This window comes from Mytilus edulis, chromosome 12, assembly GCF_963676685.1.
Source record: "Mytilus edulis chromosome 12, xbMytEdul2.2, whole genome shotgun sequence".
Taxonomy (NCBI): Eukaryota; Metazoa; Mollusca; class Bivalvia; order Mytilida; family Mytilidae; genus Mytilus; species Mytilus edulis.
In genome coordinates, this window is record NC_092355.1 from 16634196 (window position 1) to 16737848 (window position 103653).

General features: G+C 32.9%; 1 protein-coding gene across 14 annotated transcripts; it reads right to left on the reverse strand.

Annotated features, from left to right (window-relative positions):
- Window positions 1–4235: 4235 nt before the first annotated feature.
- Window positions 4236–90716, reverse strand: LOC139497328 (potassium voltage-gated channel protein Shaw-like). 14 transcript variants are annotated; one of them, XM_071285522.1, is made up of 8 exons: window positions 90548–90699; window positions 53133–53798; window positions 38666–39575; window positions 30394–30432; window positions 22598–22633; window positions 16383–16553; window positions 11258–11407; window positions 9039–9822 (listed from the first exon to the last, which is right to left on the reverse strand). In XM_071285522.1, exons 2-8 carry the CDS (start codon window positions 53652–53654, stop codon window positions 9671–9673), a joined length of 1980 nt encoding a protein of 659 aa, XP_071141623.1. In that variant the 5' UTR covers window positions 53655–53798; window positions 90548–90699; the 3' UTR covers window positions 9039–9670. The 14 variants fall into 14 exon arrangements, with proteins under 14 accessions (XP_071141625.1, XP_071141623.1, XP_071141620.1 ...); XM_071285519.1 differs by lacking the exon at window positions 90548–90699 and adding an exon at window positions 51645–51686 and having other exon boundaries at window positions 53133–53787; XM_071285524.1 differs by lacking the exon at window positions 30394–30432 and having other exon boundaries at window positions 4236–9822; window positions 90548–90716.
- Between the last annotated feature and the right edge of the window lie 12937 nt (window positions 90717–103653).

Sequence of the window (103653 nt, forward strand, 5' to 3'; positions counted from 1 at the left end):
GTGGTCTGAAATTACGTTTAGGGTACGTATTCCGATGCGTTTTTTATTATATGTAGTTGGTTTGTAGTCATATCTAACTGACCCTATGTTTGGGAATCAGAACTATTGAACAAAATCTAAATCTGACGAACGATTGGACAAAATAGCTTCATAACACCAAGTCATACTGACTAATCAACCCGATTTATTGAGGAAAAAAAACTTTTAAATTCTCATGTGTCTGACTCGCTTTTTTTTAATCGCCTTCTTGAAGAACGAAAAACTAGAGCCCCATTTAACAGTTTCTGTATTTTTGAAGTATAAAATAGGTTGTCGATCGTTTTGATTATAAAATTGCTAAACTTCGTAAATGGCCTCCAACGTCCTCAATAATGAAAGTTCAACCATAGGGTAGTCTTGTGTTTTTTGAACGATGGGGACAATTTGAAATTGTGAATGCAGAACTTTCTAAAAGGATAAAAAGAGAATTTATATACATCCTAGTACAGAAAAATCGCACACCCAGCGTTATAAAATTACACTTGTCATTGTTTTCCTGTGACAAAACAAAAGGATGCATTTCACGGATACTTATAATAAAGCATCCGATTTGCTACGCCAAAAAATATAAAAATAAAAAAGTGTTGATTACTGGGAAAAATCCAAACATTTTAAGGTCAATTGAGGAGGCGAATTTGTAATCCTATCTAGTGCAATTCTACTTTATTTTAAAACCGTTAACTGATTTCAATAAAGACACTTTTCTGTATCGGTTTCTACGGACTAATAATACAACTTGATACCGTTACGTTATCATAGAGTCTTTTATAGCTGTTTATCATTTTGTTTTATCATTTTTTTGTGTACATTCACCAGAACGTTCGTGTTCGCGCTTGTAGTGTTTTCTCTGAGTGCATTAATTTTGTGATTTTACTTTTTTCCAGTTGTCAGCACTTCTGTGTTGACATAAATAATCATTGATATAGTCATGCTTATAAATAGACTTTTTACAAAACTTAGAATTTTGGAATACATGTACTATGTTTTTTCTACCCCATTAATAGATTACCTTAGCTGTATTTGGCACAACTTCTCTGAATTTCTGGTACTCAATGCTCTTCAACTACATATTACTTTATTTGGCCTTTTTAACATTGTTTTATTTGAGCGTTACTGATGAGTCTTTTGTAGACAAAAAGCCCGTCTGGCGCAAATACAAAATTTCAATCCTGGTATCTATGGTGAGTTAATTAACAATAACTGGGTCGATGCAACTGCTGGTGGAGTTTTTATTCCACGAGGGTTTTGCCAACTCAGTACTTCTGCGTTGACATTAGAAAATCATTGATATAGTCATAATTATAAATGAACTGTTTACAAAGCTTTGACTTTTTACTGCTCCTAAATGCAATTAAACTCTTAACTTTATTTGGCCTTTTTATCAAGGTTTTATCTGATCGTCACTGTTGAGTCTTTTGTAGACAAAACGATCGTCTGGCGTAAAAACGAAATTTCAATCCTGGTACCTATGCTTAGTTTATTTACATATTGTACATGTTTTATCCACCATTGTTTACACAAGGAACTTCCTACACCTAGTCCGGAATATGAAAGTAGTTTTCCTAGTGTTCTTTGATATGGGAAAACCAAAGGGAATGTTCTTTGATATGCGAAAACCACGGGGAATGTTCTTTGATATGGGAAAACCACGGGGAATGTTCTTTGATATGAGAAAACCAAGGGGAATGTTCTTTGATATGGCAACACCAAGTGGAATGTTCTTTGATATGGAAACACCCAGGGGAATGTTCTTTGATATGGGAAAACCAAGGGGAATGTTCTTTGGAGTGTGGTACTTATTTTAACGTACGACGGGTGCCACATGTGGAGTATGATCTGCTTACCCTTCCGGAGCACCTCAGATCACCCCTAGTTTTTTGGTTGGGTTTGTGTTGTTTGTTATTTGGTTTTCTATGTTGTGTCATGTGTGTTGTTGTTTGTTTGTCTTTTTCATTTTTAGCCATGGCGTTGTCAGTTTGTTTTAGATTTTTGAGTTTGACTGTCCCTTTGGCATCTTTCGTCCCTCTTTTGTCTCTGATGGATAGTTGTCTTTGTTGGCAATAATGACACATGATCTCATTCGTGTGAGAAATAAGCTATATAGCTGCATCACAGCCTTATTTCAGATACATTTTATTTTGGGTTTGAAAAATTGACAGGGATATAACCCTATCAAAAACCAGTTGACCGTTCTAATCACGTTGTGTTGTTAATCAAATATTAAGCTTCTTTATGATAAAAACATTTTCCCATAAAGTGTCTCAGTAAACATTTTTTTCAAAAATTTCCGACTATTAAACTTGCAAAATAATTTTAGGCAATGCATCATAAAGCGTCGTACAAAGTATAGTGGTTGAAAGTAGTTTACAAAAGTTATATTTCTATGTAAATATATTTTATGCAAGATATTCGTGCAAACGATTTTGTTATTGTGATAGTTCTAATCTTTTGTGCTCTGCTTATCCTTCCCGGGCACTTGAGATCATCCTTAGTTGGTGGAGTTCGTGCTGCTGAGTCTTTAGTTTTCTATGTTGTGTATCGTCAACTATTACATGTCTGTTTGTCTTTTTATTTTTTAACCATGGCGTTATTAGTTTATTTTCGATCGATGAGTTTTAATGTCCCTCTGGTACCTTCCGCCTCTCAATTGTGACTTTTGAATGAGTTTGAATGTCTCTTTTGTATCTTTCGCCCCTTTTTGTGACTTCTGAATGAGTTTGAAAGTCTATTTGGTGTCTTTTGCCCTTCTTTTGTGACTTTTGAAAGAGTTTGAATATCACTTTGGTATCTTTTGCACCTTTTTTGTATATTTTGACATGGAAAAGGTTATCGACAAGACAGGATTTTTTTTAATTGAAGTTCCACTATCTTTTAGTTTTCAGAAGATATCCATTGTCCATCCTATCTGAATTACAGTCCGACAAGTTCGATCAAAATTTAACTAGTTCGAAACAGAGAGCACATGATTGCAGTTGAATTATCTTTAAATGAATCAAAATGTCAGATATTATAATGGTAGAAAATAAATGTTACAATTGAACGTTTACAATCTTCTTTATATGTCAAGACGTAGTTTATAATCATTAACAATTTCCTTGTCAAGTTATACAATTGTGTACAGTGATAAAATAAAAGAGTGGGCGACAAAAGAAGAAAAGTTATTTAAAAAAAATTAAAAACCATTACCAAAAGAAAAGGCAAATAAACAAACAGGTCCACAAAACACTACCAAAAAACACAAAGACTGAGCAACAGAAACCACACTATCCACGGCTAATTGTACCTTATATTGTTTAGACACTGAAAGTACACTATTTTCTAATTCGTTGTAATTTTATTTAGAAAACTACATATCAGTAAACTTTATTTTATACAATGTAGAGTGGTATTTGGACAAATGTAAGACCCTATCCGACGGATGTTATTAGAGAACACATAAAATCTATGTTTTAGATATATCGACGCCTCGACAACTTCTAGTATAGAAGCTCGTGTTTGACTGGTACAATCGTCAAAGTCAAATGACGCACATCAATTGTTGCCATTTTCTTTGTCCGAAGATACACCAATAAATCATACAAATTAAACAACTTTTTTGATATGAGCGTCACTAATGAGCCTTATGTAGAAGAAACGCGCGTCTGGCGTACTAAATTATAATCCTGGTACCTTTGATAACTAATTAAACAAGTATTTTTGAACGTTTGGACAAATATAAGACCCTATCTAACGGGTGTTACTAGTGAATCACGAACAATCTATGACTTTAAAAGATATATCATACGACCCTAAAACTTCCGGTATAGAAGCTCATGTTTCACTGGTACAATCTTCAAAGTAAAACAAGAATGTGTCCCCAGTACACGGATGCCCAATCCGCACTATCATTTTCTGTGTTCAGTCCGGCAACTGCGAACATTTCTAATTTGGCATTAAAATTAGAAAGATCATATCATAGGGAACATGTGTTCTAAGTTTGAAGTTAATTGGACTTCAACTTCATCAAAAGCTATCTCGACCAAAAATGAGAAATAGGACGCACGGACGGACAGACGGACAAACGAACGGACGAACGTACGTACGAACGAACAGACGGACGCACAGACCAGAAAACATAATGCCCATAAATGGGGCATAAAGAACGCACAGCGATTGTCGCTAATAGAACACAAATAAATAATAAAACAAAAATCATACAAATTAAACAAGTTTATTTCTTGATGCATTACATCAGATAAGATTGTGGTTTTATTCAAACAATTTACAGTGACATAACGAACTCATATTAATAGTGAATTCGTAATACAAGCACATTGATGATATCATTAAAAAACAAAATAGTTAACCCCATTAGAAAATAGTGTATCTAAAATCGTCTAGGACCACTGTGGAATCACATTTATCTTACAAGAAATAAATAGTAATACATAGCAATTCATATTATGAAATCAATGTGCATGTAAGCACAGAAGATTAAAGATCGCACTTATTTATCAGTGGGAAGTAAAACTATATATTGCATTGTCAATATATTGTTTTCGCTACAATTCTTAACAATGGGAGGTAACTCAATTTTTAGAAGATGATGTTTGACAATGACATCATTTATAATTTTTGAATATATATTAGATTCCTGCACCTTGTAAAAAATTATGTTATTTTCTTGACAAGTGTAACATTGTTTTGTGACTTGAATAGCGGAGCATATATTACATTGATAAATTTCCTGAAACATTCATTGATAGGATTTTAAGAATGTAATGATCAATGCACAATATGTTGGTATCAAAATGGTAGTGATAATAAGCCTTGGAAGATTTAGATATCAAGTCAGTAATATAGGGTTTTGATTGCATTTGATGCAATCTTTACCCTTAAACCGTTATTAATTGCATGTATGAGGGTCTGAATTGGATTTACATAATAAAATATCATAACTAGAGATAGGCAAAATATAGGAAAAGAGAAAAATGAACCAACAAACAATAAAGCATAGAGAGAAATGAGCTGCTAAAATATATAGAAAAATGATTTAATGGGCAAAAAAAAAAGATAGTGTAAAAAAGCCTTAAAGGATCAAAGAGAAAAAATGAACCCATAGAATGATGACCTTCAAAATCAAGATCTTTATGTTATAACCAAAAAATGAAAACAACACGTTAAATAATTTTTTGCGTGAAGCGCTTTTCTGGATTTTCCTTCATCAGGAAACCTCAAAGCCAAACATTTGAAATCCGAAGATGTATCAAACCGAGACAGTTTAAGAGCTGTATATCCTGATCTGTAGACCTAATTTGTCTCCAAAGTCCAATATGCATTATCTAACAGAAAGCATCGGTTATTGCTGTCAGGAACCAGATAAACAAGAATTATCTTGGATTACTATGGACAGGACATAATATAGAATGGCGATATGACTTATATATCTGGGTAAGAAAGGTTGATGAATGGAAATGTAACCAAAGATTCTATATATTTTAACCAAAAAATATACACATTTTCAGTTCATACATTCGAACGAAATTGATAAAGCATGAAAGAAATATCATAAATGAGTTGTTTATAGAACTTATAATTTGGTATGGAGGACATTTAAGTCATGGCGGGGTAAGTTTTAATTCTTTTGATATTGGAGAAATGTGTTATGTTTATACTTCCGGAAAGTAATGAAATAAAGAATACAATTTGTTTTCAAATCTGCAAGCTGTTAACAAAATAAGATGTAATAATTAAGTCCCTTACATGGTTTTCAATAAGAAGTAATTCGTGTTTTAATTGACTTTCTACTTTGTAATTAAAACGCTCAGCTAATTTTTAGGAGTTATCTCTCTTATGTGTTCTGTACCATCTTATGCGTTCATAGGTAACATTAATACAGGTATTTAGATAATGTCAGATGCCTATCTATAAAACTATTAATCGAAGACTTGTAACAAAAAAATAACAACGTTATTCATCGTGCATGAGCCAGTTGACAGTTGATGTGTGACAATGGATGACAACTTAGAGTTAAAATTGAAATGGTAAAGTTTGCATTTATGCGATCTACATTTTACAACTATTTGATATATGTTTTGTAACTGTTGAATATGCTCAATTTCAACAAATTTGGCAAATTGTAAAAACAAATATTCAGATATGCCACAAATATCACAATTTGAAATTATAAATGTATAACATATGTAAACATATAGCATGATACGTAATGATAATAGACACAGTTCCGCTGTTAAACAGTCTTTAGATGTAAAAAAAAATAAGCCCAAAAGATACTACCTTAAAAAGTTTAAAATTAAATTTTGACTCATAAGTGGAAATAAATATAACAAAAGTTATCCAATTTATAAATCTAATATCTTAAAGTGACAATAAATTAATGTGACAGGAAGAAATGGTGATACACAAGTTTCTCTTTGGATTACAAAATTGATGATTTGATCAAAAGAATTCTTTACAATTTGTATGGAAAATTAATAATGATATTTTTGTTACACGTGCATTTTATCCTGTTATTCGAAAATGTTAATTTTATTTGAAAATGGTTGAGCGTGATTCATCTTAATTAATATGAAATTATAAATACCCATTTTTCGTTTATGTGAAATCGTTTCTTTACCGGTCGCATTTTTGACGTTTTTTACCAGTAAGTGCAGGTCTCCTGTATTCATTAAGTCTTGTAGAAGAAAGTTCTGCTATTTTTCAGCATATATTTACTTATATTTTAAACTTAAATAAACTCTTCATAGACAGAAAAAATATTACAGTCATTCCTTAAATGCAAATCAACAAATAATATCATATGTTTTAAGTCTTTCGTCCAGATATTAACATATACAAAAATTGAAAAAATCTAAATAATTATTCAATATTTTATTCAACAAGCATATAAAAAAATCGTAAAATCTGTTTTAAAACTGTACAGACATAAGTTTAGCAAACACAACTTCCAAAGACGCGTTATTTAAATAGAAAAACTGTCTTCATCCATTATATTTGCAGATTTAAGTTATCATGGTTTAAACAGAAAATCTTGTTTGCTGTGATAAGTGTATTTTTGTAATTATGTGTCCTTTGATACATCTGATTAGTTTTGAGATACCACACTTTGAATACATATTTCTGGTAGAATTTCCCAACTTATCTATTCCAGATATTGCAATCTGAATTTTTCCTTGAATCATAAAAAACAGATTCTGCCCCTAACCAACTTAAGAATAAAATGTATCTACACTCGGTAGATATATTTATAAAAAATACAAAAAAAAAATGCGCAGTAAGCAATGCAACTTTTATAATTTGGAAAATAAAACAATCTCGAGTAGATAAATATCGTAAGCAATTGTGATAAAATCTCAAAGAAAACACTGAATTGTATAATAAATTTCTATATTTAATATTTTATTGTAGAAAATACCCAGTTATCGAAATAATTCAATTAAAACATTTCTTGTTATAACATTTTCATCTAATAGAAATATTATATTTGGCATTATTTAGATAACATATATCAGAGTAACTCTTCTTTCGAGAAGGAGCCATTGTCGTAGATGAATTGGTTTTAATGGATACCACGTGGTGAAATAAACTTTCACAAAACAAACTGTCAATCAAAAGTTATCTACACAATAAAATTTAAATAAAATCAACAGTTTTCTAACAATCTAATAAACAACATACTCAACATAACAAATTCTGATTTGCAAATCTCGTTGATCTGACGAGAACAAATAACGGTTCTCTCCCTTTGATAATTAAAAACGTGTGCAAATGGTAACATTGAAATACAATATATTATTTAATGTGTACAATGTAAAAGATGATTGAAATATCGATTCATTATTTATTATAAATAAAGCGTTGCTTGGACCCTGCAAAGGGAGATCTGAATATCTATCTTATGCTTGTTTGAACTAAAAACAACTAATATTTGTTTCAGATACATGTCCAATAACAATTTTAACAACTTTGAACACCAGCGTCTCTTTTCATTGTACAATAGTAGAAGCAGATTACCCTATTACTGTAAAAATATATCAAACGATACAATTTTTACAATTGAGGTATACATGTTCGGCGTTTTATTTGAGTATTGTATACCAGCTTGAGTATTTAACTTCTCAGTTTGAAAGTCTTCATTGAGCCATACACTTTAATTTGAATCATCTGCATTGGAAAGTATATACAAAACTTTGACAGGGCAATGCATAATGTTATATATGATTTATACATTGTATTGCATTAGCACCTTAATACTAGGAAATATATATCAATGTATGTCAAATTTAAGAAAGCTCATTTAATTATCCAAAATAAAAACCTTAGACAAGATAATATATTTGTGATACGGAATGAAACATGCACTTATTTCTGCTAAAAAAGAAACCTAAATAGCAAAAAAAAAACATATTAAGGTGGTACCCAACACCTTGACTAAAATTTATTTGGCTCGTTTAATTTTCAAAAATTTTTGACAAAATATTTACTATGACCCTTTGACAAAAATATAAAAAGTTCAAAAAATTTTAACCAACTAATTTATCAGAAAAATTACACTGGTTATATAACAGTTTGACAAACACTAATTATGATCTTTGAGAAGCTTAATATTCCCTTAACAAACCAACGTAATTAAAACGTTTAGCTGACTTTACAGAGTTATCTACCTGTAGTGTGGGTACCACCTTAAGGTATTCAGAACCACTGGTTTTTAATCCATACTATACATAACATAACATCTGTGTTCATTATTTCGTTGTTCGTGTGACTAGCCTATGTTACCAGTTCTGAGTCAGGAATATGACAGTTGTTATCAAATCGTTTGATGTTTTTTGAGCTGTTGATTTTGCCATTTGAAAAAAAATTTCAAAGTCTTTTCAATACTATAGTGAAAACTGTAGTATTATATTTTTTTAATTTTTGATTCTGTTGTTGTAGTAAACCTTCAATATCATGTGTTCTTATTTTTGTTTTGTTTTTAATCATATATTTGTATCTAAAGATAAACAGAAGGAAAATACATGCTGTTATATATCTGGAAAAAATTGAAATTGATTGCTTTAGTCCCTAATTAAGAATTGAGCCCTGACAATATGATTTTAGTAACAAAAGGGTCATAACTGCATACACAAATTACAAATGATGATTCAGCGCAATTCTACATTGTACATTAAGAGTTTTGTATTATTTACCACTTCAGGTGTGAAACTGTTGCACCCTTTTTTAAAAAAAAAGGTCAATTATCAATGAAAAAATGACAAAGTCAATTAAAATCAAATTCGTTCTAACTATGGTTAGAACGTAATCATAAAACAACTTTTAAACACAAACTAAGTCTTTCCCCGTGATTTGGTAATTTACATTAATGTTTAAATATTCAGATCTCCTAAAATGGCCATTTAATACATCTATCGTTTAATCGATTAAATAAAAAATGCCGGTGCAAAACAACATTTCCATATGTTAGCTTAATATAAATGGTTTATTCTTTCGAAGCTTTCTTCCTGGCTTCTTGAAGCAACTTCCATCCTGTCTGTACTTTAAACTATATCCGAAACTAACACATACGTCCCAACTGTGATATGGGTAACTTTCTAGTCACGTGACTTTACTATACAGAGCCATGAAGTGTTCGTTACGTATTTACAGCTACTAAATTGTTAGATGTTGGAGGTGAAGATGAGGGTGTATGGTTTGCAGATCGTTGTTCAGAGTTCTTGTTTGTATCGATTGGCGAGACCTTAGTATCTGGTTTTCCGTTCTCGACATGGCCACTGTTTGGTATAACTGCACAAAAAAAGGATGATCATATTAATATAATATTTGTACAGAATAAAGATTACAAGTATATACAATGTAATTTGTCTAATCTGACACACATTTCAAAAATGTAGGAATAAGCAAAGCAGGGTGTCGGAATACTCAGGTTTTTTCTGCAAGGATATGCATATTTTAGGACCATGAACACGTGTCTGTTTAAAGCAGGATGTTGGAATAATCAGGTGTCGGATTAGGCAGGTAACACATAGAAAAACATGAGGCAGACATAGGTGCATGATGTATCTTTCATTCAATGAATTGTAATATTTCAAATATTAAATAAGGTTGACTCAGCAAAAACCAGGCATACACAAGATCATAATATTTCAAATATAATTTTGAAGTAAAAATGTTACATTCAAAATAAACTCGAAAATTATACTCCTCTGACGTCATACAGCAATATGTATTGCCAAGACGTTGTAGATGACGTTGTATCAAATTGAATTGGACGTTACAGAATCTTTAGAATCATGGGCAATTTTTTTTGTTTGTACCCCAAGAGAAAATAACGTCACGTCATTGGTTGAATTTCCATTGTTTTTGACATTATTAACAAATCACGACGTTTTGGTGCACACTTTGAAAATATTACCCAGGATGCATTAGATTCTGAAACGGCAAATTGTGAATGAGTTAGTAAAGATGGTTTACCTTTTTGTTTTTAAAGAATTGACGGTGCATTTGTAAGTACAGATTTTTCAATTTTTAAACAAATTTAAGAACGACGATTGTATATGCTTTCTAAACAAAACAACAGCCATGTCAAAAGAACTACTTTAGATATATTTCAGAAAATAAACAAATATATGATTTTGTTTGCACTTTATTTTCTTTTATTCTAGTAGTATACTGCCGAGAATTGTATGCAAAACTTTACCAAAATTTGTGTCATAGCTCATTAAACGTACCTTGACCTGAACTACGTTGCTCGATAACAACAATATGATATATCATGGATATAAAAAGCCTTTTATTTAACTAACGAGTCCTAAGTAAGTAATCTGCTGTTCACTAGTTTTAGTTTGTTGATATGGTTCATAAGTGTTTCTCGTTTCTCGTTTTTTTATATAGATTAGACAGGTGGTTTTCCAGATTGAATCGGTTTACACTAGTAATTTTTGGGGCCCTTTATAGCTTGCTGTTCCATGGGCGCCAAGGCTCCGTGTTGAAGACCATGCTTTGACCTATAATGGTTCACTTGAACAAATTGTGACTTGGATGAGAGAGTTGTCTTTTATATCTTGTCACTGATTTTAGACGACTGATTTGTTATCATCTTTATTCAATCAGTGCAGTTTCTTAATTGTAACAAATACTAACACGTTAACATACGTTTTGTATCCCTGGATCGTGGCAAATACTAACACGTTAACATACAAATACTAACACGTTAACATACGTTTTGTATCCCTGGATCGTGGCATAGGTGGTGAATTGGATACAGAGTTTGGATGTGTAGTAGCAGAAGGTATGGTTGTTGACTTAGGAGCCAATCCCGCAGCTTTTGGGGCCATAATCAAACTTGTAAGAGCCCCTGTACCTTGTGTATCTGAAGAAAAAGCATCAATATAAGTTATTTATTTATGTTTTGACTTGTTATATATCTCGATGAACTTCTGACGAAGATTGCACTTATTTGTGTCAGCCTTTGTTTGGTTAGCATCTTGCAGCAATATATTATTATTAATCAAATCATTGTAAAATAATTTCTACAAAACAATTATTTTTAGCTTTGTATCGTTGTAATTTGTTTTGTAGTAAATCCTCATTTGTTTTCTGCTCTTTGGTCGGATTATTGTCTCTTTGACACATTCCAAATTTCTATTATCAATTCAATTATTATGCATTTATCATTAAACTCCGGAAAGGTAGGCAGATCCTGCTCTACATGTGATACCCGTCGTGTTGCTCATGTTATTGCAAACCTGGTAAACAGGTTGATGAATATTGTATATGAAGAGATCATTACTCTATGACTGTCTTCCATTTACCAATGGTATAACTTAAATCGTATGTTTTATTTCTACACCGAATTAATTTTATAGCAGTCAGTTTGGCGAATGAGTAAATATATACACATACTGATTTCTGTGAACAGTTATAAGTTTGACTATTCTCTTTAAGTTCCTTTTTGGTCATATATATCTCCTAACGTTAGTATATATTCCTTGCAACCTTCAACTGTTAAGGAATAAGCGTCATGATGAAGTTTTATACAGAAAGAAAGAATGCTGCAAAGGTTTTATTTGTATCAGTTTTGCTCTGTATGCCATCTAAATTAAACATCTACTTAAACTGGTTAATATTTGGCACATAACAAAAAATTGCAAAAGTTTAATACTGCCTCAATTTAAGATACCTGGGATTCCCATAATAAATTTAAACCAAAATCAATTTTCTGTCTTCCAAAATAGTATATATGACGTTCTGGAACTTTATAACTGTCTGAATTTGTAGTGAATGTGACGTCTTAAAATAAGTATCTATTTACAAATAAGACCTTCAAAGTGATGCATTCTTCTTTAATGTAGAAAATATAAACCCTTTGAAGAACCTATGTTATGATTAATTAAGAGTACATCAATATTGATAAAGCATGATGTCATTAATAGCGAGGATTATGCTATTTGTATTTATATAAAACGAAACCAACAACATCATTATGTCTAATAAAAGGTTAATTTGACTGATCATTTTTATATCTGAAAATATGAAGAAAAAAGTTAAGTACAAGTAAAACATGATGGCAAACCATTGGACTAATTACTACTAATGAAAAACTAAAGAAACAACAGTAATAATTACTTTTTGTTAAGCATGGTACAACCTACTACATCTAATAAATCAGTGTGAAAATAAAACTTCTTTGTTGATATCTACATATATATGAACAGTATTACAAGCATATTAAGAAAGTTCAATAATGCATCTCAAAACTGACAATATATTTTAGCCATAGGATAATCCGATTACAAATTTTAAAAAGTTATTTTCAAATTTTAGTGTTTGATCCTATTTAGTTAAAATTTCCAGAAGGAAAACCTGTATGCTTATTTCGTTCTAAACACTAATATGAGATGAAATGCTTTGCAATGGCACATTCAGAACCATATAGTGAGGGCGACAGTAGTTTACTTATGTTCCACTTTCGTAAATCACTTAGGAAAAGACACATTTATGTAACGAACAGAGGTTATTTATAAACGAGTATCTGAATACATTAAGTAAACTCATCATATATACCAGGATTGGGTTTTGTAATTACGTCAAACGCGCGTTTCGTCTTCAAAAGACTTATTAGTTTCAAAAAAGTTTTAAAAGGCCAAATAAAGTACGAAGTTGAAGAGCATTAAGGTGTATGTGCTGTAAGTATATCTGAATACAGGTCTGAAGAAATTAAGGATTATGTGTTGTAAGCGTGTCTGAAGAAAACTAAGATGTATGTGTTGAAAGCGTATCTGAATAAATTAAGGATTATGGGTTGTAAGCGTGTCTGAAAAAAATAATGTTTATGTGTCGAAAGCGTATCTGAATAAATTATAGACAATGTGTTGTTAGTAGTCAAGTTTTAAAGTTAGATATATAATGTCGTAATGTAAGATTTACATTGACTTGTAGTTATCAGAGGTAACAGACTTATAATTTGATACGCCATAAGCGCGTTTCGTCTACATAAGACTCATCAGTGACGCTCAGATCCAAATAGTTGGAAGGCTATAAGTATAAAGTTGATGAGCATTGAGGACCCAAATTCCGAAAAGTTATGCCAAATACTTAGCCGCTATCCTGTGAAGCAATATCAACGGTAATCAACACATTTGAAGAATAGTAACCCAAACATGTGTTTCTAGTTATCCGGTTTTTCTGTTGGGTTTGTGTTGCTCAATCGTTAGTTTTGTTAGTTTGTAAGGCAAGTGCTCATTGGTTAGTTTGTAAGGCAAGTGCGCATTGGTTAGTTTGTAAGGCAAGTGCTCATTGGTTAGTTTGTAAGGCAAGGGTTTATTGAGAGGCAGTGGCTGTATACCACACCAGCGTTTTGTCATGCTTTTCAAATAATGTCTTTTAAGCTCTTGTTCATGCTGTCAGTAGCTACAATATCTAGGCTTTTTATAGTGTGATTTTCCGTGGTAATTTCTACATGTTATTAACCAGGAAGATTTTTATGCGCACGGTATCACTCCACGCCGATGTAGGTCAGAAATTAGTCTGACTATCTAAACCATGCGTTGTTCATAGTTGTCTTTGCTTTAGCGTCTTTATATTTTAATTGGACGTTTCTGGTTGGTATAGTTTGTTAATCATTTTGTTAATTAATTTTTCCTCTACTCCTGGCATCCCTAGATTTCCAATTTCGCTTTCTAATAAGTTTCACTTCTTATTTAGCCTTTTTAGTGGGGCTCGTGTTGGACAGTCTTTATTTTTCAATATTGTGTTGTGTGTACTTATGTGTGTGTGTTAGTTTGAATTTTATCAATTTTACAAGCAAAAATGTACCATGACTAAATATATTTATCACATTGTATTTTACATTCCCTATTGAAAAATATGACGAACAGATTTTCTTTTATCAAACGAAACACTTTACTTGTATGTGCTAGTAATTCATGAGCGACATGGGTTTAGTAGCATTTTATTTGTTTATCTTTAAATCTTATAATGTAATATTTTTCCTCTTCCATGAAAACATGCTCGCTCCAAGATTTTTACAATCATGTTTAAAAGATCTTTGTTTAATTTTGAATATTTATTTCTAAATAATATCTGATTTACATTTTGGACAGAGAAAATATTTAATTGAAAATTAAAAACCACCTGTAAACTAATTTTGAAAGACATATATGCTGAATACTTCATATCATTTGATCAATATCTGAAAAAGAAACAATAAATAAATATAGGCCTTATTTCTCAGAAAAGCTGTGTTAAAACGAAAAACAACATAACAAGCAAACGTATCAGGTCATGAACAGTAGCAAGCATTTCGGAATATTTTCTTACATATTTTCTTACATATTTAAGACAAATTTGCAGAAATTTCTACCATGGCATTTTTTCTGAATCAATAATACAGTTGCACTGAAATATACAGTACAGAGGGGATGGGTGATTCAGTAAAACAGTTTAAAGAATAAACTCAACATAGATACCAGGATTGAAATAATGAATTAAGGCCAAACGCGCGTTTCGTGTACTAAAGAATCATCAGTGATAATCGAATCTAAAACAGTCAAGAAGCCAAATAAAGTGTGAAGCTGAAGAGCAAATTTACAGTTTTATTTGTGGTAAGTGTAGAAAAAATATATCGCCGACTTTGAACTATTTATCAACATTAACAGGACCAATTTCACTGCACCACATGCGCATTTTAACAATAAGTGGATCTTTAGTGATGCTCTAGGCCAAAATATGTGTATGTTCAACACCTAAAACAAACGCTGAAGAGCTGATAAAATCTAGCGTACCGAAAAGTAAACAACAACCCTAACGATTGAGCAACACAAACCCATTCGTGACCTTGGGCTTTTTTTATACTCTTTAGACTTTTAGATACATTCCCTTTTCATGTCTCTATTCTATTTAATTCAACAATATTTCGAGATATTATAAAAAGAAATCTTAATTAAACAATATCCTTATTTAATAGTTATACAAATATGCGGCATGAGTGCCAATGAGACAAATCTCAATCCAAGTCACAATTTGTAAAAAGAAAACCCTTATAGGTCAAATTATGGTCTTCAACACGGAGTCTTGGTTCACACCGAAGTGTAAGCCTTTATTACTTAGCTAGTGAATACCCTCGGGAACTTATAGTCCACCTGAAGATGAATAAACCTTATAATACAGGATAATAAATCTGGGCATTATCACTCTAAATCACCAGTAATCACCTTGTTTCTTCTAAAACCAGCAAAGCAAATTTTTAACAGAATCACCTTAAAAAACTATATATTCAAGGTATTGTTAGATGAGGAGCGATCGTTTTGAATTTGAAAAGTATGACTGCTACTGATCATTCCTGTTATATCTAATAATACTATTAAGTAAAAAAAAGAACTAATAGTATCAATACAAAATACATAATAAAAAATACTAAAGTACAAGAATTAGCAATCTGATCGCATGTTCCCATACGTGGTCAATGGATGACAATTTTACTTTAATATCGAAAATGTAAAAATACTTTAATACAGAAAACTAATACATATAGTTCTTTTCATTATAGATAACAAAATTTGTTTATTGACGATGTAGAAAACACTTAACCAGATTGCTTAGTGTGTGTAGCATGGCATGCAAAGTATAGTATAAATGTATATATAAATGGAATGGAGATAGTGTGGAACGATTATAGCAAGGAAAACACGGGGTAAGCATATAAAGCATAGGGTAACACAGCAGGAAGGCTAAGAAAGTATTAAGGAAAAAAGGCATTTCATAAAACGAAATTTCTCACAAGTATCAGGAAGCGGAAATAAAGACGAAATCTCCTATTCCATTACGGAACAGTATGCAATACTAACCGGATGCCTTAATTTCAGTTACTTTTAATGGTGTACCGGGATTGGAACTTATTTCCACAAGTCGTGGTGGAGACTTTTCAAGATTGGATTGTGGTCGGGATCGGGGCAGAGAATCCTCTTTATCAGTATGATTTAGCATCAACATCGGAATACTCTCTTCTCCATTCCGGCCTAGAGCAGAACATTAGAATAACATTGTTAACAATGCCATGCACATGGAGTAGCGGTCATCTGACTGATTTTGTAAATTTTTAATGATATTTGACTTTAGCAATTTGCAATATTTGAGTAGTTTGATGTGAAATTGTTTGTCTGAAACTGTAATATATTTGTCTGATAAACAGCTACTCCATGCATGCGATAACACACACATGTTATAAGTGTTAAGTTTGAACAATTAAAGCATTATTAACGTATAAATCAATATTTTCTCTGTTATATAACTTAAACTGTGTTAATCTGTGTTAGGCGCATCATACTGCGCACTCATAAAAAATAATACAATCTATTAAACTGAATTTTTTTTCAATCTTTAAAATATTTACACAAAATACTTTCATATATAACAACTATTGTTCAGCAAATAAAAGTATAACACATTCGTGTGAATGTTTTCCTTGAGTTGATGTTGAATGAATAATACTTCAACATGTATATAATATGTGAGAGAGTATAAACTACAAAATAAAACCTAAGAATTTATAAACGTCCTATTGTGTATCAACGTATTATCCCATAATATAAAATGAAATAAAAGATTGGCTTGCAATATTTCCTTCTGCAACAGTGCTATGAAATGAGGACGATATCGGTAGATGTTTTTGTCATTTTTTAAGGTGTATTATTCAATAAAAGTGTTATTACATTAAACTATTGGCGAATATCGTCCCTGATAGAATATTAGGTGAACTCGGACGCTATGGCAATATATACTATACTAGACAATGTTTACCAGCATCGATGAATAATTATCGACTGTCATGTTTAAAAAAAAAATGCTTTAGTATTAAAAAATACAGGAAATAACAGAACCAAAAAATATAGATTCCCTGATATCTTGAAGGGAATAGTATCAACAAGCAAGTGACACAACATTTTAAATAGTGAAGACCATAATAAACAATAACGATGTGTTTAAATTACAATAAATACACTTTTGAATGTTCTGTTTACTTCATGGAAATGCTACTTAGTTTATAAATTTACAGAATATGGAAAACATGAGGAATACCGTATGTAAACAGATACATAAATTATGTGCATGTAAAAGTAAGCCCAAGTGCAAAATGATTTATGTACATCATAATACACACATTAACTAACTGATTCCGTTCATATCAAGGTGTCACAAATTCGTCTTTGAACTGATCTTTTCACTTCTGGGAAATCCAATTTGCCTTTTGTCCCATTTATAGTTTTATAGTTCAAAAAGATGAATATACATGTTCTGCATTAAGTATATGTATACATATATAAATACCTAATTTTCCAAATAAATAGGTTTATCATTTGCCATTTAAAACAATTTTCATTCTAAGTTCAATATACAAAGAGAGGGATGCAAATCTGTGAATCACTGTATAACAATGTATAAGGAAGGGGAACTGTTTTAGTTTAATGGTTATTGGATTTTTAATTTATATTTTAAACAAAGCTGAACTGTTCAATACTTTAAAAATCGATAGTCGCTTAATTTGAAAGCATTATAATGTAATTGTTCTTGTACACAAGTCTTTTATAATTGGGATGAAAGTTCCTATTTATATTTGGTATCGCAAGAGATCCTGTAAAACCACTTGGGACTAATGGTGGGCCAAATTGCTTATTGAATGTTAAAAGAAGTCTTCACTTCGGAAATCCGGCAACATGGATATCAAATTACTAATTAAATGCAATGAATACCGATTATTACCCTGAAAATAATCGAATGTTTTCCTTGTGGCAAGCGGCCAAAATCAATATGTAATTATTTATAATTTCACGATTAAATTATTTCTCAAGAGTTGCACTAAGACAACTGCTTCGGATGCACTTTTGACATTGTGAATTGCTGAATCACCTTTTGTAATCTGTTTAACCTAAATATTTAGACCACATGTTGAGGGTACACTGTAATTAGCGATCGTGGAATTTTATGATAGAATGGTCGTAAATTTGTCTTTTAACTAACATTTGTTAATACAGCACTTGAAAAAAACCATGCAGTTTACAATAATAGGTATATCGGTTAAATTAAACGAGTGTAACTTCTGTGTGTCCTAAAATTACTTAAAAATGTTTTTTGTTTTTGTTTTAACAGGTCACCAGCCAAAGTGGATTTTCATTATGAAATTGTCTTTTCACTCAAATTTTTAAACACAGTACTTGAAAAATAATATGTGGTTTAAAATATGGTTCATATTGGTAAATTAAACGCGGATAACTTCTGTGTCCAAAACATCAATGAAAAGTGTTTTATTTTTTATTTTTTAAAGGTCCGTGCTTATATGACACTTCACGATACACCAAAGTACATAGCAATAAAACATATATATTACCTGATGTTGACATTGAAGTTTTCATTCAGTTTTTCATATTTAAGAGTGTCTATAAGCTATTGCAATATTAAACAATATATTACTGTTCAGTGTATCAGATCAATTAACACCAGACATTGTTTGAATAGTGCAAGAAAAAGTCAAAAGTGTGTCGACATCTTTGTGTTCTATCTTGTACAATAAGGGTGAATGAAGTGTGTCATACAAAGTTAAAAAAGTGAGATCTGAAATGGAAGTCTTTTAAATCTATAAATCTAAAATGCATATTATTAAAAGAATCGGCCTTAAAAACTGACAATTTGTTTTATTAAGATATCAAGTATGATAATTTGAAGATGGTGTAATATAGGAAATAACAAAAAAAGACAGATTACATGACATTACTCCTCTATGAAAAAGTAAAAGTTCTTAATTTTAAAGCGCACTTTTAGATGCTTAAATTCTTTTTTTTTTTGTTCAATGGTTAGTTTATTTTCAACTTAAGAGATTAACTTATCGCTTTGGTATCTGTCGCCTCTCAAAAGTATTCGTTACGAATTTGTTTCTTTTCTGGATAAACCTCCCTTAGGAAAGCTTAAAGCAAAAAGGTTTGAAAGCGAATGATGTACAAATACTAAAATACATAAGGTGTTCATGACTAAAAGGGATCTTAAAGGAACATCATCTTTATCCAATACTAAAAGTGAAGTAAATAAACTCATCATAGATACCAGGAATAAATTTTGTATATACTCCAGACGCGCATTTCGTCTACAAAAGACTCATCAGTGACGCTCTAATCCCAAAAAGTTAAAAAGGCCAAATAAAGTACGAAGTTGAAGAGCATTAAGGACCAAAATTCCTAAAAGTTATGCCAAATATAGCTAAGGTAATCTATGCCTGAGGTAGAAAAGCCTTAGTTTTTCAAAAATTCAAACTGTTGTAAACAGTTTGTTTATAAATATAACCATATCAATGATAATTCATGTCAGCACAAAAAGTGAGGAAGAGTGTATTGCTAGCCGACACAGCATATGCCTCATAAACGATATTACTTTCACAGTTGAATAATTTCAAGACCAATTGGGACAGATAGTACAGATTTAAATTCTCTAGATCCTTAAACAACAGCAGCTATCTATATAGACGTATTCCTTGCCTAAAACGGTGTGAAGACAGATAGTTTGGTTAAAATGTAATTCAAAGGGACAAAACACAGATAAGAAACAATGTACCACAATATTTCAGAAGAAATAAAATCTGATAAGTATTAGCATAAGAACAAGATTATTGCCTCAGATTGCGCTTCATCCTAGCTATGCCAGAGTCGTTTTCAATTATGTAAATTTTACAATTGTACTAAAAACTGGAAGTCTCAACTCAATGAGGTAGGGTTAACCTTAAAGACATAGGCGGTTCTGCTTAAGTCTTTTTTTTATATGATCTTCAACGAAAATTGTAGTTTGTCAAATCATTTGACCTTGAACGAACACGATGAAAGCAGTTATGGCAGTTACACTTATTTTGCGAACTATAATTGTCATAATACGTCCATACCAGATCGTGCAGGCTTAAAAGGAAGAAATATATAATAAAAAAAGGTAAATGAGCATGCGTTTGGGAATCATAGTTAAGCAATACCGCTCATCACGTTACAGATTAAGAGATTTACCAAAATGAAGTATTCCAAATGGGCAGACCCATTCTTAACAGACCAATAGAAAAATAATCGTAATCATGATAGAATTGTAACAAAAGAGGCAAAAAATGAAACATTTCGAAAGTATTTGAAAATCACTTAACGATTGTTGCCTTTGATTTGATATTCCCAACCAAATCATCCTATCTTAAAAGTAAGGCAAATATGCGCGTACGTTGACGATTTCCTAAACTTACATGGTTGTTCATAACGTGCAGTACCACGCATGTATTGCTGATAAAAAATGTATGATTCTGTTGGATGATAATGTTTAATTTTGTATGATTTGAAGAACTTCCTCTTTTTTTTTAATTTACCCGGGAGTTCGGTATTTTTGTTAAATTTTTCTATAGCTAAATGTAAAAAATTAAAATATTGCACACTACGTTCTATATGAGGCTAATTACATCCGTAGCAGAACGTACTATGAGTATATGTTGCCTTCTCATAAACGTTTTGATGCAAACTGACTGGTCAGTTTGCAACTTCATGCATAGCAGCTTGCAAGGAATACAAATGCCTGCGAGGTTATAATGTCTACATATATTGAGCTTTGCTAAAGCAAACATACTTTCCGAAACCCCGTGTCCTCCGCTGTGTATTACTAGTTAAGTGCGCATGTGTAATGTCTCAAAAATACCCGCACAATGCTATTCAAAGAGCAATCTTTTCTTTTTTAAATTTATCTTTAAAATTGTAGAAAGCAGTTGGAGAAAGCATTTGTTCCTATATAAGGATTTCTGTTTGTACTTGTTGAAGATGACTACATCATTTATACATTAATCTAAAAGTGATCATATGCCTTAACATTATTGTTAAATTTTAAAGGATGTTTTACATTAAATTAAAACATGAGATTGAATATATAAAAGGAAATTTGATCAGCAATATATTCCAGTAAAATAATTTACATATGGATTAAGTTGTCTCTTATTAAAATTAATATTTCAAAATAATATATATATATAAACAAGTTGGTATGAATTTTACATTTGATTTATATAAGACATCCCTTATAAGCTCAGACATATTTGATAGGTTAGAAGTCAAACAACAGTTAAATGATGTGTATTATGATTTTAATGATGGAAAAAGATGTAATATGAAAGAATTGATAATCTGTAACAATTGAATAATAACAGTATTCAACTGCATGAAACGGGTGGTACACTGAAGTTAGATATCCTTATACCAATCTGATAATGGGAGGTAGCAGCATAAACGGGGATCATAATGATAAGAGGTTCAGATAGCTCTTTGGATAGTTGTCACTGTATATTCCCATTAGTGAGAAAAAGGACAGAACAAGCCGTTACAAATACAAGTCTTTATGAATTTTTGTTTATAACCAAAACAATTGAAACAATACAATAAATCAAATTTCACTATGCTGCTACAATAGAAATATGTGATCGTGTTTCTTAATCTTTGATTTTCATTAGTTGCGACTTTTGTTGTCTTCTTGTATCTTTTCAGTTGGTTATAATGGTATTTGATTTTCTAGTAAGAAACGAGTTTTATTATGAAATGAACAATTTGATCGGAACGCAATCTAATACTATAAAGTTGGGTAAATAAGTTTGTTGCGTTAAATTCAGCACTTTCAATGAATAAAGCTTGTAGTCAGTTAATTTTCAGCTACTTTTAAGTAATTCGGGAGGTGTCACCTACGACAGCACCCTTTTTTACTAAGATGTAAAAAGGTTTGTTTAAAAATGTTTTAACTTAATGTAAATAAAGGATGTTCACACAATATAAACTCTTGTCTATTATTGAACAGTGAATGTTCCCATTTTAATGTGTGTTTGGTTATTTATGTGGCTGGAGTACTTTATCATTAATATATATACTCCTTATCTTTTCCTATTCATAAACAAAAATAAAAATATAGTAAAAATAATTGATAATTTGCACATTGACAAAACAAATTTTGAAGACTTGTATATGTAGCGGGTATGGAAATGCAAAATCACCCTCAAGCTAGTTCAGTAATACATTACCAACTATTTGTCCGAACGGATAAGCACCATAAGCACCTGTTATGAACAAAACACTACAATGTAAACATTCTCTAATTTAGAATACATATACAAAACATTAGTGACTAATGATCAATCTAATTAAAATACAGTAGCCCTTTTCACAAAATATTTTAAGTGTAAAATTTATCGTATGTCTGAAATATTCCTGAACAATTCAACTAAATATTTTTATCGTAAGATTAATTTTACACAAGATGTTTTGTGGAAAGGGCTACAGATCATGTATTTACTCTTTGCATACAAGGAAATACTCCTTTTTACTTTCTGTTTTGGTAATTATTAAATCAGCCAATGAAATGGCAGCCTTCATATATTTGAAGATGTGTATATATACGACTTAACTAGAGGATTTTGAAATAGTTCTTAAACAGAAAGTAGAAAATAGCGATGATAGATCCTTGTAAACAAAGTGTGGCAACATGATTTGTAACTTAATCAGATATACTAAACACTAATCTAACATGTCTAAGACACACACCAACATGTCTTGAATCGTTGATATTACATTTTCTACGGAAATAGTGATTAATCATAAGTGTCAGTACATTGAATAATCTGTGCAAGTGCTATTGAACTGTTTGAATCATTACAGTGTATTAATTTATATTCAATTATAGAGTTTAATATATCTTTAATATGCTTAAGTATATGATGCAATATTAATGTATTATGTAAAGTTGTGTGAAAGTACAAATTGTTAATTTTGATATTAATAGATATAAACTAAGACTACTGGTATTTCAAAAATAAATTATGTGTTATTCAATAAAGGTATTGTGATAAATTGGAAATAAAGCTTAATATCAATTACATGATGATATCGTCTCAGTTTACAAATACATGCAGCGCAAAGGAATATAGGAATGTTTATTATGTGCTCTCTGTCGAGTATATGGGTATAGTTGAAAAGGTCTGTTATGTTATGGTAGTCATATATTTATTTCTTATTAATAAAAATAAATTCAGTACGTGTCTTTGATATATACATATGATGAAGAGCAAATGTATTTTCAAGGGTCCGAGAAAAATAAAAAACAAGAATGTGTCCACAGTACACGGATGCCCCACTCGCACTATCATTTCTATGTTTAGTGGACCGTAAAATTGGAATAAATTCTCTAATTTGGCATTAAAATTAGAATGATCTTATCAAAGGGAACATGTATACTAAGTTTCAAGTTGATTGGACTTCTACTTTATCAAAAACTATCTTGACCAAAAACTTTAACCTGAAATTTGCACTATCATTTTTTATGTTCAGTGAACCGTAAAATTGGGGTCAAAACTCTAATTTGGCATTAAAATTAGAAAGATCATATCATAGGGCACATGTATGCTAAGTTTCAAGTTGATTGGACTTTCAACTTCATCAAAAACTACCTTGACCAAAAACTCTAACCTGAAGCGGGACAGACGGACGGACGAACGAACAAACGGACGGACAGACGAACGGACGCATAGACCAGAAAACATAATGCCCCTCTACTATCGTAGGTGGGGCATAAAAATGATGAAATTTGCAAATATTAAAGTATAACTAATAAATAGAATAATTAAAAAACACTATCAGGACGTCATTTGATGTACATCAATAGTGTTTTACCATTAAGAATAAAGCACTAAGGGTAGGGAAGTTTAAAGTTTAGAGTCAGCTATTACTGAATCGATGCTCTGGTAGTTTGCTCTCATACTATGTCTGCCTTGAACAATCTAAATCATCTCGCTTCTCTCTTCTCTCTGCCATGACAAATCTAGATAACCTCCCTTCTCTCCTTGTCTTGAAAAAACTAAATGATCTCCCTTCTATCTCTACCCTGAACAGTCTTGATTATCTCCCATTCACTTTAAGTAGTTCTAAGTATTACACCTTGCATTTCTTATGACGTTTAATATTTAAACATTAAAGTTTTGATGATATAACTAATACAAAATTAGCAACAGAAGATATTCAAAGCTCAATCTTTTTAATACAAATTAAAATGGATAAAGTTACTTTTAGACCTTCCTAGTTGAGGAATATATTTAAACGATTGTAATGAGGAAATTGGAACCCTGGATCATCCATTGCATAATAACTTAACGTAGTTATGTTTTTGAAACTAATTAGCCAACTGGTTATTCATAAATTAGATCAAACGTAAACGTCAAACATTTGTATCTTAAAATTATAAAAGTAATGTGTTGGTTTATGATATAATTTAGAAGGCTTTTCAACATGTCTTCCAATGAACTGAGGATCTTTTAATTAAACTCTGTTTAGTAATCTGCCTTAACACAGTTACACCCTTATATGAAAGGCATAAGCATCCGACAAAAATTAATTTAAACCACTTCTTTCACTTTAAAGAATTAAAGTTGAAAAGATTTTTTGGGAAAAAATATTTTTGAAATGTGGTGTAAAAATTACATACATATAAATCGTTGCTAGAAGAGACCGTTTATTTAAATAAGAATGTGATAATTTGGTAAGAAAACATCTACTTAAAATGTGAATATTGTTGCAGTGATATTCTGTATGTTCGTACAATTTATACGCCTGCAAATAATACCTCTAGTTGATTCTGTATACAATATTTTAATTTATTTTTGGAAATAGGTTAAACTTAGTGTTGATCTATGCTTGCTCTCTGTCAGTAAATCATGGGCTAAAAATGTAATTTGTATGATATCATGTTTTCTCTTCAATTTTCCCCTTACAATTAGCCGTTGTCTTTAACCTCTAAATGAACTATTGACTTGTGCTTAACCGTGTTCACTTTCTTCTGATAATTTATGTTCCGTTATGATATAAATAACAAAACACTAAAAGTCTTATAATTCGTGACGCTTCTAAGCTTATTAGATTTAAACCATCACATTTAATGAAACCAATACACATCAGATAAACCTTAACTAAACAAAAAAAAATCATCCTTTTAAAAAAAAGTTAACCTTTATTTTTATCTGCATTTTACTCTTTTCATTGAAAAATATTTAAATAACTGTGCAGACATAGGACTGGATAACTTTATTATCATTGAAAATCACCTATATTAGGGGTTTATAAGAGAGATTTTAGTAATGTTCTCTGGACTACAATTGCACTGCGGGTTCCTGATTATTTTAAAAAGTAAATACTGTTAACTAGGATAGTGATAAAACGCCCTGTAGTCCTTGTCTTTTATAAAATACAAATAAACTTTATCATTAGACGCCAGCATCATTTTATAAACAACTTGGTTTATTAAAGCAAACCTTGCTAGTAAATCATCAGATATGAGGGCCTGGATGATGGGTCTTCCATTTCTGCATTTTATTATTTTTAGGCAATTTTATTTTAACGTTTATACTTGTTGCCCATTATCCTTTATTTTTCAAATGTAAGCACCTCAGTAATCTCTATTTTTTATTTCTTTTGGTCCATTTTTCTCTACTAATTTTGATAATTATTCTCTATTCTGTAAACCCCATCCACACACTCATTTATGCACTTAATAACTGGTTCCGAGCCTTTGAACTATGTACATCTCAAAATCATAAGTTGTTATATTGTTATTTCCCTTATTAATATAAAAAATATGTGCGTTACGTTTTTAATCAAATATGTATTCGACCTTAGATACGAGTGTCTTGATTATTGTGAAGAGAAAAGAATATATTTTGTGGTTGTGACGTAACAATAACATCAAAGGGAGGTAATGACGACAAGAGTGCAGTTTACTCACATTATTAGCAGGTAGATACAGTTGCTATTGGTTTATAGTACGACAATGATACAACAATGAACAATGTTATTATATGTGAGGGATTTTGTGTCCATGAATTCTTTGAAATGCATCTCTGTTGTGTTGCAAGTTTCACACACACTTACTTAATCATGCATTGAATATGTTTTTCTTCAATGAATTGATGTTTTACGTGAATATTATTTTCAATATATGAATGTTATTCCCCTATGAACTACCACATTTTTGTGCTCCGACATAATATGCGTAAGAGATAAACCTAGATTTTTCAGGGCAGCGAAAGAATGGGTATAAATTTTGGTTGCTGGAGGCAGACAGAGAAGGGAGATAATTTAAGTTTTTCAGGTCAGAGAAATAAAGTTTATAACTATTGTTTGTTCAAGGTAGATAGAGAAAGGAGAAAGATCTAGACTGTTCAGAGCAGATAAAGAAGAGAGATAAATCTTGTTTTGCAAGGTAGACAGAGAAGGGAGATAAGTCTATATTTTTCAGGTCAGAGAATGAAGGGAGATATATCTACATAGTTCAAAAATGAGAGGGAAGGGAAATATCTAGATTATTCAATTCAGAGCAGAAAGAGAGATAAATATTGCTTGTTCAAAGCAGAGAAGGAAGGGAGATAAATCTTGTTTGTTCAAGGCAGACAGAGATGGAAGATAAATCTGGATTGTTCAGGTGGAAGAAGGAATGGAGATAAATCTTGTTTGTTCACGGCAGACAGAGATGGAAGATAAATCTGGATTGTTCAGGTGGAAGAAAGAAGGGATATAAATCTTGTTTGTTCAAGGCAGACAGAGAGAGAGATACTCTAAGTTGTTCAAGACAGAGAGTGAGAGAAGGGAGATAAATCTAGATTGTTCAGGTCAGAGAAAGAAGGGAGATAAGTCTTGTTTGTTCAAGGCAGAGAGAAGGGAGATAATCTAGGTTGTTAATGGCAGAGACATAAGGATAAAACCAGATCTGTTTAAGTCGACAAAAAGAATACCATGATCATAAGGAAGGCAATATGACACCAAGCTTTACATCTGCTTTAGTCCAATTTCTTTTTGTAACGACCAAACGGTAAAAGACGGAGGGCCACTTATCCCACAATAACATCATACCTTAAGTCAGATGCTCCTGATGGGTAACATTAAACAATTTCAGTTCTAGTTCACAGGTACCTTACATAATTGAATTAAAAGTGTCCTTTACCAGATTGCGAATTATCATTAAATTAAGGTACAATATCACAAATACAACCAGATGCTCCGCAGGGCGCAGCTTTATACGACCGCAGAGGTTGAACCCTGAACGGTTGGGGCAAGTATGGACACAACATTCAAGCTGGATTCAGCTCTAAATTTGGATTGTGATTAAATAGTTGACACAGCATAGGTTTCTGACACAGAATGAATGTGGTCTAATGAACTTAAAATTTTTGTTTTGCCTTTGAGAAATTCACTATGCTGTTGAATATTAATCCTCTCAAAAAAATGTTTAAAGAAATTTTCTTTTTATTTATGAAATTTTTTTAAAAAAAGTGCTTGTTATCACTGAATGGTAAAGATTGTTTTAATTTATCATTTGGTAGTAAAAGTGAATATACATTGTATATTGTATAAAACAATGATTTAAGTTGATTCAACTACTATTCTGGTCAAAGAAAGATAACTCCAATTGAAATTTCTTGTTATTGCACACTATTGTGCAATTAGATATTTCTTGCTATTGCGCAATACTGTGCAATTGAAAATACTTACTATTGCACAATACTGTGCAATTGAAGATTTTTTGCTATTGCGCAATACTGTGCAATTGAAAATTTCTTGCTATTGCACAATACTGTGCAATTGAAGATTTCTTGTTAATGCTGAGTACTGTGCAATTGAAAATTTCCTTCTATTGCACAATACTTAATATAATAATTTTGGATCCTGATTTAGACCAACTTGAAAACTGGGCCATAATCAAAAATCTAAGTACATGTTTGGATTCAGCATATCAAAGAACCCCAAGAATTCAATTTTTGTTAAAATCAAACTAAGTTTAATTTTGGACACTTTGTACTTTAATGTAGACCAATTTGATAACAGGACCAAAAATTAAGAATCTACATACACAGTTAGATTTGGCTTATCAAAGAACACCATTTATTCAATTTTTGATGAAATCAAACAAAGTTTAATTTTGGACCCCTATTTGGACCAACTTGAAAACTGGGCCAATAATCAAAAATCTAAGTACATTTTTAGATTCAGCATATCAAAGAACCCCAAGGATTCAATGTTTGTCAAAATCAAACTAAGTTTAATTTTAGACCCTTTGGACCTTAATGTAGACCAATTTGAAAACGGGACCAAAAATTAAGAATCTACATACACAGTGAGATTCGGCATAACAAACAACCCCAATTATTCAATTTTTGATGAAATCAAACAAAGTTTAATTTTGGAACCTTTGGGCCCCTTATTCCTAAACTGTTGGGACCAAAACTCCCAAATTCAATACCAACCTTTCTTTTATGGAACTAGTGTTTAAATTTCATAGATTTCTATTTACTTATACTAAAGTTATTATGCGAAAACCAATAAAATGCTTATTTGGGCCCTTTTTGGCCCCTAATTCCTAAAATGTTGGGATCAAAACTCCCAAAATCAATCCCAACCTTCCTTTTGTGGTCATAAACCTTGTGTTAAAATTTCATAGATTTCTGTTCACTTTTACTAAAGTTAGAGTGCGAAAACTAAAAGTATTCGGACGACGACGACGACGACGCCAACGTGATAGCAATATACGACGAAAAAAATCGTATACAAACATAAAGAAACAAAGTATTTATAAAATACAAGTTAAACACAAAAAGGGAAAAGAATATAATCTGACAAAAATAAATGTTCATCCATATCAACCAAATGAACTAATCAAAAACAACTTTCATATTCCTGAATGGTACAGGCATTTCCCAAAGAAAGGGGGGGGGGGGGGGGCGGGGTAAATCTAATTATCTAATAGTTAAGCTTCCCACTTGTATGCTAATTATTTACAGTTCTCTTATGTTGACAAAATTGGATGAGAAACCCAAACAGACATAACAGGTCAAAAGAAAAAGAAAACATGTCAACTAAATATTTAAAACAAATTATGCATGGACACAAAACCCCTTCATTTGTGAGATGGTCTTGCACTTGGTTTATATACTCATTTATATTTTGGAAACTTCATTAGGACTGTAGGTAAAAAATAGAACCTAAAAAATTATTGAATAGATACATATATATCCAAAAGGTTATTTAATAATTATTCTTGAATTGATTTATTAATAAAACATTCATTAAAATCATTTTTGAGTGCGTTTGTCCAATGATTATTCGTACAAAACACCATGTTTAAAAAAGACTAAATTTGTGCTGTCTGACATTAAAAACTGATATTCCTGGTTCAATCTAGTGATGCCGATATTAATACTGTAAGTTTATATCTATATCTCTAACATGAAGATAATAGAATACAATAATACTAATAATAACAAATATAATGATAATAAACAATAATTGCATTTTATACAACAAAAGCTTAAGCATAAACGTGGCGTTGTATCAGTGAATACTACCTAATTAATCGCACAATAATGCAACATGTTTTTGAAACATCAGAGTTTGAAAATTCAAAATCTCCGCATATTCAATTATTCAATTATTGTTAAAGAAGTAGATTAAACCTGTTTGAAATAATCACTAAATATAGAATCCAGTTTCAACAGAAATGTCACTGTTAAATTATCATCTGGAATAAAAATTAAATTTGAAATAGCTTACACATTAACAAAAAAAAATAGATGATTAAGCAATGTCTACAGTCCTAATGTATGTTTCCCATCTGTGCAAGATGCGTGCAAGAGCCCTGTTCTGCGGACTACACAATTCTAACTACTTGTTCCATGCCACGAAGCCTGATTATTGATTGATTATATTTGACGGAAGAGGTGTTGTGAGCAACCACCGGTCCAGCTAATACGCATGCGGCACATATAAGGTACATTTGACTTACTACGGAATGGGAACATTTCCTGTATTGCACCACCTTGTGCTAAATAAAGGGAGATAACAAACAATCAATAAATTAAAGGGATAAAAACAATAACAATCAATCAAAGGGGTAACAAAATCGAGTATTCTGATAACAAATAAACATCTAAACAATTTCACCATTTCCGAAATTATTTATTTTTTCTCCTTTATATATAATTCTTAAATTCAACTATCAGTCAAAAGACCAATAATTCACACTTGTCTTAAAAAGCCAAACAAAATATAATAAGGTAATTCTATGAATTATATTTTACTTCCGGAAATGGCTATAACGAGGCTGCTTCCAGTGTTAACTGAAATCAACCATATGTTTGTAAATATAGCATATAATGTAATAAATATAGACTATCTCTATTTGTATGTGCTACAGAAATGCATTAACATATCACAACTGTTCGCTAATTATACAGAATTATGCAGTTTCAAACTAAAATTATGCATCTTTAAACCTAAAGACCTCTTCATTTATGTAGGAGTTGTCTGCCCTAGTAGAAATCCGCTGTACATACATAGAGTTCATCTAAGTAAAACTGCTTTTTTTTCGTGAAAATAAATTGACAAAAAAAAATGTTGTGCATATATGCGAAAAATACATCAGGATTATCATTATTTTCTGATTCGGTTATTATATGCAATTTTCCAAAAAAAAGGCAATATTTTGTTTAACAAAACCAACCTACTTCTATACGGTTTAAACAATGATAGGATGGCATATAATGTAAAAACGTTATAACTGCTATACTATTTTATGTGTGTACGACCTCATTATTTGTACAAAAAATAACGTTATCTTTAAAAGAATACAAATCAATTACAGTTTCAACATGACACTTTAATTAAACTATCTGTCGCAAATGGATGTCATGACGAATGTTTTACGTAGCACTTGGATTCGTTGTGACGTCACATAAAACTACAATCATTCTAATGAAGGTTGTATTCCCTCCACTCTTCTTTCTACTAAAAGCCAATGTAAATTAAAACCTTAAGATCTTTTCAACCAAAATAACAAGCGGCGTATCGATTAGATTCCCAATTCTACCGTTAAACAGTATAATGTTCTATTTTGCCCAAACATACTTTGGTTGTCATGGTAACAGATATTCCTTCAGTAGCAATTGACCACATATTAAGGAAAGTCGTTAATATACCGTCTTAATTAAAAGATATTGCTTGCCATATCAATGAGTGAATAGTCAATATAGTAGCAAAATAAAAAAAAACCAAGACCAGTCCTGGTTTTATCTTTTGATTTTGTCATTTGATTAGGGACTTTCCGTTTTGAATTTTCCTCGAAGTTAAGTATTTTTGTGATTTTACTTTTCACACTGATATTAATTACCATAATATACATGTATATCATGTATATTGATAGCATTTTAAAATCAATACAAACTGTTTCTGATTTGGTCGTCAAACATAATTTTTTAAAAAGGGTAAAAAAAATATTACACCTGGATTCTGATTCGGTCATACAAATATATACGTTTTTGACAAGGAAAATATATTGAGTCCTTTATTAAATGGCAATACTAAAAGCTTAAAGACATTAGACGAATGGAAAAGAACTGTTGAATCCCCCATTTTCATCATTGGAAAATGCCTGTACCAAGTCAGGAATATGACTGATGTTTTCCATTCGTTTGATGTGTTTGAGCTTTTGATGTAGCCTTTTGAAAAGGGACTTTCCTTTTTGAATGTTCCTTGTAGTTCAGTATTTTTGTGATTTCACTTTTTTTTTAAACGTAAATGTATTAAAGAAAAATTGTAACTATGTCATGGATGTTCCATGAGTAAAATTTATGTTTATTACTTAGAAACGTTAATACCAACTCGCTCAGGTTACGTTGATCTTAGCTTTGTTTGACGATTCTTATCGTGTCCTTGATTGTCATACAGATTATAACGTCTCTACATACTTTATACATCCTTGGCTGTCAAATAGATCATAACGTCTCTACATACTTTATACATCCTTGGCTGTCAAATATTTGGGTTTCGGCGTTTCTCATCAAGCTTCGGACATACGAGCATTTTAAATGTTTGTTTTCATTTTATAATTGCTCAATTATAACTATCATAAAGATGTGGCGTTTACATTGTATTCTGTTGATAATAGAGTTTCAATATTTATAAATTCTAAATGAGATAAATCTCAATTTATATCAATAAAATAAAATTAGAATCGTTTTAGAAATGCAATAATTAAAAATAATTGGATATCCAGTTCAATTATTTGAAAATTTATTCTATAAATTAATGATTTATGTTACTATTTAGAGGGGGGAAAGATTTTTTTTAACTAAAAATCGATAAATTGGAATATTAAGTTTAAAAAAAACAAGAATCATCTCCCTAAATCACAGGTGTTGTTCTAAATTAAGTAGGGTTTGGTCTTACTTTTAAGTATCTTTTTCGATCTTAAAACTCTTCAAAGTTTCTGCTTTATCATTCAGAGACGAGACATTATTTGTACAAAACAAACATATGACGTTTTAGATAGAAAACAAATATATGACAGATTACGTATTGTTTTGGCATCCCAGAAGGGAAGACATTGAAATTGTCTTGCAACATCATATTATTTTTATTTAAGAATTGAATGCTTCTTTTTGTAAATTTATTGGAGTGTAAAAGCGTTGACCGAAGTACATTTTGTATGAAGCGCGGTCAACGCACGGTCAACGCTTTTACAACCCTATAAAGTTACAAAAAGAAGCATTCAATACTTATAATTACATTTTTTAGCTATCATCATGAAAACACGAATTTTATATATTTTTTTATTTAATTCACCTGTGCACTTTATTGTTGGACCACGTGTTATCATGAATGAAAAGTTGTATTGAGCAATGCAACTGCTTACGGAATAACACGTGATGTGCAGTTAGCCAATCAGAATAAAGTAGTATAATGAAACATACATCTAATGTAATTATTTATCAAACAATATTTGATCGTGACCTATTAAACTTCTATTATTAAAAAATTAAAAATAAATGTTCAATCAAGTGCTGATCTTTATTTTCTAATTCCATGATAATATCATTTCATGTTGTAAAAAAAAAGCCCATGCCGTATAAAATAAACCCAGATTTATAGAAATATAGGCTCCGCTAAATTAATAACTTAATGTTCACATTGTTCGTTTATTTTCGAGTAAACATTATTTCATTTTAATAAAATCGAAAATAACATTAATTTGGAAAACTTAGTTGACAACGAATCTAGTAAATAAGTAAAGATAATTGATATACGTATCTAATAATAAACAAATATCCTATGATATGCATGCATACTTCTGATCGAAATTTGATAAATATTTAACGAGGTATCTACTTTGAAATCGACAATTTCATTTAAATGACGTATACTAATTGATTTCACGTGGAATGATACAGCTTTCATCTCACGTATAGTTTTAATTTCAGGTTCAAAATGGAATAACCTATATATTGTGCTACTTTGTTACATATTTTTTTGTTTTTATAGAAGATTATAACACAATGTTGACTGCTGTACCTCTATTTTTGACATTTTTACCTATCATGTTTGTTTGTTTTGTTCACCTATTGTTGTCGATATAATGGAGTTTGATACGACTGTCATACAAATGAGAAGTTTAGTTAGCTTTAAAACCAGGTTTAATCCACCATTTTCTACATAAGAAAATACCGGTACCAAGTCAGGAATATGACAGTTGTTTTTCATTCGTTTGATGTATTAGAGCTTTTGATTGCCATTTGATTAGGAACTATCTTTATTTAATTTTCCTCCGAATTCAGTATTTTTGTGATTTTTACTTTTGATATCGAAAATCTCTAAGTAAAAGAGTGAATACAATGTATTGCGCTTTTGAAAATTTATACAAAATGAAAGCCATCACATGTTTGGCAAGAAACGATTCCGCAACATCTCTTTTAAGCATGGATCAAACGTTGCCCGTTTCAAAGCAAAATGTTTGTCCCTCTCAAAAGACCCTCATTTTTCAGTGTCAAATACCACACACTTTCATCGCAGTCTTAAAACCCTACACGGACAACTCTTTTGTTTGGAAAATGTTTGTACTTAAAACAGCATAACGGATCTCTATTCCAGCTTTATCAAACCCATTTAGTTAACAAATTTATTTCTCCCATTGATACCTGTATCAACTATAATCTCAACTATAATCTCAAGGGGCATGTTATTAGATGTTAGACAATCTCAAATCCCATTGACAGGTTCAACAATCCCTTAGAACACGTAACTACATACGTATCTGTTTACGTCCTGGTGTTCTGATTTTATCAAAATCATTGTCGGTAATGATGTTTGTATACTCTGTTGTAGATCTATGATAGTTAAACATAATCCTGACTAATGGCTCGTAAAATAAGGATATTGAAACACAAGGAGCTGTGCCAAATCATATAATGTATGTTATGTAATGTGTAGTAAGATCTAGTAATGTAGTACCATCAGACAAAATCTGGCAGGAAACATGTTTCTACTCTTATGGGGTAGAGTAAAAAGAATCAAATTTGTCAAAACCTATTGCGATATTCATGGACTTAGTTTAGCGTTTATACGCTCGTATACATTATTGTTTAGTGGATAGTCAAATCCCGCCTCCGGATGCGGAATTTTTAACACTGCGTTGAAGAACCATTGGCACCCTTGGTCTCTTTGGCACTATACCTGTTTCCAAGCCCTATTCTTTAATAGTAAACGAGTTAAAGTATTGATTCCAAGGAGATGTAACGGATTGTCTTGATATTACACTTAATGAAACGGCACTTCGAAATCTTTTATTAAACCACCTATATCTATGAATACAAATTACACAATGTATAAGAAATAATAGAAATAAATAAACTCATCATAGAAACAAAGATAAAATTTTGTATTTACACCAGACGCACGTTTTGTCTACAAAAGACTCATCAGTCATCGAATCCAAAAATGTTAAAAAGGCCAAATAAAGTACGAAGTTGAAGAGCATTGAGTACCAAAATTCCTAGATGATTATTGATCGTAGTAATAATACATTACTTGAATCTATTCCAGATAAGTTATACAGAGTTGTGTTTAAAACGGAAAAGGCACCTACATAATCAAAGTTGAATTCTTTTAGAGGCGGATTTAGAGGAGAAAGAGAGACCACCCCGTTATTGAGATTCATACATGGATAATGCATAGGCTTTTTCAAAACGGTGTCTAAAGTGTCCCCCTCCCCCTGTTTCACATTCCTAGATCCGCATTTGACAAGTAAAAGTGTAAAATCTAAATAAAAAGATTGTAAAAGTTTCTGTGTAGATACATGTATCTTTTAAAAGAACTCATTCGATTTGACATCACATCCCCTTTTTGACCCCATAAGTCAAAACATTCACATTGATGGTGCCGATATTATTTACTTTTTCTCATTTATTATAGTTATTTGATAGTTTTTTTGTAGGAATTTTGACACTTTGTAATGAAAACCTTGATTAATCATACACAATGGTAATTATGTATGTAATTATGTATGTAATTACAATTCTATGTTATAGGTAATAATTTTCTATTGTTTAGCTTACCTCCCAAATTTCTAGTGGATTTTTAGTTGCCAAATTTTTAATATGAATTATTTGTTTGTTTCTTTATGTGTCTAGGTTTGTTCTATATTCTAATAATAATTTCTTTATTTACATTTGTTGTCTGCACAACGGCTATTGCCCCCATGGAGGATAGAATTGTTCTTTCGATTCAGACAAAATGTAAAAATCATATCGAAGCTTCAGAACCCTACAGTCTATTGTGTCATGTTCTTTCATTTGAAGTCTCGTATAGAATTAATTGTTGTAGGTAACTTAACTAATGTTATTATAATTCCATCAAATACAGTAAAACCTGTCAAGACCGAACCTTGTCGGGACAGTAAAACCTGTCAAATCGAACCTTGTCAGGACCTAAAGATTTTGTTCGGTTTAATTAGGTTCACAATAGATGAAATTAACTATGACTAGATTTAAGAACATGTATGGTAAAGACTAAGTTTACGGTTTCTACAAGATTCGGGATAGACAGGTTTTCGGTTTTTATAAGATTTGGGATAGACAGGTTTCACTTTATACACAAAGCAACCTTTACCATTGAATTTTCCAACTGACCACTTTATACCGCGATACCAATTCGGATAGGCATAAATCATATGTCTCACAATACAAATCATTTGTCTTTCGAGTCGAGAGTCATCGAGTAATTTAACTTGAGATAACATTGGTTAAAGCAACAACCAACACGAATGATAATTAACACCCTTAATTAAATAAATGCTGCATTATAATATAATGTTCTTGTACCTTATCATTTAATAAAACATATGTTATAACAAACACTTATCTAAATTGAGGTTAACAATACGATTCCTAGCAAATTATATAAGTATTTTATAGCTTCAAAGACTCTGTCTCTGGCAACATTCCCAACCTTCCTCTACAGTGTAATTGATTGCTCTTTAATGTTGAATTTGTAATTCTATCTAAACAATTAAAAGCAATTAATAATTAAAATGCTTAATCATACTGTCTGATTCACAATGACAAAGGAGTTATTTGGCGTTTAAGTAAACTTTTGGGTAAATTCGTATTTATGGAGATCGAGTCGATTCCATTCCAGCTTTGGGTTGTTGTTTAATTATTAAATGTAGCATGACTGCGTCCAGGCCTTATTTTTGGGATAGCAATATTCAAAGCAATTTTTATAATATTACAATCTCAAAAGAAAAAAAACCGAACCACCCAAATAGAAAGGAAAATATTTGTATCTGGGCATACTCGTGTGCATCTCTTGTATTGTATTATACCCAAGTCCCTGGTTATTTCTTAAAATCATTTTTCCTTTGACAGATATCAAACGCTCTGAATCAAATGTAAAGTGCTGTTTGACATTAACTTAACCAGGAAGTGTTTTACTATAAAGCCAAGAATAAGACATTCACTAGACTAAGTATATTTCTCAATTATGAACAAAAAACTAGTTTTTTTCTTTCCAAACCCATGAGCGAATTCATTCATGAGCGCCGCTTAAAAGAAATCATAAAAAAATCTTGATAGAGATGTAAAAATGTGTCAATTTTTTTTTCATTCTCATATTCCACCCATCCCATCCAAAACCAAAATTCATGTCATGTTCCGTCCATTGCACCGAACATAACAGGTTACAAACAAGAGCGACATTCAAACAGAGTCTTAAACCCCGTACAGTGAAACCGGCTTTAAGAGACAACTTAAAGCAGGTAGTATCTTAAGCAGGTTTGACAGTACTCAAAGGCGGATCCAGGAGGGCTGGATCTGGGGGGGGGGGGGGGGGGCGCCCCCCCCCTTTTCGTGGGAAAAATTTGGTTGACTATATTGGGAGCACTGAAGCATGACTGGAGCGGGCCCCCCGTTAGGTCAGTCAGTACCCCCCCTTTTTATAAAAAGTTCTGGATCCGCCACTGGTATACTCTACTGTTAACTGTAGATAGTCGTATTCCAATGGAAAGTTAATGAAGCTTTGATTTATTAGCTAACAAAACTAAGCAACGTAAAATCTTATAAACAACCTAAGTCTGTAAACAGATACACACGACTTAAATGACTTCATGACACTTTCAAGGAAACGGTACAAAGTATATATGTTTTTGCGCAACTTTTTATTAGGGAGCTACCATTTGAATATTATTCGAGAGGCTAGGATAACATTTGAAAAAGGAGGGCAGGAGTTTTGAGTAAAAAAAGCAGGATGAGACACTTTGCAACAAAAAACAAAAAAAAAAACAAAACAGACAGGACCGAATAGAGTGACAAATGAAACGGCAGGACGGATATTATAACCTAAAATAAAATGCAGGACAAAATTTTTTCATCCTAGCCCCTCTTAAAATCAAACGGTAACTCCCAATCTATCAAAATTTTATATAGTGTTTATAAATGCAAAATAGGATTAGTTGACTAATTTGTACTTTTGTAAATTCACTTATTCATTTATCTTACTAAATGATACGTTGAACCATACATATATGTCTTTTTTAACAAAGTTAAATAGATATTCCACGTAAAAACCTAGAAGTCATATATCTAAATACATATTATTGGAATATTATATATTAGACAAGCGTTGATGTGCAACCTGTAGAAGGAAAGTATGAATTTCTAACACCGACTCTATAAACATAATTAACATTTATATAAATCATAAATCATAAAAACACCGTGAATACCCACCTATTCTGTTAATTTTTACATCTAAAGCGCCAGGATGGTTGTGTTTTATAGCATTAACCCTCCTAGCTTGAGGTCCACCTCCACCTGGTACCCCAGGTGCCTTAGGTCCTTTCGGTCGTGGTTGTTCAACTGGTAAAACACGTCTTCGTTTTTTCGGCAATTTGGACCGGGCTTGTGTATGTGAATAAAACAAAGCAAAGTTGCTGACAATAACTGGTACGGGTAAAGCTATAGTAAGTACGCCGAGTAATGCACAGAGGGCGCCAACAAACATTCCGACATACGTCTTCGGCACCATATCTCCGTACCCAACAGTTGTCATTGTCACAATGGCCCACCACAATCCAATTGGAATACTTGTGAAATCGTTATCTGGATTGTATTGAATTCGTTCCGCATAGTATATAAGTGCTGCGAACACAACTATTCCAAGAACTAGGAAAAAAACTAGCAACAATAATTCTCTAGCGCTAGCTTTGAATGTATGAATAAGAATTTTTAGTCCAGAGGAGTGCCGAGTGAGCTTACATAAACGCATGATACGAATGATGCTGAAAAACTCCAAAATGTCACTCTCCTGTTTCAATTTTGTTAAAAGGAAGTCGAGATAAAAAGACAATGTAGCCACAATATCAATTATATTCACAGGAGCTCTCAAAAATTCTAATTTGTACGGAGCGACTATAAGTCGTATAATTATTTCAAATGTAAACCATGCGTTACTTGCACATTCTATATAAAAGAAAGCTTCATGAGGCTCTGTTTTAAGTTTCTCGATCCGCCATATTGTTGTATTGGAAATGTTCACTGTAGCATTTTTCAAAATAGGTACTCGCATTTCCGGATGTGTCTTTAGACAAAACGATAATATAGATGTTACTATAAAGAAGACGGAAACGACTGCTATCACCTGCAAGATAAATTAAACAATTATAAAATGAAAAATATCAAAAACATAAACTGCATTTATACACGTACGATGAAGTATTAAAAGGTTAAAGCATTAAAAACTATAAGCATTAAAACTATAGGTATTAAGCTCTGAATGATGTTCGTTGCTCAGATTTTCAACTTTCCCCCTTAATACCATGAAACCTTTAACCGTATAAAATAAATCAGATGTGGTATGATACCTAAATTAGCAACTATCCATCAGAGACAATGGACATTTGACGTAAGCGACTATTCAAAGGGTACCGTACGACCTTCAACAAAGAGCAAAACCTTTTAGTAAGTGTATCATGTTATGTATGCACGTAATCCGTCATGCAATTCAGTAAACGATGTCAAAATGTCATCGTAGGGGAAAAGAAACAATCGGTAAATTGGCAGATATGGCAAGAATTCAGTTATTTTCAGATCTTAGCCGATAAAAATATTAACCTTAAAAGAGGTGGGAGATAGCAATGTGACATATTAACCTTAAAAGAGGTGGGAGATAGAAATATTAACCTTAAAAGAGGTGGGAGATAGAAATATTAACCTTAAAAGAGGTGGGAGATAGAAATATTAACCTTAAAAGAGGTGGGAGATAGAAATATTAACCTTAAAAGAGGTGGGAGATAGAAATATTAACCTTAAAAGAGGTGGGAGATAGAAATATTAACCTTAAAAGAGGTGGGAGATAGCAATGTGACATTCAAATATTAACCTTAAAAGAGGTGGGAGATAGCAATGTGACATTCAAATATTAACCTTAAAAGAGGTGGGAGATAGTAATGTGACATTCAATATTAACCTTAAAAGAGGTGGGAGATAGCAATGTGACATTCAATATTAACCTTAAAAGAGGTGGGAGATAGCAATGTGACATTCAATATTAACCTTAAAAGAGGTGGGAGATAGCAATGTGACATTCAATATTAACCTTAAAAGAGGTGGGAGATAGCAATGTGACATTCAATATTAACCTTAAAAGAGGTGGGAGATAGCAATGTGACATTCAATATTAACCTTAAAAGAGGTGGGAGATAGCAATGTGACATTCAATATTAACCTTAAAAGAGGTGGGAGATAGCAATGTGACATTCAATATTAACCTTAAAAGAGGTGGGAGATAGCAATGTGACATTCAATATTAACCTTAAAAGAGGTGGGAGATAGCAATGTGACATTCAATATTAACCTTAAAAGAGGTGGGAGATAGCAATGTGACATTCAATATTAACCTTAAAAGAGGTGGGAGATAGCAATGTGACATTCAATATTAACCTTAAAAGAGGTGGGAGATAGCAATGTGACATTCAATATTAACCTTAAAAGAGGTGGGAGATAGCAATGTGACATTCAATATTAACCTTAAAAGAGGTGGGAGATAGCAATGTGACATTCAATATTAACCTTAAAAGAGGTGGGAGATAGAAATATTAACCTTAAAAGAGGTGGGAGATAGAAATATTAACCTTAAAAGAGGTGGGAGATAGAAATATTAACCTTAAAAGAGGTGGGAGATAGAAATATTAACCTTAAAAGAGGTGGGAGATAGAAATATTAACCTTAAAAGAGGTGGGAGATAGAAATATTAACCTAAAAGAGGTGGGAGATAGAAATATTAACCTTAAAAGAGGTGGGAGATAGAAATATTAACCTAAAAGAGGTGGGAGATAGAAATATTAACCTTAAAAGAGGTGGGAGATAGAAATATTAACCTAAAAGAGGTGGGAGATAGAAATATTAACCTTAAAAGAGGTGGGAGATAGAAATATTAACCTAAAAGAGGTGGGAGATAGAAATATTAACCTTAAAAGAGGTGGGAGATAGAAATATTAACCTAAAAGAGGTGGGAGATAGAAATATTAACCTTAAAAGAGGTGGGAGATAGAAATATTAACCTTAAAAGAGGTGGGAGATAGAAATATTAACCTTAAAAGAGGTGGGAGATAGAAATATTAACCTTAAAAGAGGTGGGAGATAGAAATATTAACCTAAAAGAGGTGGGAGATAGAAATATTAACCTTAAAAGAGGTGGGAGATAGAAATATTAACCTAAAAGAGGTGGGAGATAGAAATATTAACCTTAAAAGAGGTGGGAGATAGAAATATTAACCTAAAAGAGGTGGGAGATAGAAATATTAACCTTAAAAGAGGTGGGAGATAGAAATATTAACCTAAAAGAGGTGGGAGATAGAAATATTAACCTTAAAAGAGGTGGGAGATAGAAATATTAACCTAAAAGAGGTGGGAGATAGAAATATTAACCTTAAAAGAGGTGGGAGATAGAAATATTAACCTAAAAGAGGTGGGAGATAGAAATATTAACCTTAAAAGAGGCGGGAGATAGAAATATTAACCTTAAAAGAGGTGGGAGATAGAAATATTAACCTTAAAAGAGGTGGGAGATAGAAATATTAACCTTAAAAGAGGTGGGAGATAGAAATATTAACCTTAAAAGAGGCGGGAGATAGAAATATTAACCTTAAAAGAGGCGGGAGATAGAAATATTAACCTTAAAAGAGGTGGGAGATAGAAATATTAACCTTAAAAGAGGTGGGAGATAGAAATATTAACCTTAAAAGAGGTGGGAGATAGAAATATTAACCTTAAAAGAGGCGGGAGATAGAAATATTAACCTTAAAAGAGGCGGGAGATAGAAATATTAACCTTAAAAGAGGCGGGAGATAGAAATATTAACCTTAAAAGAGGCGGGAGATAGAAATATTAACCTTAAAAGAGGCGGGAGATAGAAATATTAACCTTAAAAGAGGTGGGAGATAGAAATATTAACCTTAAAAGAGGTGGGAGATAGAAATATTAACCTTAAAAGAGGCGGGAGATAGAAATATTAACCTTAAAAGAGGTGGGAGATAGAAATATTAACCTTAAAAGAGGCGGGAGATAGAAATATTAACCTTAAAAGAGGCGGGAGATAGAAATATTAACCTTAAAAGAGGCGGGAGATAGAAATATTAACCTTAAAAGAGGCGGGAGATAGAAATATTAACCTTAAAAGAGGTGGGAGATAGAAATATTAACCTAAAAGAGGTGGGAGATAGAAATATTAACCTAAAAGAGGTGGGAGATAGAAATATTAACCTTAAAAGAGGTGGGAGATAGAAATATTAACCTAAAAGAGGTGGGAGATAGAAATATTAACCTTAAAAGAGGTGGGAGATAGAAATATTAACCTTAAAAGAGGAGGTGGGAGATAGAAATATTAACCTTAAAAGAGGCGGGAGATAGAAATATTAACCTTAAAAGAGGTGGGAGATAGAAATATTAACCTTAAAAGAGGTGGGAGATAGAAATATTAACCTTAAAAGAGGTGGGAGATAGAAATATTAACCTTAAAAGAGGCGGGAGATAGAAATATTAACCTTAAAAGAGGTGGGAGATAGAAATATTAACCTTAAAAGAGGCGGGAGATAGAAATATTAACCTTAAAAGAGGTGGGAGATAGAAATATTAACCTTAAAAGAGGCGGGAGATAGAAATATTAACCTTAAAAGAGGTGGGAGATAGAAATATTAACCTTAAAAGAGGTGGGAGATAGAAATATTAACCTTAAAAGAGGTGGGAGATAGAAATATTAACCTTAAAAGAGGTGGGAGATAGAAATATTAACCTTAAAAGAGGCGGGAGATAGAAATATTAACCTTAAAAGAGGTGGGAGATAGAAATATTAACCTTAAAAGAGGTGGGAGATAGAAATATTAACCTTAAAAGAGGTGGGAGATAGAAATATTAACCTTAAAAGAGGTGGGAGATAGAAATATTAACCTTAAAAGAGGCGGGAGATAGAAATATTAACCTTAAAAGAGGCGGGAGATAGAAATATTAACCTTAAAAGAGGTGGGAGATAGAAATATTAACCTTAAAAGAGGTGGGAGATAGAAATATTAACCTTAAAAGAGGTGGGAGATAGAAATATTAACCTTAAAAGAGGCGGGAGATAGAAATATTAACCTTAAAAGAGGTGGGAGATAGAAATATTAACCTTAAAAGAGGCGGGAGATAGAAATATTAACCTTAAAAGAGGCGGGAGATAGAAATATTAACCTTAAAAGAGGCGGGAGATAGAAATATTAACCTTAAAAGAGGCGGGAGATAGAAATATTAACCTTAAAAGAGGTGGGAGATAGAAATATTAACCTTAAAAGAGGCGGGAGATAGAAATATTAACCTTAAAAGAGGTGGGAGATAGAAATGTTAACCTTAAAAGAGGCGGGAGATAGAAATATTAACCTTAAAAGAGGCGGGAGATAGAAATATTAACCTTAAAAGAGGCGGGAGATAGAAATATTAACCTTAAAAGAGGCGGGAGATAGAAATATTAACCTTAAAAGAGGCGGGAGATAGAAATATTAACCTTAAAAGAGGTGGGAGATAGAAATATTAACCTTAAAAGAGGCGGGAGATAGAAATATTAACCTTAAAAGAGGTGGGAGATAGAAATGTTAACCTTAAAAGAGGCGGGAGATAGAAATATTAACCTTAAAAGAGGCGGGAGATAGAAATATTAACCTTAAAAGAGGCGGGAGATAGAAATATTAACCTTAAAAGAGGCGGGAGATAGAAATATTAACCTTAAAAGAGGTGGGAGATAGAAATGTGACATTCAAATCTCTAAAGTTGAAGAGAATTTGACAAAAACATGTCATAACAAAACGAAATGAAAAGCGAATGACGAAAAAAATATCAAAAAGTAAAATGACAAAAATATCCAAAACAAAGTCTACAAAAGCAGTACCTAGAAAACTGCAGACTGAGCGACACGAGCACTACAAACCCACTTAATGTGATAATAGGTCATTTAAGTTGTGTATGATCAAAATCAGTCATTCTAGCTGAAACACATGAGGTAATTTTTACTGAGTTCGAAGATCTTAGAAGCACATCTCTGTTAAAAATAAACCTGTTTAATGTGAAAATGCACGTGCGGTAATGTATGCACATGAGATGCGGTACACATGAGTGTAACCTATCAGTTGAGGTGTTAATACACAATGCGATACACATGAGTGTAACCTATCAGTTGAGGTGTTAATACACAATGCGATACACATGAGTGTAACCTATCAGTTGAGGTGTTAATACACAATGCGATACACATGAGTGTAACCTATCAGTTGAGGTGTTAATACACAATGCGATACACATGAGTGTTACCTATCAGTTGAGGTGTGAAGACACAATGCAATGGGACTTACTACAGAGTAATTAATAATAAGACGCCAAGATTCACATAGAAATAAGTTTTCCTCAGGACTAAGACGTATCTAGGGCCTAGTTTGAAAAAGAGGAAAAATTAAAAGAGAATGGCTACCTTGCCACGAAATTTAACTTAAAAATTAGAGAATTTAAGGAACCACTTGATACATAAACTAGAGGCTCTTAAGAGCCTGTGTCGCTCACCTTGTTCTATGTGCATATTAAACATAAGACACAGATGGATTAATGACAAAATTGTGTTTTGGTGATGGTGATGTGTTTGTAGATCTTACGTTACTGAACATTCTTGCTACTTACAAATATATCTGTGTATAATACACTTGGCCGAGTAGTTGCAGAGGAAAATATTTTGTTAAAATTTACAAAATGTATGAAAATTGTTAAAAATTGACTGTAAAGGGCAATAACTCCTTAAGGGGTCAACAGACTATTTTGGTAATGTTTGACTTATTTGTAGATCTTACTTTGCTGAACATTATTGCTGTTTACAGTTTATCTCTATCTATAATAATATTCAAGATAATAACCAAAAACGGCAAAATTTGCTCAAAATGTACAAATCCAGGGGCAGCAACCCAACAACCGGTTGTCCGATTCATCTGAAAATTTCAGGGCAGATAGAAATTGGATTGATGAACAATTTAATCAATGTCAGATTTGCTCTAAATGCTTCGGTTTCAGAGTTATAAGCCAAAATCTACATTTTACCCCTATGTTCTATTTTTAGCCATGGTGGCCATCTTGGTTGGATGGCTGGGTCACCTCACACATTTTTTTAACTAGATAACTCAATGATAATTGTGACCAAGTATGGTTAAATTTAGGAGAAGATTTTTGTAAAAGATTACAAAAATTTACAAAAAATTGGTAAAAAATGACTATAAAGGGAATAATTCTTTCAGGGGTCAACTGACTATTTTGGTCATGTTTCATATTGACCTTTTTGTAGATCTTACTTTGCAGAACATTATTGCTGTTTACAGTTTATCTCTATCTATAATAATATTCAAAATAATAACCAATAAAAACGACAAAATTTCCTTAAAATTGCCAATTCAGGGGCAGCAACCCAACAACCGGTTGTCTGATTCGTTTGAAAATTTCAGTGCAGATAGGTCTTGACCTGATAAACAATTTTACCCCAGTCAGATTTCCTCTAAATGCTTCGGTTTCAGAGTTATAAGCCAAAATCTACATTTTCCCCCTATGTTTTATTTTTAGCCATGGCGGCCATTTTGGTTGGTTTGCCGGTTCACCGGACACATTTTTTCAACTAGATGCCCCAATGATGATTGTGGCCAAGTTTGGTTAAATTTGGCCCAGTAGTTTTAGAGGAGAAGAATTTTGTAAAAGTTAACGACGACGGACGACGGACGCCAAGTGATGAGAAAAGCCCAGTAATTTTATTTTGAGGATACGAACAATGAAAATACCCATTGTCCTTGAAGTTCTTTATGATTAGTCAGAGGCGGATTTAGGGGGGGGATGGGGTCCGGGTCCCCCTTATTTGGGAAAAAATTGGTTGCTTATTCAGGAAATCACTGAAGCGTGACTAAAGTGGCCCTCTCTTAAGCAGTCAGTGGACCCTTACTTATGAAAATTTCTAGATCCGCATTTGTTAGTTGTTAACCACTTTAAATCTATATCGGCGATATATCGAGAGTAGATATTAACATATCGGCGATATATCGAGAGTAGATATTAACAAGATTTTACTGCATTGCGTAAAAGTGAGAGAAAGTAAAGGCGATTACATATAGAAGCCATTACTAGATGACAAAAAAAACAGAAAAAAAAACACAATATATTACAAATTCACTCTATGAAAATGTGGGTAATTGCTTTAATAATTATTAATCTTCCATCTAATATCTTCAGTTAATATTTTGTTGGAAAATAAGTTTTATGACCTTTTTATGTCCAAAGGTATTTCTAGCACATAAGGTTTTCTAGTATTTAATCATCATAAAGCATTTTTATTGATGTTATATTGCATAATTAACTAGTTCCCAGAAGACATCAATTATCAGGAAATACAACAGATACAAATACAAATAATTTAATTAAAATTCGATTTCCAAATTGACCCGCGTTTACTAAATGTCGCGTACGGCTTTCAAACACCGGAAAATGAACCAACAGTTATTTTAATAACGAATGTTTATATCATTAATATTCAGATAAAAAAAAACGAAAATTAAACTTAGCTCCTGAAGGATAAATAAAAAGAGAGAAAGGTATTCGACAAAGGTCACCGACAAAGGTCACCGGCAAATGTCAAATCAGACAATCCTATAACATTGAGAAAGTCGAGGTCTGCTAAATTACCCCAAAAGTTCGACTAGGAACGGGATATATAAACATTTAAAAACAAGCCAAAGAAAATAGTTAATGCAATGGTTTAAAGAAATAAAAGATGGAAAGACGGACAACCGAAACAATATTATACAGAAAACCAAAGACTGGTCAACACGAACACCATATATGAAAACGAAGCTAACTAAGATGTTCGGTAAGTAACTCATGCATTCCTCATCGGCGACACGTACCGAGTTACTTTTACATAAATCCTATGATTAAACGTACTCGTTGTAGAATTCGTTAAAATAACCAATGTCTAGGTGTAGTAAACTGGAAATAATCAACCCAGAGGCGGATTTAGGAGGGGGGCAGGGAGCCCGGCCTCCCCTTTTGAGCAAAAAAATTGGTTGCTTACATGGGGAATCACTGAGGCGTGACGAAATCGGGCCCCCTCTTAGGCAGCCAGTGGGACCCCATGATCGGCCACTGCAACCCGTTCCGTTTTTATCTCGATCAGTCGACTAATAAAAGGTACATAAACGAATATACAATACAAATCAGTATATATACAAAGCACTTTACTCTTAAATAAGGGATAAATAAAAACACGAGTACAAAAAAAATATATAATGAATAAATAAATAAATAATTATAATAAACAAGTCTGATATAATATTATACCGTATTTATACAATGCTCGTGCAGGGTTTAAATAGTAACCATGGTAACTCTTATAGTATGTTTCTGTTTGATACCAGTTCATAATATTAAAACGTATTTGTACGTGTAAAATCGTTATTTCATCTGTTTGGGAAAAACTTAGTTTTTTGTAAAAAATGATATCGCAAATATTTCGGATGTCTTCTGAAAGTAAGATTTTAACAAAGGCTGATACATACATGCAGTTGCTCTCTACTCTCAAAGTGTGGGGAGTGGAGAATAAAATTAAATGTTTTTTTGGCAATTCCTACTTCATTACAAACATTTTGGTTGTATATGTGATTTAAAATGATTGCCAAAAGACCACAGAACAAGGATGAAAAAAAACTATAGGATGCCGTTCGACCTTCAATTATGAGTAAAATCCATACAGCAACCAACGTTAAGTGTTGAATTGCATGCTAGGTATCAGCACATACAGAATATGACAGCACAGAACCACTCCCGTACCCCGGGACAATCGTGTAGCAGCAAAACATGACACCAAACTGTAAAACTGAAATTGAAAGAGCTCAACTCGTCAGGTCAGCGAGAAACACAAAATAAACACAATAAAAGATACTAAAAAGAAGCGCTGAGCATTAAAGAAAGAGATAAACACAAGAGACGTTTGCCAGTTACAGATTCAAGATTTTGAAATAAAAGAGTGGTTTTGAATATAAAAAATAGTTAAATCTATAAAGCGAGATGGTAATTTTTATATGTAAAGTGATGAATTCAATATTGATTCATTTTTACCGTTGTGGCAATATCCGCAATATTGAAAGAAGGAAACATAAATAAATCAATGAATGGAAGAGAAAAATAAAAGTGATGAAACGTTCAAATGCATATCTTTTTAAAATGATTATTTGTAGCGTTCGTTATTCAGATATTGTCTGACAGAGATTTCGTAGCAATCACATCAGAACGCACGAGCTGTCGAACTGTCGTCTGCCTAGAGAATCGTATTGATTTGTTCTACAACTGATGTAAATAACTCTTGTATTTGCCAGAAATATTAAATTATCTGTTTCTTTAGAATTATTAAATCAATCTCAGAGAAAAAGCCAACAGGACAAAACTTTGATAATGTTACTCCATAATCTTGTGACCAAATCAATAACCAGGATCAACGCGAATTTACGAGATCATACGAGACTGCACGTAATGCATTCAAATTAACCAAATTACATAGTTTAACTTAACAAACAAGGAAGAACCACGTTCGGAATTCTTGGAATTAATTTAAAATATGTGTATCTTAAGGTTCCAACCCCCGGACCCTCGCCCAAACCCCAATCCCCTGTAGTAAAACATGCAGACTCCTGCTGACGGAGAAGATATCAAAAGGGGCATTCAAGAAGCCATTCGGTCAATGAAAACAAGACAACACCACCCCATAAAAAAGCTGACAAATAAAGGCATACCATCAACAAACCAATATATACACAGAAAACTCAAGATGAAGCTTCACGAACCAAACTTAAAATACAAAAGTGAAAACGCCCATTTTTTAATCGGGTTTCATCTTCGCTAGCCAAACTGTTTAACTTAAATGTTTGTAAAAATAATAGTATACGAATTAATATACAAAAAGTTGATCAGTTAATCTTGGCAAATGAACAAACAGTTTCTTTGAAAAAAAGCCTACTAGTATTCATTGATACAAAGCAACAAAAAACATATTTAGAGAGCACTATCATTTAGCAGTTTACCCGTCTTCAAATCAGTTCAATTAAAACCAGATGCTCCGCATGGCGCAGCTTTATACGACCGCAGAGTTCGAACTCTGAACACTGGGGCCAGTATGGACACAACATTCAAGCTCTGAATTTGGATTGTGATTAAATAGTTGACACAACACAGATTTCTGACACATAATGAATGCGGTCTAAGAACTTAAACTTAAAAACTTTTAATTTTAAATTGGACATTACGTATTATGGTCCAATATCCAAAATCTAAATACATGGTTAGATTCAGCATATCAAAAAACCCCAAGAATTCAATTTTTGATGAAATCAAATAAAGTTCAATTTTGAACCCTTAAGACCTCAATGTGGGCCAATCTGATAACCGGGCCCAAACATCAAAAATCTAAATACATGGTTAGATTTAGCATATATCAAAGAACCCCATATATATTTTTTTGGTGAAATCAAACCAAGTTTAATTTTGGACCGCAATTTGGACCAACTTGAAAACTGGGCCTATAATCAAAAATCTAAATACAGGTTTAGATCAAATTTAGTTTAATTTTGGACCCTTTGGACCTTAATGTAGACCAATTATTCATTTTTTGATGAATTCAAACAAAAAAAGTTTAATTTTGGACCCTTTGGGCCCCTAATTCCTAAACTGTTGGGACAAAAATTCCAAAATCAATCCCAACCTTCCTTTAATGGTCATAAACCTTGTTTTTAAATTTCATAGATTTCTATTTACTTATACTTAAGTTATGGTGCGAAAACCAAGAAAAATGCTTATTTGGGCCACTTTTTGGCCCCTAATTCCTAAACTGTTTGGACCTCAACTCACAAAATCAATCCCAACCTTTCTTTTGTGTTCATAAACCTTGTGTTTAAATTTCATAGATTTCTGTTCACTGATACTAAAGTTATTGTGCGAAAACCAAGAAAATGCTTATTTTGGCCCCTAATTCCTAAACTATTGGGACCAAAACTCACAAAATCAATCCGAACCTTCCTTTTATGGTCATAAACCTTGTGTTTAAATTTCATAGATTTCTATTCACATATACTTCAGTTATAGTGCGAAAACCAAAAGTCTTCGGACGTCGACGACGACGACGCCAACGTGATACCAATATACACCAAAATATTTTAAATTTTTGTGGTCGTATAACAATTACCCCATTCATTCCTTTAAAACATGAAGCCCTTTATTTCATAACTCTTTTTTTTAATACACCAAATTGTAAAATGTCCTATTTAAATCAACAATCAGAGAAAACCGCAGTTATCTATTTATTTGGTGATAGCTAAGATTTTTCGCTTGAAACTCGGACATTCAGTAGAGTCATCTACATTTCTGTTTAGCCTCTGTCACTTTTAAATCTTGACCTACAGTTTTCTCATTCGATAATGCGTGTTATAACATAGTGGTCAACTTTTTGTCATTCTAATTACTAATAAGATGTCTTAGTAAATAAGTAATCAATGTACTGATTATCATTTCGCTCTGCAGGGGAAAATGTAATAACTAGAACACATTTCATATATTTGACACTGAAAGAACCAAAAATTAGGAAGAACATTTCGTGTGATCATGAATCTGATCAGCGGTATCCATTACTGGGTTTGAAATAGCCTCGCTTTGGTTAACCAATCACATGTATTGTCATTTGTCATCCGTGACGTTAATACTCCATATTTATTTAATACAAACATTTAATATATACAAGGGATGACTATAAGAAGCATACAATGAGATAGAAATAACAAAAAATGCTGAAGTAAATGAAAAAAATCTAACCATGCAAAACATTTAAACTGGTTGAGTTTTAATCTGCCGTCTACAGGGATCCAGTTTTAGATCAAATAAGCAAACATATTCATAGGACCCACATACACACAAAGAAAAAGAATGTGAGCGGATTTTTGTTTCAACAGAACACACGATCTAAAGTCTTGCATGTATTAAATTTTTCTCATTAGCCTCAAATTTGTAATCATAGAAGTCGGGTGCTTTTTTGATTGACTATAAATGTGTATTTAAATTTATATAAATGAATTCTCCCTCGTTTTCTTTTAGTATATGTAGGTTCTTTGATAACAGAGAGACATACTTCCCTAAGCCGCTGAAGATCATATCTAGATGTGATATTTTCCTAAACCATAATGTGATAAATTCATTTGATATGTCGTCACTACATCGAATAGTCCATTTTCAAATTACTAACTAGGATTAAAAATTTGAGAATTTTTGGCAAAGGGAAACAACCCCTTGGTAGGACAAACTGTATCCCTGCCTGTACAAACCTTACGGAAGGAGCATCATTGGACAATGTTTAATGAACGTTTAAGGTGGTACCCAAAACTTTCACTAAAATTAATTTGGCTCGTTTAATTTTCATAAAATTTTGTCATTTACTTTGACACTTTAACAAAAATATAAAAATTTAAAACAATTTTGAACCAACCGTTTTGCCAGAAAAATTACACTGGTTATATAACAATTTGACAAACACCAATTTTGATCATTGAGAAGCTTAATATTTCTTTTACAACACAACTAATTAAAACGTTTAGTTGACTTTACAGAGTAATCTCCCTGTAGTGTTAGGTACCACCTTAAGCTGTTATAAATGATCATTGTTTCATCAATTATTTTTTTACACATTTTTTACCTTAAATAAACGAGGTCAATATTTTTGTCCATGCACCTTGCTCGTTCCAATTGCTTTGTATAGGAAGAGATTGTTAGTCTCCCTTCGATAAACAACTAATATTGGAAACACAGTAGAAAATTTGAAAATGAACTAAGTACATATTACAAAATGTAGATACTATTTCCAAAATTGGCAAAAAGACTTGCAGTATACCGAAGTCATATACATGTAGTTGTATCTTTTATACTTTTATCCTGGTATTTGTTTTTTTATTATCATGGACCATTAAATTGATTTGCTTTATTATAATACGTATAAAAAGTGTCATAATTCAATTGAAACGCACCATTATGATTAATGTGCCAATTAAGAAACCCTCATTTTGTAACTATCCCGTGTTATGAAGAAACTTACATTCTGAGACCACCAAAGGTATTAAAACTCTTTATTGGATGGCAGAAACCCTTACAAAATAGAAAATTCAGTCAGGTTTATCATCTAAACCACAAAGGCCATGTTTATACAAACAAAACTCCTTATATTGTTTTCGAAATTAAACATAATGTAAAACTTCGCAGTTGACGTATGTGTGTATGTGTGTCCTATGATAAAAATCTTCTGATCTGCTTCAATTGTATTATCATATCAGCCGCGTGCTCATTAAAACAAACACTCACTTTTTAAAAAGCATAAAAAAAAAGATTATACAGTGAAACTTGTCTGAACCGAACCCTTAATATGGGAGGAATTTTGTTTGGATAAAACATACACTTATTGAAAAGTCTAAATTCAATGAAATTTTACTTAACCATATTCAGTATTTGTCCTGATACAAGTGTCAACTTAAGACAAGTTTCTAATTTACTCGGGGTTCGATTTTACAGGTTCTACTGTATGTAGGTCGAAAATACGTGTTGATTTCAATCATTCTATTTATAGTCTTACCTTTGCAGGTGTAGAGGAATAAGGTTCGTCAAACAGTGCCCAAATTTTCGGTTGTATTCTTTGCCAGCAGTTTAAATCTCCGGATTGGTATTCATCTCCCCAGCCGAATTTTTTCATAATATCATCTTCTGTTGGTTTGTCGGTATCTAGATCTAGCCGATCTAATGTCGCTAAAACTTCCGCCGTGTCTCGATGTGTAGTGTACGTCATCCAACAGCATGGTTCTACCTGATTGGAATCTAGGCCCCAGAATTCTAATTCCTCTTCAAAAAGAGGCCCACATACGTCCGTTGGGTAATGAAGTTTTCCTGATCGGTAATAATTCAATATTTGAGCAAACACGCCTGGATGCCGATCAAAGAAATATTCGTTTAACACAGGATCATAATTCGCCAACGCCTCGGTTAATCTAGATAACCGAGTTGCAGGGATTTTCTTTAACGTTGCTTTGTAGGTTTCGTGACGTATACCACCTACGTTTATTATGACCCTGTTGTCAGCGTCCATATTATTCATAGTCATCTTTGTGGTTATTAGTGTAAACAATTTTCACAGAAAAAATATATCCTAGTAGTAAAAAAAGGTTTCAAAGGTCGGAGAAATATTATTAAAATTCACTTTTTCCGTTTTCCCATCTTGGTTCATCTGCCCGTCATCAAAATATTCCTGCAAATAAAAAGATGAAATTTATTAAAAGAATTTTGTTAAAATATGTAATCCGATATAATCTATTGTTTACCATTAGTATGTGTTGTATACCAATTTTCGTGGATTTTGTAGTTACAGGTTAACCACGAAATTTAATGTCCAACGAATAATACATTTTCTATAGGCTTGAATACAGACTTCATCAAAACCACGAAATTAACTATCCACGAAAATATATAAGTTTTCCTTAATCCATGAAAATTGGTAACCACGAAAATAAGTTATTGGTTGTCTACAATATCGACTTTAATGTTCTAAGTTTTGTTTTTGATGGTTTCGCTGCTTAACTTTGTATGTTTTCCACTGGTGGTTAAAAGTAATAGGTTGGAAGTATAGTTGAGATTACCAATTCAATTCAATTCAATATTTTATTTACGTCTCACCTTATGTATAAAATTACACAATACATTTATAAAAGATACATTTTGTATACATAAGCCAATCTGTACAGATTTATGAGAGACGATAATCACTTAAAAGAATATGTATATGTACATATTAAATATTAAACCTAAATGGTAAAATTATATAACAAAAGTATTTAATTATTATTTACAATATAAAACTTCTCGGCGTCGTTTAAGAATAAAATTACAGGTTTTGGCACATAATCTTATAATATCTTGATTCGAAAATAAAAATACCATTTTCTGACAATCTGTAAAACTATTAAAATGTTCATCAATTTTAAAAGACTCAGTAAAAAGAACTTGTCTAAGATCATTATAAACAGGACAATGTAAAATAACATGATATTCATCTTCGACAGTATTAAAACAATTAAAACAACATCTCTCTTCCAGCGGCAAATTTTCATACCTCCCAGTTTCCAATCTAATAGGAGCCACCCCACATCTAAATTTTGCAAAGGCGCTTCTTTCACAAAAAGGCATTAACAGTTTGCAGTAGTTTTCTACAACATACTCCTGCTTAAAAATATTATAGGTTCTCAATTTATTCCGCCCATTTCCCCGTCTGGAAGAGGATGAACTAACAATACTTTTCCATTCTTCAATATAAATATCAAACATTCTTGACATGACTGTATCAATAAACATATTTTTATTAATATTAGTGTTTGTATTACAAAAGTCAACCAATTCAAGTTCAGTGAAATGTTTTTTAACAATGAAATTCCAATTTTTCACAATTCTATGTTTCAGACTGACCTCATCTGCCCATATGAATATTTTCCTATTAATACGATCTGGCTCCATATTTACTAATCTGTGCCAGTGTCTTGCAATTACTTTCCATTGAGTATGGTAAATTGGAATCCACCCCATGTCTCCCATAATAGCTGGATTAGGTGTATATTTACCAACACCAAGGAAGAACCTACAGGCTCTCATTTGAATCGCATTAATAAATGAGAAATTCTTGCATCCCCAAATCGCGGCACCATATTCAACAATAGGACTTACAAGTGCATCAAATAGTTTTTTATAGACGTCATATGACATGCCACCAATAGCTTTACACTTAGCTATAACCAGACCTAGAGCTCTGTTTGCTGACCTAGCAACTGCTTTTGCAGTAATACTAAAGTCTAGAAACTCATTTAAAACAAGGCCTAGATAAGCATATTCGCTGCTAGTAGCAATATTCATATCCCCACACTTAAAGACGTGACTTGATCGTTCAAATGAGGTCGGTCTGAAATGGACAACATTACTCTTACATGAATTAATAGTCATTTTATTGTCAGTACACCAATGATATAACTCATCTAAGAGGTTTTGTAACTCATTCTCAGTATTTGCTAACAGTACGATATCATCAGCATACAATAAAATACATACTTTTTCTCCCCCAATGTCAACACCAAAATCAAATGATTTTAAGTATACAGCTAATTCATTTATAAAAATGTTAAATAATAAAGGAGAAAGTGGACAACCTTGTTTTAAACCACAGTTCACAGTAAACCAATCTGTATTGAAGCTATTGACTCTGATCGAGCACCTGACCCCATTATAAAGGGACTTAATAGCCATACACATTTTTACATCAACCCCCAGAGATGTGAGTTTTTCCCATAACAGTGTCCTATTAATCGTATCATACGCCTTCTTAAAATCGATAAATGCACAAAAGGTGGATTTTCGTAGTTTTTTACGAACATCGACTAAACTAGTAAGTGAAGATATTTGATCTATGGTACTCCTTCCCTTCCGGAACCCATTTTGATCATCAACTAAGGACTTATTATCTTCAACCCATTGAGACAGCCTCAAGTTTAATATGTTACAATATAATTTATATGAAGCTGGGGCTAAAGCAATACCCCTATAATTTAAGGGGTCTCTTTTATCTGACATGTTATTTTTGGGTATCGGATTAATAATTATATTATTCCACATCTCTGGGACTTTACCAGTTTTAAAACACCAATTAAACAATCTATGTAAAAATATAATACAATTCTGGTTACATAAAACATCAGCTGGAATATTATCTACACCAGAGGCTTTGCCTCTTTTGCTTTTACATACGACATTAAAAACCTCATCAAAAGAAATTTCTTCTGTTAAAAGAAAGTCGCTTTCTGTCAAAACGGCAGGGCTCTGATCGACTGGAATGTTCCTATCCGTAGTAACTTGGTTACCTGTTTGATTAAGTAGATCGGCATAGTCCGATTTCCACTTTAACAAAACATCATCAACATTTGAAGATACATTACCATTTGCGTCTACAACTTCCATTGGTATTAAAGTTTTGCGTTCCGAAGCAATTCCTATCTTACCTATCTTCTTCCAAAACGTTTGTTGATCAGATTTTGATTCCAACAATAATTCTTGCTGCAATGTGTACCAGTACTTACGTTTTGCTTTTTGAACCTCACGATCGAAAACCCTTCGTTTTGACACAAAACTGGACTTTAACTCAACACAAGACACACGAGACAATTTGCCCTTTTTCCACAACTTTTCTGCACAACACATATCATTAAAAAATACACTTAAATTATCATTCCACCAAGGTTTTTTAATTCTCTTTCTCTTATTACAATACGTACTATCAGACATGACAATTACTTTTGAATGCAATTTCTGATTCATTTCTTCGCTGACAATAGCACAAAAATCAGTATAAACTTGGTCAATATTACATTGGGATACTTCATTTGTTTCAAGACCATTGATAGTATCTAAAAGTCGTAAATGTATATCATCGCCGTGACAAAAATGTGAAGGTATGTTTTTTACATCAAACTTAATAAATTCAGGATTACGCTTTCCTGAGGTATGACACGACGGTAATGAGGCACTGATATTTAACTCACAATACAACAAAGAATGGTCGGGTATCGATCTAGCATCCAACCCAGTCATATTAAGCTTAGATTTTATAATTAAGTCCGAAGCTCTAATAACTTTGAAGTCTTGAAAAAAATGAAGATTTTCATAGCTAGTAATACAATAATCAACAACCGATTGACCCTTTGATGAAACACATGTGAAGTCATTGTTTGTACCAACTCTACCGTTCAACATACAACAATTGCTACTTGTTAAAAAATCAATAAATGTAGTACAGTAACTATTACGTGTAAAATCTATAACACTTCTCATATTTATACAATCGACTCCAGGAATGTAATCATACTCATCGCCACATCTACTATTAAAGTCTCCACAAATATAAAATAAACCATCATTTTGGAATTCATAAACTTGTGAAATTAATGTGTCAAAAAATAGTTCCTTGTCTACTTGCCTAGTAGAGTGATCAGGTGGAAGATAGCAAACACATATATTAAATCTAAAATTTGACAGCCTGTGATGCAGGTACAACCATAAAATACCTTCAAAAGATTGGTCTAAAATACCAATATCAAAAATTTCAGTTAAATAATCTTTAATTAAAAAACCAACTCCACCTGACCCACACTTTGCGTTTTTATGGATGCCATTTCTGTTATGACCAAACCATTTAAAATCATTTACAATCAGTACTTCATCTTTCTTTAGATGAGTTTCAGCTATACCTAAAACATCAAGATTTAAACATGAAATTGAATTTAAACGAACATTAAAATTGTCAGAAAAGGTATTTTTACTCCATCCGTTGACATTCCAAAAACCTATTTTCACCTATCTCCCTCCATGGTATTGATTTGAATTGTCTTGCATGTAATGTTCACTGTTATGTCTTGATGATCGGCGGTCGAAGCTTTCATTGTAACTACTACGTTGTGTGCGGTAATCGGAACTGTCCCTGTGTCGGCTGGTTGAAGAATGACGATCGTAACTTCCAGTGTGACTATTATGTTCACGACGCCTATTTGAACGAGCATTACTTTGGGAATCTGAACGGGCGGATTCGTCAACAAGTCTAGATCCTCTCACACGTAGATCTGGGTTAACAGATTTCAGAGTTTTAGCTAGAACTCTCATATTTTCAGATTCAATGCGTTGTTGCAGGGTCATGTCAGGGTGTATATAAATGTTACTATATTGTCTGCTGACTTTAAGTTTATTTTTAGCTGACAATATACTCTCTCGGTCATCTCTTGATTTACATGAGACAACAACCACGCCATCCCGGCCAGACTTGTTGATTTTACGTTCAACATTAAATGTACCTATTCTCGCTAATTTTAGACCCTCAGTGAATAAGGCCGCTACTTTTAATTTTAGGTTCTCATTCCGACCCTCTGGAAGATTTCGAATAATCACATTTTTTGAAATATCTTGTGCTTGGTTTGTTGCTCTACTACCTATTTCACCTACTGTTTTAGAGACTCCATCTAACTTATCTTCAACTACTTTAAGATCTTGATCAATATCTGACCTCAGTGCATCTACAATCTTATTTACATCCTTACGTATTTTTGATGACTCACTATTTACCCGTTTATCTAAAATCTGATTAAATTTCTGGGTCAACTTTTGTTCAAAATGTTTTGTTGAAAAATATATAAGTTTTCCTTAATCCATGAAAATTGGTAACCACGAAAATAAGTTATTGGTTGTCTACAATATCGACTTTAATGTTCTAAGTTTTGTTTTTGATGGTTTCGCTGCTTAACTTTGTATGTTTTCCACTGGTGGTTAAAAGTAATAGGTTGGAAGTATAGTTGAGATTACCAGCTATAGATCAAATTATTCGTTCAGTGTAAAGTACTCACTTATTTATGTTAACGAATGGTTAATGCGTCTTTTGATTGAGTTAGGCCATTGTATTTGATATTTTATAGTTTGACTTTCTATGTCGTGATGCAACACTATTGTTTCAGATAAGAATGAAGGATGGTATATATATATTAAAACGTTAAAACCCGCTACATTTGTTTCAATCTTTCCTTAGTCAGTAGTCTGATGTTCAGTAGTTGTCGTTTGTTGATCTGGTGTACAGGAGTACATTTCTTTTTAACACAAATGATACAAAGTTTTGGCGAGCACACGTTTTAATCATTTGTTTCTAATATACGTTTGCAACGTTTGCATACACTTTGACAAACTATACAGTCTCTGAAAATGCGTCTACAGTTTGTCGTTCGTCGTTTGTAGACCTCTTTGTAAGTACGAAGTCGAGTTGATTTATTGATGTAATTCAATGTTCTAACCGAAAACTCGCCCAATTTTCTGCAACAACTACATGTAACTTTAGCAGGTTAACGACCTCGGCGTTTCAGTGACCAGGGCTACAGAAGAGTACTCCTTAAAACAGTCATTGGTGCCGGGTTTCCATGTTGATCTTCGATGCGGCACGTTTTGGTACTTTATAGGAAGGAAAGGCAAACGCTATTAATGGGGCTAGACCTTGGTTTAGGAAGATAACTCTTTTAATCAGTTTTGCGTTTGTATAAATCAAGTTACATCAGTGTATTTTAGGCATTTACCTAAAACAGACTGGAAACAACCCATGTTAGAATATCATGTATTAAATGGCCGACAGACGTACTGATCATTTTTTGAGTTATTTCTCTTAACCTAGGTACTTTAGACGGGGTAATGTTGCATTTGTAGTCAATATTGCTGAAAGTGGCGTTAAACTTAAACAACAAATCAATCTGATTTTTCCAAGATTTGTATATCTATACTCTGAATATAGTCTAAGTTCCTTCTACATCCCTCAATATTTCATTCTTTAACCTCTGCCAAGAAATATAGAACGAAGATTAATGTTCAGACAGTTTTGTCTGTTGTTTAACTAAAGTGTATACATTTTCTGTACACTATCCATGATTTGCTTAACGCCCGTATCAATCATTTACTATATAAAAAAGAGTAATCAATTATTTAATTACTAGTTGTATGATCGAATCATGTGATGTCGGCTATTAATTAAATAGGATCGGGATATCAAAGTGAAAATTCTATAAAAAAATAATTACCAAACACTTAAATGTTTACAATGCACGCTATTAAACACCAAGATCAAGAACCGTCGTGTTCCTCTAAAGCAGGCGCAATACATCGAATATGTTTAAATCGGAAATATATATAGCAGGGGTGTGGAAATATTTGTTGTGAGCACTTGTCCCTGGGCAAGTAAAACTAAAAATTTTACTTGTCCGGAATCAAATTTACTTGCCCTGATGATCCCAATAAATATTGAAGTATTTATTGTTAGCTAATATATGATTCTTACTTTAGCATCACAAACGAATGAAATCCATTTGTTTATATGTGTAAAAAATTAGGAAAGTAGGAAATGGGTTAACATCAGTGGGACAGAAACCTAACAGCAAACCAACCAATGAAATGACATGTAAAGGACAATTTTGCAGCAGTTTTGGAATAAAAATTGTAGCCAGTAGGTACATAATATACTAAATTTGAGGACAGTGATTTTCGCTTCCGTTTCCTTTTTTTTTTTAAATACTCTGTGTCCTCCGTTTGCATTTAAGGTTTTCTACTCGACTCACGATTTTTTTTGTCTTGTTTGCCCAGCTTTTTATTAAGTATTTGCCAATCTGAATCTCGATACAAAATATAAAGAAATGACACAACCAGTACTGAAATGATGGATAAAACTTAGTCGACGATCCAGGGTCAATAGACAAAGCCAATGCAATGTTACGCGACTTTGGTTCGCATACTTATTATTTTATTTATTTTGGTAATCGATCTATTTCCAGTATCATGTTTATCGTCATGAACATCGATGCTTTTAGTTGCTGAAGATTGGTTTTTTTTACATAAATTAAACATCTTTATACGTTTTGAAGTTAATTTTATGTTTTTGTTGGATTTGAACTTTGTCTTATACAAATGTTGTATATTTTTTTTACTTGTCCACGGGCAACCAAGACAAAAATAATTACTTGTCCAGTTGTTCAAATGTACGAGTCGTGCGAGTCGGGCATAGCATTTCCACACCCCTGTTATAGACAATTAATAATTGTCCAACCTTAACGCCTCAGAGTAGAGTGTTATAGGGGGTGTCTGGGTATAGATGAGATACATAACTCCCAGTCCCATCCCACCGCAGGGGTGGATCAAGCCATTTTAAAAGGGGATGTCAAACTATATCTACCCAATCAAATGCATTGATCGGCCCCAAAAAATAGGGGGTTCCCCCCGTACTGCACCGCACCCCTAACCCTTTACCAGAATACACATACATAGACTTTTATATCTTAATTTCCAAACTTTATATGGTTGATAACGATGAAGTACTCAGAAAATTCTTTGTTTCCATCTGTTTATATTGAGGTTATAGGTCATTCTCGTATAGTCTACTATATATAGCCCTTCACATCTTTCTTATTTGAAGTATGGCAGCTCATTAAATTAAAACAATGTTTCTTAGTCGTTTGTTATTTAATGGTTCCAGCAATTCCGAAATGATCATTAGATGTCAAAAGAACGTTCGATAACTCCTTATTTGAATTTAAAGCATAACTTTTAGCTTAGGATGAATTTACATGTTTCAAAGTTAAAAATTATCCTTTTTTAAGGCTTACTATGTGCAACTAATGCTTTTAATGTGTCTTTCTAGGTTCTTTAAGGTAAGGGTGAAGGTTGGTACCAATTAAAATGTTTAAACCCGCTGCATTTGTTTGCACCTGTCCTAAGTCAGGAATTTGATGTTCAGTAGTTGTCTTTTGTAAAGTGGTTCATAAGTGTTTCTCGTGTTTTATATAAATTATACCGTTAGTTCTCCCCGTTTGAATGATTTAACACTAGTCATTTTTTAGGCCCTTTATTGCTTGCTGTTCGTTGTGAGCCAATGCTCCGTGTTGAAAACCGTATTTTGACCTACAACGGTTTTTTCTTTTACAAATTGTGACTTGGACGGAGAGTTATCTCATTATGACTCATACCACATCTTTTTAAATCTGTTTCCTCTATGATCCTCTACAGATGATATACTGATTTATGCCTGCATGTAAACCTACCGCAAGTTGTATTGTTTTGTCATTTTACATATCCTACAAAATGTATTGTATTTGTAATATATAGTTGTAACTGTACAAACACTAAATGAAGCGTTTATTTGTATGTAATATGTCGTTCTAAGCATCCCTGTTGAAGATTCACACTTGTAACCTGTATATTTAGGAAACGGTATGAGGGTCTGGGAGGGGTACACAGAATAAAAAATATTGGCAAAAAAATAAAGAATTGAGAAAAATGGGAGCAAAAGTATAATTTGAACGATAAATCTGGCAACGTTCACCTGTTTGTAGCTGCTAAACCGTACCTCTTAGGTCATGATAATGTTTTTGACAATTTCCGGTGCAGTCCGCAGACTGCAGTCACCAGATTTTCAAAAAATATCGTATGGGCACAAGAACTAGTGTTCCGTAGCTAACCCAACTGTATGTAGCGACCCATGGGAATAATTTCTGTCGGCTCATGCCCCTTTTTTTATGCTGCACCTTAAATGCCGAACGAATTCGTTTAAAAATGATTGGCAGAACTCGGCCAGACATTTATGGGCATCATCATTACGAAGCGTTGTTCCCTCATAGATGTATAAACACATATCTACAGGTTAATTCATCTATGGTTCCCTCTATTTTAACTTTTGGTTATAGGGTTTCGCATTGCAAAGAGACACCAGACGGCACACTCACACAAAGGAATTTATTGCAAGAATAACACATTTGATTTTTACCTCAGTTTAAACATTTTAAAGTTTGCTTATTTGTATTTTTTTTTCTTGGTCATTCCAATCCAAATTAAATTAAAATGACATCCAGAGGCTGATTTGGAGTTGGTTGGGGGCTGGGGAAAATTTGGTTAAAATATAGGGAATTATTGAAGCATGACTTTATCGCCTACCCCACCCCACCCCTTTATAGGTCGGTCAATTCCCCCTTATAAAAAGTTCTTGATCCGTCACTACAATATGACATCATACATGCAACGTTATTAGATCTGACAACAAACTGATAACGATGAAGTGTTCATTACCTGTGTATTGATTACAACATAAAGCATTTCTCTTCTCTTGTCGTTTTCAATTTATAATTAATAAAACAGAGTGTTTGATCAATTAAAATACAATTACTTGTGCTATTTTATAGTAGTGTCAACAGAGCGCGGAATGATATTCTTTAAAAGAATTGGTATATGGTTAGGTTAATCGAAGAATAGATTGTAATGAGATCGGTGGAATAATCGATATTGTCATACAAAGAAAGGAAATATACTTCTGTCAACAGAACGAATTGTTTTCCATATAAGTGGTACCATATTTAAGTGGGGGGTGTTTGGAAGTATCCATATATATTTAAGTGGGGGGTGTTTGGAAGTATCCATATAAGTGGTACCATATTTAAGTGGGGGTGTTTGGAAGTATCCATATAAGTGGTACCATATTTAAGTGGGGGGTGTTTGGAAGTATCCATATAAGTGGTACCATATTTAAGTGGGGGGTGTTTGGAAGTATCCATATAAGTGGTACCATATTTTAGTGGTTTTTTTGGAAGTATCCATATAAAAATGGTACCATAATTAAGTGGGGTGTATCGAACAGTCCGTTTATTTGTAACGGGAAGCATGTACAGTAATAAATAGCAGTATTTTGTGCAGACGATATAGAGTTAAAAATAGAAATAATTTTACACATTACACCATTTTCTAAATTAATACCGGCTTTCATTTGAATTTTCCAATTCTTATTTTTGCAAATGGAAACAGGTAAGACAATCGATACCCCTGTCTATATAAATCTAGTGAAAAAACATGTTTTGGTCGTTTTCTGAATTTTCATTATTGACATGTATCACCTATTTTTCATATTTTTTTTTATCGTAAACATCTTAAGGGAGCTACCCGCCATTTGATTTTTAGGGGGAGAGGTTGGGTGAAATTTGAATAAAAAACACAGGCCAGGAATGGCAAATAGACTATTGAAGACCAGATTTTGATGTCTAGATATCTTTTTAGGTTTTAGTATATTTCATTGAAAACTTTATTACAAAGCAAAATTAAAGGAATTAAAAAAAAAACACTAAAAAGCTGTGTCACAAAAATGATTCTAACGAGGAAAAAACTGCATATTTAACAGAAGTTGAAGCTTTTAACTGTAATACAACAATATTAATGAACAATTAAATCAATTATTGAGATTTCTCGTTACATTTATGATTTATCTTCAATATGGGCAGATGATTGGGGAAGCCGAAAGAATTCGGGTTAAAATAGTTTAGGGTACTATTAATTTATTTTGTTATTTCGGAAGTGTTCTGTTTTCTGTTGTTACTTCAAGCATGTTGTAAACTTGTAAACTAAGAATGTGTCAACAAAGGTGAAATCTATATTGTAATGTCAAGTATGTTGAACTTGTATTATAGTTGTGTGTTAAAACAAGACAAAGCTCCATCTGTTGTCAACAGATCATGTCAATATATCATAGATTTTATGCGGGAAAATAATTTTAACAATGTGTTACTAACATTTTAATATCATTATTTACTCTAATTTGACATGAAATAGTCAATTTTGAACATGATGAGTTTTTAATGTGTGTGATTTGTTTTATAGAAGACAAAATGTAAAGAATTGGAAAAATAGTGTACATAGATATCAACAGACAGTGTTAAAAAAAAGGGGTATGGGTTTGATAGCATGGGTCAAGGATTTTCTTATATGAATTAAAACAATATATTCTTTCTAATTTTAAGCTGCAATATTAACTAGATGCTCCGCAGGGCGCAGCTTTATACGACCGCAGAGTTTGAACCCTGAACATTGGGGCAAGTATGGACACAACATTCAAGCTTGATACAGCTCTGAATTTCGATTGTGATTAAATAGTTGACACAACACAGGTTTCTGACACATAATGAATGTGGTCTAAGAACTTAAACTTAACCAGATGCTCCGCAGGGCACAGCTTTATACGACCGCAGAGGTTGAACCCTGAACGGTTGGGCAAGTATGGACACAACATTCAAGCTGGATTCAGCTCTAAATTTAGATTGTGATTAAATAGTTGACACAGCATAGGTTTCTGACACAGAATGAATGTGGTCTAATAAACTTAAATTTTTTTTTGCCTTTGAGCAATTCACTATGCTGTTGAATATTAATCCTCTCAAAAAAATGTTTGAAGACATTTTCTTTTTATCTATGAAATCTGAAATGAGAAAAATTGAACCCCCCTCCCCCATAATTTTTTTAACATCCCCCTATCCCTTATTCCAAAACTGATCTCAATTCAAATTACTAATGGAGTTAGCGAAAATAACAGTTACTACTCATTCAAATACATCATAAAATATTAAAATGTAAAAAAAAGTGCTTGTTATCACTGAATGGTAGAGATTGTTTTAATTTATCAGTTGATAGTTTAAGTGAATATACATTGTATATTGTATAAAACAATGATTAAAGTTGATTCAACTACTTTTCTGGACAAAGAAAGATAACTCCAATTGAAAATTTCTTGTTATTGCGCAATATTGTGCAATTAGATATTTCTTGCTATTGCACAATACTGTGCAATTGAAAATACTTGCTATTGCACAATACTGTGCAATTAAAGATTTCTTGCTATTGCGCAATACTGTGCAATTGAAAATTTCTTGCTATTGCACAATACTGTCCATTTGAAGATTTCTTGCTATTGCTGAATACTGTGCAATTGAAAATTTCTTGCTATTGCACAATACTTAATATAATAATTTTGGATTCTGATTTGGACCAACTTGAAAACTGGGCCCATGATCAAAAATCTAAGAACATGTGTAGATTCAGCATATCAAAGAAGCCCAAGAATTCAATTTTTGTTAAAATCAAACTTAGTTTAATTTTGGACCCTTCGGACTCTAATGTAGACCAATTTGAAAACGGGACCAAAAATAAAGAATCTACATACACAGTTAGATTTGGCATATCAAAGAACCCCAATTATTCAATTTTTAATGAAATCAAACAAAGTTTAATTTTGGACCCCGATTTGGACCAACTTGAAAACTGGGCCAATAATAAAAAATCTAAGTACATTTTTAGATTCAGCATATCAAAGAACCCCAAGGAGTCAATTTTTGTTAAAATCAAACTAAGTTTAATTTTGGACCCTTTGGACCTTAATGTAGACCAATTTGAAAACGGGACCAACAATTAAGAATCTACATACACAGTTAGATTCGGCTTATCAAAGAACCCCACTTATTCAATTTTTTATGAAATCAAACGAACAATTTACTTAAACTAAAGTTATGGTGCGAAAACCAAGAAAAATGCTTATTTGGGTCCCTTTTTGGCCCCTTATTCCTTAACTGTTGGGACCTCAACTTCCAAAATCAATCCAACCTTCCTTTTGTGGTCATAAACCTTGTGTTTAAATTTCATTGATTTCTATTTACTTATACTAAAGTTATTGTACGAAAACCAAGAATAATGCTTATTTGGGCCCTTTTTTTGCCCCTAATTCATAAACTGTTGGGACCAATACTCCCAAAATCGATCCCAACCTTCCTGTTGTGGTCATAAACCTTGTGTTTAAATTTCATAGATTTTTATTTACTAATACTAAAGTTATAGTGCGAAAACCAATTAAATGTCTTCGGACGACGACGCCAACGTGATACCAATATACGACCAAAAAATTTTATTTTTTGCGCGGTCGTATAAAAATGTGAGTTTCTGCTTTTCCTTCAGTAGACACTATAGTTACCAGTAAGTTAACTAAAATTTATCAATTACAATGACACATTAGACGGTCATTTCAAGACATCCAGCGTCTTTAAAAGCATACAACTCCCACTTAAAAGTATATTTTACATTCCATAACACTTTCTTGGTGAATAACTTTATAAATTGACATCATTATTGGGTCCATTTAGCAGCTATTAATGGTTCTATAACAGCAACGTTTGTATATATATATATATATATATATACTCTGAATCACCTTGGGGAAATTATTAATCTCAATATTGCAGATGATATCTCGGAAGTGTTAATCGATGACTAAAGTCTCGTGTTTTCACGTGGGATTTACAAGCATCGTCTAACTTATGTCAAGTATAAATTATTAGATATACTATATTTTGGAAAGTATTATAGTCCAATTGAGGGGAAAAGGTGAAATGGAAAAAAAAACAGGATATTGGAAATGAGTACCCCCATGTCAGCACCCCCCTTTTTTTCAAAGACTGAAAGGTGTCCATTACACATATTGTGGTTGTAGATGTTTTGTAACCCTCCCTATATTTGTTTTTGATATCACGTAAATTTCTATCTGATATATATATCTGGTTAACCAAGTCTTTATTAAGGTTGCTATTGTTTCAAACTGTCAACGTGGAACAGTTTAGTTAAAGTGTAAATTATTACGGGATCAACAAACAAATTATTTGTTTTATCAGGTTTCAGAAAAAGTTCAGATTTAATTTCATAAAACAAATGTAAATATAAGATAATACGGGAATTGTTTCAGAAATAACACATGTTATATTTTTTTTTATATTAAAATCCAGAAACAATTGCAGATAACGGTACATTTGTCTTGTAATATTGCATATCTTTGTACGCAAACACATTTGGATTGATTAATCGTTTGTCTTTAAGCAACTTTCAGCTGCTGCACTATTGACTATATTGTGGCTATAAGTTTTTTTTTTATGGAGAAAGATTTGTGAAGCAAAAGATGAAGTTGATAACCCACTCATACCACTCGGTGATTGAGACCCTATCACAATTGCATAAAATCAAGTATTATTTTACAAAGAGTAACAGCACTGAAGCTTTTACAGATTTGAAAAAAACTTTTCGTATTTTTGAAATCAAGTGTAAAAAATTGTCCTTTAAACTTGTAATAGATTTCGATTTTTTGCACGTGTTTAACACAATCTGTGATTTAATATGCATTTTGTATAGTTCGATTAAATCACCCCTTTCATTTGTAACTACAGTGTACGATTTACACTTGTGACTTTAAATGCACCATACAAATTTTAATCAAAGAACCCCCCTCCCACCACCAACTCCAATACAAAAAGAAAATCCACGTATCATGGAAAGAACATCGTATTCCCTCAATTTATAAATTTGTCTCGAAGATGCAGTGAAGAAGTATGAATACAAGCTCACTAAAAGTGCAAGTTACAAGACAAGAACATATACAAATGATAACGAGTTCGACAGAGAACACAACGTAAATTCCTCTGCTGCCTGTCGATGGAAAGATTAAAGGTGTTTTGATTGATAGCATGGATAAACAAAGAAATGCCATCTGTACACACATGTTGTATACTTTTACAGAGCTTTCACATTAAATCTACTTTTCACAACTAAACGCACATGTTGTATAATTTAAGAGAGCTTTCACGTTAAATCATCTTTTCACACAAGAAATGCCACATGTGCACACATGTTAACATTCACATTAGATCTTTTCTTTTCACAACTGAACCCAAATGTTGAATAATTTGAGAGATCTGCCACGTTTTTTTCACACAAGAAATGCCATCTGTACACACATGTTAAAATTGAGAATGAAAATGGGGAATTTGTCAAAGAGACAACAACCCGACCATAGAACAGACAACAGCAGAAGGTCACCAACAGGTCTTCTTTTTTTTTTTACAGATCTTCAACGTTAAATAGTATTTTCACACAAGAAATGCCAACTGAACCCACATATTGTATTCTTTTAAAGAGCATTCACATTAATTCGTATTTTCACACAAGAAATGCCAACTGCACGCACATGTTAAATACTTTTAGAGAGCATTCACATAACATCGTATTTTCTCAAAAGAACAGCCATATGAACGCACATGTTAAATACTTTAAGAGAGCTTTCAAACTAAATCGTCTTTTCGCATAAGACATGCCAAGTGCACGTACATTTTGTTTTCTACAAGAATCTTTAACCTGATAAAATCGTCCTTCTGAAATTACTGCAATTTGCTGATGTTAATTAAGGACGTGTGTGATGCATCTAATTGGTATCTGGAAGTTTATATAAACTTTCTATTTATTATTTTTACCAAGACCATACAAATTCGTTCTTAGCGTTAGTAAAGTATAGTCACCGGCATCGAGTTTCAGTTGTGAACGTTGCCTTGATTGGTCCTAATGTTTGAATGTGCATATAAACAATACTACAACTACGACATATTGCATTACCAATTGTGGAATAAGGAGCACAAGGGGGAGACTATTGATTATCTTTGAAGCAAATAATCAACTCATACGATTCAGAAGCTACGTTATAAATAATATCGTACGTTTTTCAATTATTTATCTTTACACCGCACTATGTACAATTACTTCGATTATAAGCTTGAAATATAAGCTTTAAAGCAAAGGGCATATAAAATATTTACAAAAACATCGAGTTACATATGTATACAAAACAGTTCCATATACTAGGTCAATTTGATAGAAAAAAATGACAAACAAGATTTAAAATTTGCCTATGGCTTTCATTTTTCTTTCGTCCAAAAGAAACAATTAAAAGGAATATAAAAAAAAATGAAATTCCGTACATTATTTAAAATTTTTGGTTATAGTTGATGAGCTTAATCTGCAGCGAGCAAAATGATAAAACCGTGGATTATTTCTGTATACATGTTTATATACAGAATGGACATATTTGTTACCAGCTTTAAGATTATTAATAAGTCCCTCACGACTCCTCAGAATACAAATCAATGTTGTACCTAAATGTGATTCATCATAATTATCAATATGTGTAAAACTATCTGTCAAATTGTAAATACACTTAAGTAGAAACCCATAGGATTATGCTTGTGTTTATATTTACGTTAGGAAGTTATATAGAATCTAAACAATTAGCAATACACATATGAATCAAATAAAGACAGTAAACAAACACAACAATCAAAGAAACCACAAGCATGAGGGGAATGAATCGCTCTTTTTGATATAGGAGGTAAAAAGTTGCGATGTGAGGTATAGGGGCACCACTAAGTGGAAAATGAGGGGAGATCAAAACAGGAGAACTTGTACAATGAGCACCATGTGTCATCCACTCGCTTATAATATATTACCTCCCCTTATCTAGTTGATCACTGATGCCATTTAGTATGTTTTGTTAACAACAATTACTTGACGTAAGATCTGATCAATGAAGATCAACAAACGATTTGTACCGATTGCTTCGCTGAGTCTTCTTTGATCAGGTTACCATGACTAATTTCATACTATTTCGTTGTAATGAGGGGATGGGTGGGGCTTACAATAAGGGGGTATATTTGCTCAGGAGCTTTCCGTTTAGAATTTCCTCACAGTTCCGTATTTGACTTATTCTATAACCATACAACCATAATGTAATAACAATGAATTTTTGATTCTATCTATAAATGCAAAGTTAAAATAATAATCAAACACATGACTTAAAACTAGTACCTAGCTCTGCTGTTTATTTTGGGAGTTCTATACAGTTCTTCGAATGCTCAACATGTTGAAACCCTAGAACTATTTCGGAATGCATCATAAACAATGCCAGGAATCCAAATCCAAAGCAAACGTTATCAGCTTAACATTCAATCTGTTATATTTAATTTCCTATTTTTAATGTCGGGTTAAAAATGGCTAATTGTCAATATAAATAATTGATATATACCACGCTTAAAAATGTCACATAAAGTCTTGTATATACATACTTATGATTATAAATCAGCGAGAATGAAGGTACATATGGTTATATCGCGCTACAATCAAACCTGTTCACATGGTAAATAAACTCAGTCATCATCATTGATACCAGGATACCAGACGCGCGTTTCGTCTAGTCCACATTTTATTAACAATTAAATCATCAATCTAGTAATCTAGACACTTTAAAAAATCATTTAATAAACTTCTTATGGTTTTTCTCAAGGCGTTGTGCTTGTATACATTATTTTCAATAGTCCACATTTTACTGACATTTGAACCATCAATCTCGTCATTTGGACACTTTAAGGAGGTAGACCTAGGTTAAGGGAAATAACTCTTCAAATCATCCATACGTTTGTGTCAACCATTTTCAAAAATATATTCTAAGCTTCTAGGTTACATAGACTATTTTCAATCTGTTTCAGGTAAATGCTTAAAATACATTGATGAAACTTGACTTTTACAAACGCATAACTGATTTAAAGAGTTATCTCCCTGAACCAAGGTCTACCCCCTTAAAAATCATATAATAAACGTCTTATGGTATTTCGTAATGCGTTGATTTGTACTTGTATACATTGGTGAAACTAAAAGGCGTGCTTCAGACGAAGTCAACACAACGGTGTATGCTTTGCTATATATACAATATTTATGTATGATTATATTGTGTATAGTTTGAAGGCGTCCACCGAATGTGAAAGAATCCTATTAAACCTCCCAGCATGTGCTTAACAAATCTTCTATTTATAGTTTATGTATAAAAGTTGCATCTGTAGGAACTTATAGTTAAATCAATGGGCTATAATTTGTAACTTTGTGTTCTACATGAGGGTCTATATGAAGGTATTTTTTCTATGTACTTTATCGTTTACACCATTTTTTTCTTCTTTTCATATCCGGCAAAAAGCTATCAAGAACTTAAATTTCGGACAGCCGTTAAATGTGAACCAAATCAAAATATTACTTTCGTTTTCATATTTAATGTAAATTTTCCCCATTTCTCTAAAAATATTCCGTTTAAAAACATGAACCCCCCATTATTTGTATTATAAACTTTGTCGTTTATGCTGCTTTTTGTGTACGTAGGAAGGCTACAATCAGACAAAGTAATTTATAGATTTTGTCCTTACATTCTTTACTTGTGAGCCCATTATTCTGCATTATTGGTCCCTTATTTCTATTCGTATTGTGTAAAACCCATCCAAAACCTCCTACATCGTATGGGCTACGTGTGATTCAAGTAAAACCCATCCAAACCCTCCTACATCGTATGGGCTACGTGTGATTCAAGTAAAACCCATCCAAACCCTCCTACATCGTATGGGCTACGTGTGATTCAAGTAAAACCCATCCAAACCCTCCTACATCGTATGGGCTACGTGATTCAAGTAAAACACATCCAAACCCTCCTACATCGTATGGGCTACGTGTGATTCAAGTAAAACCCATCCAAACCCTCCTACATCGTATGGGCTACGTGTGATTCAAGTAAAACCCATCCAAACCCTCCTACATCGTATGGGCTACGTGATTCAAGTAAAACCCATCCAAACCCTCCTACATCGTATGGGCTACGTGTGATTCAAGTAAAACCCATCCAAACCCTCCTACATCGTATGGGCTACGTGATTCAAGTAAAACCCATCCAAACCCTCCTACATCGTATGGGCTACGTGTGATTCAAGTAAAACCCATCCAAACCCTCCTACATCGTATGGGCTACGTGTGATTCAAGTAAAACCCATCCAAACCCTCCTACATCGTATGGGCTACGTGATTCAAGTAAAACCCATCCAAACCCTCCTACATCGTATGGGCTACGTGATTCAAGTAAAACCCATCCAAACCCTCCTACATCGTATGGGCTACGTGATTCAAGTAAAACCCATCCAAACCCTCCTACATCGTATGGGCTACGTGTGATTCAAGTAAAACCCATCCAAACCCTCCTACATCGTATGGGCTACGTGTGATTCAAGTTAAAAGTACTCTTACAACCAAAATAGAAAAAAATCTGTTGTGATAGAAAATAAACTTACTATAAAGAAGTATATAAATACAGAAATGTTATGGTTTTCTGTATTTTATAAGCTTGAACGGTTATTACTCCTGTCTATGAAAATATTTATTTGGACAAGGGCTGCGGAAGGTATTTTCAACAATAAACATGCATAAGTAATTGGACTTTTTGATGAATGAACGTTTACCGTTTCCATTTTAACAGACAAGTAAATAAACATATGCTAATAAGAGACACAAAAAAAATGAGAATCAATCAACTTGCAATTTTAACAAAGCTGCCAATTGATATGTGTAAAAGCGATCAAGAAAGTCTAAAATAGTCATGAAATTTTCCAAAGGAATTTCCCATTACGTTTGTTAGCCCTCTCTATTCATCTATACCCATTTGGAATTAAGAGTTTTGTGCCCGAAAGAATACGAGTAGGCTATGTATGTGCCTGGAAAGACGTACATAGCATACACCAAGCATGTGTTATACATGTATGCCAAAATTACAACTTATACAGAAATAGTGATCACCTATAAAAGAATATCTACAGAGAGTGTAGACTGAGATCATTATTGAACCTTAAAAGTTTACAATCTTTTATATAGAGGTACTCGTCAGATGGAGTACACTACGGTTATGCTTCTGTCGATCTCCATAGGTTGTGCCGGAAACATGACAACTATATTTTTTAGAAAGGTATGTTCTTTCGAAAACATAGTTTTTCAAACGAAATAAAAATATTACAATTATTTATAGATATAAGTGAATACATAACATGCGATATAAAATTCAAACTTTTGAAAACCATATCGAAATTAGCAAGTGGTCCGAGACCACAATTGTCGTCCCTTGTTTTTCGTTGTCCCTTGTTTTTCGTTGTTCCCCTTGTTTTTCGTTGTCCCTTGTTTTTCGTTGTCCCTTGTTTTTCGTTGTCCCTTGTTTTTCGTTGTTCACGAATATAGTCCATAGTGTTGACAGTGGGTTACTTGCCATTTATTTTTATACCCCTTCCAAATTTATTTCTCCATGTTTATTGCCTCAAATTGCAAGTATGGGGGTGAAATTACACTGTAAAAAAATTTGGGTCCAGAATTTTAGAGGAAAGTAGTGATTTGGTCCAGGTGAAAAAGGTTGAAAATTAGCACTTCGGAAGCTGTCAAAAGATTTCAAGACGCCCTAAACATAAAATTGTCCATATTTTGAGTTAGAGCCGATGAAGTTTTCTATAATTTTGATATAATTTGTCCCAAAAGTATTACAACACACTGTAAAAGTTTCTTTGAGAAAGCGCAGGTGGGACTTTTTTTATTTTCATTTATGTTCTAAAAGAAATGCACTACGAAATAATTGTGTTCTCGGACCAAGTACCTTAAAACAAAATGACATAATTCTTCAGTTGTCACATGTGAAACACCATAGAAAGTTACGCATTTGGCGTACACCTTGGAGGTGATTGAGTTTAGTGCAAAGTATAACTGTGCATGTGCATGTACTAGCATAATTGTGTTTTATCGTGTCAAGACAATTATACATGACTCGAAACAAGGTACTCAGATAAATGTACTAATAGAAAGTTATTTGGAACTTATTGTATAATTATACTATACATACGACTCTTAAATATCAATCACCCAGTCAAGGGGAGAGAGACGAACAAATGAATCAATCTTGACAATAAGTGTGATGTTTACGTGCATAAAAATTATCCTTTGTAGGCGAGAAATTACAAGAGTAGATAGCACTTTTCTTGATGACTTCATAATTGCTAATAATCTTATCTAGTATGTAATACGTCTTCTTATTGGCTGAAATTGTTTGTCTATCAGCTCATAGACATAATTTTGTCTTGTGATCGTGACGTTTCCAACGTTTTTCATGATTTACTACTCACAATGGAATTTATAATTAAATTTTAAAGAGTGACTAATATTTTTCTGTATATTCGAAATAACCTCAAAAATATGGTGCACACTCGCTGCGTGGGTTATTTAGTGTGCACCACATTTTTTATGTCATTTCTTCATACACAGAACAAATATTACAGTCATACCTTAAGTACACTATAATGAGCAATCAGCATTTTTTAAAACAAAACGGTATTTTAACCTTCATGTACAAAGATTATTTAGGTAGAACAAATTTAATTCAAAGAATCTCTCATAAGGGTAGGACGTTAAGTGTATCTGTGTTAAAAGAAAACATTGCCAACGTATTACTATTGAAACCAACAGTATGTTATGAAGCACAGTGCGTTGGCTAGATGTTCCTGATCTCTCAATCTTCAAAGTGACAAAAATATATAAATATGTAATAAACGGTGAAAGATTTAAGTCGATCTCCAACAATTTCGTAAGTCACTACTCCAGTATTGAGTTGTTTGCAAGCCCCCCTCACCAAAGTTTAATAAATAAAATCAATTTATAGTAAATTTAAAAACTCTATAACTGTTTATGGGACGATCAATTTTTTTTTATGGGGGTCGGGGATGGGGGTCGATTTTGAAATTGAATATCCTGATCAAGTAGAACTGAAAATATAAAAAAAAAAAATGTCATAAACAAGATGAAAATAAGTATATTGTAACACAAAATGCAGGAGAGAATTGTGTACAGAATGAATATAACTGTCTGCTCTACGAAAGCCGAGAGGGGATCATGCATTTCAACAGTTAAGAATAAATTGGGAATCCACAAAAAAAAAAAAAAAATTGCCCCCCCCCCCTCCCCCCCACACACACAATTTTTTTTTTTTTTTATCAAAACAGCGATGGGTTTCAGAAGAGCAGCCTTAAATTTATTAATGTTGTCTACCAGTCAAACAAAGTATCTCAGTAATTTGTTTTCTTTAAGTAAAAACTGGTCGGAGTGCATAAAAAAGCCACATTACCGTCTGATAATCAGATCACGCTAGGGAAAACAATATAACTCTACGGAAGAAGTTTAAAATGAAGACAAACACCTCGACATGTGTTTTCGCTACTAAAAATAGTTCCAATCCAATTGATTTGATTTCCATATAGTTATTTAGCACACGAACCTGTTGTCTGGTACCTGGATTCCCATCAATCAAGGAGGTAAATTATTTCCTTGAACTGACATTGTGAAGGGGGTGTTTATTATTAGCAAAGACACGTGCCCCTGTCAGATTAGCACGCGTTGATATGTACAGGAAAATTTAATTATAACCATATGACTGATAAAACTACTTCAAAACAAATTTTGACAATAGAAGAATAAGATAAATGAGATTACTTAGAAACTGAACATTTCTGAAGTGCAGACAGTATGAAATACTTGAGTTTTCAATACTTTTTCTATGTAGACCGCCTGTGCGACATTCGTAAAGAATTTATTTGCTATTATAATCTTTAGAGATTGATATAATATTTAAAGGGGAAAAAAATCAACAAAATTAAAAAAAAAAAATTCAGAAACCACGGCTATCACACACGTATAGTACTCTGAATATATACACAAATATGTGCCACTGGACGTTATCTACTCAACTAGTGCACGATTTTTTTTGTCATACAGGAGTATTCGACGTTTTAATTCTGCTGGTTTATCTATACAACTATACATGTATACAATATACATAAAATTGAGAATGGAAATGGGGAATGTGTCAAAGCGACAAACAACCGACCATAGAGCAGAAAACAGCCGAAAGCCACATGTATATATACCCATCCACATATTGAAAGAATTTTCATAAAAAATGCATCAGATTAATTATGTGTAGTGAGTTCAATCATACTTTCATATTTTAGCAACAAAATAATACAATGTTAGAAAAAAAACAGGGAAAAAACAAGACATTAAATATAAACATAGGTATCATGACGTCACAAGCGTCCGTTCAAAGATTATCGCAACATCTCAGCTAGTTTCGACTGTCAAAATAACTATTAATTCATTAAAAAGCTTTTCTTTACATTGAGCTCTGCTACTGTAATTAGCACAGAGATGACTCAGATGAGAACTGGCTCGTGATCGACAAAATTAATTATTCAAAACCGTATTTTTCATAAGCAACTTTTGAACAAGCCTATCCATTCATTAACAATAAAAGCCATTTTCGTTTGATCAGTTTTATTACCAAGATCATAACACAACACCAACCTACCATCATTCGAGATCAAACAACGAATAAAATACAGCTACTAAAGAGGCACAAGATAACATACAGTGACGGATGCAGGGAGCGTATGCCCATTGATAGAAAAGTATATCATTTGATTGTATAAAATTGACCATTTTATTTTTAACTCGCTCCTGTGAGCGATATCTATACCGTTTTTTCTTCTTTTCAAAAATCCTGGATCCGTTTTGACCTTCGATCAGTAGGAAATTGGGCCGATTTAGTGTTTTCAAAATAGAAATAGACAGATAAACATAATAACATAATGACAAATAACATAATCGGGCAGTCAGAAGCTGAAAAACGAGTCACCCTGGGTTCGAGTTTGTCATTATGATGGACGTTTTTAACGACCTTGACTGGCTATACAACCCTAGCACGGTTGGTTAAATATCTTGTCAGGAATCTTGCATTCCCTGTTCATACGCGCATGTCTGAGTCAAGAGGACAAGTAACATGTTATATCAGTTAGAAACCTACTACATGATGGTCATGAATATTTATAGGAACGAGTTTTTGTCACATACAAATCGAGTCTAAACTTTGAAAGATTGAAATCGCTCGAGCTATTTGAAAATGAACATTAAATGCGTTTTTGTCACATACAAGCGAGTCTAAACTTTGAAAGATTGAAATCGCTCGAGCTATTTGAAAATGAACATTAAATGCGTTTTTGTCACATACAAGCGAGTCTAAACTTTGAAAGATTGAAATCGCTCGAGCTTTTTGAAAATTAATTTATCATTTTCTGGTTAGGTAAACGTTTAGAGATTAAATTTATGTAGGTAACTAACATCAAACGGAAGTGTGAAATGATCGTCTGCTACTTTATCGCATCCTTATCATTTAAATGTTTATTTTTATACCTTCATTTCAAATAAAGATAAATAACTTAGACAATTCTGTGAATGAATTTTTGTAATTTGAAAGTTTATTAAGTGTAAACACTTGTTATAATAAACTCCTTGTGATATATATATATATTTATATTGCACCCCTACATATAAATCATTCTTTAAAAGTGTAAAAGCTCACCAAGACAAATTTAAATATTATATGGGGGGGGGGGGGGGGGTTCCAGTTACATCTAAAAAAAGTAAGGGGAGGTAGAGATTTAAAAAAAATATGTTTTTTCTTTACATTGAGCCTATGGGAGTAACATTCTGACTTTAACGGTGCTTAATGAAAAATGACAAAACAATCTTTAGGGTAGGCCATTATTATAATATTAAGACTAAAAGTTTATTTTACTATTATAGAAATGAAACGATGATGAAAATGAAGTATTCGATGATGTTATGCATATATGACAGATGAATGAATCCCAAGATAGTGATAAACAAATAACTGGATAGTCCGTTTCCTGATAGGAATATAGTTGTGTGGCAGACCCCTTTATCGTACATGATCAACTCACTTGCAAAATCTACCTAATTGATCTATTGTTAATTTGTTTTCGCCCAGTTCATGAAATATTTGCCACTGTAAGTATAAACACAAGTAGCCTAACATGATATTGAACATATCTCCCTCTATTTTTCAAGATCCAGATATGGATTTTATATCAATAACATCTTTAACTTTGACTTAAATCCTGATTGCAGGTTAATAGACTACTGAGTATATGAGGTACGAGTACAACTAATGGCGTACAACAATCAAAGTTTTAATACGAAAGAAATTCCACCAAAAGGGGATGTAATAAACATACTGTATCTTTGAGATTTTTTTGTTATGTAAATAAAATCCTTTCTTTTCCGAATTCTTCCGGGTTCACAATTTCTGCTGATGATGCATATAAACGTACTTTAGCATACAAAAAAACACTGCACGTGCAAAATTGCACACCAACCTGATAAGCCGTTTGCAATTAAAATTCCTTGTGATAAGTATTTATAAATGTCTTATGATTGAATTTATTGAAATAAAGATCAAACATCATCAAGTAGACTAGAGGGTCGAAGTTCCGAACTCAAATACGTATAACATAATTGAGGTCAAATACTCTTTGCCGGAAGAAGTTGTAACCTTAATAATTTTAGTACATTGGCGACTTAAAATAGAAAGATATCATTCGACAAATGCCATACATGTACATGTATCTATAGCACTTAGAATGTAAATGGCATTGTACAGTGCAAAATGTAAGCATCAAATATTCAATGAACACTAAAAGAAATATGTGGGGTTGGTAGGAATTCATAATCAAGACGTAATGAAACGAATTAATATACATGTATAAACTTTGTGGTTGCTATGGCGTTCACCAGAGAAATAACATATGAATTAAATGATAATAATTATTATCGACATTTAAATCTTTGATAATTGTATACATGTATGTACTACATCAAATTGTCAAGATTCCCGGTGAAGGAATATTTAGATGTACAAGTATCGAGGTTAAACCTATGATTATTGTTTTTCAAACATCAAATTGTCCAGCTTCTTAGTGAAAAAATATCTAGAAGTACAAGTATCGACGGTTAGTTCATAATAACTGTATACGTTAAAGACCCAAATGTCTAGATTCTGGGTGAAGTGAAATATATCTGTACGTATGTAGTTCCGACAGCTAAATCTAGTATGACAACTGTGTATATATACAAGTTAACAGCAAATTGTCCAGATTCTAGGTGAGGTAAAGGCATATCTATAAGTACTAGCAGCGACAGTTAATTCTGTGATAACTGCATGTAATACATCAAGTTTTCTACATTCATAGATTCTGAGTGAAAGAATATCTGGACGTTCAATCATCGACAGTTAAATCTGTGATAACTGTAGTGTGTATAATTGTCCAGATTCAATGTGAAAAAATATCTAGACGTTCAGTTATCGACAGTTAAATCTATGATAACTGTATGTAATACATCAATGTCCAGACTCTGGGTGAAAGGATACTAGTTTGTAGCCATACAGTATTTTACACGCAAACTAACGGAGCAAGGGGGTTAAGGTTTTGTTTCTGAATTAGAACAAATTTTAATTTTTCGACGCTATCATTCAATTTTTTTCTCAAAACACTATAAGGTATTGGGGAAATATGCATTCAGATTATTTATTTTGACCAGAATATTTTTCTTCATTACATTGGGGATAATAATAATTTTTGTATATAATAAAACTATATATATACCCGTTTCCTCTCCCCATATAGATAAATGGTTGTTCCCTGACTAATGAGTTTGAAAGTACTTTATATTTCATTCATCGCCCAGGTATACTAATTACCTCCACCACTAATCAATCAATACTACGCGTAATATGCACGTTACGCGCGTGCGAATGTTATTGTAAATTGGCCATGAAATGTTGCATTAAATTCGATCTCTGCCATATATTGTTTTCAAACGTTTAACATTGTATATATTATAAGCCGTCTGAAGGAGACTCGTTCTACCTTTTCGATAAAATGTTCATTGCATACCTAGAATTCGTTTGACCATTGTTTTTAAATCAAAGAGGAAAGAAAAGAGAAATTATCACAAAGACTTCCGAAGGTAGCAATCAAAAAGGCCTTACTTGCAAAAAAGAAAATCAACAAATGTGTGTATGAACATTGGGTCTTGTGTATGTTCACTTTGACAAAATCGTCCATACCCAGGGGTAGAGCCAGCCATTTTCTAAAGGGGTTCCCAACACAGAATAAAGGAAGGGGGTTCCAATCATGTGTCCCCATCAAATGCATTGATCGTCCAAATAAAAGGGGGTTCCAATCCCCGCCCCCCCCCCCCCCCCCCCCTGAATCCGCCACTGCATACCACAGGTCTTTATGGATCTTTTGGACAAATAAATCAAGGAAGAACTTGACATCAAAGAACACAGGTTTGATATGCCAACTGTAGTCTACTAAGTTAACTACCATGTTTACACCTTTGCCAATACAAAAAATAAAAACGCCAATATTTCACTAATCATGATCGCATAATAATGTTTCTGGTGCAAATGAAAGTACATTGCTTAAACAAGATTAAAAAAATAATAGACAATATATATCCAAAGAAAACAAAACATGTCGAGTTACAATATATATGAACCAATAGATACAACCTAGTGGTGATACATGTTATGTTTACAAGACGTGGGGCTAATAAGTGAACTCGGCTAACGTGAGATAGTAAAACGAGTAGTTTCAAGGTTTCATAGGTTTTAAGCATCAAGGATGATTGCACTCTCTTCAAGTTTTAAGAGGGTATAACTTAGTTAAGGGAGATAACTTTTTAAATCAGTTATAAATACGTTTGTAAAAGTCAAGTTTCATCGATGTATTTTAAGCATTTAACTGAAAACGATTGAAAATAATCTATATTACTAAGAAGCTTAGAATATATTTATGAAAATGGTTGACATAAACGTATTGTTCATATTAAGAGTTATATCCCTAAGTCTACCTCCATAAATCACAGTATCACATTGCCACATACACCATGTACACGATGTGAACACGAACAAATAATTCTATGAAGCATTCTATTTTAAATTAATTATTTTATGGGATAGGATATTCTGTTTTGCATGTAAGCACATGGAACAATCAATTGCAAAACATCTAGGTCATATAAAAAAGAAGATGTGGTATGATTGCCAATGAGACAACTATCCACAAAAGACCAAAATGACACAGACATTAACAACTATAGGTCACCGTACGGCCTTCAACAATGAGCAAAGCCCATACCGCATAGTCAGCTATAATAGGCCCCGATAAGACAATGTAAAACAATTCAAACGAGAAAACTATATATATATAACGGCCTTATTTATGTAAAAAAAAATGAACGAAAAACAAATATGTGACACATAAACAAACGACAACCACTGAATTACAGGCTCCTGACTTGGGACAGGCACATACATAAATAATGTGGCGGGGTTAAACATGTTATCGGGATCCCAACCCTCCCCCTAACCCGGGACAGTGGTATAACAGTACAACATAAGAACGAACTATTAAAATCAGTTGAAAAAGGCTTAACTAATCAGATGGACAAAAATACAAGTGGACGTGGCCGAGTACTTATACATCCCGACACAAAAAGACGCAATGAACAGATCTGAGAGTACTCGCAGTTATCTGACAGCTAGTTCAAAGCCACTAACAACTAATAAAAAAATCATGCATCTAAGACTAAACATGTTTAGACATGTTTGCTTTAAAATATATGATGGCTGCGTCCATGTAACGCTTTTTGGTACCTTGAAACTTTCAGCTGATAATAGACAATATAACCTCCACGATGAGTGCAACATGCGTTTGACAAAGAACACTTAATAATATTTCATGCCTTCACTAATTTTTCTTGTTCAGTATTATAGTTTTATTACACTTCATTTATTTCGCGCAATATAGAAGACTTTGAAAATCTAGCTTAGCAGACGATTATGGCGTACTAACACGTATCTAGATGTATGTAATGCTTTCTTAATGCACGTTTTGTTGAAATGAGGTCTTAAGACATAAAAATTCTCACTGAATTTATATGAATTTGCATAAGTAATGACGTCATAATCGTCTATAATGTACAAAGCCAATTGATTTCGTTCAAGTCTGTTTGAATTGAAGACGATTTGGACAAAATGATTAAAAACTAAAGAAGACGAAACCGGAAACACTTAAATCTATGTGATCTTGTCAAGACGCTTGAAAATATTCCTGTTTAATTTCGACTATAAATACAAACAAATAAATTGATTTTTTACAGTTTGTTCCTTAAAATAACTCATCAAGATGACGATTTTGTTTAAGCATCAAACACATTTGTATATATATGATAGATTGTAAATACAGTATTGTCATGGCTACAGAAACGTACTTCTGGACGAAATTAGAACCCAGCTCTCCCCTTTCGCCTTCGAGTGAGCTGAATGAACAACTAGATTATTCGGATAGGGACATTCCAGCGATCAATTTAAAAAAAAAACATTAGCAAAAAAAAAGTTCCACTCTTAAGTCATGAACATTTAAGAACGATCATTTTTTTGGTTAGATTTTCTGTGATAAGAACCCCAGAAATTCTTAATGCTTTTTAATGGGGACAAATGGTTGGACCCCTTTTTATCCTTGTTTAGGAACCCCCTTTTAAAAATGTTTGGGTCTGCTCCTGTATCTCATAAAATCCTCAACAATCAACAATCGCATCCACACATTAACATCTATATACACATACGTTTGATTATATAATCAGATTATATATATATATATATAGGAAACAGATATGGCAATTGATAAGCAATCTTATAATTAATCAATAATACATTTCTAATAATTAATTAATAGAATCATTCCAGCGAATAATAAATCAATTCGTTTGATAACAATAATCCAATAAAAGGAAACATTTGGCACGAACCTGTGGAGACTATTATGCAACCTATAACACGAATAAAATCTTCACATTGAAGATTGTTTTTTGTTTTTGTATTTGGGGAGGAGAGACGATTGCAATATAGATCGGGCTTCAGCATGTTCAGACACACTTATATTTTTTTTAAAGGTTGCAACTTCAGTTTTAGCATATTGATACAATTTTAAAAACTCGATATTTTTGTACAAAATGATTAAAATCCTACTAAGTATTGGGTAAGACAACTGGGTCCACACTTCTGTTACAGGGAACAAAAACGTTCCAATTATAAACCCAGTGGCAGAACACAGTGCAATTTATCACTGTCATGACTGTTGACAATACTGATTTTTAAATATTGCTATGGAGATATTTATATGAAATTTCATTTAACACATATAAGATTATTATTAGTATAAAATCAAAACAATTAGATTGCTTCTAAGTAAAAATAAGTAAACAGCACATGCGTAGTCCGGGAGGTCAAGGGTTTGAAAACAAATAAGCACTGTTAAAGTCGACGTTCTGTTTGAATTGTAACTGTTAAAGTTGAGTATGATTGTATCGACCCTCCCCCTTTTTTTGGGAAATACCTGCCTACGGGTCTGTAAACAATATATTTACCAATAAAAAAAAACAAAATAGTATAAAAATCTTCGTTTAAAGAGCAGGTTTTTTTACACCATACAAGCATTTTCTGTTCAGCATGTCAGAAGGGTTAAATCGTATAAATATAGTGACATGTGTTAAATTATTGATGAATGAATAAATAGAAATGAAATTTTGTGACGTAATTTCTTTGTATCACCATAGGTGACAACAGGTTGAGACAGCCTCTTTGTTCGGATTACTTAAGCTGTATAAAATCTATACCATTTAATACATTTATATAAGGGTAATGGTTGGTACCTATTACAGCTAGTTTCCTAATGCATGTAAAGCAAAACTTTGGTTGGCTTGCTTGCTTTGTTTGTAAAATTGTGTGTACAAGATTTGTAAATAAGATTGACATCTTTTTTTTAAAAACAATATATATATAGGCATAGTTTAACCTGTATATATAATATTTGAATTTAATTGGGTGTTATCCTAATGATTGTACATTATAAAAACAAATCAAGCAAGCTAACTAAAGACTTGCTTTACATGCTGTAGGAAATTAGATGTAAATCGTTTAAACCCGCTGCATTTCAGTTTGTACCAATCTGATGTTCAGTAGTTTGTTGGTGTTGTTCATAAGTGTTTCTCGTTTCTTGTGTTTTATATAGAATAGACCGTGGGTTTTCCCGTTTGAATTTATAAAAAAAATCGTGTCTTTGTAACCGTTGCGTCAGTCCTTGTGAGTGTCATAGTTAAGTGAATTGCTGCAGTTTGTTATTGTTTTTTTATTTATCTGCATTTAATATTCCGAAAAGGATATAAAAAAAAATTGCTCTCAAATCGTTTTAATTATTTATTTAAGCAAGATCATAGCTTTTGAACTGTCATTCCATTTTTTGTGAAACTTTAAGTGTTTGTTATTTTACAATAAATTAAAACAAAGAAACACACACAGAAAAACTTATGCCCCTCCGCCCTAAAAAAAAGAATAAAAAAAAGGAAGAGAAAAGTTTGAAATAAAAAGAATTTAAGCTCGAAATAAACTATTCAAAGCAAAATTTTAGCAAAAGGAAAGGAAAAATAAATTTGAATTAGATTATTCAAATTGTATTGTAACAAAATAAAAAGAGCCAAAAATAAATGAATAGATAAATAAAATACCATTGAACTAATACGTTATAAATATACTAGATAATGGCTTATGAATGCTAAATATAGGAATCATTTAGCACATTATTATACACAATCTAATTATAGCGGTACGGGAGCAATAGTCGGCTGATCCGTTTTACACCTTAATTGTTATAATGTTTTATTGATGAAGCATATGGTTGTGACACCACGTGCACGATATGACTTAATACCTTCTTATTTATTGATTACGACGGCCTTTATCACAACAAGAACATATTGTTATCTGTTATGTCCGAGACATTACTAACACTATATCGATGAGTTTGTCAATATATAAAATAGGAGATGTGGTATAGTTGCCAATGAGAGAACTATATAGGCCAATTTCTCCTCAGGTATAATAAGTCATCGTACGGCCTTCAACCATGAGCAAACCCCATACCGTATAGCCCATTGATACTTGGGGACAGCAGGCCCGTAGCCAGGAATTTCCAAGGGGGGGGGGGGGTTCGTTGGACTCATGAACTCGACTTTAACAGTCAAAATTTGAACAAAACGTTGACTTAAACAGTGCTTATTTGATTTCAAAAGGGGGGGGGGGGGGGTTTGGACCCCTGGCTACTGGTATGGACAGAATTTTTGTTTTGCGCTCCCCATTTTTAAATTGTTTATCATACACTGACTATACGCCACCACTTCAAAATATTTTAACTTGATTTTAATTTTCATCTCTGATATATATGATATAACATAGCGTAAGCGTGTTTAGTAATGATTCTCGATTCCAAAATAAACAATATTAACAATATTAACCAACTCTGAGATTCTAGATGGGGGTCTACAATTCTACATTCTCATGTTTTGTGTATGTCGGTTTTTCTCTATTCTTCATACATTTATTCTTTATTTACTATACTATATAATTAGGCATTCCATTATTTTAAAATTATTGTTCTATATTCTTTATATATATTTGTCCCTTAATCTGCACTTTTTGCCCATTATTCTCTATTCTGTAAACCCCATCTCACCCCACAACTATCATACCGATTACCGTGGTACAAATGTCCCATCCCACCCCTCAACTATTATACCGATTATCGTGGTACAAATGTCCCATCCCACCCCTCAACTATCATACCGATTATCGTGGTACAAATGTCCCATCCCACCCCTCAACTATCATACCGATTATCGTGGTACAAATGTCCTATCCCACCCCTCAACTATCATACCGATTATCGTGGTACAAATGTCCCATCCCACCCCTCAACTATCATACCGATTATCGTGGTACAAATGTCCTATCCCACCACTCAACTATCATACCCATTATCGTGGTACAAATGTCCCATCCCACCCCTCCACTATCATACCCATTATCGTGGTACAAATGTCCTATCCCACCCCTCAACTATCATACCGATTATCGTGGTACAAATGTCCCATCCCACCCCTCAACTATCATACCGATTATCGTGGTACAAATGTCCTATCCCACCACTCAACTATCATACCGATTATCGTGGTACAAATGTCCTATCCCACCCCTCAACTATCATACCGATTATCGTGGTACAAATGTCCTATCCCACCCCTCAACTATCATACCGATTATCGTGGTACAAATGTCCCATCCCACCCCTCAACTATCATACCGATTATCGTGGTACAAATGTCCCATCCCACCCCTCAACTATCATACCGATTATCGTGGTACAAATGTCCCATCCCACCCCTCAACTATCATACCGATTACCGATTATCGTGATCCCACCCCTCAACTATCATACCGATTATCGTGGTACAAATGTCCTATCCCACCACTCAACTATCATACCCATTATCGTGGTACAAATGTCCCATCCCACCCCTCCACTATCATACCCATTATCGTGGTACAAATGTCCTATCCCACCCCTCAACTATCATACCGATTATCGTGGTACAAATGTCCCATCCCACCCCTCAACTATCATACCGATTATCGTGGTACAAATGTCCTATCCCACCACTCAACTATCATACCGATTATCGTGGTACAAATGTCCTATCCCACCCCTCAACTATCATACCGATTATCGTGGTACAAATGTCCTATCCCACCCCTCAACTATCATACCGATTATCGTGGTACAAATGTCCCATCCCACCCCTCAACTATCATACCGATTATCGTGGTACAAATGTCCCATCCCACCCCTCAACTATCATACCGATTATCGTGGTACAAATGTCCCATCCCACCCCTCAACTATCATACCGATTATCGTGGTACAAATGTCCCATCCCACCCCTCAACTATCATACCGATTATCGTGGTACAAATGTCCTATCCCACCCCTCAACTATCATACCGATTATCGTGGTACAAATGTCCCATCCCACCCCTCAACTATCATACCGATTATCGTGGTACAAATGTCCCATCCCACCCCTCAACTATCATACCGATTATCGTGGTACAAATGTCCCATCCCACCCCTCAACTATCATACCGATTATCGTGGTACAAATGTCCCATCCCACCCCTCAACTATCATACCGATTATCGTGGTACAAATGTCCCATCCCACCACTCAACTATCATACCGATTATCGTGGTACAAATGTCCTATCCCACCCCTCAACTATCATACCGATTATCGTGGTACAAAAGTCCTATCCCACCCCTCAACTATCATACCGATTTTCGTGGTACAAATGTCCCATCCCACCCCTCAACTATCATACCGATTATCGTGGTACAAATGTCCCATCCCACCGTCCACTCAACTATCATACCGATTATCATGGTACAAATGTTCAACTTGATATATTGATACATTATTTGATTTATATAACATCATCTACACGGAAATATTTGTTCAGTAAATCTATAATTAGGCTTAACACATTGACAGATGTCTAAAGACAAAAGCTTCAATAGTTCAAAACAATGGGAAAAGGGGTGGGGTCGGTTACCGAGTGGTCTAAGTAGTTCAACTACTGTTTGTTCTAGCCTGGCACTCTGACTGAGGTGTAGCGATCTGATTAAGTGTAGGATCAGAGAAAATATTTACATGAACCTTTATAGAACCGTGTTCAACCTATCACAATAGACAACTTTCGAGTTCGATGCATTTCCGTCAAAAACTCTGGTTTTAGTGAACGTCATTTGTGCGTTTATGTGCGTCGTCACTTCAATTCCAATGTTGAGCGAGTGTTTGGAAAACTGTAATTCTATATTGTACGAATTATTCGGCAAATTGAATTCTCAAAATTGACAATCATCATTGCTGTCATTAGGGAATTACGTTCCTACAGAACAACCATTATTTCTAGTTTATCCTGCACAATGACGATCACTATTAAAGACGCTTGATGAACGTAAATAGTGCAGGGATACAGGCGACCCCCTCTATCTGGTAAATGACGTCATAAAGGCCGTATAATTGACGAGTTTTTTCCATTGACGGATGAACTCGAAAGTGGTCTATTGTGCTTTCGTTGCTATTTCGGCAGGTACCTCTTTTCTATAAATAGACCAGAAGGTTTAGGGATCTGATTAAGTGTACGATCTGAAAACAATATGTACATGAACCTTTATAGAACCGTGTTCAACCTAGCAGAAATAATTGCATTTTACAATACAATTGCTATTTCGACAGAAACCCCTTTTCTAAAAATAGACAAGGTGGAGATCTGATTTAGTATACGATCAGAGAAAATATTTACACACCGTATTCAACCTAGCAGATTTAATTGGATTTGATAAGGTAAAGATGAAATGTGTAGAGTAGATTGGCTTGAAGTTAGATCTAATCGATTCGATGTATTTGTAAACATGCCATTCAGTCTGATTAGAGTTTGCAATATGACCCATAACAGAACACGGATTAAAAGCAATCAATTTTTCCCGTTTAAGTGCAAAATTATCTTGTAAACAAAGATGTGAAATGTAAAGAAAGAGAGGCTGTCATGATTGGTCAATTGGTTGTACATTTAAATTGTTTATTTACATTTATTGTTTATATGACATATACGACAGTGTTAATTAGTGAATTCATACGCATGCCATATTTTCACTAGTCTCGAGTTTTTGGCCTTCATTTCAATATTCTGCATATTCTAGATTTTATTACGTTTATACCATTTTGATTTGTTCTATTATGAAGTTTGTTTGTGTAATTGTTCTCTTTACTGCTGTAAGGTTGAAGCGAGCTGGTCATTTTCAAAATCTTGTGTTTTCTCCACTTCTTTTCTAGATCCACGTACGGTTTCATCCCTATATGTATACGACATCCCATAAGCACATAATTATGTCACTCCCTCATTGGTATAAGCGAGAAGAGCGACCGGGGGTATTAAGTGAAATGAACATTAAAACCCTATGTTTACAGTTTGAATCGTCCAGTTTTGCTTTATAAACAAGCGTGTATCGGATAGTTGCATAATTCACCACGAGTAAATAGAGATCAATAGAGATAGGATAATACCTCAATTAATACAGCTACCATATGCATATGAATAAACGTAGATTTAGGGTGAACATGACAATGAGAAAGCATATCCCATAAACTTGACGTTCAATATTTTCTAAATTATATATGTACATAGGAATAAGAAGATGTGCTAAGATTGCCAATGAGACAACTCTCCACCAGAACCCAAATGGCATAGAAGCTAACAACAATATGTCACCGTAAGGTGGTCTTCAACAATGAGCAAAACTTATAGTCAGCTATAGTTCCCTCTGCTCCCGTAATATAAAACGTGAAGTTACGACTACATGTTAACGATGCTGTTTTCTTCTCTTTGGTCTGTTGATTGTTGTCTCTTCGTTACATCCCCGATTCCATTCTCAATTTTATCATTATTGTTAACCCCTTATGTAATTCGGAGTCCGTATTTTTTTTGACATTTTTATACACGATTGTGAGAATCAAGAATTTTGCTTCCTGATGCGAAAATATGACAAATATTTTGAGAAATATCCGACTATGATTCGACGTACATTACATTGTTGTACTTATGAAAATCTTATTAAATCTTTTTATCCGTTGTCTTTTTTTGTAAAAAATTCTCTGAGATCGGAATCAACGTATATCTTCGGCACTGTTTTATGCAATATAACCAGAGATCGATAAATATGTTAATTTTCAGCTTCACAATTGTCAACCATGTCCGTGTACTGTTTATTTCCAATATAACAAACCAATGTATGTTTCATTTTGTAGATTTCACATGTAGAAATCGATCATACATATTAATCCATCTTTTCTTTATAGGTATTACAAATAAATACAAATGATAGCCTTCAGTTCAATGCGTTATCTTTGGTTTAAGGGAATCTGTCTAAGATTTTTCTCAGCTTGACGAATATTCAGCATAATAATTAAACAGAATATATCAAAAGACAATTAGAGAAATAAAGCGGTTTCTTGTACGTACCTTAATAGCATTTCTGCAGAATTTGTTAAAACTATATCCATAATATGTAAATATGAACTCATATCCGTTAATTGAAAAATAATTTTTGTGTAATCATTTTTGTGTAAGCTGTTTTTCTTCTATCAGTTCGCTTCTTCAACCGTCATTGAATCGATTTTCCTGGAGCTCTGGGCTATTCCATTATGACTTGGTTGATAGGGGTGATATCGTCACAATCGGTATTTTTACTCAAAAATTGATTTTAGATCAATAAAGACGTGAAGTGAATATGATATTAAAAACAATATAACCATTTTAATTGACAGCTGTAATCTTGATTAAGTATTATTCTCTTTGATATCAATAGGATCTTTAACGTTAAGAAAATATTGTTTGATTATTTAATCATAATTTACTATGAAACAAGTAAAATTGCTAAAAGCTTGCTTTCTAGTAAAGAAATGATAATTTGAAATAAAAATTAGTCTAGGGTTGTAAATAAGATATAAACAACATCACTATCAGATATATATCTTGAATTACTTCATCAATTTGGTTTTTATCGTGTAATAATGTTTTAAATTTTAATCTAACGATGTAGAAACCTGTTTACAAGTATCAGTATTCGATGTTGAATAACATTAGCCATGTTTTACAACTGAAGTTTCTGTTGCTTTTGAAACAACCACGCTAATTGTCGTTCAGAAAATTATGAATACATTGGGTCTATTTTAAACATATTTATTTATTGTGGATAGGGAAACAAATTATTACAACTTATGTTAACTCCTTTCCACTTCGGAGGCGGATTTAGGGGGGGGAAGGGGTCCCTAGTCCCCCCTTTTGTGGAAAAAATGGTTGGTTATATAGGGAATCACTGAAGCGTGACATGAGCGGGTCTAGGCTATTTCGTGGCGGCAAGTCTTTATTTGTGGAGGAAGCCGGATTGCCCGGAGAAAACCACTGTTAGTATTATTGTTTTATCAGTTTACTCATCTGCAATTCGAAGTAAGCTTGGATGACATAATAGGATTTGAGAATGCCAAATAAAGTTTCATTCGTTTTTTATACCGTACGCTGATCTATTATAGTTTTAATGTCTGATACATTTAGGTCTCTTGTTAAGAGTTATCTCAATTGAAATCATACCACAACTTCTTATCTTTATATTATTTACATACATTCGTTCTTTAAATGTTTAACCTCTTCAGATCTCAGGCCCATAGCCAGTAATATCCAAGGTGGGGTTCGATACAATCATACTCAACATTAACAGTTACAATTCAAACAGAATGTCAACATTAACAATGCTTATTTGTTTTCAAGCTAAAAGTGGGGGGGGGGGGGCTCGTACAAACCTCTCGACCCCCTGGCTACGGATGTGAATCTGACACATCATATACGATTAAGTTCTCGGAGATCAGTGCAGTACCAGTAGTGTAATTTAGTACTGATTAAGTACGAGGTATGAATGGTTTCACGGAGATGACAAACAGTATAAAACCATCAGTGTAATTCAGTTCTGATTCAGTACGAGTAATGAATGGTTTCTGTTACAATGATTTTTACCGGTAATTACAACTGATATTAACAGAATTAATTCATATAGCTTTGTATTTTTAAGTTGTCAATACTTTAAATTGTTATTTCAGAAAAGTGAAAATGTTCTATAATGATTTAGACATCCATGTTGTCCGCATTAGTGACACGTGAAAAGTTGAAAAGTATAGATATAACGATTCCCAAATTAATGCACGAAAACTGTCCATTAACCGCATTTCCTATAATTATAATTATAACAGGATTTTTTGTCGGTTATCAGATAATAAATTGTATATAGAGATCTATATAAAGTTAGACAATGGTATTATTATGACAAGTATAGTGTTATTTGTCTTAACCAAACAATTAGCAAAGTTTCCCTATATTGTGGGTCGAATATAGATTTAGACTTTCCCATGGTGAAAATATATAACTTTATGACAAAAAAGAATTAATCTTCGAACAACTAGTCTTTGCGGTTGAGTGTATAACACATACGATTTGACTAAATATTAAATAATGATGTCTACTGCGAGTCAATGAATTTCTTTTATCTATTCTGAAGAATCTAGAAAATACTACATGGAGTTGTGTGGCTATATTGTGGAATACATTTAGTTCCAGCCAAAAATGTCATATTAGGTGTAGCATGAAAAGTTTCTCCTTTGGGGACCCTCAATTACGAAAATGTCGTAAACAAATCCTTGTTTTATACGTCACCACGATCTCGGCAGAAGATGTAATCAATTTTAGAATCTTCTAATCAATAACTTAAATATTATTTTATTATGTTATGAAAAATGAAATCGATTGTTGTTCTAGATCAACACTTCATAGTGATCGATGATCGTCTCAGGGTACCAGCTAGAGAGCAGAGAATACAGTACTGGTGTAAAAGTAAACAATATTACATGGGAAAGTAAAGACATGAAAAATAAATTTGTTTGAACAGGATACGAGAGTACACACCAACACGTCTATTATGCATGGAAACAGAAACAGCACAAAATGTAGGACTGAAGTTCACCGAAAACCATGGTGTCGGAAATAGGGACAACTTCCGAAGCAAGAGTGTCGGCTCTCCGAAATTTCTCGAAGTCCTGCGCTGGACTTAGTTTCGGTCATTGCATGGAATTTGAGAAATATACCTTGATGAGACAGCATCTTTCTATTGGATAACTTTATTAGAAGGAATAAAAAGAAAATTGTAACAGCAAAAAAAATCGAAATCAAAGGAGAAGTTAAAACTTAAAAGGGAAAGTCCATCATCAAATGGCAAAATAAAAAGCTCAAACACATCTTAAGTATGTAAAACAACTGTGAGTTTCCTGACTTGGTACAGGCATTTCCATAAATAGTGGATTACACCTGGTTTTATAGTTAGCTGAACCTCTCACTTATTTTACAGTCGCATGTAATTCTATTACATTGACAACAACGTGTAAGAAAAACAAACATACATAATACTAGTAGGTAAAATTGTCAAAAATTGGGGTACAGCACACAGGCACTTGTCTGTGATAAATTTGTTTTGCCTGCGCAGTACAGCAGTCAACATTGGGTTATATAATCCTCATCACTTTTACACCAAATAACTTTCAACAAAGAAACACAAAGGGGGTAAAAAGGGATCAAGCGAAATGTTTGTTTCTTTATGGGCGAAAAGAAAGACCAAAACTACGAAGATTTTTTTGTAAAACTTAGCACTAGCACTGAAAAGTGCTTGAATAATCACACTTCTTAACTTAATAATATACGTTGTACTTTTTATTCATTTCTCTTTAATGTCAGTGTTCTGCTTGGCAATGATACCACGTCTCCTTATTTTATTATATTTCTGTATATCATCCTAGTGTTCCGTATCATCTATGCACTTGTAAGAATGTACTTTCTGACTACAATTTATGTAGGGCCGGCTGTAGATTCCATATCTTATAGAAACAATGTCTTATCATGTACCACATAACTATTGCTGTTCTATTATATATTTGTTTGTACTAACATTCTTATTACTCCAATCACCAGTTTAATAAGTGTATAATTGCCTAATGATGAATTATTCAGTTATTCTCTTTGTAAACTATTGCGTAATATTTTCCGCGAAATGTGACGTCACCAGTACCTCTAACAGTGGGTCTGGTGGGGGTTATAATCTTTCATGTATTCTTTTTTTCTTATGTCATTTTTCTCCGAGGCTATTCGTTATAGCTTGCGTTCATTATGCTCCACTCTTAATATTTGAGCACCCCAGTTTTATTTAGCGTTTGGTCCGGTTTTTGTATATTCCTTATATTTTTCCTCATTTTTCTCTAATTTGTAAATCCCTTTCCAGATCCTCATTGATATTCAAGAAAGTATGGAGGGTCAAGACTATCAACACAAATTTAACGTATAAGGATCTGAGTACATCGTTCTTCAATTAGAAAAGGTTACATTGAAGAGTACTGTAGTACAGATAAATACAGTGGCGGATGCAGGAATTTTCGAAAGGGGGGTGCTAGCCCAGGGCAAAGGGGGGGTGCAAAACATATGTCCCGATTCAAATGCATTGATCGGCCAAAATAAAGGGGGGGGTGCGCACCCCCGGAACAACCCCCCCCCCCCCCTCTGGATCCGCCACTGAAATACATGTTGGGTGTATCCACAAATACACATTGGGATCTATAAAATTTATACATACACATGATATTAGCAACGATTAATTATTATACCTTTTTGAATTCAAGATTCAATACAATACTGTGTTTGTACTTTGAATATCAGGACTGTCAATAAAAACTACCTGCCACGATTAAGAGCTGCATTACTCTCATTGTGAAAAAAACCTCGATATTTGTAGAGCCGAAATATTTATCTTTTTTCAATGCAACATAATCTATGGCATGAACGTGCTAGCAGCTATCACTATGAAATGTGCTATGAAAGTGCGATAAAATGAATTTTAAAACTTTTAACCAAAGAAAAATATAACTTGGACTCTTCTAGGTCAAACCTGCTGGTCCTAACCCCGGATAAAAGAGGGGGGAAGTCATAAAAAGCAAAATATTGCAAAAGCGCTTATGTCTTATGTAAAAAGGCGGAAATGTCCTATGTTGAGGAACGTACTTTGACCTATCACTTTAATAGTTTACTTTTATAAATTGTGACTTGGATGGAGAGTTGTCTCATTGGCACTCATACGTACCACATCTTCTTACATCTATTTTGTTATAAGACAGTTTTTGTCCACGTATTGCAGTAAACAAACTCGTTAAAACATGGCATTGTCAGTTTCTTGTCGACTTTTGAACTTCACATAGGTATACGTATATTCCGTCTTAGAAACTGAGATATTTAATATAATTATAAATGTCAGTAAATCAAGAAGAAAATGATATAGACATTATACATTTCGTGCGACCGTGTGTATATCGCTTTATCAACAAAAGCTCAAAACTAAACACACGAACAAGAAAGAAATGTATAATATAATTTAAGGGACTAAACACCATTGTATGTCTTTTAACAAGAGAAGGTCACCATGCTAAACCATGACAACGAAATGAGTGTAATTTACAGATTTACGTTTCCGTGTCGACGAGGACAATACATCCAATCTGTCGCCCGCCATTCATGGTTTATCAATGAATGCAACTTAACCTTTTAATCTTTTTACGAGCAAAACGACATATATATCAATGACATTCATTGCTTAAATGACCTTAAAACCTAGGAAGAATTTTACTCAAGGATACATGACTATATTTCACAACATGTTGTGTAAGGATTGAAAAATATGTATGCAAAAGCTAAAGATTTCACCAAAATTTCAGTTAACTGTTGGGGATGAGGAATATACATTTGATTTGGTAACTTTTTTGTTATCACTCCGCGAAGTGTCATAAGTTAATCATATTATTTTATTGATCGAATGACTAGTGATATATAAAGATCTATTTATACATGTACTTGGAAAAACAATCCCAGATGTCAGTCTTTTATGATTTCTTTTATACCACGACAATATTTTTAGTCTTAATTATCTTCCCTCAATTCGCGACGTTACTAAAAACATCAAACTTTTCCAATGCAAGCTTGAGGTCATCGGTTTTCCGAACATTCCCGAGGTTCTACGCTTTCATTGCCGAGTTTAAGAATTTCTATCACTACTTGAAAATTGAGGAACATTCTAGTTTAGAATCCAATGATGAAAGTAACATCGAGAATAATTTATAAAAAATCATTTTTAAATGATGAATTGCATATTTTCTATATGTAAATACTTTTGATTTTGATTTTTTGTCTATCAGCTCATAGACATAATTTTGTAATGTGACCGTTTATTCTTTTTCGTTAAACTATCCATTTCAATGAACGTTCAAAGCACGTTCAAGTTGTCGCTTTATGTCTCCTCTATAGATTTCTTTGACTTTAAAAGCCAACTATTTTACAAAATATTTATGGGCACTTTGCACGTGAAATAACAATTACGTTTACAGGTACATGTAAGTGCCGATTGATAATAGGTACTTTGGTCCGAGCGAGCAAGAAAATAAGTGTTTTCTATCTTTACTTTTAATTGTAAGATGTCTATTTGAAGTTCCCCGTCGATAACCGAAGTTCTAATTTTTATCAATGACAGTAATGAACTGTTCACAACAACCAATACGAAATTTATAAATTTCTGTACTGGGCCACAATATGCTGGGTTGAAAGAGGTTAATACTTAGATACGTTTTTAACATGTTCAATTTTAAAACATTAGATTAAGAACAGACAAGATTAATTAACATACCCGGTATTGAGTACAAATTCTCTGTTTGCATGCGGCCGGTCGGTCTCAGAATTACATACATGCTAAACCTTATCGGTGCCCATCATTTACTTGTGTGTACCGCATTGAAATTCTCTGTTTACATGCGCCGTTGGCCATTGGTGAATTGCACCTATCTGTACTGTTTGTCACTGGCAATGCCGGGGTTAACCACATACAAACAAACGGTGTACAAACCGCTTCCTATGATGTTTACTTATTTCTATCATGTAAGCGGTCTTATTTTATTTGATTTTGATAAATTGTCCATTAAATGCAATATCTCAGGTTTAAATACGTCATAAAATGTTTGTGTTTGTCCGTGGTTGTTTGGACATGTTATACGGGTATTTATCGATACCACCAGGTCAACTGACGTATCTTGATGTTTACTAAGTCTGTTAATTGGTATTTACCGTATCTTTAATGATCTTGCTTTATAAATATAATTGATAATAAGTACACGTTTATGATCAACTCTCATGTTTTATACCGATAATTTGTAATTATCGAAAGCGTATAAATCAATTAATTAACAACTTGTGTGCAGAATTTACATAACCTTCAACCGACATTCCTGGCTAACTGATGGAACTATGTTATGGCACTATATAAAGATGTGTTAATTTTGAAACGTTGAACACTCAGTAACATCCTAATTCTCTTTAAGCGTTAAAAATGACGGGAAAAGTAACAGCATTTCCTGACAATGTATACATGTTTAACTTAGTTTTCATTTATAGGTCTGTTTTGTTTGCTCAAAGCCGAACGTCAAACGCGGAGAAAGCAAACAATTAAAAACCGGTATATTTATAGACTGTTTACTACAATAATGGGGTATATTAATGATGGATAATTAAAATTTTAAATATAGATTTCAGGGTTAGATCTATTAATTATCTTTTAATGAGACTGTATTCAGTAGCTAGTTATGGACTATTTTGATCTTCGTAGATATGACATCATAGTCGGATGGTAGCTTTTAAGAAATGAACTAGAATTTCATATAGTAACTCGAACGAAACAACATTTCGATCGCGATCGTTAGACAAGATGAAAAGTATTCTAGACAATTGTGGATTCTCTTACTTATGGTCATTCCAAAACACATCACCTAACATTAAATCGATAATTAAACAAAGACTAGAAGATCAGTTTACACAGTCATGGTCAGGAAAGGTAAACGATTCGCCGAAAGCCCTGAATTATCGCCTATACAAGACATCACACAATTTCGAACACTACCTTAACGTACTTGATGATAAAGATGTAATAACAATGTCGCGGTTTAGGACAATGAACCATAAACTGCCAATTGAAAATGGTAGATGGCAAAACATTCCCCGAGAACAGAGAAAGTGTCCGTTGTGCAGAGTTGCTATAGGTGACGAATACCACTATGTAATGGAATGCAGCAGTCTCTTGACAGATAGAACACTACTTATTGACAAGAAATACCTAACGAACTTGAATGTTTTAAAATTTAATGCTATTATGAATCAAAAACAGAAATCTAAACTTCGAAAATTGTGCCAATTTATTAGAATTATAAATGACAAACTGGATTCTCTCTGATGTTAACCTGTCGGCTATACTGATCATACCGTTGTAAAAAACTCATATTTAATGCTTCCTCAACAAATGTACATATATGCAATGTAATGTAAACTAATGTGTTTTTCTGTATACCTTTGTCCAACTTAGGTGATACCAGAATAAAATGATATACAAACGACCCATGCATGGATACACATTTCCGTACAATACTGATTTTCGTTCCGGGATGAAAATTTCAGGGACTGAATTTTCGGCTCTCTCTTGACACCGTTTGCGAGTATGGTCTTGAGGAAACAATGGTAGTTTGTCGGAAGGGGACGATAAATGGCTGACCCGTGTTAAGCCGAGACATCCATATCTCTTGCAAGTAAAAGACACCCTTGTAGATTTCGAAAAAGAGCAGACTAATGCCGCTACAAGGCAGCACTCGCACCCGCAAAGGGATTAATATAAGTTGCAAAACTTGTTTTCCAATCCACTATAAATAAATATGTTTAAACTAAACTAACGAGTTCTGTCACCGGCTTGATACCTTCGCTCTATATCGATCAGTCCGATTCATCAGTCTTATCCATAACATGAACACGTTTTCCACTGAAAGTCTATATAAATGACAGACAAGTTATATCAAAAGCTAGTTTAACACCGCCAAATATGTATGTGCCTTTCCAAAAGTCAGGGCACAATTGGTTCTCATAGGAATACCTTTCGATAAACTATATTGCCGAAACGAATATGATAGATTTTTTCTTTTTTTTGTTTGTTCTGCCTGCACCTTATCATCATAGTTCAGGTATACAAAGAATACCTAGCATATATACCCGTTTCATGACGGGAAAAATAAACCTTTAAAAGGAGGGACGAAAGACACAAGAGGGACAGTCAAACTCATAAATCGAAAATAAACTGACAACGCCATGGCTAAAAATGAAAAAGACAAACAGACAAACAATAGGACACATGACACAACATAGAAAACTAAAAAATAAGCAACACGAATCGTACCCCACCAATTATTTCCTAGATAATGTTGACACTCAATTCACAACTGTGAATGATACAGATGAAAGTTTGGGTGATGGATCTGTTATTTCGAATTTTTAATTTTCAAGATATTTTTTTCCCTCTAATTTGTCTCTTTAGCCGATTATTCTCTATTCACTAAATTTACGCATTTCATTATTCTTCCTTCTTTAATTTGATTTGCCATTTTTCTTGTCCTTATAATTTTTTAGTCTTTGTGAGTTTAATATTCTGATGACACAAGGTTCCACAATAAAGTGCACAGGTAAATTTAATAAAAACTTGGTAAAAATCGTGTTTTCATGATCCTAGCTAAAAAATGTTATTTTATATAAGTTTTAAATGTTTCTTTTTGTAACTTCATAGGGTTGTAAAAGCGTTGACTGGGCGCACATTTTTAGAACAAAGCGCTTCCACGCTTCATACAAAATGTACTTCGGTCAATGTTTTTACACCCCAATGAAGTTACAAAAAGAAGTATTCAATTCTTAATTAAAGTCTCACCACTTGTAATACATTCTTATAATTGTAATTGGTTGCCCATTTATAATAGACTTAATATTTACTTTTCTACATTGGCTAGAGGTATAGGGGGAGGGTTGAGATCTCATAAACATGTTTAACCCCGCCGCAATTTGGAGCCTGTCCCAAGTCAGCAGCCTCTGGCCTTTGTAAGTCTTGTATGAATTTTATGCCCCACCTACGATAGTAGAGGGGCATTATGTTTTCTGGTATGTGCGTCCGTCCGTCCGTCTGTCCCGCTTCAGGTTAAAGTTTTTGGTCAAGGTAGTTTTTGATGAAGTTGAAGTCCAATCGACTTCAAACTTAGTATACATGTTCCCTACGATATGATCTTCTTAATTTTAATGCCAAATTAGAGGGTTTATCCCAATTCCATGGTCCACTGAACATAGAAAATGATAGTGCGAGTGGGGCATTCGTGTCCTGGGGACACATTCTTGTTAATTTTAGTTTCTTGTGTATAATTCGGAGTTTAGTATGACGTCCATTATCACTGTACTAGTATATATGTACTATATGTAACATATTTTTTAAGGGGCTAGCTGAAGGACGCCTACGGGTACGGGAGTTTCTCGCTACATTGAAGACCCATTGGTGGCCTTCGGCTGTTGTCTGCTCTATGGTCGGGTTGTTGTCGCTTTGACACATTCCCCATTTCCTTTCTCAATTTTATTAAACACGACAAAATGAATGCAAAAGTTCCTGTCAATGAACCATGACTGAGTGTGCCGGTCATATAATCAACATGGACATGTGATATGTAAAAGCCAATACAACTGCATACCCAATATAGTTAATTTTGTCAATAGTGGTTCATCAGAAACTGACCCAATCACAAACTTAAATAAGTGTGGAGGCCACCATAACGATGTTTTGATTCTGCAATTTTACTAAAGGTAGGACAAGAAGAATTTTAACGTTAGTCAACATGTATAGAAGCAGATCACCTGTCCTAAGTCAGGAATCTGATGTTCAGATGTTTTTGTCTTTTTACGTAGTTCATACATGTTTCTTGTTTCTAGTTTTTATATAGATTAGACCTTTGGTTTTCCAATTTGAATGTTTTTTACACTAGTAATTTTTGGGGCCCTTTATAGCTTGATTTCGGTGTGAGCCAAGGCTCCGTGTTGAAGGCTGTACCTAGACCTATAATGGTTTACTTTTATAAATTGTGACTTGGATGGATAGTTGTCTCATTGGCACTCATACCACATCTTCCTTTATCTACAAACTGCTGTCTCTTGTGCAATAGGATATTTCTCCATCCCAGACAGATTGATTGATTGTTGGTTGCTTAACTTACAGTGGCAAATATTTTACACATATTCAGAATGAGAACAAGTTAACAATAACAAGAATGTGTCCTTAGTACACGAATGCCCCACTCGCACTATCATTTTCTATGTTCATTGGACCGTGAAATTGGAGTAATATCTCTAATTTGGCATTAAAATTAGAAAGATCATATCATAGGGAACATGTGTACCAAGTTTGAAGTCGATTGGACTTCAACTTCATCAAAAACTACCTTGACCAAAAACTTTAACCTGAAGCGGGACAGACGGATGAACAGACGGACAGACGAACGGACGCACAGACCAGAAAATATAATGGCCCTCTACTATCGTAGGTGGGGCATAAAAACAATACGAAAGTCTTGAAACAGAGACAATCTGGGGAAATTTGGACTATGACTGGAAAATGAAGGTATATTGGATATGAACAGAAATTTTGCCTTTCAACAGTGTTCAGTTGCTTGGGTTCTCAACATGCCAAGAGCCTGGCATTCTCTTTACACCTGGCATTGAGTTGACGTCCTCTCTCAGACCATATAATTATAAATTTTTAACATTCAAAAAGTCTACATAAAAAAAATCAACTATTGAATATTGAATAAAGTATTTTGCTTTTATTGAGTGTTAATCAGTTTGTATTTCTCATTGTATAAAGTACACGACTGATGTATATAATAAACAAATATGATTTGTAAATGATATGTATATATTATGTCAAAACATGGAATGGTTTTCATTATTTTAATTGATTTTACCACATATATGCATTTCCTAAAAATAAAATGTTAATAAAAAAAAAAACAACAACAACCAGATGCTCCGCAGGGCGTAGCTTTATACGACCGCAGAGGTTGAACCCTGAACGGTTAGGGCAAGTATGGACACAACATTCAAGCTGGATTCAGCTCTAAATTTGGATTGTGATTAAATAGTTGACACAGCATAGGTTTCTGACACAGAATGAATGTGTTCTAATGAACTTAAAATTTTTGTTTCTCTTAGAGCAATTCACTATGCTGTTGAATATTAATCCTCTCAAAAAAATGTTTGAAGAAATTTTCTTTTTTATTTATGAAATTTCAAATGAGAAAAATTGAACCCAATTTTTTTAATCACATCCCCCTTTTCCTTATTCCAAAACTAATCTCAATTAAAATTTCTAATGGAGTTTGCAACAATAACTACTCATTTAAATACATCATAAAATATTAAGATGTAAAAAAACTGCTTGTTATCACTGAATGGTAAAGATTATTTTAATTTATCAGTTGGTAGTAAAAAGTGAATATACATTGTATATTGTATATAACAAAGATTTAAGTTGATTCTGGACAAAGAAAGATAACTCCAATTAAAAAAAAATCTTGCTATTGCACAATATTTTGCTATTAGATATTTCTTGCTTACTATTCTGGACAAAGAAAGATAACTCTAATTAATTTTTTTTTGGATATTTCACAATATTGTGCAATTAGATATTTCTTGCCATTGCGCAATACTGTGCAATTGAAAAGACTTGCTATTGCACAATACTTAATATAATAATTTTAGATCCTGATTTGGACCAACTTGAAAACTGGGCCCATAATAAAAAATCTAAGTACATTTTTGAATTCAGCATATCAAAGAACTTCAAGATTTCAATTTTTGTTAAAATCAGACTAAGTTTAATTTTGGACCCTTTGGACTTTAGTGTAGACCAATTTGAAAACAGGACCAAAAATGAAGAATCTACATACACAGTTAGATTTGGTATATCAAAGAACCCCATTTATTCAATTTTTGATGAAATCAAACAAAGTTTAATTTAATCAAGAATCTAAGTACATTTTTAGATTCAGCATATCAAAGAACCTAACTGATTCATTTTTTGTCAAAATCAAACTAAGTTTAATTTTGGACCCTTTGGACCTTAATGTAGACCAATTTGAAAACGGGACCAAAAGTTAAGAATCTACATACACAGTCATGACAGTTAGATTCAGCATATCAAAGAACCCCAATTTTTCAATTTTGATGAAATCAAACAAAAGTTTAATTTTGGACCCTTTGGGCCCCTTATTATGTTGGGACCAAAACTCCCAAAATCAAACCCAACCTTTCTTTTATGGTCATAAACCTTGTGTTTAAATTTCATAGATTTCTATTTACTTATACTAACGTTATGGTGCGAAAACCAAGAAAAATGCTTATTTGGGTCCCTTTTTGGCCCCTAATTCCTAAACTGTTGGGACCGTAACTCCCAAAATCAATACCAACCTTCCTTTTGTAGTCATTAACATTGTGTTTAAATTTCATTGATTTCTATTTACTTAAACTAATGTTATTGTGCGAAAACCAAGAATAATGCTTATTTGGGCCCTTTTTTGGCCCCTAATTCCTAAACTATTGAGACC

Bases quoted from the DNA above. Each gene is read 5' to 3' on its own strand.
- LOC139497328 (XM_071285519.1), bottom strand. From the start codon at position 53,654: ATGACTATGAATAATATGGACGCTGACAACAGGGTCATAATAAACGTA. The intron at 16,554-22,597 runs GTAATGTATTAC...GTTCTGCTCTAG, and splicing joins TCCGTTCGGACAAATAGTTG to GCCGGAATGGAGAAGAGAGT. The intron at 11,408-16,382 runs GTTAGTATTGCA...CTTTTTCTTCAG, and splicing joins AACTGAAATTAAGGCATCCG to ATACACAAGGTACAGGGGCT.